Here is a 140,750-nt window from a genome sequence, read left to right as displayed (position 1 = left end):
TCAGGAACACTGTAGGTCCGGACTTCCTGGCAGTTAGGTGGGGGCGTGAGTCATGGCACGGGGAATCTGGGCGGGTGGTGGGAGGCTGATGTCCTGGGGAGTTTTGTGCAGCTGGGCGGCCTTCCTCTCCAGGGAGGGGTGGTGACGCTGGGTGTCCTGGGTCAATCTGGGGCACGCTGACCTTGGGGGTGGAGTTGGCCTTGTGGTAGGCATGGGCATGACCGGGTTAGGCTCCCACTTTGTCTTCTGTGTCAGCTGCAGCCCTGCCTGGTCTCCGACTGATTTCAGCTGTCAGCTCCTGTGAGGTCTCCTGGCCTCCCCCTGTGGCTTCCAGCAGCTGGCTGTCCGAATCCCAGTGTGCGGGACACAGCAGAACTCAAGTGCGGCTTTGGAAGTGTGAGTGCACATGTTTAAAAAAATGCTGTTACTGTTTAAAAACGTTTTCTGTTACACAAACGTGTTCATTGGAGAGGAGGTAGCTAGCACGGTTAAAGAGCATTCATCTGTAATCCCCAGGCCCCAAGATAATCCCTGTAAACACAAAAGTATTCATTTTGGAAGGAAGATTAAAATAGTTATTGTTATTTTTGCTCGTTTCTTTCAAAAACTCCAGTCTCCAGCTGGGCCATAAAGACACAGGGCTGGTTTGGAAAAAGAGAGAGAGAAAAAATTGTTTTCTCGTTGGCTGGAAGTGGAGAGTTGTGACATTGCTGACCACAGGCCCACGTGGCCCATGTGGGGTGCCGTGGTCAGCAGGGGGCGGGGGGCACGCGGCCCTGCCAGAAGGTGGGTGCAGGGGGGCCGGCTGCAGCCAGGACCGCGAGAATGATCTTTTGTTTCCACTGTTCAGCTGTCCAGGATGACGGCTGAGGACGTCTCGTGTCTAAACCCTGCTGTCTGCCTCTGTCCTTTGCCCCGAGGGTCTAAGGGGTCTCCCCACAGGGAACCCCGGAGAGCTGGGTTTCCATCATGCTATGAATTCCAGGCAAGAGCTGATCAGTCGTATTTGCCTTGACCACTTATCTCGGTCTCTCTGTTTTGTTCTGAGGGAAATTGGTCTACTTAGCCGATGAAAACACTAGAAAACCTTTTCTCTCACATTTCAAATGTTATATGAGTTGACTGCAGAAAAACGTATAAAACACAGACAGGTGCAAAACAGAAAACTAATTCCTCCACCTAGAAATAAGGTCTTGTTTAAAAAAAAATGTTAAAATACATTTTTTAATGTTTATTTATTTTTGAGACGGAGACAGAGAGGGACAGAGAGCAGGGGAAGGGCAGAGAGGGAGACACAGACTCTGAAGCAGGCTCCAGGCTCTGAGCTGTCAGCACAGAGCCCCATGGGGGACTCGAACCCATGAACCGTGAGATCATGACCTGAGCCCAAGTCAGTCACTTAATCGACCGAACCACCCAGGCACCCCTGTTTATTTTTATTAAAAAAAAAAAAAGATTATTTCTTTATTTTTGAGAGAGAGAGGGAGGGAGAGAGGGAGAGTGAGCAGGGGAGGGGCAGAGAGAGAGAGGGAGATACAGAATGCGAAGCAGGCTCCAGGCTCTGAGCTGTCAGCACAGAGCCCAACACTGGGCTTGAACTCACGGACCGTGAGATAATGACCTGAGCCGAAGTTGGACGCTTAACTGACTGAGCCACCCAGGTGCCCCATAAGTTCTTGTTTTTTTAAGTGTATATGTATATAATAGACATATTACCCAGACTATCATATATTATACATGTGATTTTCCTGTAGATGTACAAGGAAACTTTAAGCAGGTCATTACTGTAAATATCCTTCCCCACAAATTTTGATAGTTGTGTGCTATCATAATCCCTTTTTACATAATTTCTTTGCATTGTAGAAACATTGCTTTAAAAAAATTAAAATGGTACGGTTGCCTTTTCTGGTTAGTAAAGAATTGTTGCTGTAGCTAAAAATGATCTGCTTTGGTAACAGGAATGTTTCAAAAGTATCATTCAAGTAACATATTGTTACTTTATTAGTTAAAGTGGTTTTGGCCGCAGAGAAAAGGGAACCCTGAGATTTGCAGAGCCGTTCAGGGCACTCGATGTCTTCAGGGCAGGGAGTGGATGCTGGTGAGACTTCTGCCCCCCACAGGGCCCCTCTCTGGGAGAAGTCTGACCAAGGAGACCAGCAGGCAGGTCCCCGGCACATTTCCCTAGGCCGGCTTTTGGCTAAGAAACAGGAGAAGGTGTAGAGAGCTCTGGCAAGCTGCCGTTGGATTTCTGTGCGAGCCCGAGATGCCAGAAGAAGGAAGAGTGGGCGAGCTGCCAGTTCACTCCCCATCTTCAGCCGTGATGTGACTTGGGCTGGGCCGGAGGTCCCATCTGAGAGTCACAGATCCTGCGGGGACGAGCTCTGCCTTTGTGCCGTGTTACCGTCACACGTCACGGGTGCCTCCCCGCCCTGCTCGCCCAGCTCCTGGAGGGCGGGCACCAGGGCTCCCTCATCCCGGCACCTGCTGGACCGAGCAGGGCGCCCCGGCCTCCTGGAGTCGGCCAATGAGCTCGTTCAGGTTTTTCATGAAGGGACCCTGTTTAATCAGCGGTGCGCCCTACGGACTTCGCGTTTATTCGTTTACGTCCTGAGCATCTTTGAGTAAATTGCCGCAGGGGTGACGAGGGGCAAAAGGATGTGCCTTGGGGGGTGGGGTGGGCATCTCAGTTCTTGGGGAGCGGGATTCTTTCCATGGTGGGGTGTCCAGCATTTTAAGACGTTTCCTGTTTCTCTCTGTATTCCTATGACCCGGTTCCTTCTAGACGGAAGGTGGTTTTAGGTTCTATTTTGCAATACGCTTTTTAGGAAGATGATCTTGAGATGTGTCCAACTGCAGACGCGTAAGTGCCTACTTCTTGCCAGGTCCTCGCTGCTTTTTATCTTCAGGAATCCTACTCCTAGGGTCCCCTTTTAATTTGTTTGCGCCGGCCTGATTTTTAACTTGTTAGAGCCCGGATTTCTGTTTACATGCACAGAACTGGGACAACACAGAGCCTTGCTCAGTTCATTTATGTGCTCCTTGAATAAAGGCAACGATTACACTTAGGAAAATATTTACCGACCACACACCTCGGACCAGATACTCCGTCTCTCCACCTACGTTGTTATCTTCATCTAGTGAAGGCACATAGGAGGCCGAGTGAGTGCATAATTATTGTAACAAGCCCGCGAGGCAAGTCGTATCGTCTCTGTCTCATAGTTGAGGGACGGAGGCCGCGAAAGCCACGCTGATGGGGTCATGCAGGCGGAGGGGTGCGGCTGGCGTTCACACCGATGCCTGTCCGGAGTCAAGGCTGTGTTGGTGCCCCCGGGCTGTCCTACTTCATTGCCAGTGACGGAAGAGAAGGGGCTACGGCAGACGTTGATTGGCGACGAGGACCGGTTTTCAGAGGATGGTCGTTGGCCGCAGGAGATGCTACCCTCCCTGCCTTAGCACCCCCGCTTTGGATACGGGTTCCTCGTGTGCCCTAGGTCAGAGATGACCTCCCCAGTCCAGATACCCTTATGGTTTTAAGATGTCTGGAAGACATCATTTACCTTTCCATGGGTTTCCTTAGAAATTCTAGTGGCCAGTTTTTGTGGGGAAAACAGAACTTAAGAAAAAAAAAGGATAGTGGCATTTCGGGTGACTTTGGGGGAAAGAGCGCCTGAAAGCCGGTGGCAGATTCCCGATGTGGCAGAAACAGAGAGTCACCAGAAAGCCAGGAAATGTGAGTCGGTTTAGCAGGTGCTGCTGTCCATTATCTGGAAATTCTCTTTGGATCTTGATATATTTCACCAGAATAACCATAACATTTCCTTCCAGCTTTTAATTTTGATTCCGTGTTATTTTTGTGATGACTCATCGAAAACATTTCCAAGTCTCTATTATTTTTCACACGTTTAGAGAAAGGTACACCCACATCAAGAGGGTGATCAATAATAGACAAAGTGCCAGAATATTGATCCTGTCCTTGAAATCTGGTAGTAACAAATCAATAAATGATAACAAATGGCGACAATGTTCGCACTTGCTTGCACACAGATACTGGAAGAAAAGTAATAGGAAAGTACGCCTTAATAGCTATGTAATCAGGGAAGATGATTACGCTTGGTGTTGGCAAACCTTCAGGGTGGTGCAGGGAGACAGAGTGATTTGCTTACAGTCCTACAATGAGAAAGTGACAGGCTGGCATTAAAGGGATCACTTTTTAACCTTTTTTTAAATGTTTTTTTTGGGGGGGGCAGGGGGAGGGGCAGAGGGAGAGAGAGAATCCCAAGCAGGCTCCACGGTGGGGCTCTGACGTGGGGCTCTGTCCCACGGCTGTGAGATCATGATCTGAGCAGAAATCAAGTAGGACTCTTAGCCGACTGAGGCACCCAGGGGCCCCTCGCTCTTTACTTTTATTTGTTTCTAATTTTTGCTGGAGTACAGTTGACACGGAACGGGACATTAGTTTCAGGTTGTACAACAGAGTGATTCAACAAGCTACTTTATGACCGTGCGATTCCATTACAGTGCTGTTGACTGTGCTCCCAATATCCTTTCGTCCCCATGACTTCCTTTTTCCGTAACTGGAAGCCTGTGTCTACTGTCCCCTGCATTCATTTTGCTATCTTGGGCTCCTGGCAATTATCGGTCTGTTCTCAGTGTTTAAAGGTCTGATTCTGCTTTTTTGTTTATTTAATTCACTTGTTTTTAAAAAAAATATTTGTAACATTTATTCATTTTTGGGAGACAGAGAGAGCACAAGAGGGGAGGGCAGAGAGAGAAGGAGACAGAATCCGAAGCAGGCTCCAGGCTCTGAGCTGTCGGCACAGAGCCGACGTGTGCCTCGAACTCACGAACCGTGCGTGAGATCGTGACCTGAGCTGAAGTTGGACGCTTCACTGTCTGAGCCACCCAGGTGCCCCTGTGTTTTAGGCTCCACATATGAGTGAAATTGAACGGTAATTGTCTTTCTCTGTCTGACTTATTTCACTTAGCATAATAGACCCTCTAGGTCCGTGCATGTTGTCACAGACGGCAAGATCTCATCCTTTTTAATGTGAAGGCATCACGTTTGTTTATCGTTATGACAAATATTTGTTTAGCAGCCGTAGTGTGTCAGGTACCAGGGACAGACTGGTGAGCCAAACACACATGGCCCCCGTGTGCAAGGAGTGCCGTTGAGTGGGGGAGAGAGACTATCAGATGACCCCTGAATGGGCAAGGAGGAATGCCCTTAGGTGGGAAGAAAGTTCCAGGAGAGCAGCACAGCCTGATCTAGACTGGGACGTGATCCGAAGATAGTTGGCAGTGACCGTGAGGCTGTGGGGGAGGGCGGTTTGTCCTGACCTGGGAAACCGTGAGCATCCAAGGGCACGGCCCGTGTGGCAAGTGCCTGCAGGAGGCAGAGGGGTGCGGCCAGGTGGGGGCCTGCCCAGGCGGACCTCTCAGGGTGTGTTAAAGGGTGAGAGAATCTCACCGCAAAGCAATGGGAAGCTGCTGTCGGCGTTGAGGAGGGTGGGTGGGAGTGGGGTGGGTGGTCGGGTTAGTGGTCTGCCTCCCAAGCTGCCTCTGAAAACCTGATGCTCCCTGTGAAGCTTCCTTCCCGGCCTTTGACTGTCCAGCTGGTGGTTTTCTAAGCTGGCTGGCAGGTGGCCTTCCTGGGTCCCCCCCCCCCCAGTCGAGATTTATACACGGGTAGGAGTCAGTATAAGCTTTTCCGGGCCTTAGCCATGACTGGTGTTTCCTTCGTGTCTTTCCTCGATTTGCCAGATTCGTAGCATTGCAAGAATTTGAGGCACTGAGGGCCGTTCATGGGGTGACCTCCCTTCCCTTGCTTATCCACGCGCTCCCCATTTGGAAGTCCGGCAGAGTCCTCGTCCCCTTTGGTTTTTTTAATTTTATTTTTTACTTTTTAAGATTTTACATCCGAATTAGCATATTGTGCAACAGTGATTTCAGGGGTAGATTCCTTAGTGCCCCTCCCCCATGTAGCCCATCCCCCCTCCCACACCCCCTCCAGTAACCCTCAGTGTGTTCTCCATATTTACGAGTCTCTTCTGTTTTGTCCCCCTCCCTGTTTTTGTATTATTTTTGTTTCCCTTGTGTTCATCTGTTTTGTCTCTTAAAGTCCCCACATGAGTGAAGTCGTATGATTTTTGTCTTTCTCTGACTAATTTCACTTAGCATAACACCCTCCAGTTCCATCCACGTAGTTGCAAAGGGCAGCATTTCATTCTTTTTGACTGCTGAGTAATACTCCATTGTGTGTGTGTGTGTGTGTGTGTGTGTGTGTGTGTGTATTCATCCATGAGGGACATTTGGGCTCTTTCCAGACTTTGGCTATTGTCGATAGCGCTGCTATAAACATGGGGGTGCATGTGTCCCTTCAAAACAGCACACCTACATCCCGTGGATAAATGCCTAGTAGTGCAATTGCTGGGTCATAGGGCGGTTCTATTTTTAGTTTTTTGAGGACCCTCCATCCTGTTTTCCAGAGTGGCTGCACCAGCTTGCATTCCCAAGAGTCCTAGTCTTCTGAGAAACCCTCCCTGTGTTTGCAGACATTCTCTGATCTCTTTTGTCTCCTCTGTTTGAAGCTTATCGTTCAGACTACAGAAGCAGGGGAAAGGGTATTAAGGTAAAGCACTGAGGCGGGCAGGCCTAAGTCCTTGCTGGCCGAGCAGGAAGGGTCTGCTTTTCACTCCCCAGCTCTGCACACTTCCGTGACCCAGGGCACCTGGCAAGCACCTGATACGTGACACACGCATCCGGAGAAAAGCCAAGGACTGCTCCTTCCTTTGCCTTCCTGCCTTTCACAGATGCTGGAACTGACTTCAGACTTTCACTCTCTCGGGTGAGAGAGAACGCCCGTTTCCTCCCCTCTTCCCTCCCTCTGTTGTGGGTGGGGGACTGGGGGTTGGGGGAGGGGAGGCATCTGTGCAGCGCCCCAGGAGGGGCAGGCCGGGATTCCCTTGCACGAGCAGAGACAAATGAGGCCACACATCATTCACGTCCTGAGTCCTGCTCTCAGACGGGTTACAGCGGCTTGATCTTTGGGCACAGGTGTCTTCTCAAGGCTATCGAGTGGATGCATGATTGCAAGATACATACCTGCGTCCTCACCTTTGGGGTCACTTGGTGGACTAGATGCATTTCGTCCTGAAGAGGCCGAGTAGGAGAGGCTCGTGGGCTCACATGTAATGGCCCCACTGTCTCCCAAGCCTGGGTTTGCTGGGGTGGGTTTAGAAGTAAATAAAAATGTTCCCCGGAGGTGTGAGCATGTGCACTGGGTACCTATACATGCAAGAAAATGTTTTCTGAAAATGTAACATGAACACGTGTTGCTGTGGATTTTCTTCCATATTTGATTCCTTAGTTTGGCACAGTTGGGGATCTGGGGTTAGGTGGGATTTAGTCGCCGACTTCCTGGGCCTCTTTGGGTGGGAATTCTGTCACCTGGAAGATGAGGGTGAGACTGGGAGGTTGGGGGTCCCGATCAGCGATGCCGTCCTCTGGCCCAGCGGTAGTGTTTCCTGTCGCAGTGCATCAGCTAGTGCATTCCTCCTTCAGTCTTGCTTGGGTGTAGACGGTGGGGTTTCCTATCGTTGAGAAGCGTGGTTTGGGATGGGGGCGGGACACATAAGCAGGTAGTTAACACGGAGCCGAGCAGAGTGGGGGGAGTGGCCACGCTGTGCGCAGAAGCTTTTTCTGGCGTTGAACCTGTGCCAGTGGCCCAAGGGGCACCAGCCACGCTTTCTCATCAGTAAGGCCAGTGCAGGTAGCTGCTGCCCAGGCCCGTGAATCAAAGCTTCTCTTCCCATGATTGACCTCCTGGGCAGTCCTTTCCGCACACCCTTCCCGATCAATGGTGTTTTGTTAATTGCGTGATGGGAAACCCACTGTGGCAAATGGACGACACTAAGGTTTTGCTGGTGTATTATTATGTTTTCACCAGACCAGATGCCTTTGCAAGTGGTTAGGAATTGGGGGTGGCTTTGTCTACAGGAGATGAAGCCCTCCTCTCTCCTCCCTTCATTTATTAAAAGTTTGTTATGCTTAAGCATTGGGATATCTGGTGGCCAGGAAAAAAAGAATAAGGCCTGGTCTTGCAGTAGAAGGAGGTAAGATACCACAAAGATATCGTGGGAATGCAGGAGTGAGGAGCGCTTTTGGCTGGAAATGTCATGGAGAGTTTCATGGAGGAAGGTCATCTGAGTTAGCACTTTATTTTTTTTTGTTTTCATTTTTTAAAGTTTATTTATTTTGAGAGGGAGAGAAAGTGTGAGCAGGGAAGGGGCGGGGAGAGAGAGAGAGAGAGAGAGAGAGAGAGAATGAATGCATCCCAAGCAGGCTCTGTGCTTGAACCCATGAAACTTGAGATCATGACCTGAACCAAAGTCTGATGCTTAACTGACGGAGACACCTGGGTGCCCCCCTGAGTTAGTACTTTAAGTTAGCACTTGGGACAGGTGAAGAGAAACACACATTCCCGATGGAAGGAGTTGTACCAGCACACATCTGAAGGTCAAGGTGTTCTGTTTTGTTTTTTCTAAAATTGAATGTTAAGTGAGTATCTTCAGTTTATCTAGTGTCAACGATGATGGAGTCCTCCGGGGTCTCAATTTTCTTTTCTTTTTTCTTTCTTTCTTTTTTTTAAAGAGAGAGAGCAAGAGAACAGGGGAGGGGCAGAGAGAGAAGGGGAGAGAGGATCGGAAGCAGGCCCCGCAGTTCAGCGCAGAGCCCGATGCGGGGCTTGAACCCGTGAACCATGAGATTGTGGCCTGAGCCGAAGGCAGACACTTAACCGACTGAGCCACCCAGGCATGGGGTCTCGTTCTGCTATACAAATGAGGTGGTTAGAGTCGGTGACTGTGACCACGTCCCCTTCGGGCAGCTCTTGGGTCTCCGATGAGCAAATGGAGGCAGAGCAGGTGGAACCAGGATGAGGCCGGCCCTGCTGTGGCTGCTGCTGCCACCGCCGCCTCCTGGGCATCTGGTTGTTGACAGGTGCCCGGCACAGCGCTGAGCACTTTACACCTGCCGCTTGCACTTCCGGCAGAAAGCCTGAGGGCGGGACTTCATCAGCCCTGTTTCACGGATGAGGTCGTGGAGGCCTGGGGAAGGTTACATAACTGGCTCCGGAATAGAGTACGTGCAGCAGGTTCGAGTCCAGGGCTCCTGCCTCCGCTCCAACCATCCGCCAGGTGTGCAGCCCTTTCCCGACACTCCGGACACCCTGCAGTTGCGCTGCGGCCGAGAACTCCCTTGCAGGATCAGAGTTGCGCCCACAGCAGGCGCCCTCTTAAGTACAAAGTATTGATGTCGCCTTCTGCGTTTAAATACACTGATTTCGATACAGAATTACCCGATAGTTAATAACCCACGTAACCAAGGAATTAAAACACCACGTGACTAGTTTTGCCGAGCAGGTAGTAGGAGAAGCACTGACATTTCCTCGCGGAGGGTCTCTCGCACCAGCAACAACGAAACAGGGAGAATAAATAGTAACGACGAAAGCGGCCCTGCAGGGACTGTCTACTCCGGTCTGGCCACGAGATCAGGTGCATTACGTTTGAAATCAAGAAACAGTTGGGGCGCCTGGGTGGCTCAGTCGGTTAAGCATCTGACTTCGACTCAGGTCACGATCTCGCAGTTTGTGAGTTTGAGCCCCGCGTCGGGCTCTGTGCTGACAGCTCGGAGCCTGGAGCCTGCTTCAGATTCTGTGTCTCCCTCTCTCTCTCTGACCCTTCCCCGTTCATGCTCTGTCTCTCTCTGTCTCAAAAATAAATAAACGTTAAAAAAAAATTAAAAAAAAGAAACAATTAAAGTGAACCTGCATCGTTTCACTTCTTGCTGTTGTTACTGTTTCCGAGAACTCGTCCGGGACTTGCTGTTCCGGGAAATGGGTATTATTATGGCTGATACAGGAGACCCGTGGCACCTCCTGCTTCCCAGAGTCCCTCCCCCGCCTCCCCCGCCTCCCCGAGGTCCCCACCAAACCTGTCCTGCCCCTCCACTACGCGGGGATCCCCAGACCACGGAATTTGGGAACTGTTGCTGCTGTTGCCGTACTGGCCTTGGGGTGGAGGAGCAAACGTCTGTTTCGTGCTCTCCTGAATTACTTCAAGTGGGGATTCTGGTCTCTCCCTAGTTCTGTAAGTCATCTAAACCTGGGTTGTGTTGCTTTACAATGACGTGTGGAAGAAACGATCCCTGGAGGCATTTCTAACCTGGAAGGCACCAAACTGCATGGTGGATGTCATTGTTTCCAGAGGCTTCTAGCCCACTTTCCTAGTGTAGGAGGTCTCCGGGCCTGTGCCCGCCGTGGCCCCAATGCCGCGTACCAGGCTCTTCGTGCCCACTTTCCATCACTAGATCTTCCTTCTCCAGGGACCCTCGGCAGCTGGAATTTCTGATTCTTTCCCGGGAGAAACCTCAGTCCTTTCAACCAGGGCTGGCCTTGCCCCACAGCCGCCCCTCCCCACCCCATGCATCTGGGACACAGGAGTGTGACCCTGGAGTGTTTCCCGGAGCTCGTTTCCTAGCACAGCCGTACCCTACCGGCTCTTCAGCGGCCGCACAAGCGGCCTCCCCTCTGCCCTGCACGTGGCCCAGGGAAGGCTGGCTTCACATCCTTCCTGACGTCTCTGGATTGCCACACCGACTTCTGCATGGTAGCCAGCCAAACAAGAACACGCACAGTCCTTCCAGGAACAAACAGTCACCGTCCGGGACAGCGTAGTCTAAACCTATGCTTAGAGCAAAAGCAAAGAAAACAAAAGAAAACAAAACATCATCTTGGAGCCAGTATAAACCAGAGAGATGTGGCCTCAACCATGTTGAAGACGATGTTTTTCCAGAGCCAGTCGTTGCTGGAACAGAGTCCCCAGCCTGCCCCCGCCTGCCCCCCGCCTGCCGGGAATGCCCTCGGGGGTGTCTCCTGGAGCACAGAGCACCTGGAAACTCGGTCCAGACCGACTGACCACTGACTTGCCAGAAATGACCACTTGCCCCTAAATCCCGGAGCCCCCGGGCCAAATCTGCCTTTTCTCTTTTTTCGGCCTTCTATCATGGAAAATTGTCAATGTACACAAAAGAAAGAAGAATTCTCATAACGAGCCTCCACATAAGCATTTCGCATCTCAAAAAAAATGAGCAACCCGTGGAAATCCTGTTGTGTCTATCCCACCGCGCCTCAAACAGCTTTCTTTTCCCCGCTGGGTTATTGTAAGGCAAATGCCGGATACGGGGTTGCATCCAAACGTACTTCCGTACTTCCGCGGTGGAGCAGTGGAGTGTGTGTGGTCAGTGGCTTTGTGATAGGGTTGTAAGGTGACCGTGGCAGCCACCCTCGTGAGCATCACGTGACACACGAACTTGTTGAGTCGCTGGGTTTTCACACCTGAAACGAATGCCATGTTGCGTGTCGACACAATTCAGTTCCACCCAACTTCAATTACCAGAAACAAAACAAAACACAACAAAACCAACCTGAAAGTACTTTTGCGGGTGTCTCTAAAGGGATTCTCTTTTTCAAGAAGCCATGACCACTCCTAAAGAAGAAATTAACAGTAATTCCTTATGATCAGAACTGTCCAATTAGGATTCGGTTTCCCCGGATGTATCTTTTTTTTTTTTTTTTAATTTTTTTTTCAACGTTTATTTATTTTTGGGACAGAGAGAGACAGAGCATGAACGGGGGAGGGGCAGAGAGAGAGGGAGACACAGAGTCGGAAACAGGCTCCAGGCTCTGAGCCATCAGCCCAGAGCCCGACGCGGGGCTCGAACTCACGGACCGCGAGATCGTGACCTGGCTGAAGTCAGACGCTTAACCGACTGCGCCACCCAGGCGCCCCAACCCCGGATGTATCTTTAGGGTGTTTTTGCAGTTGGTTTGCTTGTTGGAATCAGGATGCAAACAAGGGCCGTATGTTGCAATTTATTGAAAAGTCCTTATCTTAGGAAGATAAGTTCTTCCTTTGTTATTATTTGTGTCTCCTTGCCATTTATTTGTTGAGAACACCAGGCCATTTTTGTCTCTTGCAGTCCCCTGCTTTCCGGATTTATCGATTGCATCCGCGGGCTGCTGTTTAATATCTACCTTTCCCCCTGTGTGTGCAGTAAATTGGTAGCTTGATGCAGAGGTCCAGTGTTTGGCCAGAGATGTCCAAGTGATGATTTGGACCTTATCTTGCATCACCACGGAAGGCACCTCGGGTCTGGTTGTCCCCCTCTGTGATGTTGGGATCAGCCCACGGGTCCAATGGGTCCAGGCATCGTGAGCCTGATCTATCCATTTAAAAACTCCCCATCAGCCTTTCAGCACTGGATTTAGCCACTGCTGATGGTCACAGCCAAGATCCTGATTTCATTAGGGGCTGCAAAATGATGATACCCTGATTTATAATTCCTTCTTCACGTAGTTGCCAGCATTCTTTTTAATTTATTTTGTTTTTAAAAATTTGTTCATGCCTACTTACCTATTTTGAGAGAGAGAGAACACGAACGGCAGGGGGGCAGAGAGAGAGGGAGAGAGAGAATCCCAAACTGGCTCCACGCTGGCAATGCTGAGCCTGACGTGGGGCTCGAACGCACAAACTGCGAGATGGTGACCTGAGCTGAAATCACGAGTCGGATGCTTAACCGACTCAGCCACCCGGCCACCCAGCTGCTGGCATTCTTACGGAGGACTTTCTCTCATCACTCTTTGGCTGCTCTACAATACAGTTAGGTGGGAGAAGCAGGAAAAGTGTTTGGTTCCTTCTCTTTATCCACCAGGTTTCAGAATAATGGGTTTGTTCCCAGCATCCTCCAGAGTTGACCAGGGAGGGTCGTTGTTGTGTTTTTAATGAACGGATGGGTTGTTAACACATTCAGAGGGCCCCATTCGGTGAAGTGATGATTGTTTTTGGTGCTTATAGTGCCCACCTCTGGCCAGTGGCATCCCTTCGAGTTGGCTCCTGTAAGCTGGGCCTCAGCGTGAGGCCCGGGCTCACCTCCTCCCATAGTCTCTTTGAGAACAAAGCTTTTCCCTGTGAATGGCCTTGGGGAGCCAGACTTTGGTGAAGGTCATTCTCTGTCCACGTCCATCCAACATTTTTGCAGAGGTCGTAGCCTTTCTGGCGTTACACCATCATCCCTATCTGAGCTGAGGCTCAAAGAAAGTCGAGTCTTCCCCCCCAAGGCGACATAGCCAGTAAAGGCAGAACTGGGGATCCAACCCAGGCACATTGGCTCTACGTCCCTGAAAACCAATGAGGGGGTGGGGACGGGGCAGGGGATGGCATTCCAGGTGGACGACTAGGCATTCCAGGTTGGCTCGAACTAGGGTGGATTTGGGGGTGGGGGTGCGGGATGAGCACAGCACCTGCTTCTCATGCCGCCTTTGTTCCCAGGACTCTCCACTGCTGTGCTGCCTCCTCCTTCTGCGTGGACTCGCCTGCTCCCTTCCACCCCGAGACAGCTTCTTGGGGACAGGGACCATTCCTAATGAAACAGCGGACCCACATGTGGTCCAGAACAGACACTCCTCATAGATACATCGATACTTGGGTGGGTACCCCCAACCGTGAGCTGGGGGAGTAACAGTAGTCCTGTTTCTTAGGGGTGTCATGGGGATTAAATGAGATAATACACCCCAGGTGCGTGCCCAGTTCCCGGCGCACTGCGAGGACCTCTGTGGGTGTGACCACCCTCACCGTCGGTGAGACTTTCCTCGCTGCCCGTCACTTTGCCCTCTGTGTCCCTAGAAAAGCATCTTGGTTCAGTCTCACGTGCTCTGTTACGAGGTGACTCCCAGCCCGCAGCTGGTGACGTTTCCACAGCACAAGGTGGTGGAGTTACCCTCGGAACCGGTGCCAGAAATGCGAAGCCTTTTTTTAAATTTTTAATCGAGGTGAAATTTATATAACGTACAGTTAACCATTTAAAACTGAAAATTTTAGCGGCGTTTAGTACATTCGCAATTCTGTGCCATTGTCACCTCTAGCAATGCTGTCTCTGGATTCTTTTTAACGTTCAAATGCTGTGGGAGGAGCACCAGTTCTAAATCTCTATCAGATTTAATTCTATCAGACTTAGATTGTTATATTTTTTTGTATTTGTTCTTCCCACATTTTTTTTTTTTCTTCCTAAGGTGGTTGACCACACCCTGCTTTGCAACCACCTCAGCAAATCACATTCTGGCCACAATACGGGGCCTCGAGGCCACACTCCCTTTTTTCTAGGTGCTCTGTCGACTACTGGTTTCTGTGGAAGAACTCGTTTCTTAGGACCATCATTTAATTTCGTAGAACTCGAAGAAAGAAATCATAACTTTTCTGGGGCTGAAGTAGTAAATCAGAGAAGCAACTCTTTTCCTATAAAGAAAAACTAATTCACTCAACAAATATTTAGGGAGTACTTAACTCCGTGCTATGCCCGGTGCATTTAGTAACGCACTACATAGATGCGACTGCTGCCAGGATTTTCTTGAAAACATCTGGGGGAGGGGAGGTTTGCATGTTTCCTAAGGCTTGAGAAGAAAATTAGTCTTGTAGGGCTGAGGATTGAGGCACGCTCCGTTTTGGTGGAAGGCACAATGAGCTTTCCTGGGCTGGGCTGGAGCAAAGTGGTGGGTCCTCTGAGTCCCTTTCCCTAAGACCTCTTACCTCCAGAGGCCACCTAAAGGCTCATAGAAGACAAAGCCGTGCCTCCCACATGCCGGTGCTCAGTGACCCAGCGCTAGATCCGAAGGATCCTCTCAAAAGCATGAAAGAAATGCCTCTTCCCAGCAACTCAAGAGACATTTTAGGCAGCCTCGCTGGTTTTATGTTTTATCTAAGTGGACGCGATTTAAGATTTATAGACAAAGACAATCAGGTCAAAGTGACCCGCCTCCTGTTTCTGGAGCTGCCTGGGTAAAGGAACCCAGGGAAGGGCTGTGTGGGGAGATGGTTATAGGTTCTTTTATCAAACCCTCTCCCGGGGACGGGAGACTTTGATAAAGTCAGAACTTCCCTGGTCTTGAGCTGGAAAGGAAAGTTTAAAACCAGTAGGCTGAATTGGATAAGATTGTTTTCCTGTTATTCATAAATGGGACATTTATATGTATCGTTCTAGAAAGCTCTGCAGATTAACCTATTCTCTTTGTTTTTCCAAGGAAGGATGTTTTTGCATCTGTTCTGGTGGGTCCATTGGGGATCCACAGGCTCATCTCCTTGACAGAGAGGGGTGGGCGTCTTTAACTTAGTCCCAGCGTGTGGGGCACCTGGGTGGCTCAGTTGGGCAGCCAACTTCGGCTTAGGTCATGACCTCACCGCTCGTGAGTTCGATCCCTGCGTCAGGCTCTGTGCTGACAGCTCGGAGCCTGGAGCCTGCTTCAGATTCTGTGTGTGTCTCTCTCTCTCTCTGCCCCTCTCCTGCTCACGCTCTGTCTCTTTCTCTCAAAAAAATAAGTAAATGTTAAAAAAAAAATTAAATCTTAGTCCCAGTGTGGGGAGAGTAAGGCTCTATGTTGTTCCCGAGGGATTTCAGTCTAAGAACTGAAGGATGGACTCCTCAGGGAAGGAGGTTTTAAGCATTTTGGCTTTTGTAACTAATTTTTCCAGGATCGACATTCAAGATCTTTGCCATAATTGGACTCCCTGAATCCCTAGCACAGCCCTGGGCCCCTGGGAAACCTCTGAATCACCCTTCAAGGCCTACTTCCTTCAGGAAGCCTTCCTTAATCTTCTTAGCCACTCTGTTCTGAACTTCTGTAGCGTTGGGTTGGAAGAACCTTGAAGGGCGACTAAGAGGTCCCCCAGGAGCCCATTTCCTGATGACTGTAATTAACTGAGGGTTCTCAGTCTTGCTTTAAAAATATAAGAACATCCATCCACCCATCCATCCATCCATCCATCCATCCACCAACCCATCCATCCATCCATCCATCCATCCATTCATCCATCCATCTACCAACCCATCCATCCATCCATCCATCCATCCATCCATCCATCGATCCATCCATCCATTTGCCCATGTATCTCTCTAACCTTTCATCATCCATTAATCCATCCGTCTGTCCAACCTTTCATATGCTGATCCATCCACTAACCCACCCACCCACCTGTTCACCCACCCGCACATCCATCCATTTGCCTATCTGCTCATTACTCAATCCCTTATTCAACGTTCTCCAAACAGTATACAGTGTTCCTGGTATTGTGGCCAGTGCTGAGGTGACAGAGGTTGAGTCAGATAGAGACCATGCTGTCAAAGAGCTCAAAGTCTGGGCACGATAAGAGGAAACGTGGTGAGTAGAAAAAAATGATTGAATGCAGACATCGTTATCTCCACTCCTGGGGCTCTCCAAGAAGATATGAGGTTGTTTCTTTTCTTTTTTTTCTTCTTTTTTTCACGTTTATTTATTTTGAGAGACAGAGTGTGTGCAAGCGGGGGAGGGGCAGAGAGAGAAGGAGAGAGAATCCGAAGCAGGCTCCACCCTGTCAGCACAGAGCCCAACACGGGGCTCGATCCCTCGAACAGAACCAGGAGATCATGACCTGAGCCACCAAGAGCAGTGGCTGGCATCGCCTGTGTAGTGTGTGAGGGCCACGAGGCTGGCAGCATTGCTCTGGGAAGCCCCTCCACCTGGGGACTCTAGGAACAGGGCACGGGGCTTTTCCGACCTTGACTGTTGAGTCAAGACCAAGCTCCTTACCCATCTGGGCCCGCTTATGTTTCCAGCTTTCTTCTCTGTTCATGTGTCTGGAAGGTTCTTTGGTGTGCACAGTGGCCCAGGGTTACCCGGATGAGCCAGGCTGTGGATTCAGGGGAGGGGTTTGTGTCCTGGAGCGCCCGCCTCCTTGGCCAGGCTTGCCCCTCTTCCTCCCTGCTCCCCCGGCCCGCCATACCTTTGCCTTCCCGCGGGACCTGACTGTTCCCCTTCCCGGGGTGATGCTGGAGTCTTCCTCTGCCTCAAGGCTCTGCTCCTGCCTGGTCCCATCTGGCTCTCCTCCCTAACCCGGGTACCAGCTTTTTTAGGCTGTCTGTGTGACCTCCTCCTTCCCAGCTGAGTGGGGTGTTTTTCCCAAGTGTTATTTGCTACTGTGCTGTATTTAGCGTCTTCCGTTACTGCTGGGGCTCTTCAAGCCAGCTAACGTGCCTGATGTTAGAGTGCTCGGCACGTAGAGGGCCCCGAGCAAATTTGTTGGATAAATGAATGGATCGCATATCTGTTGGGTTCCAAATTTAAGATGAGAAATGGGTTTGGGGCGCCCTAAGTGGCTCAGTCCGTTAAGCGTCCGACTTCAGCTCAGGTCATGGTCTCGCCGTCCGTGGGTTCGAGCCCCGCGTGTCGGGCCCCGTGCTGACAGCTTGGAGCCTAGATCGTGCTTCCGATTCTGTGTCTCCCTCTCTCTCTGGCCCCCATCCCCACCCAACCCCGCTTGTGCTCTGTCTGTCTCTCTCTCCCCAGAATAAATAAACGTTTAAAAAAAAATGAGAAATGAGCTTGATTGGAAGAGGGATTGAGGTTAGCTATTAGGAACAGGTTCTGAGGTATAAAGTGGATAAGCCAGAAAGATGATGAAAGGCCTTGCAAAGACCTGCTCCCCGATTGGAAGCGAGGAGGCACGGAGGGGGAAGCGTCAGGACGCTGGATTCCAGCCTTCCAGACTTCTCTAACTCTCGTTGCTGTCCCTTCTCTATAAATTTCGGTAGTACCTACCCTGTTTCTCCCATGTTATTTCATTTCATTTTGTTGTTTATTTATTTATTTTGAGAGGAAGAGAGAGAGCGCTCAGGAGGGGCAGAGAGAGAGAGAGAGAGAGAGAGAGAGAGAGGGAGAGAGAGGGAGAGAGAATCCCAAGCAGGCTCCTCACCATCAGCACAGAGTCCAACACGGGGCTCGAACCCACAAACCATGAGATCGTGACCTGAGCCGAAACCAAGAGTCAGACGCTTAAACCGACTGAGCCAACCAGCGCCCCTGTTTCTCCCTGGTCTTGTCCCCCAAACGTGGCCATCTTGGCCCCTTGGCATGTCGTGAGTATGTGGTGGCTACCCCAGGACCAGGACTGAGTACCTTTCCCTCCCTGGGCAAAGCTGACGCCTCGACGGGTGTTTGTGCCGGTCCCCAGGATGCCGAGATGTGGGGCCAGCCCGGTCTCCGGAGCTGTCACACCTTACAGAGCCATTGGGTGGCTGCCTGGTGGGCACCCGCCTGGCATGGCTGCACTGGGATGAATTTCGAGCCGTGTTTGCTGAGCGCTGCCGGGTGCCAGGCTCTCGGTCAGTCGCCAGACGTGGAAGCGGGCTGAGGACTTCCGTGTTCCCTTCATTCTCCGGGGTTTGCCGGTTGCTGGCAAAACCCCTGCTCGACGGAGGTGCCTGGGAGTGCACCGAGGGACTAGGCTTTTTAATTTTGCATCATTTGCCCCAGAAATCGAGATCCCCTGAAGTCACCTCGGGTGAGGGGCTTTGCCGTGAGGGGCATGGGGTGGGGGGTGGTGCACAGTGTGGGGGACAGCACCGTCATGGGCTGGCTGCCCCCAGGCCGAGACTGAGTGGGCCTGGGTTGAAGGCCGGTCTGGGTCCTTGACGTAGGAGCTTGTGGTTCTGGGTCCTGTGCTCTGCCACCATCGTGACTCAGCAACAGCACGTGCACCTGCGTCTTCCTGTTTCCCGCCCCCCCCCCCCCCCGCATCTTCTGGGTTCAAAGTCCCAACAGAGGGATTTGGCCCAGGTTTTCATTTTGGGTTGTGCCACGAAAGTTCCTTCTCCCCACCCTGCAGGGAGTGTGCGGTCTCTTGTTTGAAAAGGGGACCCCTGTAACAAAGGGCAGGGCAGGGCAGGGCATCCCCCTTTTCTTGTCGGCGGGGGGGAGCCTGGGAAGGTCCTCTTAGCGAAGATGAGGTTTAAGTCATTGCTATCGAGTGGACATGTGCCCCCTCCAAGATTCCTGTTTTAAAACCGAACCCCCTAACGTGATGGTATTGGGCGGTGGGGCCTTTGCGAGGTACGAAGCCACAAGGGCGGAGCCCCACAAATGGGACTCGCCCTTGTGAAGGAGACCCCAGGGAGCTCCCTCACCCCTCTGCCAGACTTCCTCCAGAAGGCGGCCGTCTGCAGCCCGGAAGAGGGCCCTCACCAGCCCCCATCCTCGCTGGCCTCTGGTCTCAGACTTGCAGCCTCCAGAATTGGGAGAAATAAATTTGTTGTTTACCAGCCACACAGTCCGTGGTATTTTGTTAAAGGGGCCTAAATGGAATAAGATACTCCCTGTATTAGTTTCCTTGGACTCCCGTAACAGGGTACCATAAACTGAATAGCTGAAACCACAGAAATGTATCCTCTCACAGTTCTGGCGCCTCATCGTCCAAGGTCAAGGTGGCGGCAGGGCCGTGCTCCCTCTGAAGCACTAGGAGGGGTCTGTTCCAGGCCCTTCTCCCAGTTTCTGGTGGTTCCTTGGTTCCCGACAGCCTGACTGCAGTCTTCACGTGGCGTTCTCCCTGTGTGCGCGTCTGTGTTTTAAGTCCCCTGTTTTGTAAGCACGCCCGTCATACTGGATTAGGAGCCCAGCCTCTGTAGCATGATCTCATCTTAAATAATTCCATCAGCAGCCACTGTATTTCCAAGTAAGGGGACATTCTGAGCGCCTAGGAGTTAGGACCTCGACGTATGAGTTTTGGGGGCACCCATTTAACCCGTAGCAGTTCCCTTCTTGACTTGAAAGGGGCTTAAGGCTTTGACAGACAGTGACATGGGAGGTGGGGGGCGGCACAGGGGCAAAGGCATGGAGGTGTGGGGGGGCTTCTTCTATTTCTCCCAAGGTGGTACACCCCTGTGTACGTACACCCCTTACGTCTGATCTGTGGTTCACTTCACCCTGCTGAGAAGCTAGTTCCCGGGACAAACTTGGGCACTTTAATTACGTACGTTACTTCAGATCCACGGGACATCACCCTGCTGGACTTAAGGACCTCCCCCAAATGATTTCCTCCTCGAGCTTTCGTATCTGGGCAGCCCAAAGGGGGTTGAAAACGTGCTAACTGGGTGACCCGTTCCCTGACAGGAGACGCTTGGCCTCAGCTTGGATTTTGTGTTCTGAATCGAGTCATATCTTTGTAGACCAACCCAGAGGATATGGTTCAACGCCTATTTTCCCGGGAGCAGATTTTTTAGAAGTGATGTCAGCATGATTGGGAGAATTTTCCCGCATGGATAGTGAGGAGGTCAGGGCAGCTTTGCACTTGTCGTGGGTGTGGACGGACATGGGGGGGGTCCCAGACCGCAGGGGGCCTGCCATGTCTGTCCACACCCACAGGTGTCTGTCCTGTGCGTGGGGCTTGACCCAGGGCTTGAACTCTTGGGGGCCCTGGTAAATTTCAGAATCTTGGCTCGTCACCTGTAAAATAATCACGCGGAAGAACAAGAGGTAGCATATGGAAATTACTATCCTTGCTGATTAATAAATATGTTCATGGTCCTCCCACCACCCCTGGCAGGGGTCACTCTGCATTCTTGGTGGCCCCAGGCTATGATCACGGGTATCACAAGGCAGCATGTACTTTGGAATAGCAACAAGTCCTTTACTACGAAGTTGTAAGGAATTACAGCATATTTCCTGGCCCATTTCAAAGTCTGTTCTTTCTCCAAGAAATTATCCTGTTGACAAAAATCTGCGCATTACCAGTTGTTTTTCCGGTGTAACTTACGACCAACTTCGTTCAACGGGGGAGTCATTTTTCCAGCACTTCCTTATTATGTTTGCAGATATTTTCCCATTTCTTGTTTTGGCAATCCACAACGGGTCATGGCTTCCTCCAAACGCATATATGAAATATCTGTCGTAGCATTTTATTGGAAACTTCCGGGCTTCTGGAAAGCATACAATTTGAAATTCACGTTTCTTGACATTCCTGTTTTGTGAGTTTCTGTAAACCGATGGTGGAACAGGTGTGCCAAGGTAGAGACAATCAAGCCTACGTGGTCCTGTGTGATCCATCTGTTTCATTCTCTGTAGAAAAAGTGACAGTGATGGCCACCTTACCCACTCCGTTATTGAAAACAAACTAAAGTGCTTGTTATTTCTTCCCCCAGTAGAAGTTGGCTTCCTCCCCAGGAGGCATTGTTCAAAGGGACTCTCCTACACCTGCACGCCCATCTTGTTTTACGTATCAGTCTGAGTCTAGTGTAGGCTTGTGATCTTTTGTTTTAACGTGTTCATGTAATTCTTGTTTCTGTCACATTTAGCAACTGATAGTGAAACGTTTAGGAGTAATTAAAAGGTGCTGGTAACTTGGTAAGACCCAGAGAGTTTTCTTAGGAGGGGTTGTGGTTTTTCTTTTCCTCTCGTTTGTGGGCTTTTTCCTAGAGGTTGTGTCGTGCTGTCTCTTCAAGGGCAAAGGGAAAAAAGGAACCAGCAACTCTAACAAAACGGTCAACGCATACTCAATTACTGGCAATAGTTCTCTTTTATCGCCACAATCTGGTGTGGACACCCCGCTGAGGAAGCAGGGGACCTCTTTCCAGATAGGTGTCTAATGTCAAGGTCTGGAGGAGTGCGAGAGAGAATCCTTTCGGGCGGGAGTTTATCACTTCACAGTCATTGAGAGCTGAAAACGAACACATGAAAACGTTTTAGCGTAGGAGAAAGTCATGCTGTAAAGGCAAATTTGGACGGTGCAGGTAATGTGATGACGTTTTCTTTTCTCTTCAGTAGGAAAAGTCGCTGTTGCGTCTCTCGGGGGGCTTCTCATTTGTGTCTCAGACTGGGCATTTGGAATTTTAGAATTCCAGGGTGGATCGTACAGGATGAGGTTTTGTCTGCGCTTCTGGGACGTGCTGCTGCTTTTGGGGAGCATGGGGGCCTTCATGTACATCATTTGACCGGTCCTGGCCTTAGCCAGGTGCTTTATTTAGCCAAGGCTAAAACCTGTGAAAACAACTTACATTAGACTCTGTTGACATTTTGGTGGCAGTTTGAATAGCACTTGGGCAACTCATCCAGGTCCAATGAGGTGAATAGAGTGACATGGAAAAAAAAGGTACAGGCATAAGATAGAAACAGGTGATTTTTTTTACATGAAAGATACCCTCAGAAGTCTTACCTTACTGGGAGGTCTTGTTGAAAACCTTTTGACAGAAAAGCATTTATTGGTTTTCTCTTTTTAAATTTTTTTAAATGTTTACTTATTTTTGAGAGAGAGAGAGAGAGAGAGACAGAGAGAGAGGGAGACACGGAATCCGAAGCAGGCTCCAGGCTCTGAGCTGTCAGCACAGAGCCCGATGTGGGGCTCGAACTTATGAACTGTGATCACGACCTGAGCTGAAGTCAGATACTTAACCGGCTGGGCCACGCAGGTGCCCCGATTTGTTTTTTCTTTAAATCAGAACAGTAGTTGAATATAGTTCCAGAGAGTATAGATGGAACCTGTACCATTGTAGTAAGGGTTATTTAGATGTTACCATTCGTTGCCTCATTAACGGAAGGCATTGGGACCACGTTCGACGGTCTTTATGAAGACTGTCTGTATGACGGTCCCTCCCCTGCAAGACTGAAGTTCTGTGCAAATGTGAACTGTATCTTGTTCGCCCTCTAGAAAGTTAAATGGTGAGGTAAGTACTGACAAGCAAGTCCTGCTTCAGATGTCTTACAGATTAAACTCTTCTCATCTCTACAGCAACCCTTTGCAGTAGAGTATGAGTTTCCTGTCATTCTTGTAACAAAATATCCTGAATACAGGGGCTTCAAAAAAACTCAGGTATAGCTCACGATTCTGGAGGTCGGAAGTCCAGAATTGGTCGCCGGAGGCCAAAGCCAAGGTGTCAGCGGGACCGTGTTCCTTTCGGGCTGTTCAAGGAGGAATCTGTTTCCTTGCTCTTTTGTGGTGTTGGCATAATTCTGGTGTAGGTTGTCTGCTGAGGGCTATTCGAAGTTTCAAGAGGCTTCGCGCATCTCCTGGCTCAGCCCTTCTTCCATCTTCAAAACCAGCAGTAGCTGGTCAAGTCCCTTTGCCACTTGGAGTCTCTTATCCCTTCCCCCTCCCCCTCCCCCCTCCTCCTCCTCCGTCTCTTCTCCCTCCTGCTCCTCTTCTCCTTCTTCTTTCTCTGGTCTCGTCTCTTTCCAACCACAGATACATGTTCTCCTCCTTTAAGGACTCGTGCGACTAGACGACTATTGGAGAATCCAGAATAATCTCCCAGTCTCAAAGTCTGTAACTTTAATCCCTTCTGCAAAGTCCCTTTTGCCACGGGAGGGGACAGTCACAGATTCCAGGGAGTAGAGTAGGGTCATCTTTGGTGGGGGGCATTATCTTCATTTTACAGATGAGAAAACTGACGTACAGAGCGAGTAAGTAACGTTTTCAAGGTCGCGCAGTTAGCAGGTGGGGACCTGGGTCTCAGATGCGGGCAGTTTGGCTCTGGTGCCTGTCCTAATCCAGCTGCCTTACCTCTGCTTCGCCCTTGGTGCCGGGCTCATAGCGAAGGCTCAACACCTACCAGTCAGGTGTAAGTTCACGCTGGACTCCTCTTGGAACGGACTGATCTGTATTCAAGGCGAAGAACAATTTGGAATGTGTTAGTCCCTCCAGTTCTGAAAGACGAAGCAATCGTGTCCTAAGCAGACCTCTGTCTTTGCAAGTTTACCTTGATTTGAAAAGCTGCCTTGCAATAAACTCAGATGTTTTACCTCTGCTCACGTCGTGTCCCTGAACCCAGTCGAGTTTCTCCTTCAAGTATTGAGGGCTGAGACACAACATCGGCTACAAATACTTTCACTCCAGTTGTCATGATGGAGCTGCTTCTACCTCAGAATCGATGTTACCGTGTAAAGAAGTCTACTTGCAAATTTATGTGAAGGTCTTATCAGATGCAAAAAATGCATACGGTTTCTCGTTTGCTGCCTTGTGCTGCCTGTAACGTTTTCCATGCCCCTTTACCTTGAAAACAAACCGCTGTTTGGCCTTGGGTTGCCCTAGCAGGAGCTCCACAAAAGTGTGTTGATTGGAACCTCCACGCAAACGTAGACTTCACAAAGGGTGCCTTTGCTTAGACGCAGTAACCGGGCAACCTACAGAGGTCTTATCACCCTTGGGCTGTGAGGGACGGATTCCATCGCTTTGGCTAGATGTCTAGCGTCCTAGGCAGAAGTCCCAAAGTTGTAGATTCAAAGTCAGACCGGAAAGACAGGAGGGACTGGGTAAAACCCTGCTATTTTGGGTATCTCGGGCCAGTCTCCTTCCTGCTTCCTATTCCAGATGACCCACAGGGTGCACTGCTGATCACAGAGGCCGCCCCTGCTTTTCTGCCCCTGGTGGGCTGAGGTGCATAGCTCATGGTTTTGGGGTCTCTGAATTGTCACTGTCTATTCGACCGATTGGTTCAAAGTGCCTGGCACAGAATGGAGGCACTCTAAGCACGTACGTAGGCAAGTCTTGGGGTTCATACAGGCTCAGCTGAAGAACTCTTTTTTTTTTCTTTAATGTTTATTCATTTCTGAGAGAGAGAGAGAGACAGAGAGCAAGTGAGGAAGGGGCAGAAAGAGAGCGGGAGGCACAGAGTCCGGGGCAGGCTCCAGGCTCCGAGCTGTCAGCACAGAGCCCGACACGGGGCTCGAACCCATGCACCGTGAGATCACGACCCGAGCCGAAGTCGGACGTTCGACCGACTGAGCCACCCAGGTGCCGTGACTTTTTTTTTTTTTTTAAGTTTCATTCATTTTTGAAAGAGAGTGTGGGCGGGGGAGGGGCAGAGAAAGAGGGGCACAGAGGATCCGAGGCAGGCTCTGCGCTGACGGAAGCGAGCCCGTTGCAGAGCTCAGACTCACGAACTGGGCGATCATGGCCTGAGCCAAAGTCGGATGCTTAACCGACTGAGCCACCCGGGTGCCCCAGAATTGCTTTTTATTTATTTTTTTTTTAATTTTTTTTCAACGTTTATTTATTTTTGGGACAGAGAGAGACAGAGCATGAACGGGGGAGGGGCAGAGAGAGAGGGAGACACAGAATCAGAAACAGGCTCCAGGCTCTGAGCCATCAGCCCAGAGCCCGACGCGGGGCTCGAACCCACGGACCGCGAGATCGTGACCTGGCTGAAGTCGGACGCTTAACCGACTGCGCCACCCAGGCGTCCCCAGAATTGCTTTTTAAATGTGCCAGTGGAGGGGCGCCTGGATGGCTTGGTCGGTTCAGCGTCTGACTTCGGCTCAGGTCACGATCTCACGCTTCGTGGGTTCGAGACCCGCGTCAGGCTCTCTGCTGACAGCTTAGAGCCTGGAGCCTGCTTCGGATTCCATCTCCCTCTCTCTCTGCTCCTCCCCTGCTTGTGCTCTGTCTTTCTCTCTCTTTCTCTCTCCCTCTCCAAGTTAAATAAACATTGAAAACAAATGTGCTAGTGGAAATTTAGACTCCTAGTAAATAAATGCTCAAATAGGAAATTCACCCCCTTTTCCTCCTTTCTCTCGCTAGAAGGTGTTAGTCACAGAAGACAGTTTGGACGTTATCGGTAAGATGTGGTGAGGACCTACAAAAGGAGAGGGTTCTCTCAAGGTCTGTAGGGGCTGCTCAAGGCCAGACCAGAGCAGGCCAGGACTAGAGGCAGGTCGCACAGCCTCACAGCTTGAGCTGTCAACTGGAGATCAAGAGGCTGGGTGGCGGGCCGGGCAGAAGGGAAGGTTCTTGGGGACAAAGCCAAGTCAGACTGTGGGACAGCCGGAACCCTCTCTGTGGGAGGTGGGTGTGATCTGAGACCCCGGTCTGGCTCAGTAGCCAGAGGTCTGGGTTGAGCAGAACAGAGGCCGAGTCTTGCTCAGGTCTTCAGGATCCAGAAGATTGAAGTGGGCGAGAGGAAAGGTGGAGGGGTCCCCGGCTGGCAACTGTGTTGGATTTGCGTCCAACTCCCATCTCTGCCTTTTACTAGTTGTACGTCCTTGGGCAGGACACGCCCTCTTTCTGGCCCTCACGTTTCCCCTCCTGTTGGTCTCCCAGGGCTGCACAGGATGAAATGAAGTGACTGTGAGATGCCCAGCAGAAGTGGCCTCTGGGACAGTGCATGTGCAGTCCCTATCAGGTGGACAGCAAATCCTTAAAATAGCTGCCCCTGGAAGATTGTAAATGACACGTTGATATTTTTGCATTTGCCTTGCACTACCACGTTCTGTCTGAACATCCTCTTCTCCCCAGAAGGTCGCCGTGACCTCGTTGTCTGGGACAGATTTGGCCTTGGTCTGCTTTCGTCTTATCATTGCTTTTCATACTGTGCTTTCCAGAACACATCACTCATCTTGTCGCTGGCTGAATGGGCACTGGACCCCATGCAGCTTGCGGCAGACGGCTCTGCCCATCCTCTGGAGGCCGTGCCAGCTGATGGACCCGACACCCCGTCGCAGTTGAAAGGCCTGGTTCTGAACTCTCGCCCAGATATCCCCACGCCTGACCCTGTCTGTGGCATATCTTCCCTCTTCCTTGACTCACGGTATCCTTTGGACACTGTGCTCTGAGGTCCCCCTGGCTGATTCTTGGTTGTAAACTTCACACTGCGTGGGCTTAATTGATCTTCTGAGTTTAACTTGCCCTGGGACCCAGTGATTGCTCCTGTTTGGTGCTTCTGAAGGCTTCTCCCAGCGTTGCATAGAGGGATCAGACACTTGGCAGGGTTTATTTTTTTTTTATCAAAGGCTTACTTTTATAAATGCCAACTTGACTTGTTCTAGGAGGAAAAAAATCCCTGGGGTCAAGCTTGAGTTCATGTGGATTAATATGACCCTAGCTTTATGAATGGTCTTAAATATTCTTCTTCACTCTCTTCATCTTTGCCACTTTTCTTCTTTCTTTACATCCTATGACATTTTGAGACCATGTGGCTCTAAGTTTTCTTTATGTCGTTAGTTCCTTTAGGAGAGGAGGGTGGAGAAGGGAGCATCATGTAGTGGAAAGATGATGAGCTTTGGATTTCAGTCAACCTGCATTGAATACCAGCTGTGTGATCTTGGTTACTTAATGTCAGTGAGCCTTAATTTAAATAAGATGAGAATTTTAGTGAAGAATAAATAAAGGTATTGTACGTCAAATCCTAATTGCAGTCTTACTCTCTATAGTTAACCACTCTTTCATCCTTTTTCTTGTTTTCGGGAGGCAGTCGCTTCCTATCCTTTTAACTGATTCTTTTGGTAATTGTATTGACTTTTCTGAAGAACAGATTTTGCTGCTCCTTGAGTTTTGAATTTGGGGTAAATTTGTTAACTTCTTGATATGGAAGGTAAGGATTTTTCTTTCTTTCACACATGCCCTCTTCTCCCCATACAGATATATCTGTCCTGGCCCCCACCCTCCCATTATGGTGATTTATAGTTTTTGATAGCTCAACTTAATGTGTACATCACTGTGGTCATGTAAACATTTTGACAACTGAGCCATGTATGTGCTACGATTAGTTTTCCTTTTTCCCATGTGGCTTTCTGTTTTTCCTGAAATTAGCAATTGCCTATTTTTTGTATGCACTTATCACTATTTATCTGGTGCTCAGTACAAAATGGGGAAGTGAGAAGTGTTAGCAGGCATATTACTAGAAAGGGAGAAACATACTAGTTCTTCAGGGGAAAGGACTCTCTCCCTGGCATTAACTTCTCAAAATAATTTCTGTTGTGGGGTCACATAGAAGTGATATCGTAACACAGTGGACTTAATGTTAAGCAAATGTCAAAGCCAGTTCCATACGGCCGTTTTCCATGATGGTGTTGGAAAAAAGTCAAGGTGATGCTATTATGGGAAGTTCTGGGAAGAGAATTGCACGAGGGACCAAGCTAATGAGTTAAAAATGTCTTGTGGTGAAACTTGATCCAAGAGTAAACTTGGGCGCCTGGTGGATTAGATGGACTTTGTGGCTCCCGGACGATCTTTTGTCTAAATGGCAGGACTGCACTCATTCATTCAATCAGGAAGTAAATGGAGACAGCCAGTATGGGCTGGACCCTAGAGAGTCTGTAATCAACAAAACAGATGTGGTCTTTGCCCTCACAGAGTTCATGGTCTTGTGGGAAGACAGACGTTGAAGTGTGAATTGTTGGTGTGATGTGTGTTGTAAAGGAAAGAGGCAGGGTGGCCTGGGAGGCTGTGTTACCCAGTCCTAATTCTACCAAGAGTTTAACAAAGTCTGCTACGTCTATTGGTCTGCTGATATAGATACACTAAATCCCTTAATTTCCCTTTCCTTCAACTTTTTTTTGTAGGTTTATCTCCTTTCCGCATTGACAACCAAATAGCTATTGGCTAGAGTAAACCCACAAGATTGCAGAATCAGTCTTTTTCAGGTTGTAAAACCACGTTCCGTCAATTATGAAACTTGCTCAGGGAAAACAGTGCCCCGGAGATTAGGTTGGACACTCCTCTTTCCTCTGTCCACACTGGGAAGGGGCCCGAGTTTGTGTGTTTGCTGCTGTGTCTGAGGAACAGATGACAAAATTCCTGGGGTCACTGTCCTGGTAGAACGGGAGAATGGTAACTTTTCAAGGATGAAGATCTTCTATTGCTTTACATCCACTCCAAATTCACATTTATGGCAAAGTGAATTAGTGGCAGAAATCCCTTTCCAACCTAGCCATAAAAGGCAAAAGTTTATAAAGTGTGAACACCCTCGTTGAAAGTAGCAGGATTATTTACTTGCATTAAATGTTCTAGGTCTTTAAAATGACACAACAGGGGCGCCTGGGTGGCTCAGTCGGTTAAGCGTCCGACTTCAGCTCAGGTCACGATCTCGCCATCCGTGAGTTCGAGCCCCGTGTCGGGCTCTGGGCTGATGGCTCAGAGCCTGGAGCCTGCTTCTGATTCTGTGTCTCCCTCTCTCTCTGCCCCTTCCCCGTTCATGCTCTGTCTCTCTCTGTCTCAAAAATAAATAAAAACTTAAAAAAAAATAAAATAAAATGACACAACAGTTTATTATAAGGCAGAGGGTTGGACCAGGTGGTAGTTTCGAGTTCCATTTCAGCTGTAAAACCTATGGTTATTGAATGTTTTGTAAAGCCCTTTGCCAAGCTCTACTCTATCTGTATGCATTAAGTGGTACAAACTCTGTATTTTCTGGGGGAAACTCTGAATACCAATACTCTTATGAAATGATATACATTTGTCAAATTTTACTTTTTTTTTTTTTTTTTTTTTTTTGCTGGCTGTAGATAGTTGTTTGAAAAGAATGACCAGATAACTTTTTCAGATTGGAAGTCATTCAGTAATTTGACTGGAGGAAGAGTTAGCCCTTGACAATTTTTTTTTCAACTGGCTTGGGCAATTCTCAACATTATTAAAATGTGACTTTGGTCACTGGAAGCACGGAATTGTCATACAGTGTGGTTATTACCTTCAAAAAATGACCAGAAGACCAATTATTTTTGTTCTCCCCTGGTTTGTATGTTTGGCTTCCACAGTGACTTTGAAAATTCCTTTTCACCAGGATTCAGAGGATCTTTCTCTTTTGAAAGTAAATGGGCAGAAATTCTAAAAATAGAGAATTTAAAAGAATGAAATCACCAAATCTTTAGTAAACCTGTGAAGATGGAGTGGTTCCCCTCACCCCCATCAGGGGAAAAAACCGCATAAAACAGTAAAAAGAGTAGAATATATTGTAGGGCAGGAGCTGAATTTATAAGGTAGACATGAGATATTAATATTCACAGAAGCTTCGTTTTGGTTTGACAAGGTAAACTGAAGTGATAGTTCAGAATTTAGAAAGGGGCAAGAGAAAAACAGCTAACCACGTGAAGACATTCAACTTCACTTATAAAGAGGGAAATGCACGTTGAAATCACAGTGAGCTACCATTTCACATCTCCTACTAACAAGCAGGAAAAGATGCTCAACTTTAGTTGTAAAGAGGCAAATGCATATTAAAACCACAGTGAGATACCATTTCACACCTACTAGCTGAGCAAAACTTGGAAGTCTGACAACATCAAGGGTGGATGAGGACGCGGAACAACCAGACGCTTGTTCTCCAGGAGAGGAACCTAAATTGGTACCAGCCTCTTTGCTCTAGGGGGCGCTGTTTACTCAGCCTACAATGTGAACGGTGCCCCCTGGGGTTGTGTGGCAGCCTCGTGGGTTGTGTGCGTAGCAGGAGACACGCACGATGATGTCTATATTGGCTTCATTTGCAATAACACACAGACCAAAACTCAGAAGTAACTCAAATAGCCATCAACTATAGAGTGGAAAAACAAATTGTAGGATGTCCATACAATAAAGTGCTGTTCCAGGGGGAAAGGGGCTCCCGGATATGGGCAACGGCAGCGGTGAATCTCGGGAACGTTGTACTGAGCAAAAAAGCAGGTCGAGAAAAATCATACAGTGCGAGTCCGTTCACCCAGAGCTTAAAAATGTCAAAGTGGACAGCATGCTGCTTAGGTTGAAACCTGCGTTAGAATTAAGTGAACCTAGCTTGTCAGGAATGCTGAATTCAGGTTTTAGCCCAGACCTCCTGAGACAGAAGCTTCTGTTTAACAAGACCTCCAGGTGTCTCTTCTGCACCCTAAAGTTGATCTTTGCCAAATAGGAAAAAAAGAAAGTTACATCTGTGTTAGATTTTAGGTTAATAGTAAATTACATCTAAATGAAAAATTTTGTTAAAATTGTACAGTAAAGCGAGAAGAGTACGATTCAGGATACCAGTTACCTGGGGGCGGGGGTAAGGAAGGAGCTCACCAGGGTTCGGTAGCTGTTCTGATGTTCTTGTTTTTAATGTTTTAAATATTTATTCACTCATTCATTCATTGATTTATTTGGAGAGAGAGAGCAAGCAAGCTGGGTTGGGGCAGAGAGAGAGGGAGAGAGAGAGAATCCCAAGCAGAATCCACACTTTCAGTGCTGAGCCCAATGTGGGCTCACAAACTATGAGATCGTGACCTGAGCTCACAAACTATGAGATGGTGACCTGAGTTGAAACAAAGAGTCGCACGCTTAACCACCTAAGCCACCCAGCCATCCACTGATGTTCTTGTTTTTAAACAGGAAGAGGCCCATAGCTGTTCGTTGTATCATGAGTTTTCATAACAAGTATCTTCTACACGTTCTTCTGTATCTGCTCAGATTCAATAAGCACAATTCAAAGAAAGAAAGGGGTTAGAGTGGGGATGGGAGCAATCTGGGAGGTTGCCTGGAGCGAGTAGGACCCGAGCCCGGCCTAGAAAGACGGTGAGTTTTGGTTTTTGTGGAGCGGGGGCATCCCAAGTCTCCCTTGGGTCGGAGAAGTTGTGTCCAAGCCCGCCCATCCCAGCTCTGAACTTTGTCGGCCCCTGTGTGGGTCCATTTCCAGGGAGAAGGAGTTCCACAGGTGAGTGGGCTGGTGTTAAGGGGGCACTTTCAGGCAGGGACTCGGGGCCTGAATTGGAGGACCAGTCTGGGGACATTTGCTCCCCACTCATTCCACGAGTAGGGTGTCCAGTTTACCCCAGGAGAGTCGTCCCCTGAAACGCATGAGTAGCTGTTGAGCTAGAGCCGAAGGCTGCTGCCAAAGAGGCCCCTAGCCTGGGCTCCCCTTTTACAGAGGCGCCAGGACCTGCCCGGTGCGGAGTGGCAGCGTCAGGCCAGTGTGGCTCCAGCGCTCCAGCCCTCCCTCACCTGCCCCATATTGTGCAGCGCCCCCTAGTGGACTCCACCTTGATGGAATGTCATGACTAGTATCCTGCCCCCTCATTCCCAAGAGGTGTTTATACAAACCGCATGTGACCATTTGTGGGTTTTTTTTTGTTTTTGTTTTTTTTTTTTAACGTTTATTCATTTTTGAGAGATGGAGGGAGACAGAGCGTGAGTGGGGAGGGGCAGGGAGAGAGGGAGACACAGAATCCGAAGCAGGCTCCAGGCTCCGAGCTGTCAGCACAGAGCCCGACGTGGGGCTCGAACCCACAGACCGCGAGATCATGACCTGAGCCGAGGTCGGACGCTCAACCAACGGAGCCCCCCAGGCGCCCCGTGCATGTGACCATTTGTAAAAAAAAAAATGTAGAAAAAACATTTGTCTATAATTCCATTTCCCCAAACATCCACTGTTAAAATTTTCATGTATTTCCTTCCAGTCTTTTTTCTATTGCATTAAAAAAAAAAATACTATTCTGTTAGTTGCCAAGGATGTGAGTGATCTAACTTTCTATCCTTATGTGTGTTTTCTCTGCCTTCTGTTATGGCTTTTGTGCTTTTTTTGGTCCTTTAGCATGTCATATTACACATGTAGACACTATCTTTGCCAATGAGTCACCATCAGCAGGAATAAAGTAGAAAATGTTACTTTATTCCTGGAGAGTTTAGCAAATATCACATATTTTGGGTCATTCATTCTTCTTTTTTTTTCTTTTTTTCTTACTTTTAGAAAGTTAACTGCCTATAGGAGCACTCCTCCAATAAACACTCTCTTGGTACTTATGTTATACTTGGTGCTGGGGAAACAGACGGGTGAGTTTCTAGGAACTCCGGTTGGGGGTGGGGTGGGAGACTGTCCTTCTTTCTGGTAAAATCCAAGACTGAGCCTTAATGGCTTCCGTGATGAGGGCTTGTTTCTGCGGAGCAGAGCCGATAATGTCTTTCTTCTGAGCAAAAGCCACAGAGCAGTTATCTTTTCCCAAGCTTTGTTTTAAAGTTCACCACAGACTTCCACAGTGAGAAAAAAAAAAAGGTGCAGTAAACTGGGTCATTCTGACCTAGAACCAACCAAAATACTTCTAATTACTGCACCAGGCAGTGCTGAATCATACCTTCGCAAGCTTGCTGCCTTTTCAGTGCTATGCATGCATAATCAGACTCATTGTTTCGTAGCCAGTGAAACGTCTGCTCCAGCAAGTCTGGGTCTGTAGGAGAGAGGTTTGCAGACCTTCCCGGCATAGGAACCGCAGCAGGTCTGTGCTAGTGCATTGGAAGGGGGGGTTCTTTATGCTTTTGGACTTTAAACTTCCTGACAGCAGGGCTGAGGCTTAGTCATTTTCACCACGATGATGCGGATGAAAGCTACTCTTTGTTGAGCACCTACTGTGTGCGAGGCAGCGTAAAGGTGCTTTACGGTCCTAGCGCCATTTAAGCCTTCCAACCTCATGATATAGGTATTATGGCCCTCATTTTGCTGAGAAAACGGAGGCTCTTGGAACCCAGATCACGCAACTACCCAGCGTATGCTGGGCACCTAGCAAATGTTGGGTGTATGAACGAACGACAGCTCCGAGCTAATGAAGGGCAAGGAGAGGCCAAAGAGGAGAACCTGGCCATGATGGGCCAAAAGAGTTGGCCCCCCAAATTAAGAGGCTTTGTACCTTCCCAGTCACTCCTCTTTTGCAATTTTTAAGCTCCAAATTAGAGGTGAGGTCGGGGAGGGAAGGGGGTTGCAATGTAGGCAAATAACACAAGACACAGATGAGGGGATTTGTGAGCAGCAAAGACATCAGCTTGACTAGTCCTAAAAATAAAGAAAGAAATACAATCAACGGGAAAACACTTAAGTGCCAGCCACTGCGCTAAATACTCCATTATCTTACTCACCCCTCACAAAACCTCTTTGAAGTGAACCTTGTTATCTCCGTTCATGACAGAGAAAACCAGAGCTCAGAGAGTCAGGGAGTCTGCCCAAGGTCACACAGCTACCAGGTGGGCGAGGGGCGGCACAGGACCCCAGGGGCAAGCCTCACAGCTTCCCCGAGACTCGGCTACCGTCTTGTAAACAGAAGCCGGGAATGAAGATTTCATTATTTATGCTTGAATTTTATTTTGTATGCGGTGGGAGGGAAAATGGATGATCCGCAGATTTCTTTCATGCTAACAAAACCCGACAAATGGCCTTAGCCCAGGAAGAGATTCCAGCCCCATCACTGTGGGGAGAAGGTCAAGCAGGAGATGAAAAGTTTCGGGGTCGCCAGAAATAACGCACTAGGAGCGATTCGGTGGCGGCAATCACATTTTCCAAAGCAGAATCAGCACACCATGGCCTTTGTGTCTTCGTTCAAGGATCAGAGAGACTCCTGGAACTGGTTTGTGTGCAGGCATATAGCAATACATTATGCAGTCGATCCTGCTGTAACAAGACATATGTGTGCCTCAGAGTGACTGCATCGTCAAAAATTGCACCATAAGGGGTTATAGGAGAACCGGGGTTATGGGCATAGCACTCAGAAACTTCATCAATGACACACTGGGGGGCTTGGGGCGGGGGAGAGGAAAAAATCCTATCAGAAAAGGAAAGCACAGTTTTACATATGCAAAACGGTTAGGAAGTACATAAATCCCACCGTAAATGTGGAACCTTACTGTGAAGTGTAAGATCACACGAATGAAGCTCTGTGTGCATCGGAGGGGTTGCAGCTTGTGAGAAGCAGGGAAAGGAGGGAGGCGTGGAATCGTGTGGAAGGGTCCAACAGCTGTGGGTGGGCGTGGCACGTGTGGCGATTGGAGGTAGCCGGTCCCGGTTTGAGGGGGTCCCCGGTTTGCTCATTGCCAAGCAGCTCTGTGGAGCTGGGCGCCTTTTTTTCTGCGTCCGCCTTAGTGTTTCTTGCATGAGAAGGCACTCCTAAGCACACAGAAAATTCACAAAGTGGTCAAATTGTTCTGTCATCTGTCGATCTGCTGGGACCGATTTGCAGTTCAAAAACCAGCGTTGTAGGAGAATTGTCTGTATATAGGAACAACATAACCGAATGGCTAAAACTCTTTCCTGTGGAAATGCGTGTGGCTTTCCTACCCACAGCCTTCCTACTCAGCTCTCCAGCAGCCGTGGGTCCCTGCTACGGACTGAATAATGTTCCTGTCCTCCCCGAATTCATAGGTTGAAAGCTAAGCCCCAATGTGGTGGTGTTAGGAGGTGGGGCCTATGGGGTGTGATTAGGTCACAAGGGAGGAGCTTATGAATAGGATTAGTACCCTCCTAAGGGACCCCAGAGAGCTGCCTTGCCTCTTCATGTGAGGACACAGCAAGACGACCGAACCAGGAAGCAGTTCCTCACTGTCCCTGAGTCTGGGCACCTTGATGTTGGACTTCCAGCTTCCAGAACTGTAAGAAAGAAATGCTTTTTGTTGAAGCCCCTCTCTGTGTGATATTTCTGTGAATAGCGGCCCAGCTGGTCCAAGACTATCCCTTAGCTCTAAAACCAGAGGATGGCCCGGGTCACCTCGAAGGGCTCCTTCTCTGTGATTTTTGGTCTCTCGTTGAATGGGCTGGTGGCCAAGTATGGCCCCCCGATCTCTCAGAGGATAACCCAAGTCACTGTGTTTTGTTTTGTTTTGTGTTGTTTTGATTCTCTTTGTATCCCTGGTTTTCCTCCTGGATATTCTTTTCCCGCTTCAGTCCTTCAGATGCTGTGACCTTTGGATTTTCATGTGTGTGTAAGAATGAGAGAGGAGGTCCGCTGGGAGCTCTGTGTGTCCTCAGATGGAGCTTTGTGGATTGGCAGTGTTGCTTTTTTGGGTGCCCAGGAGCGAATCAGCGGGTATTCTGGAACTTTCTAAATTGAAGACTGTGTCTTTAAGAGCGGGCCTACTTCTCGGTTGATTGAGTTTACACGGAGAGGAACCCTTGTGTGTTTTGCCTGGGGGTGAATGCCTGTGTCCTGACATTCTGCCTGTGGCCACAGGATGGGAGTGGAGGGACCAAGTGCTCTGTATACGGTATTTCAGAGAAGCTTCCTATTTTCAGGGCTGCTCTCCACTTAACATACGCCAGAGTCCCGAGTCTCCGTTTTTCTGTAGCACCTTTTGGCCTCCTCTGCATAGGTACCATACCGCAGTACCCTTTATCTGCCTCAGCCACGAGTCTGTCTCTCTAGTCTGGCTTCTGGAGGTTTGTTAAACCTAAACAAAGAAGGTTAGTGGTCAGGTCTGTGTAGGGAGGTCAGGGCCACCGCACAAGAAAAGAGATGCTAGAACTGGAGTTTGAAGGATGAGTAGGAGTTCATATCACAGATGAGGGGTGTGGGCTTTCCAGGGGGATGAAACGTACAGTGGGCACAAAGAGGCATCACAAGACGTGTGTATTGGGGGTGGGTGGGCGGGGAGGGGGGGCGATGGGTACTGAGGAGGGCACCTTTTGGGATGAGCACTGGGTGTTGTATGGAAATCAATTTGACAATAAACTTCATATATTGAAAAAAGATAAAATAAAATTGCTAGGAAAAAAAAACAACAACCAAGACGTGTGTATTTGTTACCGGTGTTATCATGACCTCTAACACAGGACACTGTGCTGGACAGATGGAGACTCTTCTGCTTTTTGAAGGTCATCACGTCTAGCCTTTGTGGTCAGAAAGAAAAATAAAGCCGACACATCACAGTCTCAAGTGTTTGTGTTGGCGGCTGGTATGGTGACTGTAATCAGTGCCCGTCATATTTAACGTGCAGGGGACTTGGCCCGGGGGGAAGAGCGTTTGACGTGGAATAGAAGAAAGGGGTTTATGGCAGGGAGACACATGGGCACTGACATCTGTTGGATTTGCAGATCTGCGTTCAGAAGGGCGGTTCACACCAGAAACATCCTTACAGAACTGATGTGTTGAGCTCTCTCTCGTCCTCACACACCTCAATGCTATGTTCACATCAAAAACCTATTTTGACAGTAATGGCAGAGCATAATCAGTTCAAAGGTATTGTGATGCAGCCTTAAGGAAGACAGATTTTTCTTCGCTCATTTTCTCCCCGTGATGATGACAACTTACGTCAGTTTACAAAGTTAGCACAGGACAGGAAAGATTAAAGAGGCATAACAAAAATCTTCAATTCTTTCATTTAGAGGCAATCACTGTAGACATTTTTCAATATGTAAGTATAAATGTAATATATATGTTAATTATAAACATACAGTATATGATGTTCCATGTAATACAGAGTAATACATAACCTATATTATATAATACTACCTGGTACATTATTGCAATATTAACACAGTGTTACTGATATATAAATATAAATGTGTTTTATGTAACACGTATATGTTACATAAAATATACACGTACATATATATTTCTCTCTATTTCTATAACTATTTATTAAATGTTTGTTTACTTTGAGAGAGAGAGCAGGGGAGGGGCAGAGAGAGAGGGAGAGGGAGAATCCCAAGCAGGTTCCACACTGTCAGCACAGAGCCTGACGTGGGGCTCGATCCCACGAACTGTGATGTGAGATCGTGACCCGAGTGGAAATCAAGAGACTGATGCTCGGCCGACTGAGCCACCCAGGTGCCCCTCTGTGACAATTTAGACTTTTTTTGTTGCTGCACGTTATATCCTAAGTACGTCTGCATCATTGGGAAACTGTTCGTGTACGTAGCTTTTGTGCGTGTGGATATCGGAGACCACATTAAGCTTTCCTTTCTTGTTGGGCGTTTCTGAAGTGTCCAGCTTCCCGCCGTTACAGACAGCGCGCCAAGGGGCAGACGTCGCAACAGGTCCTCTGTGCACGGTCACTGGGCCTGACGGCCTCCCCAGATGGACAAAGCCATCGTGCCAGGGGTTTGCTTGGACTCCCGGAGCCTCACTCCAGCAGAACCACCAGGGGGCGCTGCCCCCGCCCTTGCTGGGAAGGTTGGGCATGAGTGGGGTCTCTTCCAGCCCTTTCTAGAGACACTGCTCAGCCGGGGAAGGCTCTGCGATATGAGGTTCTTCCTTCCACCCTGTAGCTCCTAGTCCTTTTTGGAGCTGGACCTAGAAACGGCTGAGAGCTCTTTTTGCTGACTGGGGCGCTGACAAGAATAATCTGGCACTTTGGCCTTTGTCACAAAAGGTAGGTGGCATGGAAACCCTGGGTCACATCCACGTCGTATTTGCGGGCAAAGAGAAGATCCTGACGAGCAGATAAAAATAAACGTTAAAGGTATTCAGCACAAATGAAGTAAGCCGCCATGATTTCGTTCCTTTGCTTTTTCAGTTAGGACCTGATCAGGATTCGTGGATTTCAGAGTCCATTACAACAGGGATATGTAGGCTGGCGTTTTTTTTCCACGGCAGAAGTGATTTCTTTCTTTCTTTCAATTTTTTTTTTTTTTTTTTAGAGAGAGAGAGAGAGAGAGAGAGAGGGCGCGTGTACACACGGGTGGAGGAGGGGCAGAGAGGGAGACCCAGAATCTGAAACCGGCTCCGGGCTCCGAGCTGTCAGCCCAGAGCCGGACTCGGGGCTCGAACTCACAAGCCATGAGATCATGCTCTGAGCCGAAGGCGGACGCTTGACTGAGCCACCCAGGTGCTCCAGAAGGGATTTCAATAAAAGAAGCTTAAGGATGTGCATCTGTGCCTCTCCGGGGAGTTTTCCTTGTTGGGGTGTGCTCCTGGTGTTCACGGGGATCATTTTTGAGGGCACGTGCTTCCGTGGGTCAGCGCGGCACCTGCCAGCAGACGGGCCTGCCAGCTTCCCGAGGCAAAGCCGAGGCCCTTCTCCCGACCCTTTGTTCTCTGCGCAAGAGGACGCGGTTCCCTCCCCCCCACCCAAGTACAAAACTTGCACGTTGTTTAAAACGTCTCGGTTTAACTGCTGGTGGTTAGACTGACAGATTGGCCTGTACCTGCGTGGAGAGCACTCTGACCCGGCAAAACACTTCCGTGCTAAGAAGACAGAAAACTGTGGCATTGGCCATCTGACCCAGCAGGAGCCTGGGACAGATGGAGCTCAACTTGGAAGGTCTGCTGAAGTTTTTTTTTTTTTTTTTTTTTTTCCCCTCCAGTTGTTGTTGTAGCCCCAGGAGCAGATACTGGCTCTGAAACCTTTCCCCTGGCTGGCTTGGCTGCCGCTGCTTCTCTGGGCAGGGGCCGGGAGCCAGGGTGTCAGGCTGACCGCACAGTTCTCAGGGGCATTAAGGGCTCCCCACGCGATCAAAGGCACAGCCCCAGGGAGGCGTCAGCCTCCGCGAGCGCTCCCACTCTGCTGGGTGCAGGCTGCTCTGGGCTGCTTTGTTTATGGGGCTGCCTGAGATGACCAGCTTTTTGTAAGGTACGGTGCATTGGCTTCGGGGAGTGCGGCACCCACTTTCGGGGGCGGAAGGGTTTGTGTTGGCTCGTTGCTTATGAGACAGACAAGCACTGGTCTGTGGTCAGGAGAACGATGGCAAAGCATTAGCGTTTCAATAAGCCGCAGGTGCAGGTACTCCGAGCAAAGTGCACTGTTTGGAGTGGCATCTCAAGGGGTCGTAAATAATTAGTTCTGCACAAGGTGGGCACAGGAGCAGCAGTGGGTATAGTGAGGATATGATGTGCTAAAGATACCCTACATATCTTGTGTATCTTGTATACATACATCATGTATAAAGGTCTGCAGCACTCTTTGGGTCCTGCCTGCTTGTTTCTGGAGAAAAGTTTCTCAGTAGTTTGTTCTTCCCTGAAAATCTTGCCTGGCTTTCTTCTGAAGGTGCCTCGCCCCTATTCAGTTCTCACTGCAGCTGGAGGGGCCACGCTGCTTTGTAGTTCCCGTGGAGAGAGCTTGGGGACGTCCTCGGATGAAGCACTGTGCACTGTCAGCGGATGTCTCCAGGGCCGCGGTGGCGCAGCAGCTGGGGGGGGGGTGCAGAACGGCCAGGGTGGGACAAGTGAGCCCCTCGCCCCGGCTTTTCTTCCTTAAACAGCACCTGTGGAGTTTATGGGTTCCTCTAGGGAAAATCGGAGAAATCTACATTAGAATGGCGTTTCCTGCCAGGAGGACTGTCAAAGAGTTTATAGGAGACCATTCCGCGGTCTGAATGCGTTTATGGCCATATCATATATTGGGGGCCGACTGCTCCTACACCCCCATTCTTCATGGGGGAGGGCCCCAGCGCGCCTGAGGAAATCACAGAGTGAGGCTGAAAGCGGCAGCTTGAGAGTGCTGTGCTAATTATGGTTTTTGTTGTTTTGGTTTTTGGACTCCATTTTGGACTCAACTTGAAATGTCACCGTAGTTGTCCGGTGGCCGAAGGATTCTTAAATTTTGCTGTAGGGACATTGGGGGAGGAAGGGACAGAGGTTCGTGGCAGCTCAGATCAGAGCTGGAGTTTTGGGGGGGTTCTGGTACGACTTTGGGGGGGGGTGCTGTGTCGCTGTGGCCGGCGGGGCACATCCAGTACCTTCCCTTGAGGCCCTGAAAGCTGGGCAGGAGTCAAGGGGAAGGCTGTTGCCTGCAGGGACGGGGGGCCTGCGGTCCGAGTGTCTGGGGTGTGCAGGAGTGTTGGGGATGGGCCGCCAGCAAGGGCGGGGCTGGAGGGTCCCCGGCACTTGGGACGCTGAGCTTCTGTTTTCGGCCCTGAAGTCACCAGCCTCCCCCTCCTTCCTCTTGCACGTGGGGCCGGTCTTTGAGTTGCGGTATATCGCAATACTGTCCTGTAGACCATCCTTAGGAAGCCTCTTTGAAATAGAGCCTAATCACGTCTGCGCAGAGTCCTTTCCTGCTTCCACAAAGCTGGTTCTCAACACGTTGGCTGGGCTTAGTCTGAGCCGGCCCCTCGTCACCCCTCTACCCCTGACCTTACATGCCTACGTCTGGAAGGACCTGCATCCCCCAGGCGCACGACGGCGTGTCCCCCTGGGCCAGGCGTGGGTGCGCCGTCCACCTTCTGCCCAGAATGCCCTTTCGCCTTTGCCGCAAACTGGATCTCATCCTTTCCGACGCAGCTTTCCGAGGAGGCCCTTTGAGACTGACCTGAGAGAGAAACTTCCGCTCTCTTCTGTCTCCGTTGAAGCCACCTTCTTGCCTGCACCCTTGCTAAGGCGACCACCTCCCGGGGTCGTGCGCTCATTGTTTTCCTGCTCTTCCTGTTTTGGTTCACGTTCGCCCTTAGCTCCAAGTGAGAAGGCAAGATTTCTACTATATAGCCAAACTTAAGCTTTCACTTTTAAGGCTCAAAATCACGATCCTGGAAGGGGGGGAAAGTTCACCTTTTCACAGAGGAGGCACAGTAGGGGCCACGCTTGTCAGTGTGTGGCTCAGGGCAGACCCAGCTGCCTCAAGTTGGTGCTGAGACCCCGAAGGCCTCCAGCTGTGTCTTCTTCCGGAGGCAGGGGTGGCCTGGGTGTGGGTGGCAGGGTCCGTAGCAGCCTGGGGTGATGAGCACAGTCAGCCATCGCTTCCTTGACAGAGACCTGCTCTTTGTGAGAGAGCGCTCCGGACTCTGTAAGGGATGGAGAGCTGAGCGAACTTGGCTGCTGTCTGCAGCAGCTCAACCCCCCCCCCCCCCCACCGCCGCCCCGAGGGGGTGGGAGACGCGCGCCCTGTGGTCTTAGCGGGGTCGGCACCCGGCGGGGGCGGCAGCAAAGTTCTGCGGGTGGCGGAACAGAAGAGGGAGCGATGTATTTGGCTCAGGTGCAAGCCAGCCGAAGGGGGAACAGGCCCCCACAGGGCCCTCCAGCAAGCAGCGTGCTCATGAGGAAAGAACACAAGTGCACATCTTGTACTTCGATGTTCAACAGGGAGGGCTTCCTCCCGACCCCGCTCGGAATAGAAAGCGGTGAGGTGAGTCCAGGTAATCTCCGGGGCAGTAGCTAATACGCTTTCTGGAACTGTAAGAGCAGTGGCATCCCCTGGTGGGGGGGGGGGGGCTGAAATAAAACCTCAGGTGTGCTTATTTGGTACAGCTGGGGTTTCAGATTTTGCACCCGACGGGTGCAGCTTTCAGACAGGACTGTGCTGCATTTCCGTACATTCCTCGCTGTGACCTCCTCCCCCACGCCCTCTGTTTAGGAGGTATTTTCTGCTGTGTGTGTGTGTGTGTGTGCGCGCGCACACACACACACACATATATGTGTATATGTAGATATATATATATACACATATATATATATATATATATATATATATATATATATATATGCACAGTGTCCCAGGGGAATAAAGGGGTGACTAGAATAGTTCTTGCTGTCAAGGAGCTTTTAATTTTTTTTTTAATTTATTTATTTTGGGAGAGAGAGCAAGAGAGTGAGAGCAACGGAGGGGCAGAGAAGGAGGGAGAGAGGGAGAATCCCAAGCAGACTCCACGCTGTCAGCACGGAGCCTGGCGCGGGGCTCGAACCCATGAACCATGAGATCATGACCTGAGCCGAAATCAAGAGTCGGACGCTTAACCGACTGAGCCCCCCAGGTGCCCCAGGGAGCTTTAGGTTTGGAGAGAAGGGGGCTGAGACACACAGAAATCGCGTAACTGCTTGCGCTGGCACATTTCGGTCGGTGCACCCCTGAAGGAAGCCAGGAGCCTGATGACTTCTGCTGGGGTACAGTGAGTCGAACCAAGTCCACACCTCTGGTTGGCGTCTAGAAATGCGAGTCATGAGGAGTTAATTTCCATTCTACAGAGGTGACCAGAGTTTATTCACATCCGTGTGTCAACTACCCTCTGTATATTCGTTTATTTGGCCCTCCCTTCGGCTCTGGGAGGCGGTTCTTCATGTTACAAGCGAGGAAACGGTGGTCCAGAGAGGTTAGGTAACTCACCCAAGGTCACACAGCTTGAAAATAGCACAGCTATGAATTAAGCCTCTGGTGGTCCTCTTCCAACGTACATGGTTGTTTTTTCGTTTCGTTTTGTTTTTGTTTTTGTTTTTTACCAGCTAGCAGGCAGGCGGGTTATGAATGCTTTGTAAGGCCCACCTTTGAAAAATTGTTGGAAGCTGGTAAAGTGGAACTTTACTGAGAGGCTTATGATAACTGAAGGGGAGCTGCAAGCCCTTCTCTGAGAGCCCTGCTGGTTCCCATCTAACTGGACAGCATGACGGGCGGACTGAAGGGCTTGTTCTCAGCACATCGTGGGCCCCCGGTCTCCGTGCAGAGGGACTGAGCCAACAGCGTGTGCCCTGGGCGTTTGGGAGAAGAGCCGGATCGGGCACGTGTGCAGCAGGCGAGGTGTCGGCTTTATCTTCATGAGCAGCACCCAGGGGTGCACAGAGCTGGGTGTGCTCTTCGGGACCGTGAGCTAGCCCATTCTGGGAAGTCCGTAACATTTGTTCACAGATTTGGGCTCTGGCACGGGCGCCTCCCTACTTGACAGAAAAGCAAAGTGGAAAGTGCTCCGAAGGGAACGGGGAATAACTGGGGGCCCAGAGGTTAGCCGGACACACACGTCTTCGGGTTCCCCGGTAAGTGTCGGGAGCCTTTTAAGATAACTGGATTTTCTGCCTCTTGGGCAAACCTTCTGATCTTCTCTTCTGCAAGGAAGAGAGAAAAGAAAGGAAGGAAGAACAGAGAAGCAGTCACAGGCTGAGCCGGAATATTTTTCTTTGAACGGCTGGAGTCTGAGTCTCCTGCTTTAATCTCCAGGGAACGGCCAGTCGGGCTGCCAGGCGGACACTGTCCAGGCCCCCGGCCGGCCGGCTGCTGGCCCCTTGTTTGCGTTGCTGCTTCTCGAAGTGGTGGTCTGAGCGGTGGTCTTTCCGCCCTCCTCCCTCCCGCAGACCTGTCTTCAGGCAACATTCTTAGAATGCTCTCGGTTTCCGTTGTCTGGCTAGAAATGTGTCTTTTTTCAATGGGGCTTTTCATTCACTGAGGCTTTATTTTCTTGTTCTGGAAGCCCTCCCCACCCCTCCTCCCCCCCGCTTTGGTCAAGCACCTTTATGAAAGAGCCCAAGGCAGTTTTTTTTTCTTAAGCAAAAGTTTCAGCGGGGCTGGACAAGTCAATGGCATGAAAAAAACCCCACCAACTTAAAAAAACAACACTCTCTTTTCTGAAGTCACCGGCTTCATTTGAAAGCAAAGGTTGTCCTACTTCGGGCCATCGTTGGACATTCTAAAATCGTCCAAAATGTAGGACCTGGGACAAGTCACTTAATCTCCCCCCGCCCCGTCTCAGTTTCCTAAAGTAAAAAGAGAATCATGCCGTGTGCCTTTTAGAGCCGTGATGAAAGTGAGGTAAAAACCGAGAAAAGGGGCTACACAAAGTGGCCCTAATAAACGATAGCCGCTGTTTCGATTTTTCCTATGTTCCTGGGGCTTACGTTGCTAAAGGAAATAATAAGGACGTGAAACCAACAAAGGCTTTAGATCTCAGACCCCGTGTCTTCATCTGCAAAATGAAGATCGTGCTTTTGTCACAGAGGTGTTAGGACACAGCAGCTACTAAACAAGTACTGCTTTTCTTGTTTTTCCGTTCAAACTTGCGTCTCTCTCCACGTATGTATTTATTGATTTATATGTCGCATACACGGACCGCGGCGTATGGTATATGTTATTTACGTTCCAAAACATAGACTGGAAAATAATGAAAACGGTGAGATGGACTAGATGAAAACAGAAGTTTTTTTTTTTTTTTTAATTTTTTTTTCAACATTTATTTATTTTTTTTGGGACAGAGAGAGACAGAGCAAGAACGGGGGAGGGGCAGAGAGAGAGGGAGACACAGAATCGGAAACAGGCTCCAGGCTCTGAGCCATCAGCCCAGAGCCCGACGCGGGGCTCAAACTCCCGGACCGCGAGATCGTGACCTGGCTGAAGTCGGACGCTCAACCGACTGCGCCACCCAGGCGCCCCCAGAAGTTTTTTTTTTTTAAATAGATGAAATTTATTGTCAAATTGGTTTCCATACAACACCCAGTGCTCATCCCAAAAGGTGCCCTCCTCAATACCCTTCACCCACCCTCCCCGCCCTCCCACCCCCCATCAGCCCTCAGTTTGTTCTCATTTTTTTTTTTAACGTTTATTTATTTTTGAGACAGAGAGAGACAGAGCATGAACGGGGGAGGGTCAGAGAGAGGGAGACACAGAATCGGAAACAGGCTCCAGGCTCTGAGCCATCAGCCCAGAGCCTGACGCGGGGCTCGAACTCACGGACCGCGAGATCGTGACCTGAGCTGAAGTCGGCCGCTTAACCAACTGAGCCACCCAGGCGCCCCGCCCCTGTTCTCATTTTTTGAAAACAGAAGTTTTGATGTTTTCTGTTTTTGTCCCCATTGTGGATATAACGGTGTGATGTAGGCGTACGGTAATAGGGACCTTGCACTGTTGTGTGGTTCTGGGAGTAGAGGCAGAACCTTCTATGAGTAGCTGCAGGATGTTAAGGGCTCCCAGAGGAGCCCAGGGGGCAGCCCAGATTCCCGCGTGTCTGCAGTGCTCAGTCCTGCGAGGCTGACTTCCTGGCTTTGTCCTTGAGAAGTTTACGGGAATGCCATAGCTTTCTGCGAAGTTGGGAAATGCCTTGCCACTACTAGAGAAGGCTCTAGAAGAGAACAGTAAGGCAGACTTATAACCCTTAAACCGAGGGTGTCTGAGATGTCCTTCCTGTTCTGCTGACTGGAACTTCTTCACACCGCTCTGCCTGGAAGATGTTCTTTGGGGATGGGCTTTCAAGGCCACACAAGGTAGTAGCTGTGTGTCCTTAGATACCTCTCCCAACCTTTCTGAGCTTCAGTTTCTTCATCTGTAAAATAGCGATGAAAGTAGGGCCAGAACTAATTGCCAGATAGGATAGTTGCTGGAATGAGACGAGATGACCTTGAGGAAATGCTTGGCAGCTTGGCCTTCTGTTGCTCTTGGCCCGTCGTCCACCACGATCTTCAGTGGCCATTCTGCTGAGATTCTGCGTGACGTCTGCTGTGCATTTTTGTGCTTACATTTTAGTTTTTAACATAGCATTCAGTTTTTAATAAGTGTGAATATGAACACAGTGTAAAAAGTCATTATGGGGGTGCCTGGGAGGCTCAGTGGGTTAAGTGTCTGAGACTTCGACTCAGGTCATGATCTCACAGTTCATGGGTTTGAGCCCCGTGCCAGGCTTTATGCTGACAGCTCGGAGCCTGGAGCCTGCTTCCGATTCTGTGTCTCCTTCTCTTTCTGCCCCTCCCCTCTCATGCTCTGTCTCAGTCTCTCTCTCAAAAATAAATAAAACATTTAAAAAAACAAGTCATTATTATAACCTTTAAAATGAAAAACACCTATTCCCACTCCAGGTCCTGCTACCTAGAGACAACTGTCTTAACTTTTTAGTTTTTTTAAATTGTTTTCTGGAATTTACTGCTTAATTTACAAATAGTAACTTGTGCTGCAGTTAATTTCCAGACCATCTTTTCATTTCACTTTCACTTCACTTCATTTCACTTCACTTCACTTCATTCCACTCCACTCCACTCCACTCCACTCCATTCCATTCCATTCCATTCCATTCCGACTGTGGCCTTCTTAGGCCTCCTTCCTTCTGTCCCGAAAACGTACCCTCGCATGCACGCTCCACTTCCCTTTACCCATCCTTCCAAAATCATTCTATCGCAAACTTTGAATCTGTACTCAGCATAGACTTATAGCTACAATTAACTTAAATTTCTAATTCCTGTGCAACATCTTATTTTTCATGCAGCCACTAATTGTCTCAATTTTTGTTTACTTGAATTTTTGTAGACCTATCAATAATTCATCCTGATCTCCTGATAGAACTACTTTTTAAAATTTTTTTAAAGTTTATTTATTTTGGGGGGTGTGGAGGGGCAGAGAGAGTGGAGAGAGAGAATCCCAAGCAGGCTCTACACTGTTAGCATAGAGCCCGATGTGGGGCTTGAATTCCTGAACCTTGAGATCATGACCTGAGCCAAAATAAAGAGTTGGATGCTTAACCGACTGAACCACCCAGGCACCCCTCTGATAGAACTTCTAAAGCTCTTTTCAACATAGTTCAACACATCAGATAATCAGATCTGTTTCATTGATTTTGTCTTGGAGATGTCCTTTTCCAAGCTGTTGTCCTTATCACCTTGGGAACTCGTTTTCTCTCCTTGTGCTGGACCCTCTGCCCTGGGTTTCATGTCTTCACATTGGTCAATATTTTCTATTCCCCAGTAGCTTCTGGAGAAAGAATAGTTGGGAGATATGGTTTTTTGTTTGTTTGTTTTTGTTTTGTTTTGAGATCTTGAATTTCTGAAAATAGTTTTATTCTACTCGTACTTTGGGTTGTTATTTTAGTTGGGTATAGAATTCTAGATAGCACACCATTTTCCCTCAGAATTTTTAAGGGCATTATTTCATTGTTTCCCAATTATCACTGTTGAGAAATCCAAAGTCATTCTGATTATTTTCAATGTGGAATGTGCCGTTTAATTTCTTTCTGGATCTTTCTTTGGGATCCTCTCTTGATCCTTGGTGTTCTGAAATTTCATGATGATGCTCCTTTTTCATTTATTATGGCGAGCCCTTGGGATTTTTAAATCCAGAAACTTAAATTCTTCGCTTCTGGGAATTTTTTTTAGATTATTTCTTGGGAATGTTATTCCCTCCTTTTTCCTTGTTCTCTTTTCCTGGAACTCCTATTAGACCATGGATTTATTCTCTAATTTTCTTATCTTTGTGTCTTCATCTTCAATTCTGTCTTGTAGCCCTCCCAGTAAAGTTTAAGTTTCTATTACCATTTAAATGGTTTATAAGAGTTCATTTTGGGTTTCTGCATTCTTACATTTTCTTTTCTAAAGATTGCATTTCTTTAGAGCAGTTTTAGGTTCTCAGCAAAATTGAGAGGAAAGTACTAAGTGTTCCCATATACTCCCTGCCCTGACACATTCCTTGTTGACTAGTACAGCATTCTGTTCTTGTTTTGTGGATACAGTGTTCCTCCGAGGATAGGAATTTGTGGTGGGTGTTATCCTTTGCATTTTTTGTGTGCTGTCTTTTATTTGTGCGTTTCTTTTGGTCTTGACCTTTTATGTTGAAGGAGTTTCTCAAAAGCCTCTGTGATGCTGATGGTCTTTGGATGTCTGCTCGTAGTTAAGGATCAGGTACAGGAGGTTGTGTGAAAGTTGCCATACACAGGAGGTAGCTGGGGTGGGGGGGGGTGCTCCCTTGTGGGACATGATTGGATGTGGATCTGTGGCATCGGGGGTACCCCCAGTTTGCAGTGTCTGTCCATCCTTAAGCCCGAGTGTCAGCATTTTGGGGGAACCAAATAGGGAAAAGGAATGAGGGGGGAGGGCACCGTAGACTGAACCCGTTCCTGTTTTCAGTCCCGCACACCAGTTGTCGGCTGTATCCTGGAGAATCTCTGTGATTTTTTTTTTTTTTTTTTTTCTTGAGTAAGCCTCCAGGGTCTGGTGGAGACAGGGAAGAGGCTGCTGAGGGAGGGGAGGGGGGAGGAGAGTGGGGAGGGATTCTCCTCCCCCCGGCGCCCTCCCCCAGCCAGGTCTTCAGCCCCACTTCTCACTTTTGTTTCAAAGTCTGTCTCCACTTCCGCTTTGCATCTTCTAAACTGCGTGGCGGCACATTTTGTCTGCTGTCACTGGCTCTCCTTGCTCTGCGTGTGTGTGTGTATAGTATGTTTCTGGATTCCTCGCCTACTCCTAGTGAAGTTTGGGAGGGAGTAGGGATGATGTGTGTATTCTATCTGTGCCCTTTCGCCGAAGCCGCCTCTCTCTCTGTCTTCGCCTGTGATCACCCTTGATCTTCCTTGATGGCTCCGCCCCATGCTTGTTCTCACTGAACTTCAACCCAAACTAGAGCTTGCTGCTCTAACCGGATGCTCTCAACGACACTGCTTGGTTTACAGGTGCCAGGGGAGGAGAATGGCTTGGGATGGGTGTCTCAGCCATTGAGAACGTGCCCAGATAGCCCGCCTGGGTGACTCCGGACTCACTGGAGATCAGTCTGCTTCATTCATCTGGTCAAGTTCGTAGGTGCTCCTGGGGTCTGATGAGCCAGTGGACGTGCAGGACTAGTTCTGGGACTGGAACTGACGTAGAACTGACTCTGTTTGAGGCTGACTCGGTGAAATAGGGCCCACCAGCCATCCAGCGGCGTTCCTTGGGTACAGAGTTTTCAACTTTTTGTGCTTTAGTCTTAAAAACAAGCAGATGCACAAGGCCTCCAGCTGTATCCCAAACGTCTCTCTGTCTGATTGGCCGGCCTAAAACGCCACGTTCGTCACCATAAATCCCTAGCTCTGAGGTTTCAGGGACTTACCTACGAAAACGATGTCTGATTTTCACCCTCAGTTTTGATTTTCCTCTCGCACGGTGCCGTCTTGTGAGCCATTTACTACTTGTAAGATCAACTCCTTTTCCGAGAGCCTGTCTGTCTTCATCGGGCTTTCCTTTCCATGTACCCTCTTGTCCCTGTCTTAAACTATCTTGCCAAATCCGTCCCACCAAAATACCCTCCTCTTCCTTTTTGAGTACCGGCCCCTTGGCCCAAGTTCTCACTGATTCCCTGCTAACGCCTCACGCGTTCCTTGTCACTTGTCATTTCCGATCTGAAATTCTTCCCGGGTGAGTATTCAGATTTAGCCAGAAATGAATGCTCGCGCACTGCCTGCCAGGTGCTGTGCTAGGCAGTGTCCACATATTCTGCCTCTCTTACTCTCCAAAATGACCGGCCGGTCAGTGCTTCAGAGTGCCCATTTTACAGATGAGAACACCGAGGCCCAGTGAGTCAAACACTTTGCTCGGGGTCACGCGTGCGCTGCCCATTCTGCCGCAGCCAGGCTCCCGTGCGTTATGGTGAAGGCCGTGGTTCAGGTTCTGGGGTTTGAGGAGCGTCGTGCACCCGCATCGGGAGGAAGTGGGCCAGGCCTTGGAATGCAGGCAGTGGAGGGTGATGTGTCCAGGGTGTGGAAGAAATCCCTGCAGCTCGTGGCCCGGGGTAGCTGTAGCAGGACCTGCACGGGGAGGGAGCAGGGAGAGACCGCAGCAGCCACGGGGCCCTTTACCCTGTCGCCTGGGGTGGCGGGAGATCTCAGCTTTTGTGTTTGACCCTGAGCCAAACTGGGGCTCTCCAGTCCCCCCACGAGGGGGCCGGATTCTAACACTTCTCACAGGCCAGAGAGCTCCAGCTGTGTCCTCCCCTCCCAAAGGCTCTCACCTGCCAGGTGGTTTTGTCTGTGAGCTGGAGCTTTGCCCTGGGGAGTTCCCACCCCGTCCAACGGTGGTCCCCCGGCCAGTGACGAAAGGGCCACACGATTTTCCTTCGAGTCTCCGGGCTCCTTCTCCATCCTCATTTGCTGGCGTTTCCTTCCTAGGATTTCAAATGCATCATCACACGGGGCGCGGGGTACATTTCCTCTCCATTTGCTCCTAGACATTCAAGCTTCCATGGGCGCGTAGGGTGGTAAGTTTCCATTTTTCTGACTGTGAAAACTCTTCTCTGCCGCTGTTCCTGGTTCATTTTGTGTTTCTCCCCCTCCCTCCTCCGTTTCCCTGCCTGCTCCTTCTCCCCCACCCCACCCCACCCCAATTCTCTTCTTTTCTTTGAACAAGAGTTCCTTCCTTCAGGTGAGTATCCTCTCCAAGACTTGAATTTGCCATCTTTATTTAGAATGGGCTTCATCCTATCCCTCCCCTGGCCACCGACGTGCCTTGTACTTAGCAGCAGGACAGTGAGTGTTCCTTTCCCTCCTCCTCGTGGCTCTGTCCACCTTAGGCATTGATCTGTGATAGCCGGTGGAATCCTCTGGGCTCGGAGTGCCTGTCCCCTGTCAGGTGAGCAGAAAGGGGCCTTGGGAGGGTGCTGGGGTCTGGACGCCTCCATCGTGTTCTTTGGACCATCAAGCATGGTTCTGTAGAGACGCCATGTAAAAAGGAATGGGCTCAAATCTCCTTTCTGTGTGCCTTAAGCTCTTCAGGCAAAGATCTATAGAAACGGGCATTTGCGATGTTATTCACGGGCAGCAGCTTTAAACAGACCGTCCCGATTCGAAAATAACGCAAGCGTCCCCCGAATGTGGCCAGTAACCCCTCCTTTGTGTATCGAGGTATGCGTCGGGTCAAGGAAGAAGGCAGACACGAGGACCCTGGAGCCCCTTCCGACCCAGGCGAGTGGGCTATTCAGGGGCTCTGGCAGCTGACCTCTTTCACTCTCTGGAGTGCCTTCTCTGTGTCCGGGGCTAATTCCTGACACAGTCCTTCCAGATGCCTCATTGCCCCAGGCTGGAAGCAGGGGCTGACCAGGGGGCCCTGTGGTTAGGGATTATTGCTAGAAGCAGGAAGCGTTTGATGGTTTTTATGTACTTTTAGTTGGAAGAGGAAAGGCTGGACCTTCCTTGCAAGAGAGGCAGAAAATCAGTGTGAGTGTTTGGCCCATTTTGTCTTCAGGAGGGAAACCAGAGCCCTCAGAGGGGCACCAGCGGCCCCATCTTGAGATGACTTCGCCGCCCAAACAAGGGAGCATTTCTTACACGTCTTGAGTCAGAGTGATTGATGTGTGCGGTCGTGCCTGGCTTGTGAGGCTGGTCTCACAACTAGGGTTGCATCCCTGTGATGAAGCAGGAGCTACCGCCCTGTGGTCGTGTTGACGCTATTTTGGGGGCTGTTTTTTAAGTCAGACGCTACTTTGAAAATCAACAGCGTAGTAGATAAGAAATACATAAGGATAGAGAAGAACTGGGTAATCTATCTCCTTTCCTCCCTTAGAGAGTTTATACATCTCTCTTCTCATAGTCGTAGGCTATTTGTAAAAATCCATCGGGTATCCATTAAAAAAGAAACCTGTAGGGGCATCTGGGGGGCTCAGTTGGTTGAGGCGTCTGACTTCGGCTCAGGTCATGATCTCCCAGTTTGTGGGTTCGAGCTCTGCACTGAGCTCTGTGCTGACAGCTCGGGGCCCGGAGCCTGCTTCCGATTCTGTGTCTCCCTCTCTCTCTGCCCCTCCCCTGCTCATGCTCTGTCTCTCTCTGTCTCAAAAATCAACAAACATTAAAAAAAAGAAACCTGGGGCGCCTGGGTGGCGCAGTCGGTTAAGCGTCCGACTTCAGCCAGGTCACGATCTCGCGGTCCGTGAGTTCGAGCCCCGCGTCGGGCTCTGGGCTGATGGCTCAGAACCTGGAGCCTGTTTCCGATTCTGTGTCTCCCTCTCTCTCTGCCCCTCCCCCGTTCATGCTCTGTCTCTCTCTGTCCCAAAAATAAATAAACGTTGAAAAAAAAATTAAAAAAAAAATAAATTATAAAAAAAAAAAGAAACCTGTGACATTTTGAAAGCAGAGTTTCTAAAGGCCACAGTCATGATTACAACCCAATAAAAATTACAAATAGTATACTGCTGACCACCCCCAATCGTGACTATTTAGAAATTAAACATACCTTCCTAGATAATTACCTGATCAAGGAGGGAATCAAAAGGGAGATTGCAGGGTGTCTAAAAAATGAAAAGGAGAACACTTTATACCAAGCCCTACGAAGCCATAGCAAAAGAGGTGTCCAGAGGAAAATATGTAGCCCGAAATGGTTTCATTATTAAAGGAGGTGGAAAATAAAGACGATAACAAAGTGATCATTTTAAGCAGTTTGGAAACAGTACAACAGAGTAAGCCAAGAGGAAACAGAAACCTAAATTTAATGCCATAGGAAATGAATGGCAGCATGAGGAAGGAATATAAATTTAAATGCTGGTCTTGGGAAGCACTAAATAAACACAGAGGCTTACCACGTATGATCCGAGAGAGGTGTCTGAGCAAATGTCCGCACCTTCACGGAACGGAATATGAGGTAGCCATGACCTTTATTTTCAGAGCATTTGTAAGAGCATTGAATAAAATGCTTATGTCAAGGGAAAAATGCAGAATCAAAAATGTCATCATTGAATATGTCAATGCCATCTCCCCTCTCCCTCTTACCCCCCACTCGTGAAGAAAATGAAGTCCGGAAAGAGTACGTCATCCTAGCACAGTGGGAATGAGGTGTCGAACACGCAAGAACCTTGAGAGCATTGCGCTAACTGGAAGAAGCCGGTCCCCAAAGACGTGGACCAGAGGGTTCCATTGTTGCGAAACTTGCACAGTCAGCAAATCTGCAAAGTCGGAAAGTAAATTAGTGGCTGGGGGAGGGAGGGGTGGGGATTGAGGAGTGACAGCTAAAGGGTATGAGGTTTCTTTTGGGGGTGATGAAAATGTTCTACAGTTGATCGTGCGATGTTTGCACCACACTGACTAGATGTACGCTTTAAGTGGGTGAATGGCATGGCATGTGAATACTATCTTAGGCTGCCAAAAAAAAAAAAAAATCACGGTGGTCATCTTGGGGAATGGGAAAAGCAGTGATTTTCCTATGGTTTTTCCACCCTCTTCTGTAATTTCCAGGTTTCCCAGATTTAAGTCTGCATTACTTGGGTAATGGAAGTATTGATAAACTACAAAAACGCTTTAAAGGGAGAATGTTAACAATTGGCCTTTTAGCAAAAAAGGGCAATGTTGGGAAAGCTGCTAGCCCGCCCTCCGAGAAGGTGAGGGGAGGTCTTGGAATCCTCAGATCTGGAGACTAGTTGCCACGGGTCATGGAATTGCCAGCTGCCGTCCCATGCGTTAAGTGGTGCAGGGCTGTTCTTCTGGAAGTCAAGGAAAATAAACCATCGTTTGTCTGAGCTCTCTTGGCGGGGGGGGGGGGGGGGGGGGGGAGGGGGTGGGCAGGATCACCTCTCAGGGAAAAGCCGGGGGTCTGGGAAGCCAGGGATGACGAAGAGCCAATTTCTAGTAAAATATCCTAAGAGGTGTCAGACTCTGCTATCTGAGCGCTAAATTAGAGAAAGCTGTTGCTTATCTAACTTCCTGTAAACGCCCGGCCGTAGCTGCGGCTGAGAGCCGCCCTCTCCTCTTTGCTGAGCGGGGGATCCACGGCCCCTTCAAGCGGTCGACCTCTGCCTTTGGGCTTCGTGCACAGGGTCAGTCTCTTTAACTGACACTGAGATGCCCTTTTAAACAGCAGCCTCCGTCGTCCTCTCTAAAGATGGGAAACTCGTACGCCGGCCAGCTGAAGACGACGCGGTTCGAAGAGGTCTTGCACAACTCCATCGAGGCTTCGCTGCGCTCCAACAGCCTGGTGCCCAGGCCCGTCTTCTCCCAGTTGTATCTAGAAGCCGAACAGCAGCTCTCCACGCTAGAAGGTAGGAGATGCCCTCGCGTCTGTCCTGTGTTGTGTGCAGCTTCTGTTGCAACAGAGCTGGAAACGCTTTCCTCCCCTGTGTGCAAAATGTTGAGTCTGGCGGAAAAGAACTATTAGAAAAAGTTGCGCATACACTTGGACTTGGCTGAAAACAAACCAACCAACCAAACAATGATAAAGTTTCAGCCGGAAAGTTACAAGGAATCAAATTATTCACTGGCTAACGGGAGGGAGGGAGGAAGAGGGCCGGGGAGGAGTATCCTGGAGTGGTTGTTACTTAGGCTCTCATCAGAAAGTCACTTGATAAGTGAGAAATTTTAACATGCTTTGGCCCTCAGTGGTCTTTTTTTTCTCTCTGCCTCGGGACTCACGGCCGTATCTTTGCAAACTAGTCTGGGTAGTTTTTGTGATGGCAGATGCCAGAGCCCTCTAGAAACTTCGAAAAGCCAGGAAAACACACCCTGATGAATGGAACGTGTGCCAGAAATAAATGCATAAATCATACTCAGGCATGGGGACAACTTTAGGGTTTACTTATTTATCCGGAGAATAAAATGGTTCTGTTTCTCAATCTTTGATTTGTATCTTTTTTTTTTTTTTCAACGTTTATTTATTTTTGGGACAGAGAGAGACAGAGCATGAACGGGGGAGGGGCAGAGAGAGAGGGAGACACAGAATCGGAAACAGGCTCCAGGCTCTGAGCCATCAGCCCAGAGCCCGACGCGGGGCTCGAACTCACGGACCGCGAGATCGTGACCTGGCTGAAGTCGGACGCTTAGCCGACTGCGCCACCCAGGCGCCCCTGATTTGTATCTCAATAGCCATGTATTTTCATGACGGAAGCAACCCCACGGCAATCCATAGGGTGAGACCCTTACTCTTACGGAAGTCCTTTTGGTCAGTTCATGCCTTCTGCTTGAAGACTCAACTTAGATACCGAAGGGGAAAAGGACTGTTGTTTACAACAAAAATGAGTCAATTAAGAAAGCACGCAGCCCGCCAGGTCCCCTGGATTGGGGTGGTCACGACGTGTGTGGGTCAGTATCAGTGTGCGTGTGCATGCATGCGTGTGTGTGTGTGTGTGTGTGTTGACAGGGCGTGGGGATGGCTGACCAGGAGGGTTGCACGTGAGGGGAAAATGAGGCACAGAGTTGCTTGTGTAGTGCCTGATAGTTCTTATTCTGGCAGGGAGGCGCTCCCTGGGTCAATCTTTGAAACATCTTACAACATTAACCTTGCAAATAGCAACAGTAAGGACCTGAGAGAGGGTCTGGGAGAAACTGGGCTGGGCTCAAAAGCACAAACTAGGGAAACGGCGGATTGTCTGCGTGTGCATGTCCTCCTGGAGGGGAGGCGTGGCTGCAACACGGTGGGGAGATGAGAACTCACTGGAGGGTCCCGGCTGTGATTTTGGCCGGCTGGTGGGGAGATGAGAACTCACTGGAGGGTCCCGGCTGTGTTTTTGGCCGGCTGGTGGGGAGATGAGAACTCACTGGAGGGTCCCGGCTGTGTTTTTGGCCGGCTGGTGGGGAGATGAGAACTCACTGGAGGGTCCCGGCTGTGTTTTTGGCCGGCTGGTGGGGAGATGAGAACTCACTGGAGGGTCCCGGCTGTGTTTTTGGCCGGCTGGTGGGGAGATGAGAACTCACTGGAGGGTCCCGGCTGTGTTTTTGGCCGGCTGGTGGGGAGATGAGAACTCACTGGAGGGTCCCGGCTGTGTTTTTGGCCGGCTGGTGGGGAGATGAGAACTCACTGGAGGGTCCCGGCTGTGTTTTTGGCCGGCTGGTGGGGAGATGAGAACTCACTGGAGGGTCCCGGCTGTGTTTTTGGCCGGCTGGTGGGGAGATGAGAACTCACTGGAGGGTCCCGGCTGTGTTTTTGGCCGGCTGGTGGGGAGATGAGAACTCACTGGAGGGTCCCGGCTGTGTTTTTGGCCGGCTGGTGGGGAGATGAGAACTCACTGGAGGGTCCCGGCTGTGTTTTTGGCCGGCTGGTGGGGAGATGAGAACTCACTGGAGGGTCCCGGCTGTGTTTTTGGCCGGCTGGTGGGGAGATGAGAACTCACTGGAGGGTCCCGGCTGTGTTTTTGGCCGGCTGGTGGGGAGATGAGAACTCACTGGAGGGTCCCGGCTGTGTTTTTGGCCGGCTGGTGGGGAGATGAGAACTCACTGGAGGGTCCCGGCTGTGATTTTGGCCGGCTCAAAGACTTCCGTGAGACATACACACGTTCAACGGTCATCCTTAACGGCCTTCCGTATCGAAAGGCTGCGTAGCTAACGATAAATTGACGATGGTCACGACAACTTAGTTTGCCTGGCATCCTGAAATCTACAAAGCGCGTTCACCTCCACCGTCTAACGTGATTAAATCCCACGGTTTGGGAAGATGGGCGCTGGGGTTGCCTGCAGAGTTGAAGGAGAGCCCGAGTCCCACAGTTGAACCCTTAACTCTGGCAGCACTTTGATGAAGAGGGGGCAGATAGGGGGTTAAGTAGACGGGTGGGGCGGGGGGGGGGTGTGGTGGAGACGCTCACCTGGGGAGAGACAGGAGGTTCCCCAGGCAGCTTTTCCTTATGCCCCAGATCTCCACGGACTACCTGGGAGGCTGCATCTCGGACATTCTGACTTCTTAGGATGTCCTCCCCTGCTGATAGGGCACTGGGCATGGGACACTTTGCAGAGACAGCTTTGAGCCTTATGCTCCTCCCGGCCTCCCGTGTTGAGGGCCGGCGGCCGGCTGTAGTGGGCTTGCTTGTTCAGCCCAAATGTTGAATGAAAACCAGAGCAGACCCTCCAGCTTTCCCTGTTTGTCCCGCAAACAGAATAGAGAAATCCTCCCAAGGTGCAGGGGCCTGGCGGGGGGGGGGGGGGAGGGTGTAAGGGGAGGGGGAGCTGGTGGGAAGGGGAGGACACTCTTTTTAGTTTGCTGGGTGTCACAATAAACTGAGCGCACAGCTCTGCCCCTGGTTTCTGCATCATAAAACCTGGCGTAGACGGCCTGTGCTGGCGACACCTTGTTTTATAGTCTGTGTGTCTGTCTCTCCCCCTGGGTCTCTTATTACTGTCCTTCCTCAGACAATTACATTAAAGATGGTTTTTATGACCAGGGTGCCGGTGTACTAAACAGCCCTCGATCTGTTAACGTTTTCTGTATTTGTGAAGGGGATGCGGCAGGGGCCTTTGTGACTTTGTTCCCCGGCGTAGAGGTCTTACCACTTCCTCCCAGGGGAAAACCCGTTTATTACGTGTTATTTGCTGTTTTTAGAGAGAGAGCAAACAGAACAGATACCAGCATTTTGAGGTAAGTATTAATTAGTTAAACAAGACGCAGGTAATCCTTGGGATCCCACCCACTCAAAATGTCCTACGGCTTCTTGCCACACAAAGATGCAATGAGGTAGGAACATTACAGTGAATAACAACCCCCATGCTCTGCAGAGTGAAGGTGGTGCAGTGGCATTTCTGGATTCCAGTGTTTCCAGCGTGAAGGTCCTAAGGTCCCCATCCTGTTGGTTTTGTCTGTCTGAGGCCGTGTGAATGCCCTCCTCCCTCCCTCCTCCTGCCGGGAGACCTTGGCCAGCAGTCTGGTCTGGTCTGCTCCCCGCTACAAGCTTCCTCGCCCTCGCTGCTGCCGGACTGATCCCATCAAAGGCCCTGGGATGTCTGCTATAGACCTTTGACCCTTGAGGGCAGCTTTCTTATCTGCTGGATTTTGAGCTCTTTCTTTGACTCTCGGAGGCTTAAGATGCCCTTCTTTCATTCTTTCTGAGAGTCTGAATTCCTGTTCTTTTTGGCTTAGCAGAATAATGTGCACACAGACATTCCTGGGTGCCCGAGCGCTCCAGTGGCTCCGACTTTCTCGCCCCTTTTCACTCGCTTGGTTGGTGTCTTGGCCGTCCCCTCCGGGAGCCACCCCCCACCCCCCCGCCCCTTCCCGGGGGGTACTGGCTCAAAGAGCAGATGTGATTGTGCAGGAGAGCCTTCTGTGACTCCCTCTCCTCTGGTGGTTACAGGACAGTCCCAGCCCCCACGGGGTCCTGTGCTGCATTGCGGGCGCCTGTGGTCTGGGCGGGACTCTGTCCCTCCTGCTAAAGCCACTCCAGACCTGCATTTAATGGCAGGAAGGAAGCATCTGAAGGAGGCTCCGGAGTTTATCCCCACCCCCCTTGTGCTCTTCCTGGGTAATCTTTTTACAGTCTTCCTGCCGCCTCTGTGTACTCCAGGCCCAGAAAGACAGACACCCCAGGAATCTTCACTTCCTGCTCTGACCTACCCAAGGTCACGGGCCCAGGCTGGCTTACGGTGTTCACTTTCTTCCGCCTCTTGTCCCACGGGCGCCTTTTAAAATGGTGGCCACCATGAAGATATGTTCCCAGTACCCTGTGCTGATTCAATCACATCAGGAATATTCTGTGCAACTCTGAGGGCTGCGTTTCCCCGCTGCATAGACTACAACAGCTCAAAGTGCCCTTATGTAAACACCTCCTTTTAAAGATGCGGGATCTGGGGGCTCCTGGGTGGCTCAGGTGGTTGAGCATCAGGCCCTCGATTTCAGCTCAGGTCATCAGGAACCCCCCTGACGCGGGGCTCGAACTCACAGACCGCGAGATCGTGACCTGAGCCGAAGTCGGATGCTTAACCGACTGAGCCACCCAGGCGCCCCGAAAAGTTGCAGGATCTAATGCATAGAGAGGTTAAGTCACTTTCCTGTGGCCACACAGACCATGGGAGGCCCAAGTAGTAGAACTCGGGTCCGCAGTTCCCAGCTCTGCCTCTCTCCACGGCACATGACTTCGTCATTAAACTAGAACCACCGGGTGGACGGAGGGTGTGAGGGCCAAGGAAGAGGAGGTTGGAGAAATGGAGAAAACAGGAGACAGAGGAATAAAAAAGAAGAAACAATGGTCTCCCAGCCCGGCCTATTTAAGAATGCTGGGAGTGACCCTGTCCCATGAAGACATGTTCATGCTGTTTGTTAAATGACATTTAAATGTAGACAAGTTGAGAGGGATTTTTAACCCCAAATTTCTGTTAAAAAAGTCAGGACTATTCTTGCATAGCCTTGGAAATTCACGAACATGACCCCCCCTTCTCTAGCCGAGCTGGGTAAAGACGGCGTGCTCGCATCGGCTGGACAGGTGTTTTCTGGGTGTTTCTCTGCATGAGCATTTTACGGGGTGCCCGGAGTACCGAGACAGAGAAGGGCAAGGACCCCACAATCTAGGAGCTGAGAGTCTGGGGAATGACAATAAGCTGTTCCATTGCCCAGGTAGAGTGCCCACGGTGAGATTCCCGTGGCCCATTGTTGGCTCTCCTGGCCAGTTTCGTGTTTTCCGTGACTCCTAAAATGCTATTTCACTTGGAAAAAAAAAAAAAAAAAAACAACTGGGGCGCCTGGGTGGCTCAGTCGGTTAAGCGGCCGACTTCGGCTCAGGTCACGATCTCGCGGTCCGTGAGTTCGAGCCCCGCGTCGGGCTCTGTGCTGACAGCTCAGAGCCTGGAGCCTGTTTCAGATTCTGTGTCTCCCTCTCTCTGACCCTCCCCTGTTCATGCTCTGTCTCTCCCTGTCTCAAAAATAAATAAATGTTAAAAAGAAAATAAAAAAAAAATAAAAGAAGAAAACAACAAAAAAAGAAACTTCCCTGAAGTCATAACCTGCCTGGCCCTGTTCTGGAACGGTGCCTTGCATGTATGTGACAAATTTGGGTGCGTGTTTTCAGAAATGCCTCTGCGTCCCCTTTTCCCTTGGGGATGAATGAAAAGGTACCGTTCGTATTCTGTAGAGGCGATTCATGCCACGTTTTCTGTTCTTAACTAACCGGTGCGGTCAGTCGCTAGAACATCGGCGCGGGCAGCAGACGCAGCTGGGAACGGGCCAGCTGTGCTGCTTAGCGGGTCTCTGAAGAGCGGCAGGCCGATCACTGGGCCTCGCTAGGCCTCAGTGTGCCCACCTGCAAAATGGTCTAGATCTTAATCTGTGGTACCTCCCACAGAAATATTTTTGGAGTGCCTACCAGGTACCAGGCTTCGTGCACCGTTCTTCTCCACCAGTTACCGCGCGTTGACCCCTGTGCGTGTGCAGACAGGCGCAGCTCTCGTGGATGGGGAGAGAGGTGAACCCGCATTCGAGGTCGCGAGGCCAGGCTTGGAGCCTGAGTCTGTGACCTGGGGAGAGTCCCCTGACCTCAGCTGGCCCCTCCAGCAGAGACGGGGGATGACGCCCGACCTTGGGGTGTGTCTCTCGGGACGGGCTGGCTGTTCGGTGGCCGAGACTTGCGGACTAGCTGCTTCTGCCTGACGCCTCGCTCCCCTTTGCCCCTTCCAGGTGGAGGCCGAGGGGACAATGAGGACGAGGAAGAAGAGGGGGAAGGGGCGCTGGAGCCCAGCGGTCCCCCGAATCCCTACCAGATGCACCCTCCGCCCGAAGGCTGCTGTACCACAGACGGTGAGCCCGCAGAGTGCGTGACCCTGACCCCTGGCAGGTGACAGCGGGCGTACCCTCCCCCACCCAGCAGCGTTGGCTGCACCTCACCGTGGCCGTCAGGCCCTCACCCCTCAGCGCTCTCTGGACAGCCTCAACTTCACCAACGGGTTTGGGTCCAACAGTTCATTTTGCTACGTTGGCTGTTTGAAAACTAGAACGTGCCTCTCAATTCGGGTCGGCTGGCGCTGCACGTTTAGCTCAGACCAATACGCGGGAACCATCTTTCTCCTTTATCACACTTTATGGTTGAAAAAGACAGACCTGTGGTCTCTCAGGAACCCCGTAGGGTCGGTGACTCGCTCCTGTCGCGCTGTTGAGGGACCGAGGCACAGGGATGCCAGATGCTTCATCTGGTCGTAAGAGCTCGCGCTCTGCATGCGGAGACACTGGGAGCAAACCCCTGGCTCTCCCACTCCCTAGCCCAACAGCCTGTCTGAGTGGCGTATGTTCATCTGTCACCACCCCAGGCGAATGGTTTAGTGAGTGAATTAATTATTGCCCCTCCCAACTCTGGAAGTTTGGAGATAAAAGATACTCTCGGATATTGGAGCTAGTTAGGTAAGCAGACACTTCGTCCACGACGTGGAAAGTGCTAGCAGGGTGGGGTGGGCGACCAGGGGTGCCTGGGAGGCCACGAAAGGTTGCTGACACAGGTCGAGAGTTTAGGGAAGGCTTCCTGGAGGAGGTGGCCCATCGTCTGGGGTTTGGAGGATTGGCGGGAGTCTGTGAGAGGGTTGGGGGAAGCTGGGACATTCCAGACAGAAGAACGGCATGGGCAGAGGCTCAGAATGGGGAGCGTGGAGCCCATGTGGGGAGCCGCCAGCAGTTTAGGTAGGAGTCTGAGGTGTGGCTGGGCAGGGCTCGGTGCGGTGATCATGTGGGGTGTAGAGGCCCCGTGTGTGGGGCTGGACGTGACCTTGTGCAGGGTGGCGGCGGGGGAGGCAGGCAGCCCTCGCTGGGGCTGCTGCTCTGGGGTGAGGGACACCAGCACAGTGGCCCTTCATGAGGGGGCCTTCTCGTGTCCACCTAATGAAAGAAAACAGCGAGCTCTCCAGGGGTCATCACGGTGATTTTCAAAGAATTTCCAAGTGAACGCAGCAACGGTGTCCATAGCCCGTCTTCCTCCAGTTCTTCATTTAAAAAATATTTTTTTTTATTGTTTATTCACTTTTGAGAGGGAGAGAGCGCATGGGGGAGGGGCAGAGAGAGAGGGAGACACAGAATCCGAAGCAGGCTCCAGGCTCCGAGCCGTCAGCCCAGAGCCCGACGCGGGGCTCGAACTCAAGGACCGTGAGATCATGACCTGAGCCGAAGTCAGACGCTCAACCGACTGAGCCCCCCCCAGGCACCCCTCCTTCAGCTCTTCAGAAGGCTGGGCCCAGGCCGCGTAGGTGGAAGGCCTGCTTCCCTAAGACGATGGAGGGGAGCCACCCTGAGCTGGGTCGGACCTGCCTCCACCCTGGCCCTCCTCTCTGCGGCTCTGAGCAAATCATGTAACCTCTTCGGAGCCTTGATTTCCGTATCTTCAGACTGGCAGCTGGAACACTTCCCCACAGGTGATCAAGTGACAGCTTTGCAGAGCTTATCCCGGCCCAGGGCCTGGCCCACCGTGGGCACTGGCTCTGTGCCTTCTGGCCTCCCCATCCCTCAGGGCTCCTTTGTGGCCCTCCCGCCAGGGGCACGGTGTTGTCGATGGCGAAGCAGGTGCGTGCGGGAGGAGTCCATTGACGGTACTGTAGGGTTTTGCAGGGGGAGCCTTGGGACCATCAGGCCATGTTAGCTGTCACCGCCTCCGTCGGTAACTAAGGATGGAACGGACACGGGATGGGGCTGGATGTGCCCAAAGACCTTGCAAAGGGCCTGTCCAAATAAGTCTCAGCTGTTTCTATTTCCAGATGCCTCAGGACATGTATTTCTTAAATTTTTTAAAAAAGTTTTTAGGAATTTATTTTGAGAGAGCAAGTGTGGGCGGGAGAGACGCAGAGAGAAAGAGAGAGAATCCCAAGCAGGCTCCGCACTGTCAGTGTAGAGCCTGATGCGGGGCTCGAACTCATGAACCGTGAAATCATGACCTGAGCCGAAATCGAGAGTCGGACGCTTAACTGACTGAGCCACCCAGGTGCCCCTGGACACTTATTTTTTGAATGGGAAATCTACTTAAAAGCTCTAAGATACAGAATGTCCAAAAGGGTATGGAGTGAAGGCCTCCTTGGTGGTCAGTGTCCTTGTGTCCCATCCCCAGAGATGGCCAGTGTTACCAGGCTCTTGTTCCTTATTTGTGACATTTGTCTTTTCCTCATACGTGTAAGGAACACCGGGCGTAAAGAATATCAAATTGCTCACAATCTCTTATGGATTTATCTCGTGTACATTCTAATTGACCATCACGTGCCTACACTTTTTCCTGGTGAGTTTCATCTGCACGTCAACGTGTATCATATGGTGACACCATCGTCATAAAAATAATTAGCGTGTGGTGAGTGGCCCCAGTAAGTAGGGTCCTAATCTTACCTCTTAGAACTAGTTTGAAAGTCAGCCACATCCAGAGGTGAGCTTTGTTCCCGACAAGACCTGGAACGCTGTCCTCCCTTTGCCCACGCGGAGCCCGGGTCTGGGGAGGCCCCTGGGCAGCGTGTGTGAGTCTCGTCCGTTCCTCCCAGGGTTCTGCCAGGCGGGGAAGGACCTGCGTCTCGTCTCCATTTCCAGTGAGCCCATAGACGTCCCCGCAGGCTTTCTCCTCGTGGGGGCCAAGTCCCCCAGCCTGCCAGACCATCTCCTGGTGTGTGCCGTGGACAAAAGGTTCTTGCCGGATGACAATGGGCACAACGCTCTTCTTGGTAAGTCCTTTCTTTGCCCTTCCCTGTGGCTCCATCCGCATGGGGGACAGGGACAAGAGAGGCCATGGGGGGTGGGGGACAGGCCGCCTTTGGGGGCTCTTGATCAGTGCATCCTACCGCCCCGTTTGTTTTTCAGTAGGCTCTTTCCGTGTGAAGTGGAACGTAAATGAGATTTATCCTGAGATGTGGCTGGCCTCCTATAGAAAGCCCATCATTTAGTACTGTCTTGTGCGTATGTTCATCAAGCCTTTTCTAAGCGCCTGCCTGTGTCAAGAATAGGATACGGGCCTTGTGCTCGATGCTTTCAGAGGGCATCAGACCTGAGGCGGTGGGAGAACAGGGCTGAGTGTGTGTCCCTGCTTGCGGAACATTCATAGCCTTCTCCAGAAAGTGGGGAGCGATTCCTGCACGTGCCCTGGCCCCCTCACCTGGTCCGGTGTCTCCCGTGGAGGAGAATCAGGCAGGCAGAAGGGCTGGTAATGATCTGGTCCAGACGTAGCGTCAGGAAGAGTCTTCGCGCTGTAGAACACTTAAATTTCACGCTCGATACACCCCCCCCCACAAAAGCTGAGTAGGTAAATGCACGCCAGTGGGTATTTATTGAGCACATTTTAGGACTGAGGCACTATGCAAAGGACCCGAGAGGGGAGGAGGGGAAGAGGGGAGAGCAAGGATTGAGCCGCAGAAGACGAATAGTTCCTGTCACGAGGAGACAGTGACTGTGGGTAAATGCTGAACCAAGGCAGGTGAATGTGGGCTGGACAGACAGACACAGCTCTGGGATGGTGACCAGAGAGAGAGAGAGAGAGAGAGAAGGTTCTGGCCAACTCCGTCTCTCTAGGCAGGAGGGGCTTATTATAACTAGTTCTCGAGAATAAGAGTAATCCCGGGAAATTCACTCTACCAAAGGAGCTCACGGAGTCCTTCCGTCTCGGATTTAATTTGCTCGTCGAGGCCACTCAGGATGAAACGTGCTGGTAAGACTGTGCCAGTGACTTGGCCAGCGTTTGATCTGGCGGCAGCCGCGGCTTGGGCTGAATTCCACCACTTAGTGACTGTAAAGGAATTGCGAGGGCAGTAAATCAAGGAGGTTCTGTGTCTTGAAACGTGGGGACAAGAATCTTTGAGTTCATTCACCGCCAGCCCCTAACAGCTTTGGCTCCTCAGGTGGCGAGTGCAGAGGAAGTGGGGGCTTTGTTAATTGCTCGCCAAAAAGCCATCGGAGGTGGGTTACGAGGGCCGGTCGGTAATAACCGACGCTTTCTTCTTTTAAAATAACTTTATGCTCTCAGCTTGCACACTTAACACCGTGTAGGTTTCCTGCAATTAACCCTGATGGCTGCGCGGGACAAGGTGGGCCTACAGCCCTCCGGGGGCCTGGGCTCCGCGCTTTTTAGTGACCTATAAAACGGAAGCTGTGGAATATCTTGGGGGAAGCAATGGCTTTAGCTCCTAATTTATAACCGCCCCCCCCCCCAATTTATAACGAAAGGAATCTTGTTTTAGTGACTTGGGATCAACAGAGGGATTTTGTCTGAGAAGCTGAAAGATGAAAATCTAGATGTGTGTTTCCATTTTTTGACGACGGGAATTCCTCTCGATTGGCTGATCACTGAGGCAGGAGACGACCTCCAGCTAGAATGTCCTTTTCTATCGGGGTGTAAATGAGTCCTATGTTCACGCAGCATTTGTGGAATGTGTACCCCGTGTCGAAGGTGGACCTTCAGTTCAGCCCAGGGCCCCAGTCAAGTCCAACCTGGTCCTTCGCTGGGAGCTTGCCAGCTGGTGGGAAAGCTCGGCCAGACGGGGACTTTCTAACACATCTCTGGGCGGCACGTGAGAGCTGAGGGTTAAAGTGCCGAGGGGGTACAGAAGGGCACACGGAGCCCAGTGACGGGAACAGTGTCTCAGGGTGTGGTGTGTGAGCTGGGCCCTGAAAAACCAGTGGCATTTTGCAAGTCAGAGAACAATAGCACCTGCACGCTAATGGCAACCACTTTACTAAGCACTCACCGCGTTCTAGAAACTGTTCTAAATAGGTTATCAGTGTACCGGTGGGTACGTTATTATCTAGCATTTGTGTATGAGGTAGCAAAGGCACAGAGAGGTTAACTGACTTGCTCAGGGTCGTAAATGGCAGGTCCTGAATTTGAGCCCAGGTGCTCTGGCCCTGGCCCTCCTACTCCGGGGAACGGGTGCCCTCAGGAAGAGGGGGAACCGTGTGCATGAAGGAACACGGTGTGCTGGAATGAAGGAGCGGAGGCTGGGAGCGGGGGCTGCTTGGGCCCCGCCTGGGCAAGGCTGCCATTCCCGGGAAGTCATTTTTCAAATAATAATGTAATGCGTCTGTCTTGTGTCTTTAACAATTACTAACACACAGCCAGTCTTGTTTCACCCACGACTCCTTCTCGAACTTCTGGATTGTTGGGGAAGCAAACCCCAGACGTGGCGTTTCACCTGTAAACGTTTCCGTGTGTATCTCTAAACAATAAGGGCTCTTTGTTAGAGTTCCTATACCATCATCGTATCTACAAAATTTAACAGTAATGCCATAATATTACCCAATAGCCAGTGTGTTCAAATTTTGTCTTACAGTTTTGGTTTTGTTTTGATGGATGTTTTGTTTGAATCAAGATCCAACCAAGATTGTCCCAAAGCATTTGGCTGACCTGTTGCTAATTCTGTCTTCATGCATAGGTCCCTCCTTCCTAGTTGTCCCTTACAGTTTTTATTTTTGGAAATGTTCAGAGAAGGTGATTTCTGTGTGTGTTTGTTTATGTTTGTTTACCTTTGAGAAAGAGCGAGAGAGAGCGAGCAGGGGAGGGGCCAAGAGAGAGGGAGACACAGAATCCGAAGCAGGTTCCAGGCTCCGAGCTGTCAGCACAGAGCCTGCCTGGCACGGGGCTCGAACTCACAGTGAGATCATGACCTGAGCCGAAGTTGGACGCTTAACCGACTGAGCTGCCCCTGCTTGCTATGTTGTTAACTTGCAGTGTAGAACGATCTCTTAGAGGTCACATGAATAACTGATTTCTGCCCCCTTCTTCCAAAGGGACAATTAGGGGCAGGGGAAGTGGCCGTGAGCCTCTTGCAGGATTCCGGGGGTCTTGTTGGTTATGTGGCAAGAATGCACCACCAGCCAGCCTTGAGGTTGGTCCCATCTTCTTGTGCCCATCACCCCCATCCCGTTTCTATCTCATCTGAAGCCTGACGTGGCTCTTAAGGCTTTCCCTGTGCCTCTGGCTGCTGCCTGGTACGCTCTGGCCTGTGTCCCCCTTCCCGGGCACACGCGGGAGAATTGCAAAGGGAGGTGCGCTTTGGAGTCCTCCAGAGGCCCACCTTCAGAGACGCAAGGAGAAAGTAGATCCCTTGCATACTTTAGTCGGAACGTGGCCAGAATACCGAGGCTGGGGGCCATGGACGTGTTTTTTTCCTCGTTCGCCGTTAGGCTCTATTTACCTCCACAACGAGGATCGTGGCAGAAACAACAGCAGTCAAATACAAAGTGGAAAAGGAGGAAGTTGCCCATCACCCCCAAGTGAACCTCCATTGTACTTTGCCCATTTTCTTCTCCGTGCGCCATCCAGGTGGGGCATTTGAAATGGTTTTCACAGCTTGTATTTCACAAGCGTGGACATAAGGCTCGATTTTGGTTTTCCTGCTTCACTTGCCGCAATACCCAAGGACGATGCTACTTTTATCGTCGCCGTTCGCTTTCAGGGAACAGGAGGGCAGGGCCTGCCTGTGATGACTCCGTCCTTAAAAGGAGCACGGAGCCCCTCTCAAGGTCTGACCTCGGCTTCAGGGTCCAATTTAAGCCCTGCCTCGCCAGGAGGTCTTTCCATGGACGGGGGAGCACGTGTGGGCACCAGTTCGGGGGGTGCATGTGCGACACCATCCGGGGTGCCAAACGCGGCTTGGCCGGGCCTGAGGGGAAACTCGATAGTGCCGCCCCCGTGTGGTCAAGAAAGACTGGTTTTTCTGGAATAGTTCCTGGGGGGTGGTAACCTCGAAGGAACCGTTTCTCTGCACTTTGGATATTTATGCCGGAGAGTTTGAGGATTCAGGACAGGCTTTCTAGGCCTGTCTTCTTTTTTTTTTTTTTTTTTTTAATTTTTTTTTCAACGTTTTTATTTATTTTTGGGACAGAGACAGAGCATGAACGGGGGAGGGGCAGAGAGAGAGGGAGACACAGAATCGGAAACAGGCTCCAGGCTCTGAGCCGTCAGCCCAGAGCCTGACGCGGGGCTCGAACTCACGGACCGCGAGATCGTGACCTGGCTGAAGTCGGACGCTTAACCGACTGCGCCACCCAGGCGCCCCCTCGTGAAATTTTTTTACTGCCGTTGAGACGACTTCTGGGAAAATTAGAATTGCCTCACGTGTTCAGCTAGGGGTGGCTTAAACCGTTTCCCCTGTCTCCAGGGACCAGTCGGTCAGCCGTCCTGTGGTCCTGAGTCACCTCTTAGAAGAGCAGTCCGTATTTGCTGCAGCTTGCAGCTGGCTCCCCAAATACTTGCCAGGCAGACCCAGGCCTTCCACCTGCGGAACCACGAGAAGGCCTTCCCGATGGCCCGTGGTCCCATCCCTCCATCTGAAAGGGCGCAGTGGTCCCACCGCCCACATTTGTCAAGGATCAAAGGCCTGTGGTCCATGTCGCTGTCTCTGGATGGCAGCAGGGCCCTGGCAGGGTGCTTTCCGCACACCTTGGTCTTGTAGTTCTGTTTCTCGTGCATCCATCTTTTCAACACTTGGGGTCAGAATCCCTTCCAGAGAGCTTGGAAGGTTTCTCAGGGCCTTGTTTTTTTTTTGTTGTTTTCCCCCCATTTCATTATTTACTTATTTATCTTTTACGTCCAAGTTAGTTAGCATATCGTGCAATAGTGATTTCAGGAGTAGATTCCAGTGATTCATGCCCGATGTGTACCCAGCGCTCCTCCCTTAATGCCCCTTGCCCATTCAGCCCATCCCCCCCTCCCACAACTTGTGCAGCCACCCTCAGTTTGTTCTTTGTGTTTTCAAGAGTCCCCCTCCTTGTTTTTAGAATCTTTTTCCATCCGTTTTGTATCTTACATTGCACATATGAGTGAAGTCATATGATCTTTGCCTTTCTCTAATTTCGCTGAGCATAATCCCTTCTAGTTCCATCCAGTATTCTTAAATGGCAGCTGAGCTGCGTTTGTCTTCAGAGATCCAGGTTGGAGACAAAGGAAGAAATAAAAACATTAGATTGTTATTTCAAAGGAGGTGCAGAAATCCTGCTATGTTCACGTTGATAGCCTGTTTCGCCTCTCCTTCCCTTCTGATATCTATCATCTATGACGTGCTGGACGCTGGTCTGTGCACAGACACTTAACATGTACAGACACAACCCACCCCTACGTGCAGTCACCCCATGACGCTGGTCCTTTAGAGCGAGGGAATAGCTATGGGGAAAAAGATGCGAATTTCAATGACTAAACACTAAAAAAGAGGTTACGGTGGTTCTCTGTTCAATATGAAGAGCTGTAGGGGAGAACAGGGAGCTTCAGCCCTTCGGGTCAAGCGAAGCCCCGAAGAAGTGCATGTTTGAGTTGGGCATTGAGTGGCAGGGACACATGCAACACGCAGGTGGGACTCAAGGGAGGAAGAGTGTGAGCCTGGAGGCATGAGGGCGGTGGGAGTGGGTGGGCGGGTCCACTTGGGGATTTGGCACAGCAGAGCGAGGAACGAGGAACCGGGGCGAAGGCTGGAGCTATGGGGGTTGGGTAGCATTTGGGGTGGCCTTGAATGCCACGCTTGTGAGTCTCCACTCCATTCGCCTGCTGGGCTGGAGTGCCACACCGTCTACCTCCACTGGGGAATATTCCATGACCTCTCCGGTCCTCAGCCCTCCCCAAAGAAGGATTTGTGTCCCAAGGGGCCGGGTGTTGTGTCACTTAAGCTGAGTGACCTTGTCTGGAGGACGGTAAAAGGGCCAGCATCTCGCTGGCTCTCTGTGCGTGTTAGTTCCTTTCCTGTCCCTTTAAGAACAAGGAAATAGCACAGTGCCTGGCATCTCTTTGATACTTTGTCTGTTTGCTCTGGTGCAGAGAGAACAGGATTCTGGAAGTTTAAACTAAACCTGTCCTGTGGCTAGACCAAGAGATCTGTCCCTATTTCTAAGGCCTTTTAAGGAGTATTAAATGTGCTTAAAATAGATCAGAAAATCCAGTGAGTGTCTATACTGTAGGTGCCTTATTTCTCTGTGGAGATGTCTTGAACCTTCACGAACACGTTGCTTTGAACATTAGCCAGAGGCCTCAGGAATACCCTGTTTGAAAGCAGGGCTCACACACCGAGCCACGTGGCCCTCATGGGCTGAGTCAAAGTGACCTTTGGAAACTTGTCGGCCAGAGAATATGATGAAACAGATCAGTCTCCGCTTTAGGGTCTTTCCTGCCAAAGGGCCTTGTACCATAGAAACCAGACGCCCCAGTGGGCGAAGCAAGGTCCTCAGCAAGGTCTTCTTGAGATGGTGGGTGTAGACCAGAGCAGCTAGGCCAATCGTCACATTTGTCCCATGTTAACCGGTGGTTGCACTGAGTGTGGTTTGAATGGACTTTATAGTTTGTAAAGGTCTCTTTATCCCTATTCGCTGGATTTTCATGGTTCCTAAGAGGTCGTTTTGTCATCGGGCGACCCTTCTGGAGCCTCACAGCTGGTGGGAACCTCCGTCCGTCCCCAGAAAGGCCCATTCCGGCCTCGGCCGCAGGATGCCAACGTTGTGACAGCCACACCGGGGCAGCGGGTCTCCGTTCCGCTGGTTGCCAAACCCTTCCAGCCCCCCCCCCCCCCCCCCCCGCCCCATGGAGCTCTCTTTGTTTCTTGCAGCGACTCATGGGATCAGGATGGGGTTTCGGGCTCCTGGGAGGCCGTCAGTGTTCTGATGGCTTTGAGATTCTGTGACTGGCCAGCACTGAAGGAGATGGGCGTGTACCACTTCCTGCAGGCACTTGATCAGTGTAGACGGTTGAATGCGATAGTCTCATCTTGTAATGTTTGCTGTGTGTATAGGCTTTAAAATCTGATCCCCCCCCCCCCCCGGCAAGTCCAGTTTTCCAAGGTTCAGGGCCTCCTCCATGACTAAGTCTTCTTGGGCCTCCTTCTGTTCAAGTCAAGGTCATCTCGACCCTTGGACCAACATAAGGTGCTAGGGACCCTTGCCCCGTGGAATTTTCGGGTTCGTGGCACAGGATGGGAGTACTTTGAATTACCACAAAGTCTGCGTTATTTGACGAGTATGTTGGAGGTAAGTTGGAGACCTTCGTGGTGGTTTCCCTCCCCCAGGTTTCTCTGGGAATTGCGTTGGCTGTGGAAAGAAAGGCTTCTGCTACTTCACAGAATTCTCTAATCACATAAATCTCAAGTTGACCACTCAGCCCAAGAAGCAGAAACACTTGAAGTATTACCTGGTCCGCAACGCACAAGGGACTCTAACCAAAGGACCTCTCATCTGTTGGAAAGGCTCAGGTGAGCAGTTCGGCTTTGAGCAGGGTTGGGTGGGTGAACGGGGGCCCTCCAAGAGGGCCCAGGTGCCTGTCAGCCGGACTTCGAGGAGCGCCCAGTCTCCATGGGCACAATTGCAGGCAGAAGGTCAGCCCCGTGAAATCAAAGCGCTGCTTTGCATTATGGGTAAACATTTGTAGTGCCAGCCTAGCCAGAGATGCTGCTAAACATCCGGCAGCACACAGGATAGCCCTTTCTGCCCCCCCCCCGCCCCCCCTGCCCTGTACCCCAACCCACAAAGAACGAGCAAGCCTAAATAATCAGCGGTGCCGAGGTTGAGAAACTCTGATTTAGAGAAATAATGGCTCGGATGATACCCGTCCTCTCTCCGCCCCGAACCCTGTGAAGGCCAGCGTCGTAGAAGTCACTGGGCTTCCCTCCTCCCTCCTGTCTCCCGGATCACCCATGGCTAAGTCAACTAGGGAGAGAAGAGGGTGGGGGGCAGTGGATTTTCAGAGGCCCAGCCTTGGATGGCCCCTGAGAGGCCCCCACTCAGCCAGCTGTGCAGGGACATGTCCTAGGAGGGGTCTCCACGAGAACCTTGTCTGGGTTGGTTCATCTCTGGTCACCTGGCCTCTCCTGGCCAGCCTCTGTGAATAGAAGGAAGGGACTTCAGGAAGGGCTGGCTCAGGGCCTTCCTCCCCCACCCCTACTCCTTTTCTTACTTGACTCAGTAAACATTTCTTGAGCTCCTGGTACCAAGAATTAGTAGTACAAAGTGGTGCTTCTGCTGTGGGACCCAGGAAGAGTCTTTGATCACGTGCTGTGACCAAACACCTCACAGGCTAGATGCAACTCCTGGGAGGGAATCTTTCCAGCAGAGGGTGGCTTTCGGGACAGGGGGCTCTCAGCTCTTTCTCTGCCTCTGAGTAATAATCTGTTCTTTCCTTGGGCTTGAAGGGCAGCGATGGGGGTGACTCATTCGTGTCCTCTGTTTTTCTCTTTGTCCCAAACGCTCAGGGTTGCTCCCCCTGCTGATAATCAGAGCTGCCCCTCGGACGGATCCCCCTGCCCTTGGCACGGAGCCGTGGGGGTTATCGCACCCCCGCCTCCCCCAGCTACACTGAGGCAAGGCTGGCATGGCATTGGCACCGTGTTGGTTATCTAGGTGTCTGGCTCTCTTGGGGGACAGCCTCCGGTCTAGGAAGGCCTCGCGTGACCGGGGTGGGGGGGGGGGGTTGGTTTTCATGCACGCGTCTTGCCCCCTTAGAGTTCAGAAGCCGGCCGACCTCCGCCAGTGCCTGTTCCAGCTCACTCTTCCCGCCAGCGGAGAGCTCCGGGCCTCTGGCTGCCTTCTCCAGCGAGCCCGTTCCCGGAGCCAGCCCGAGCGCCCCCCTGGGAGCCCAGCAGGCAGGTGAGGCGACCGAGAAGCACAAAGGAGCTAAACGCACAAGCCTGGCAGCTTGAGGGTGCAGCCCAAGCGATCTTCTTGTTTCTTTTTGTAAAGTGTGTTTATTTTTGAGAGTGTGGTGTGGGGGGGGGCAGAGAGAGAGAGAGAGAGAGAGAGAGAGAGAGAGAGAGAGAATCCCAAGCAGGCTCCATGCTGTCAGCACAGAGCCGGAAGGGGGGCTCGATCTCATGAACTGTGAGATCACGACCTGAGCCGAGATCAAGAGCTGGATGAGTAACCGACTGAGCCACCCAGGTGCCCCTGCAGCCAAACGTTTTTCAAGATAAATAAACGTGCTTTGTACCTCATCTTTGCCTACAAAGCCTTAGCATTTTATCTTGAATTTGTAGTAGTTTCTGGCACAGAATGCTGTGTTGTGTTTAAAAAAAAATTTTTTTTTAACGTGTTTTTGAGAAGGAGCAGGAGAGGAGCAGAGAGAGGGGGACAGAGGATCCCACGCAGGCTCCACGCTGACGGCACAGGGCCCGATGCGGGTCTTGAACTCACAAACTGTGAGGTCATGACCTGAGTCTAAGTCGGACGCTTCACTGACTGAGCCACCCAGGTGCCCCCGCATGCTGTGTTTTTAACTTGGAAAGGTGTCCTCTGTTGCTGTCTGCTACGTAATATGATCCCCTCATCGGTGGTGTGGTGAATTGGGGTCCCTCAGCACCCCCCCAGTTTGCAGTGGGGAGCCTGCAAGGGGCAGGTGAGACGAGCGTGCGCCATCTACCGTGTGCTCAGGATCCCACAAGCCTGGGCATGTGCCTCCTTGAGTCCTAACAGCCTCCTTGCAAGCAGGCTTGGGTTTCCCCGCGGTACTTCTGGGGAACCTGAGGCTCAGCTGCGTGCCTGGGGTCTCCCGGGCAGTTGGAGGCGAAGTCAAGATTTGACAAGCAGGGATTTCTGGGTCGTGTGCTTGGCATTTTGCCATCCTGAACGGACCTTTGAGCATGGTCGCCGTTGACTCCAGCAGCCTTCTCAAGGGCTCGGGAGGCTTGGCTGTTTCCGTTCTCCGGCCCACGAGGTCTGTAGAGGGGCCTAGCGAGGGGAGTCGGTGCCCTGGCTCCCACGAAGAGGCCACGCCAGGGTTGGGAACCGTGCCCTCCCACCGAGGCCCCGGGCCTCCCTCTCTGCATGCCGTCTGCTCTTGTCCTCACCGCGCCCGGGCCCCCAGGAACCTCTGCTACCATGGCGGCTGGGGAGCCCTTGGCCTTTGCCATCAGAATAGCCGGGTGTAAGTTTCCGGCACTGATAGCCTCTGGCTGGGCAATTCGGGGCAACTGATTTCAACTCTTCGCGTCTCTGTTTCCTCGCCTGTAAAGCTGGAGCAGATCTTGTCTAATTTGCAGGGTGATTGCAAGAGTTAAGTATGGTGCCAATAGCAAATACTCAGCGCTCACTACCTGCCAGGCACTGTTTGGCACACTTCTTTGAAATCCTGGCTTTCTCCCAGTGGCTCTGTTATTGTCCCCTTTTGTAGCTGAGAAAGCTGAAGCATAAGGGGTTCAGAAGGTTAAGTAAGGTCACTCGGCCCCAGGCGGCAACCGAGCAGGGGATTCAGACCCAGGGCAGTGGGGTTCCGAACTATGCCCCTAAGCCCCTCACCATGCCACCTCACCCACAAGAAAGGTTTTGTGCTGCCCCCGACTCTGGAGGGCCTTCCAGACCACGCTGGCTGATGTGAGCACGTAAGCAGTGAGCCTCACAAGACCAGAATCCATAATTTCCCCCGGCATTATCCTCAGACCTGGGGAGCCCCAGGGCCCTGGGTGACTGCGTGCCCTACAACTGTCCTGAGCGTGTTTGGTGCAAACCAGAGCCTGGGGGGTGAGGGTGTGGGAGAAGGGAGGCGGATCAGCCTCGGGTGCACTCCTGGGATGCAGGGGCCCCACTGGCCACTCCTGTCTCCCTGGTCCTTCATTGACCCGGGCTGTGCGCTCACTGGAGCAGGAGTGTGTGCGCATGGGTGTGCGTGCACGGGTGTGTGTGTCCTCAGTGGGCAGAACCACTTGTCGGCTGGTTGGTAAAAATGGAAGAGAAGTAATTTCCTGCTAAGCAGGGCTCCTACGAACTGACTCTGTGCTTCCCCTTTTCTCTCTCTCTGCTGCCAGGACCAGCCTCTGAGCACCCCTCACTTGCTACGGCCGTGGGTCCAGCTGTTTTCAATGGCAAAGATTCTCCGAAGCACCAACAGCTGGTGAAGAACGACCTATCGGCCATGCCACGGCCCTCGGCATTAGGTAGCATCGCCTGTCCTGGGGGGGGGGGGTCTTGCTTTTTTCTAGGCCAGGCTGTTGTGGGGGTTGTGGGCGCCACCGTACTGGGGCCACCGAGCCTCACGGAGCGGGTGTGGCATGGAGAGAGAGTCGGGACAGGCCGGCAGGTGCCTCCCGGGTCGGTGGGGCTGTGCCCGGGCCCTGGTGTGGGTGGGGCCGTGGCTTCGTCCACCGACGTGGGTGATGGGTGTACGGCAAGAAGCAGCGGGAGCCCCTTGTGAGGTGGGCGGCCAGTCTTGTGGGCTACACGTCAGGAGGGCTGTGAAGTCCTGGAGAAACTGGGGGCAGTGTGGTGTCATGGGAAAAACACGGGCTCCAAAATCAGATAAATACGAATTCGAAACTCAACTCTGCCTCTTGTTGGTCAGGGGGATCTTGGACGAGCCTTCTGGCTACATTGTTCCCTCATCTGGAGATCAGAATTCTGCATTCGGGGCGGCTGAGAGGGTCAGGCGAGGTGCTGTATGGAGATTCAGACCCTCTGGCAGCTCCCTGAGTGACCATGCCCCCCTCGGCATCATCACTGAGCTCCTTTGCAGGGAGGACTTCCTGGAGGAGGTGGCAGTCGAGCTGCACCTTAGAGCTGGGGAAGCGTGAGAGGCGGTGAGGGAGGAAGCTCAGAAGAGGATGAAGAGGTGCACGAAGGGGTTACACAGACCTTCTGCTGGAGTAGAGGCCGTGGAGCCTCTGACTCCGAGCTCCGTGCTCGCCCCTCTGGGCTCTCAGGAGCCATTTAGTAAGCCAGGGTTACCTCTCTCCCCGTCCTCCCTGCACGCAGCTGAGTGGATTTTGGCATGCAAGACTGTCCAACTGGAAGAGCCCGTAGTGACTCTCTGGTCCCACAGTCTGTTTGGTAGAGAAGGGAAGTGAGGCCCAGAGAGGCAGCCCAGGCCTAGAGGCCAGGCTTCCCTGCTTCTGTTACATGGCCGGCAGAGGACATCCCTGGTAGAGGACCAGTGTCCCCTCCCTGGTGGAAGGACCAGTGTCTTTTCTGAATTGGACCTGAGACTCCCCAGTCCTAACCAGCGTGGAATCCGAGGTCCAGCCTCTGTCCCTCCTCCAGCCGCTCCGGGCTGTGACTGGTGTTTCTTGACAAGGTGCTGAATTTAGGGTGGCCCCGTGGCCGACAACCGGGCCTCTGGGATGGTGATGGCAGCCTTGCACTGTGGCACCTGCCCGGCCTGCGTGGAGGCCTGTATACGTCCAGCCTTTGCCCGGGCAGCAGGGCACGGGGGCCCCACTCCGTGGTGAACGAGGAGCCGTGTGGGAAGTAGAATGCCCCTAGTCCCCGGCAGCCCTCGAACCCTTCTGGAATCTGGCCCCAACCAACCTGAGGAACCTTATTCATTCCCCACTGTTTGAGACCGCCACGCTCCAGGAGTGCCCTCCCCTTCCTGTCCTCACCCCCTGGTCATGCACTGAGTCCTGACTGCTGCTAAACCTGCCTTTCAGGGCTCAGCTCAGCTGTCCCCTCCTCCTGCAGCGGGGTACCTTGCCTGGTCTCAGTTCCATGGCCATCCGTGTCCTTCAGGTACCGAAGGTCCTGAGAGCAGGGCCAGCGTCCTTCCCATCTTGGGGCCTCGGCACCTGGCCACCCGGGACACCTTCACAGACTGAGACGGCACAGCCGAAACGTCAGAGGTCCTGTGCCTTCCCGCCCGCTCTGGGGAGAGAGGAAGCCCATGTTAATCAACTGCTCCTAAAACGACAAGAGGTGTTGAATTCGGGCTTGAGGACTGTCGCTCAGTGGTCCTGAGTGGAAAAGTCCTGCCCCCTCGCAGGAGGGGGGAGGGGAGCGTTAGCAAGTGCCCAGGATCCTTGCTTGGTCCACACAGGGGGGTCTGGGTGCTACGTGTCCTGGAGTGACATGGAAGTCTACGTAATAAAAACTCGCTCACGCAGAATGCCAAGGGGTGCCCCCCACCCCGATACCAGGAGACACCGCGAGGGCTGGTCCACATTGGCACCCCAGGGACGACTCCCAGTGACGTCACTTTGGGAGAGTCGAGCTGGGTCCAGCAGAGTGGTGAGGGCTTGTGTCCCAAAGGGGGAGGACATCTGTAGACCCTCCATCCCTAGTATCGAGGCCTGGCCCCTCTACGGTAGCTGAGTGTGGTTTTCAGAGGCGTCTTGGTCTCTGTGGGGCGCCTCTGTCCGCACCTGAGGACAGATGTGCGGGCAGTAGAAGGTAATAGAAGATAAACGGAACAGCGGTTATAAGTAGCTGCCTCAGGTGTTGCCGGGAGGAGGTGTGTCTAAGGAGCCCGCCTGCTCGAAAGCTCTGTGTGAGCCACCTGTTTTCTGTTTTCACTTTTTGTTCCCTTTGTTCATTTTTGATCAGTCTAAGGCGGAGTCAAGCATAATTTTACCACCTTTAAGAGACTCTGGAGCAAGACCCTGCAGGGCGCTTAAGCAAAACCAGGGTGCCCACGAACGGTGGCATTTTCTCATTCTTGTTTCCAGAAGTCTGGTTCTGTAGGTCAGGGTGGGGCCCGGGAGCGGATGGTTTTAGCAGGGCCCTGCTGCTTCTGTCCAGCTCCTTCTCAGGCCAGATTTGTAGGAACCTTGCCCTACACCGTGGTTTTCAACCCTGGTTGTGAGTTAGGGTCACCAGGGAGCTTGGAGTCACCACGGTTCCCCGGGGCTCCCCCAGACGCGGGGTTCCGCTTTACCTGGGATGGGCTTGCGTCCAGGCACAGAGAGCTTTAAAGGTTTCCCAGGGGCGTTTAATGTGCAGCCACAGCTGAATGTGTACTTCTAAACGTAGGGGAGATTTTGAGTCGGATTGCTCAAACGAATGTGGTAACCAACTCTGGATATTTTGAACAACCCAGGAGCAGAGCGTGAGTCCCGCACATGCTGTTATCTAGAGTGGGCGGGGATGACTCATTAACAACAGCAGGTACCAGCCTCTGTTCCTGTTGACTTCTTTGGTCTGAAGTTAGCGGTCAAGGCTGGGGTGGGAGAGGAACACCGGTAGAGCGGTCCTGCCCCCAGGTGGTGAAACTGTGTGGTGGTTGGTCGAACGTGACCGTGGCTTATCCCAGAAGCACACGGGCATGCACGGGGCAGTTTAGAGGAGGAGGCGAAGGAGGATGTGATCTTGGGGGCTGCCGGCCAGTGGGCCCCAAGGCTGTGCTTTCGCTACATTCTCTTTAGTCTTCACGAAACCACCTTTAACGGCAGGGCTTGTGACCCCATGTTAAAGGTGAGGGTGTGCTAAGGGCTCAGAGATCAGGCCGAGGCACTTGCGCGGTTTGGAACGAAACGTTCACTGAAATGGACAGGATATTTCCTCATGCCCGGACACTTCCCTAAACAGCTAACGACCCTCGTAAGGCTCTGATTTTTAAAAAATAACAAATACGTGCTCTCCAGAGCAGGGGGAGTGTTTGGAAGCTCATCCTTAGCGAAAGCCTAACCCGTACTCTGAATGTTGTCTAGGTATCTTATCAAACTCTGGGCCCCCGAAAAAACGCCACAAAGGGTGGTCCCCAGAATCTCCATCAGCGACAGACGCCGGCTACGCCCAGGGTGGTGGGAACAGAGCTAAGTACGGTAAGTGACGGCAACGTTGCCGGAAACCCGAGACTCGGGGACCCGTGGTGGTGCTGCTGCTGGTGGGCGTGGGCGTGTGTGCCCGTGTGTGTGCTTCCGCGTGAATCGGCGAGGATGTTCTGGGGGGCAGACTTGGGTATAACAGAGGGTCTCTTTCTCGTATGGTGGGGCTGCTCAACCAAGCCCAGGCTTCCTGTATGGCCGTGAGCTCGTTCCCTGACCCTAAAGGAATTTAAAAGGGGCTTGCCTGTCACGTGGCAGGGAGACTGAAGAGGAGGGGACTGGGTTGTTTGGTGGGGAAGATTGGATCAAGCGACTCTGAAGATGCTTTGACCTCAGGAGTCTGTGATTCCAAGACTTGGGGGCTCCCACAAGTAGGGGTGAGGGTCAGATTGTAGCCGATTCGGAGGCCGGCCTGACGTCAGGTCTGCCAGAGGTGGGTGGCTTGTTTGGCCTGTCTTCCTAACTCTCCTGGCCTGTCCCTAGAGAGCGCAGGCATGTCCTGCGTGCCCCAGGTTGGCTCGGTGGGACCAGCGTCGGTCACCTTCCCCGTTGTGGCCTCTGGAGAACCAGTGTCCGTCCCTGACAACTTGCTGAAAATATGCAAGGCCAAGCCGGTGATATTTAAAGGCAAGTACAGCAGTGGGACAGGTGGTGGAGGTCGGAGAGCCTGAAGGGATGAACAAGGGACAGGCTGACTCCAAGGGTGTCCCCCTGAGAAAACTCTCAGACCCTTTCCAGGGCAACGGAGGAACTAAGCAGACCAGTCACTGGTGTTGCCCCTGGTCAGATGCCAAGAGTTCTAGGGCTTTTCACAGCTTTCCACGACAAGCCCAAGTGGAACGATTCTGTTCCATGATGTGCATCTGTTCATTCACTCGCTCACGCTCGCTCGCTCATTCACTCGCTCATTCACTCGCTCATTCACTCGCTCATTCACTCGCTCATTCACTCGCTCATTCACTCGCTCATTCACTCATTCGCTTACTCATTAGCTCACTCATTAGCTCACTCATTCATTCACTTACTAATTCGCTCACTCGCTTATTCACTCATTCACTCACTCATTCACTCGCTTGCTTGTGCATTTGCTCATTCACTCCTTCGCTTGCTCATTCACTTACTAATTCACTCGTTCGCTCATTCACTCGCTCATTCACTCATTCGCTTACTCATTTGCTCACTCACTCATTCACTTACTAACTCACTCGCTCACTCATTCACATGCTCATTCACTCATTCGCTCACTCGATCACTTGCTTGTTCACTTGCTCATTCACTCATTTGCTCACTCGTTCACTCATTCACTTACTAATTCTCTTGCTCACTTATTCACTCACTCGTTCACTTGCTCATTCACTCACTCATTGGCTCATTCATTTGCTCATTCATTTGCTTACTCTTTTGCTCACTCATTCACTTACTAATTCACTCGATCACTCATTCACTTGCTCGTTCACATACTCATTCACTCGCTCATTCATTCATTCATTCACTCGCTCATTCACTAGGTCGCTCATACATTCATTCACTCATTCGTGCCATAATGACAGGTCCAGTACAAAGCACCAGGGAATGGAGACAGATTAGACAGCCCCTTGCTCCCGGGACCCCTGGTCCGGTGGATCGTCCTGTGTCATCCTCTGCCACTAGTACATTTTGACTATGAAATCTGACTTTGGCCAAAGACGGCCACGCTCGCCACATGGAAGCAGGAAACTAGACTCGATCTGTTTTGCGACAGTAGGTTAACGTAGGTTATGTGGGGGCAGACTTGCTGCAAGTAAAGAAATCCCCTTCTAGTGAAGCAGAAGAGGTTGAAATGTGAAGGTCTGGCAGGACTCGCGTGATGATGACGGTCGCCGGGGCCGTGTGATAAAACACACACGCACGTGCGCCTCCTTCCTGAAGAAGCTAGTACAGCATCTGGGATCGTGTTTGGAGGCACAGAGGAGAGAGGGTCGTAGGCAAGTGGGAGGTATCTTACCGGTAATTAAGAAATAAGAGAGGCACTGCTTTTTTTTCCTAAAAAAAAATGGACAGGGTCTTTAGGAAGAGGGGTGCAGATCTGGGTTTGAACTGAGCATGAGTCACGGCCGGTAATCCCATCGGGCCCTCTTGGCTAATTGGGAAGAAGGTCAACGTGCAACAGTGTTACATGTAACCTGTGCACAGTCATTATGTGTCTGTGAGACGCTGTGAGAACGCGGGGATGAGAAGACAGAGCACGGTGGCACCACTACGGGCAGGGTGGCATCTGTGCCTCTCCCGAGCCAGGGGCCTCAGAGGAGTCGGGGTGAGGGTCCGGCAGACCCGCCTCTGACGACCTCAGCTATAGACCATCCTCCTTATTCCTCAAGGTCACTGCACTTTCTGCTTGGTTTAAGCCACTCACTCTTTGTTTTTTTTTTTAAACATTTATTTATTATTGAGAGACAGAGACAGAGCATGAGCAGGGGAGGGGCAGAGAGAGGGGGAGACGCAGAATCCAAAGACAGGCTCCAGGCTCCGAGCTGTCAGCACAGAGCCCGACGCGGGGCTTGAACCCACAAACCGCGAGATCATGACCCAAGCGGAAGTCAGACGCTTTACCGACAGAGCCACCCAGGCGCCCCAGCCACGCACTCTTTGTAACATGCCTGCTGTCCTGGGTCTTCCCGCCCCCAGCCCACCTCATGCCCAAACCCCACCTGCGCCTTAGGACCCAAACCCATGTGGCTTCTCCACGAGGCTGCCTTAGTTTCTTTCTCCTGGGCCCCAACGCAGTTTAAGCCATAATGTTCGCAAGCCGTGGCACCCCAACCGTGGTCCTTGGTCCAGCAGGTCCAGCATCGTCCAGGACCTGTTAGAGGGGTGAATTCCCAGGCCCATCCTGGAATCAGAATCAGGCCCCTTTTCCAAATCAGAAGCTGTGCGGGAAGGCCCAGAAGGGGCCCGGGGGACCCTCATGCACCCTCAGGTTTGAGACGCAGTTGTGTGAGGATGTGAACTGTCTCGGGCGTCAGATTTCCCCAGAGCCAAGCATGATGCCAGCACGTAGCACACAGCGGGCATTCAGCGAGTGTGTGTTTGGTGAATGAGTTCAGACCAAGCACAGGACGGCGCCCGTGCATCTGGCGCATCCAGTTATCTCGGCAGCCCCATGAGGGCTGCGTGCCTTCGACCCATTTTACAGACGTGGAGACTGAGATTTAGAGAAGTCCTACTTCCTGCGCAGGGCCACACAGCTGATGCCCAGCGCGGAGGAGAATCAGTCCGGCCAGGCTCTTCTGACCCTGAGGGTTCTCGTCGGAATTGGTCTCCTAACGTGTGCTAAAGCATTGGTCGGGTTCCGTCAGTATCTGGAGCCTTCGGTCTGCGCAGTGATTCATTTTCCTCACTCAGCCTGCCAGAGAGTCCTGGGAGGATGGGAAACAGAAGCCAGCACGGAGGAGTCGGGGAGGGGCAGGCTGGCTGGCAGGGGGGGCGGCAGAGTGCTCACAAGAGGCGTTCTGTAGTCAGCGGGGCGCCTGTTCGGCTTTGGGCGCGTCGCTCTGGGCCTCAGCGAGCTCACCTGTGAACCACAAGGGTTGGACACGACGAACAGGCAGACGCTGGAGCCCTGGTCAGTATTCAGAGCAGGTGCACTAGCTCAGCAAGGGCGGGAAATCTGCGATCCCCTCCGTCCTCCCTCCTCCCTCCTCCCTCCTCCCTCTCCCCCTCCTCCCTCCTCCCTCCTCCCTCTCCCCTCCTCCCTCTCCCCTCCTCCCTCCTCCCCTTCCTCCCTCCTCCTTCTCCCCCTCCTCCCTCCCTCCTCCCTCCTCCCTCTCCCCCTCCTCCCTCTTCCCCCTCCTCCCTCTCCTCCTCCTCCCTCCTCCCTCCTCCCTCCTCCTTCTCCCCGAAGAGGGACGTGTGAGTCAGCCCAGGGGCCTCTCGCCTGCCCACTTTGGCTCCCTCGCCTTCGACGTGCGCGCTTGTGGGGGCCACGTGTGCCCCACGCCAGCCGCCAAGCGGACGTGGTTGCTTCTTCCGCAGGCCACGGGAACTTCCCTTACCTCTGCGGGAACCTGAGTGACGTCGTCGTGAGCCCCCTCCTGTACACGTGCTACCAGAACTCTCAGTCCATCTCCCGGGCGTATGAGCACTACGGGGCCTCGGCGATACAGCCCATCTCCGAGGAGGTGCAGCTTCTACTGACCGTCTACTATCTCGTCCAGCTGGGTGAGCCTCCCTCCCGCCGCGTGGGGCCCATTGGTGCAGCGGTCGCGGCCCGAGGCGGCGTGTCAGCCCGGATCCCTGCCCGTCACTTGGAGCCCTTGAGAAGCCACGCTGGCTGGCGGACAGGAAGTGCCGGGGACCATCCTTTCTCACCACCCGCATCCCATCCACCGGAAAGCCCTGCTTCGTCCCAGATGCGGCGTCCCCCGCCCTCCTCCGCCACACCCCTCCCTTGCCAGGGTGCGGCTCTGCCCCCCATTCTGCACAGCTGTTAACGATTGTGAATGTCATCGTATCTGTTCTCTGCTGGAGCCCCCCTGGGTCTCCTATCACACACTCAACCCATATCGGTTCCAGGGTCCAAGTGACCAGGCCTCCTCCCACCTCCGCTTCCGCTCCAGCCCTGCCGTGCCCCGCGGCAGACCCGTCTACCCCAGAGAAACGCCCCTGCCCAGAACCTGTCCTCCGAGTTTTGGTTCCTGTGTCACCTCAGGGAGAACCTTATCACCATATCTAAGACAGTGCCCCCTCCGCAGGCCCCTGGGAGTCTCTCTCCTCCGTATCTTGCCTTTAGAGCACCAGTATTTGCTCGCTTTCCGTGCCTCTCCCCGGTTAGGATGTAGGGTCCATGACATCAGGAACGTTGATTTAGTTCACATCTGCGTGTCCAACAGCACCTGCACTGTAGTTGGCCCTCGGCTGTGTTGAAGGAACAGGTAAACAGGGACACAGAATCCCGTGAAAGCATTTCAGGAGAGGGACCAGTCGCCTGAGTCAGTGAGGCCAAGAGCAGAGTGAAGGCTGATGATTGACCATTGGGTTTGGGCACATGGGAGTGACAGGCACCCTCGGTGATGGGTGCGTCCGAGGAGTGTGGGGGACAAAAGCCGTGCTGCGGTGGATTGGAGACAGGAGGCAAGCGTACGGAGTGTAGACAGCTCTCCCAAGAGCTCGGTTTGGCGATGGTGATTCCAGAAGGGGGCGTGGGCTCAAGGGGAAAGGTTTCAAAGATGGGAGGCCTAACGGCTAATCTGATCAAATCTTGGCGTAGCCTCGTGCGTGTGTATCGTGATCCCGTGTTTCAGATCAGGAACCCGTATCGTAAGATAGCTCTGGATCCGTGCTGGCGCCGGGTGGAACCGGAAGGGAGCACGCCTTCCGAGTCCAAGCGTGGTGCCGCTTCCTCCAACTCCCCCAGATATAAGATTTGGACAAACACGCCAGAAAACGCCTAGGAAAGAAAGGCTGACGGTATTCAGTCTCCTAGGCGTCAGACCCACAAACCAAGTAACGTATCTCTCGAATTGATGACGCACGCGTGGGTACCCAGTGGGGCTAAGGGTGCAGTAAAACCAGTGTCACACGTGACATTAAAGTCGCCGGTAGGTGGACGCACGTAGGCCCTCGGGACACGGTCTGACGATGTGTACAGGTTGGCCCCGGAAGCCCGGATTCGAGACTCCGGGAAGCTAGGTTCTACGCATAAAGACGTGTGTTGTGAAAGCACTTGCAGAGGTGGCTACGTGGCAGCAAAGAAAGGATCGACAGTGGAGACACCGCTGAGTAAACGGTAGAGCCTCGTAGGAAGGGACTTTGCGTGGCCAGGGACCGTGCTGGGCGCGGACCGCAGACAGCGCGATGCGTGGTTACGGCGAGAAGGTAGGGAAAGAGGAGGAGCCCCGGAGTCGTAGGCTCGCAGTCCTTGCTGCTGTTTAACACCCGCGCGTGAAACCCAGACTGAGGAACAGGCAGAAAGAGCTGTGGCCCCGCTAGGCTGGGGAGCTTCTGGCCGCGCGGCTGCCCTCCCTGTACCTCCCCGCGGTCCCTGAGACGATCTGGCATTGGTGACGCCGACTGTGTTACTTTCGCGTTTGCTTGCGCGCGGCTCCCCAGGATCGCCCCCTGCGTTCGCGGTGGGGACCCGGGGGCCGGCGCCCAAGCCTCTCCTGCCGTCTTGTCGTTGCCAGCAGCGGACCAGGTGCCCCTGATGGAGGACCTGGAGCAGATCTTCCTGCGCTCGTGGCGCGAATCGCACCTGACCGAGATCCGGCAGTACCAGCAGGCGCAGCCGCAGCCCTGCCCGCCCGCGCCCAGCGCCGTGGCCCCCGTCACCTCGGCCCAGCTGCCCTGGCTCGCCGGCCTGGCCGCCAGCTCCTGCAACGACAGCGTGCACATCATCGAGTGCACCTACTCCCTGGCCGAGGGCCTCTCCGAGATGTTCCGGCTGCTCATCGAGGGCAAGCTCGCCAAGACCAACTACGTGGTGATCGTCCGCGCGTGCCGCAGCCCCGCCATCGACTCCTGCGTCGCCGTCACGGGTGAGCCCTGCGCCTGAGATTGGGGGCAGCGGGAAAAGCAGCTGCGTCTGTTTCCCGGCTGCCTTCCTTTGCAGATCCGCGCCTTTTGCCTCTCGCGGCCCAGGGTCTGTAGCAGCGGTTGGTTAGTGCTCAGCAGCCCCCTCGATGTGCGCCGCTCGTGCCCCGGCTGGCGTGCTGAGTTAAAATTCTTTCCTCCTCCGAGAGGAAGGTGAGCATTCCGCCTTGCCAAACCCTAGAGAGGCTGGGCAACTCTGGAGTTAGACCGGGTGGAGGGCCTGGGTCCATGCACCTGATGATGTGATTGGTCCCTTAACGACTCTGGCCCTCACTTCCTTCAGCTAGCTAATGGAGAACAAAAACCCCAGCGATCTCATTGTCTATGTGGACTCATGCGTCAGTGAACTAATACAGTATAAAAACATTTATTGAAGTCCTACTGTGTGCAGCCACGGTTGTAGGGACCGGAGATACAGGAAGGAAGGTAACGAGGTCCCTGCTCGCCTGGAGCGCACGTTCTGGGGTGGGAGGCAGACACCAAAGCCAGTGCAGAAAGTGACAGGTGGACAGGTGGAGGGGCCCGGGGTCGGAGGATCCCATTTGGGGAGCTGGTTATTAAGAGGGGTCAGGAGAACCTATCTAAAGAGGGGATGTTAAGAGCGAGGGCCTGAGAGAAATGAGGCAGCGGGCGATGTTGCCTCTGGGGACAGCTGCGGGGGGCCCCCCCCAGAACCACGTGGCCACAGGCCGTGCCTGGCATGTTGCTAGTAAGCAGGAGGCCAGGGCAGAGGACGGGACTAGGGTGTTGTGTGGGGGCCCTGACGGCCTTATCAGAGCTTTGGATTGTTCCCTGTGTGAATTGAGAGACCGTTGCACGATTTTGACCAGAGAAGGGCTGTGACCTGGCTTTTGTTTTAGAAGAATCAATGACCTATTTGGGTGTGGAGAGCCCCCTATTTGGGTCCCTGGGGAGGGGCTGGATTCATCCAGTGCCCAGTGCGGGTGGCCGGGGCTGGGCTGGGGGAGGCGCAGAGGAGCGGCCTGATTCTGGGTGTCTGTGGGGTGGGTACCTGTGGGATTTGCAGTGGGGGGGGGCCGGGGGGGGGGCCGTGTGGACTGTGTGGGAACACCCCGAGGGCTTTGGCTGTGTAGCTGATGCAGACACCATCCGCTGAGATGGCAGGAACTGCAGAAGCATTTCTGTTTTTGAAAACATTTAATTTAGGGGCACCTGGGTGGCTCAGTCGGTTAAGTGTCCGTCCGGCCCTTGGTTTTGGCTCGGGTCATGATCCTACGGTCTGTGGGATGGAGCCCCTTAGCCGGGCTCTGCGCTGGCAACACGGAGCCTGCTTGGGCTTCTCTCTGTCCCTCTTTCTCTGCCCCTCCCCTGCTTGTGTTCTCTCTCAACATAAATAAATAAAATAAAGAAAAATTGAAATTGTCCTCGTGGAGGGAAGGGGTGGCAGGGAGGTCGTGCTGGAATCTCAAGTTCTCCCGCACCAGCCCGGCCCATGCTTCAGATGTCGTGGTGGCCGCGTGGGTGGGCAGCTGGGTAGAAAGTCCAAAGTTCAGGACAGAGATTAAGGGGTAGTCAGCACGTTGGGGGCCTGAGAGCCCAGAGGTGATGCCAGGACCCATCCGGTGAGTGCGGGGCGAGGGCTGTCTGAGGTCCCGTCCCGTGAGGGGAGGAAATGGAGAAGCAGACCTGAGAGTGGAAGGAGAGAATGTTCTGGAGGCCGAGGGGTGGAGGTGGGGGGTGGGGGAGGCGTGCTTCAAGAAGGGAGAGGCAGCGACTGGGCCAAATGCTCCTGTTTGAGTCCGAACGGGCTCCTCCCTCTGTCCGCCGCATGGCCATCAGTGATGCGGACACAGCGGTGCTGGTGGATGAGGGCGCCACTGGATTGGGCTCAAGAGATGAGGAGCAAAGAAGCAAAGGGAGACAACCGTTTTGAGAAATTTTGCCTTACAAGGAATAGAGAACAGAGATAATAATTGGAGGCGGAACGGGATCAGGTTTTTGTGGTGGTTCTGAGTCGCGCGGTGTATGTTTGGCAGTGGGAAGGATGCGTCACAGGTGGACAGGTGGCGGGGCCCTGGGATGCGTCACAGGTGGTTGCTCTGTCCTCCAGCAGGGGACAGGGCCGGGGCTGCTGCGCACAGCGGGTTTACGGGAGTCGAGTGGGCATGACCGTGGTCTTTTCTCCAGCCGCGTCTGGCAGCTCCGTAAAGACCCAGAGCAGGAAGGGGGTTTGATGCAGAGGGTGGAGCACGGCTGTGGGGAGGGACGTTGGGACTGAGTATTGCTGGACGTGGGCTCTCCCTCAAGGGAGGGGGACAAGAAGAGAAAGCAGGAGCACGCCTGGGAGGCTCTATGGATTTGAAGAGCGGGGGAGTTTTTGGAGTGTCAGAGGTGGCTGGGGAGCAGGCTGAAGGGAGTGGAGGGTGCAGAGGGGCGGGGTTATCAGTGGTGACCACGCCCAGGGCAAGCCCCTCCTTGCAGGATGCAGAGGGGCGGAGTTGTCAGCGGTGACCACGCCCAGGGCACGCCCCTCGTTGCAGGAGGCAGAGGGGCGGAGTTGTCAGCGGTGACCACGCCCAGGGCACGCCCCTCGTTGCAGGAGGCAGAGGGGCGGAGTTGTCAGTGGTGACCACGCCCAGGGCACGCCCCTCGTTGCAGGAGGCAGAGGGGCGGAGTTATCAGTGGTGACCACACCCAGGGCACGCCCCTGGTTGCAGGTGAATGAGCGGAAGCAGGGGACAGCTCCCTGGAGGAGATCGGGTGTGTCAAGCAACTTTTATGGGCCAGGCTGATCTTTGTGCACATTAATGCAGTGACCTCATTAATTCATTGACCTCATTAGTTCCTCTCCCAGAGCAATAGCAATGGCTAATTATTTCCCAGCTTCGTCCTGTTAGTTAAAAAGAACACGGAATTCCTAAGTCTAACATTTTCTCAGGAAATTGAAGGAGATTAAGGGGTAGTCAGCACGATTGAAGTGTCATGAATGCAGGGGCGCCTGGGTGTCTCAGTCGGTTAAGCGACTGACTCTTGGTCTGGGCCCAGGTCATGATCCCACTCTTCGTGAGTTTGAGCCGCACATCGGGCTCTGCGCTGACAGTGCGGAGCCTGCTTGAGATTCTCTGTCCTTCTCTCTCTGTTCCTACCTGGCTTACATTCGCTCTCTCTCAAAATAAATAAACACTAAAAATAAAAGAATCCTTCTGGCTTCAAATTTCTCTTTGAAAAAAAAAAAAGAAAGAACAACTCATGAATACAAACAGATTTCTCAGCTTAAATGGGACTATTAGGATTTAAAACATCACTCTCGGGGCGCCTGAGTGGCTCAGTTGGTTAAACGTCCGACTTCAACTCAGGTCATGATCTCATGATTTGTGGGTTCGAGCCCCGCATCGGACTCTGTGCTGACTGCTCGGAGCCTGGAGCCCACTTCAGATTCTGTGTCCCCCCGTCTCTCTGCCCCTCCCCCATTTGCGCTCTTCCTCTCTGTCTCTCAAAAATACATAAACATCCAAAAAAATAAAAATAAAACATCCCTCTTAACACTGTTGTATGGTATTCATAGATCTTCGTGGGTCAGTTTGTCAATTTCAGAATAATTTTTGGCCAATCACTATACTCCTATTTTTTAAACTGTTTAAAAAAAATGACCCCACAGGTGTTACTTGTTTTAAGCCTGAAATTTTCATATCTTTTTATTTTTTTTTAATTTTTTATTTTATTTTATTTTTTTTTTCAACGTTTATTTATTTTTGGGACAGAGAGAGACAGAACATGAACGGGGGAGGGGCAGAGAGAGAAGGAGACACAGAATCAGAAACAGGCTCCAGGCTCTGAGCCATCAGCCCAGAGCCCGACGCGGGGCTCGAACTCACGGACCGCGAGATCGTGACCTGGCTGAAGTCGGACGCTTAACCGACTGCGCCACCCAGGCGCCCCCATATCTTTTTATTTACTTAAAAAGTGTATATTGTTGCTATGCACTGCCTCAGTTATCCGTAAGCATTCTTGATCCTAAACTCATTCTGTTTTTTTTTTTTTTTTTAATAAATTACTTGTGTGATTTGAGTAGCACTCTCAGAAATAAACCTGGTGGCCTGTTGTGCCTCAGGGATGGACTAAGGATTTTTATAAACAGTGCCTGGTTTACAGTCCTCAGGACAGTCCTGAAGTGCTGTCATTCCTGTGTTTCAGGAGGCGAGACGGGGCCAGAACGGTTAAGTATCTCAGGTTACACGGCTACTAAGCGGGAAGAGAGGTTCCGAGGCCAGTGTTCTGGGTTTCCCCTCTTGTTATCCTGTTAACCTGGGCCAAGATGCTTTACGCCATTTATTCGTTTAACCAACATGAACACCTGCTCGTGACCAGGCATGGTGACAGGCTTGCGGGAGAGAGAGGAGACAGACTGTCGTCCCTGGGCTCACGTGCTAATTCTAAGTGGAGGGGCCCAGTGAGAGTTGTTTGTTTTCCAGGAAAATACCAAGCCCGAATTCTTTCTGAGAGCCTCCTCACCCCAGCGGAGTACCAGAAAGAAGTCAATTACGAGCTGGTTACCGGGAAGGTGGACTTGTTGGGGGCGTTTTTCAGCACCCTCTGTCCAGGTAAGCCCGTGGGGAGACCGGTGTAAATTCACGAGCGGGAAGGGCAGAAACAAAGACTCAGAGGTGAAGTTCTCTCGGAGGGGACCTGCCGAGGGACCTGCCGAGGCTGGCCTGGATTTGGATGTTCAGGCCGTACCCTCCGTTGTCTGTATTAGCATTTACAACCCTTTCTGTGGTGGTTTCTGGCCGGCCATCTTCGTGCACTGACTGTGGGCTCTCCTAGGTGGGGGGGCTTTGTGGTTTCTGGTTTTGGGGGCACACGAGGGTCTCGTGCCTCCTCTGTATTCCCTGGCCCCATGCACGGCTGCTCCCCAGCTCCCCCTCCGGATTGCTTACGGCTTCTTGCTGGAGCGGTGCCTCAGTCCATGTGTTCTATGCTGTGAGATCTGTGCCCTTCACCCCTCTCTGCCTGGCTCCTCAACCCATTTCCTCCCATAAACTGTCCCTGCCCCCCCTCCTCTAGGATGGGCTCAGACCCCTTCCTCCTGTCCTTTAGCATCTGGCTCTTCCTTCTGTCCTGGCACCTACCACATCACCGTGCCATTTTCTCTGACTGTTTGCCTGCCTTACAAGCCGTGGGCTCCGGGGCTGGATGGGCCCTGGCTTCTTTATTTCCATTACCCCAGGCCCGGGACAGCGCCTCATACCTAGTAGACGTTGCATGGATATTTGCCGAATTTCACTGGGATGGAAAACCCATTTCTGTTTTTCTCTCTGTTTTGGGCAGAGGGGGACATTGACATTTTGCTGGACAAATTTCATCAGGAAAATCAAGGCCATATTTCATCGTCACTTACTGCCTCCTCTGTCACCAAATCAGCATCCCCGGATGCACCGGCATGCACAAGTGAGTGACGCCTGGAAGCCAGCGGCCAGGGTCCGGGCTAGTGAGCCAGCGGCCAGGGGACACCAGGGGCTGTGAGGAAGCAATGTTAGAGACGCATCCGGGAGGCAGGGCATCTTCTTAGCATCAAACTGGACTAATATATAATTTTAATTGGAGTCTTTAACGCCAATAGTCTCCTCTTACCCTGAAACGCACACTTTTCCTGAGATAGTGCATTGCTCTGTGTTGCTTTCCAGCTTATCAGTGCATTGTTGAAATAGTTTATTCCTCCCAGGTTCCCGAAGAGCTGTGATAGTTTCCTTCCCTTCCAGAGAACTTGCAGCCTCTTCCAAAGTCCAGTCTCGGTGTCACGTTCCCTGAGATGCTGTCTTTGTCCCCTTCGGGTACAGTAGGTCACTGCCTCTGTGCTCCCTGAGTGCTGTTCATTCTTTTATTATTAAATTACAGACAGTGTGAAATGGTACATAGCCCAGAGCAGGCACCGGATAAATGTTGGTGTGTTTCCCCCTTTGGTCACTTTGTGCACTAGACAGGGGCCCCCTGCGTGACTCCCTAGCTCTCTGCTCTTGAGTGTACCTCGCCTTTATGGGGGCTCTGGTTCCAGGTTACAATCTGGAGCCCCACCACATCCGGCCTTTCCAGCTGGCCGTGGCTCAGAAGCTCCTCTCCCATGTGTGTTCAATTGCGGATTCCAGCACCCAGAATTTGGACTTAGGATCCTTTGAGAAGGTGGACTTTCTGATTTGTATTCCACCCTCAGAAGTGACCTATCAGCAAACCCTGTTCCACGTCTGGCATTCAGGTATCGGCGGGGGGTGGGGGGGACATTCAGGGGACACGTTGTGATGGCTACATGGAGAAGCTTTTATCCCCTTAAATTCAGATTTGGATTTGAAATACCAGTCTTTGCCTCCCAAGTAGATAGGGCAAGTATTATTACCCCCATTTCGTGGATCATGAAACAGACGCTCAGAGATGGCAAATGTTTCCACTCTGTCCCGCTCAGGTCAATGACCTGTGTGTCGATATCCTGCTTCAACTTAATGTATTCTCCCTGTGTTTTCAAGGGGATGAAATACTAAATACATGAAGAGTCAATGTCTTAAATGTCCTAGCTTTATGTTATATAACCTGCAGCTCAGTGGCATTCAGGCTGGGAGAAGGTTTTGCTGGGGTTGGCGGGGGGCGGGGGGGCGGACCTTACCTTTCCCTTCAGTCACGCCGTGCCCGGGATCACCTGCATCATGAGGCCAGCTTGGCTGTGGCCCCTGGGCAGGCTGCTGTGTGCACACACCACGCTATGAAACAGGCCCGCCTCTGTGCCCAGCTCCTGCAGACACGTGTGACAGTGGTCTGCCTGGGGTCCGCTGCCCCGCCTCTCCCGTGTCTCGCCCATCCCTGTAGCCTCAGGGCCTACCGGAGCGCCGGCCAGATAGGAGGTGCCCGGCAGGCGCCCACCAAATGAAGGAGAAGCTTGTGATAAGGGTTTTTCTCATCCCGTTTTACTTGTGATGTGTTTTTTGCCACGTTACAGGGGTTTTGGCGGAGCTCGGCTTGGAAAAGGAGCACATGACCAAGCAGAGGGTTGAACAGTATGTTTTGAAGCTTGATGCTGAAGCGCAGACAAAATTTAAGTCCTTTCTGCAAAACTCCTTTCAGAATCCGCATACGCTCTTTGTCCTGATCCACGACCACGCCCACTGGGACCTCGTGAGGTGAGCGTGGCTTTGGCATATGGCGGGGTTGACATTTTATTATGCTAATATATGGGGGACACTTGGGGCTGTGGGTACAAGCCTTGAAAAGATGAGTGACGTCGGGGGTCTTGGCGTTTGTAAGCCAATGCCATGGATGCGTTCCAGAACGTTAGAGCTGGAGGGCATCTGGACTGGCCCGAGGGCTGTGCATTTAGACATTGTCACTGACTGGGTGAGGAGGGAAGGGAGATCCCGGGTCAGATCGCAGAGTGGGGCTCTGATTTGGCACAGAGTCAGAAGCTTAGGGCTGGCCAGAAACTCAAAGATCACCCATACGAAGGGGATGCAGCATCGGGTCCCTGCATTTGTACATCCGGAATTGTAGAAAGAGCTGTATTGTGAACATCCATTTGGACGTAGGTTTCTCCGAGTAGCTCCCTGCCACCGAAAGGGCTAATCACTTTGTTTTCTCTGTTTTGCTGGATGGCTGGAAGGGAAGGCTGAGGCCGTGGCCCACAGGGAACGGCTGAGCTGTGCTGCCCTCCTTGGCTCCTTGGCCAAAATGCTTCCCCTTCCTGGTCCTGTTCTTTAAATGTAATACAGAGTGTGCCATTTTATATCCTCTCAGGATCGCTTCAGGTCAGTAGGAGTCTCGGGGGAAAATTTCAGGAGGCAAAAGTACGCAACGGGACGGGGCCACAAAGGAGCACTCCTGGGTGAGAGTCACTGCTCTCGAGGAGTAGGAGGATTGTGTAGCCTGCAAAGCAGTCCTCCATGAATACTGTTCCCCCAGCCAGGTTTTTAATAAGCGATGAGTGTCAGGGCATCCCTGACAGGTGCACAGAGCCAGAAGCTTTGATCACTTGCAGATTTGGGGGGTGGGGCTAGTTACACACGTATTCAACTGCTTGATCCTCGTAAAATTACAGAGTGCCTTCGTTCCACTCACTGTTGCTTTCCCCCCCTTTCCTTCCTCAGTAGCGCTGTTCATAATCTCTATTCCCAAAGTGACCCGGCTGTGGGATTGGTGGACCGGTTGCTGAACTGCAGAGAGGTGAAGGAGGCCCCGAACATCGTGACGCTTCACGTGACTTCCTTCCCTTACGCTCTGCAGACACAGCACACCCTCATCAGCCCTTACAATGAGATCCACTGGCCCGCCTCCTACAGCAATGTGAGTGCCGCCGGGCTGTGGGGCCTGGGGTCACAATGACACCAGCTGAGGTGGGAGAAATTCTGGTTAGTAAGACTCCTGATTGACTAGCGTCGTTTGGGGGCCCAGTGGGTCCCCGTTTCTTGGGTCTTTGAGTTGACCCAGAGTTAGATTTTAACCCCTTCCTGGTCTTTAGAAACTCTCCCAACATACATTGGTTAGATTCCCCATCTTAACGTGTGTAGGGAGGCACTGTTCTGAGGGCTTTGTCATATGAACTCCTACACGAGGCAGGGGCTTGGACGATTTCTGATTTGCAAATGGAGAGAAGAAGACTGAGCCACTCGTCCAAAGACTGTGCAGCCAGATAGTGGCAGAGCCAAGAAGTGACCCAGTCCGCCTGGCTCTGTGGCCCCCGCGCTCAACCGTGGTGCTGTTTGAGGGCAAAGGTCGTGTCTTGGCAGTTTTATCTGCTACGCTCTGACTTTTGAGAGGCTCTGATGATATTTTGGGAGGAATGTTAAGTCAGTGGGAGTGAAATTGATCAGGGGGATGCATTTTTTTTTTTTTTTTCCTGCTGATTTCAATAGCAGCTGAATGTCAGATGGTTGATTTGCCTTTCCCTAAAACTAGCTTAAAATGGTTGGAAAGAAAGTCTTAACAAAGTTGTGGGTTTAAAGAACGAGGCTGATTTTCTTCTTGGCAAAGGCCCTGGGGTCAAATGAATGGAAAAGTGTTGACGGGTAGGGATGCACCCTCCTTTCAGTAGAGAACGCTCTGTGCTCTGGGTCTGCGGAGAGAAGTTAACGTATAAAGCATCGTGCAAAGGACAACAGAGTCAGCACCGTTTAGACCAAGAGGCTGGTCCTGGTCATCTGCGGCGTGTGAATCTCTGAGTCCCCACAAGTGCAGTGTCTGAGTGACCGATGTTCCTCTCTGTTTTAGGGGGTGGACTTATATCCTGAGAACAAGAAGTACTTCGGGCTGTCAGAGTTCATTGAGTCCACCCTTTCGGGACACAGCCTCCCTTTGCTCAGATATGACAGCTCCTTTGAGGCCATGGTCACAGCATTAGGAAAAAGGTACACGTCTCTGTTGGAAGTTGCTACAAATGCTCAGGAGTCCCGTGCCAGTGGAAGCATGTGCGGCCAGAGAGTTCCAGGGAGGGAGCCGCCTTCCTCCTTTCCTGGGTGACCGTCCCTCCATGAAAGGGACCCTGGCTTATTTCTTGCCCTGCACGTTGGGCCAGTGATATCTGTTGTGCCATTGTTCTAGAACGTTTTAGAAATGAGAATGGGCAGAAACATGTTGGAATGTGGAATGGGGTGTTTGAGACTCAGGGAAACCAAGGAAGTGGGAGGTAAGACACCCAAAGGTTTTAAGGGGAGCGACGGCGACAGTCCCAGGGGGCTTCATGTCTCACGTCCTTTGTGTATCATCTGTTGAGTGCTGGTTGTGTGCTCGGCGCTGCTCCTTAGTTTCACTATCTTATTCAGTCCTCGCCACTTCTCTCGCCGTTGCTATGATTATCTCCCTTTTGCAAGTAAACAGAGGCTCAGAGGGGCCCCCGTGACTTCCTTGGGCCACACGTCGGGCAAGGGCTGCAGCCGTTTTTGTGAACCTCCAGAATCAGCCCGACTCTACAGCCGGCCCTTTTAGCCCGTGTCACAGCAGACCTCTGAGGTGGATTTAAAGCTGCCATTTCCGAGACGAGGAAACCGAGGCCCCCGGAGGTTAAACGATTGCCGCCATCCACACAGTTTGTACGTCGGGAAGCCCGGCCAAGTTTTGCAGACTGCCTAGTGCGAAACAAAATGATCTCTGCCGCTATTGGTGTTGAGCTGGGCCCTGCCACCTGCCCTCACGGCACCTCGTCCTCACTTGCCAACGAGGGCGTTAAACCAGGCGTGTGCTTCTCAAGGTGTGTTCCAAGCTGTCTTCCGAGCTGTCCTGCTTTGGCTGGATGCTGACGGCTGTTTCTGCCGAAAGGGGTTCCACGGTCACCCGTGTCGCAGCACCCTTACGTTTAAGGTTTGCTTTTCCACGAGAGTCCCCGAGCCTTCAGTTGCCCCGCGTGCTGTGACTAGAGTGGAACTAGAGTAGGTGGCATCTCCTGGACATCGGGGGACTGGTGTTCCCCAGAACGCCCTTTGAGGAACGAAATCCCTTTCGGCGCGGTGACGCTGATGGGCTTAATCAGGCCGCTTCTCCACCTCACACACGGGCAGCCGAGAGCCATAAACTTGCTGAGCGAGGGAGCCCCGCCTCTGCCTCTCTGCCCTGCTCATGCACCTCCTCCTGCTGGCTGCTTAGCGAGCTGTAGGTAACTTTGGGCCCAATACTCTACGTGTATTGCCTCGTGTAATCCTCACGGCGGCACGGTGAGACGGATCCTGTTACCCCCATGTGGCAGAGGAAGATACACACTTAGGTCACGTGGGAGGTCACGTGGGAGGTTTTGGAGTGAAGCCAGACCAAGTCCTTGCCATCGACTCCAAAACAGTAGAACCACTAACCGTACGTATGGAGGAGGGTCTCACGGCTAGTGGCCAGGGGACCATACGTTCTGGCTTTATACTTTATTAGTCTTTTTTTATTAAAAAAATTTTTTTTATATGTTTATTCATTTTTGAGAGACAGGGAGAGACAGATCAGGAGTGGGTGAGGGGCAGAGAGAGGGGGAGACAGCATCCGAAGCAGGCTCCAGGCTCCAAGCCGTCAGCACAGAGCCCAACGCGGGGCCCGAACCCTCGAACCACGAGATCATGACCTGAGCCAAAGTCGGGCGCTTAACCAACTGAGCCACCCAGGCGCCCCTATGCTTTATTAGTTTTAACCTTCAGCAAACCCACCGAACCTGTCTGAACTTCCGTACCCTCACCTGGGAACAAATCTACTTTTCTAGTGGCTTCTCATGAGAGTTTTCAGGAAACACGAGCCCGTGCAGACTCAGGAACAGTTGTACGCCGAGCGCTCAGGCTCCAAAGTCACACTTCCTTCCCAGGGTTCCTTCTTTCCCAGGGTTCGAGTCCTGGGTCTGTCCCTTATGAGCTGAGACTTTAGAAAAGTGTCTCAATCCTGCTAAGAGTACCTAGCACATGGGAATGTCATGAGGGTTCAGTGGACGAATACACACAAAACGTTAAGAGCAGTGCCTGGCGCACATTACGTGCTCATGTCAGCTGCCACTGCCGTTGTCACCACCATCACAACTGTCCCTGTCACCACCATCCTCTTCCTTTCCCGCCCCTCTGCTAAACTGGAAGTGTTGCACAGAGATGAAAATTCACATTTCACGGAGTGAGAAGAGAACATCAGGCTTTGGAGTGTTGAGTTATGGAGAGTCCTAGGGACTCCCAGGAATCATTTCACCCAACCACCCCATTTTACAATTGTGAGAACTGGGGCCCGGAGAGGAGAAGCGATTTGCCCAAGGTCACACATCCAGTTTGTGGCAGCCCGGACCGTAGCCAGGTTTGACGTTCTTTCCGCCACACCGTGCTGCCCTTCCTAGGAATCCTGTGTCTGGAAAACTCTCTCGAAACAGGCAACTGGGACAGAAGGCGATAAAGGTAAGAACACATTGGTTACTGCCTCTCCCCACCATGTGCGTGGCCAGACTGTTGATTCTCCATGTGTTGCACACAGACCCCAGCATATGGCTGGAAAATCTGTCTGGGAAGCCGCAAATCTGACACAAACTTACTGGGACTTAAGAGATTTAGACATTTAACAACTCCCATGTTTATTCCGGTATGTTTTCTGGGGAGCTTCCTTCCTGTAGAGCCAACCACAAAGGCTTAGGGGCAAGCACATTGCACCTGTACGTGCTGTTTAGAGCTGGGCGAGTTCTTGCCTCCCATACGGTGGTTCTTTTTTTTCTTTTTTTAAACAATAGCTTTAGTGAGGAATAAGTGACATAGAGTGAACTGCAGATATTTAAAGCGTTCAGACTTTAATTAACTTGTTTTTATTTTAATTTTTTAATGTTTATTTATTTTTGAGAGAGAGCGCGTGAGTGTGGGAGGGGCAGAGAGAGAGGGAGACACAGGATCCGAAGCAGGCTCCAGGCTCTGAGCTGTCAGCACAGGGCCCGACGCGGGGCTCGAACTCACGAATCGTGAGATCATGACCTGAGCCGAAGTCGGACGCTTAACCAACTGAGCCACCCAGGTGCCCCAAAGTGTTCAGACTTTTAATCTGTTACTGATTTTAAGCAAATTAAGATCCGCCATGGTATAATTTTCTTCACGTTTCTTTGTCCTGACTTGAGTTTTCAGCAAGTATGAGAACAATTCGGTCCTTGTTTCCTCTATTTTTTTTCTGCGTTCCTCCTCCTCCTCCCTTTTAGAGCGATCCAATGCCACGTACGTTAAGGTGCTTGAAGTTTCAGCTCTCCGATGCTACGGTCCTTGGGTTTTGCTTCCCTCTGTTTCATTTCAGATCGTTCCTTTTGCTGTGTCTTCCCGTTTCCCGATCTTTTTTTCCACAGCAGCCCCCAGCCTGGGCTTCCGTTTCCCCGCTGGCGATGGCGGAGCGGTGTTTGACGCGCCCTCTGAGGGAGGCTTGTGTTGCAGGTTGGATGCAAGCGGCTCCGGAAGGAAACGCCACGCGTCTGCGATTCCGGGGTCCCGTCGCCCCCGGGCCGGCGGATGTGTTGGGCCACGTGGCGGCTGGGCGAAGGCCGCCGCCGTCGTGTCGTCGTCGTCGTCGTCGGGGTCCTCGCGGAGCGCCCCGGGCATCCTGGAGCCCCGCGGCCGCGCGGTCACGCCCCGCCTCTCTTGTTTGTTGCAGGTTCCCCCGCCTGCACAGCGCGGTGATCAGGACCTTTGTTCTCGTGCAGCACTACGCGGCCGCCATGATGGCCGTGAGCGGCCTGTCGCAGATGAAGAACTACACGTCGGTGGAGACGCTGGAGATCACCCAGAACCTCATCAACTCCCCCAAGCAGTGCCCCTGCGGCCACGGGCTCATGGTCCTGCTGCGGGTGCCCTGCTCCCCGCTGGCGGCCGTGGCCTACGAGCGGCTGGCCCACGTGCGGGCACGCCTGGCCCTGGAGGAGCACTTTGAGATCATCCTGGGCAACCCCAGCTCCGGCATCACCGTCGGGAAGCACTTCGTGAAGCAACTCAAGGTGGGCGCGGCGGTCGGGGACGGGCGGGGTGAAAGATGCCCGGCAGGGTAGGGGTGGGGTGTGTGTGTGCGCGTGTGTGTGCGCGCGTGTGTGCGCGCGCGCGGTGACCGGGCGGGGGCGGGGCGGGGCGACGGAGCAGCGACACGCGCCTCAGTGTTGGTGTCCCTCACGTGCCCTCTATACCCAGCCACCCCTCTGGCTGCCGCTCGTGTCCCCACCTGCAGCTTTCATCCAGCGACACCAAATTACTTAATGAATGTTGCTTCCCTAAATCACACTGGCCTGCTCTTTATTCATTTTTATTTTTTAAGCAGACTTTTTTTTTTTTTAAACGTTTGCTTATTTTTGAGAGACAGACAGAGACAGAGCACGAGCAGGGGAAGGGGCAGAGAGAGCGGGAGACACAGAGTCCAAAGCAGGCTCCAGGCTCGGAGCCGTCAGCACGGAGCCCGATGCGGGGCTGGAACCCACAGACAGCAAGATTGTGACCTGAGCTGAAGTTGGACGCTTAACCGACTGAGCCACCCAGGCTCCCGTAGTTATTTACTTTTAATGTTTATTTATTTATCTTGAAAGTGATAGTGAAAGTATGAGCAGGGGAAGGGCAGAGAGGGGAGGGTAGAGAATCCCAAGCAGGCTCTGTGCTGTCAGGGCAGAGCCCCACGTGGGGCTCAAACCCACAAACCATGAGATCGTGACCTGAGTCTAAATCAAAAGCTGAATGCTTAACGGATGGAGCCACTCAGGCTCCCCGTCTTGCTTTTTTTTTTTTAATGTTTATTTTTGAGAGAGAGAGAGAGAGGGAGCACGACCGGGTGAAGGGCAGATAGAGACACAGAATCCGAAGTAGGCTCCAGGCGAGCTATCAGCACAGAGCCCGACACGGGGCTCGAACTCACAAACTGCGAGATCATCACCTGAGCCGAAGTCGGACGCTCAACCGACTGAGCCACCCAGGCGCCCAATAACCCTGTCTTGCTTTTTTAAACTCCTGGCCCACAGCTTCTCACTGAACCCACCAAGAGAGGATAGGAAAGGCAGGAGGGTTAGAAAGCATACGGAGAGCACAGTTGAGTAGGAAGTGGGTGAAAGGCAACGCAGGGCAGCACGGCGAAGAAAACACAGCAAAAACGTTAGGCGCAATCGAGGATGTGCGCTTTCTTCCAGAGGATCAGTCAGCAGGTATTTCGGGAACAGCTGGTACGCGCCGGGCCATGGGGCTGGGAATACAGTGCCAGTGCAGACGACGTGCTTGTTTGCAGTATGAGGAACCGTCCTTCTCGCGAAAGGACAGAGCTGGGCTCGCCCGGAAGGAAGGAGTCTCACCGCTTTGTGGCTTTTTAATTATCCGCAGCTGTGGCAGAAGATCGAGGACGCCGAGTGGAGACCTCAGACCTACCTGGAGCTGGAGGGCCTGCCCTGCATCCTGATCTTCAGTGGGATGGACCCTCACGGGGAATCCTTACCAAGGTGAGGGGAGGGGGCTTGTGCCCCGGGGGGTCTTCGAAGGGCCTCAGGCACACAGCCTTGGGGGGTTGGCAGGCCAGGCTTCCCCTGTCCGACGGCAGGTGGAATCTTTACATTCGGAGTCATCAGAGATTTGTTTTCCAGCCGACGGCAGTGAGACGTCTCTGAGGTCTGGGCCGCTTTTCCTAGTTCTCAGGCGCCATTTGGGCCGAGGGCGGGGTGGGGTGGCTGCTTCTGGGCTCCGTGGGTGGAGGTCCGACAGCTGGAGTTAGGGTTTGATGCCTCCCTCTGTCTCTCTGCACAGTGATCACCACGTGCGTTAGGGATGGCTGTTCCAGTTAGGAAAGTATCGGATCATCTGGGGGGCCAAGGCCACGTTTCTCCTGGTGTCCAGGCTGCTGTGTCAGCCGGGCCCTCCTGGGGTGGGAGGTGTTCTGGGAGGTGGCAGGCAGCTGATGCCACGTAGGAAGAACCCCTTCTTCCACACATAACGCTATCTCGAAGGCTCTTCCCCTGGAGACCACAGCCACGGATGGAGAAGTCAGCCGCAAGCCCCCTCAGCGTCTCCTGGGGTCTCTAGACCGTCACGCAGACAGGTAGACACTCAGGACGGAAAGTCACTGGGCCTCCAGTAAGGCAGGTGCTTGAATTGGTGATGACAGGTTGGCTCCTAAAGATTTACTTAATTCCCATGGAGAAGAGCCAGACTGTGGGGCCTTTGCACGTCTTTCCTGGTAAATCGAAACAGTAAGAGCGGTCGTTTATCGAGCTCCTGTTACGTGCTGGCACTGGACTAGATTCTCACTGCCGTGTTTCATTTTACTCTACCATAACCCTGGGGGAAGGTAATATTTCAGAGGTCCTTTGAGCGGTGAAGGAATGGGGACTTCCAGAGATTAAGCCTGGGTGGCAGACCACGGACTCCAGGCCGCCCAACTCCAAAGCCTGGGTTCCTTCCACAAGGGCCACGGCACGCAGCATCCTCACGGGCCAGAACGTTTGACCTTGGCTGTTGCTTTTCGCATGGATTATTCCTTCCCATCCCTTGGCTCCCTAAGGACTAAGACCGTGTCTTTAGCGATCTTAGGTTTGAGCAAACATTCACGGAGTACCTTCTTTTTATCAGGCTCCGCGCCAGACTTTCAACACAGCGTTCACTCCTTGCGACAACAGCATCACTCTCCTGCTTTGTAGATGAGCCAATGGAAAGTCATTTGCCTGAGGCCGCAGGGCCTGATTGGAACCCACACCGGCCTCTCTCCAGGCCTTTTGCTGTTTCCACCAAGCCCCCCGAGCCCTGCGTCGGCCTGTCCTCTGGGTCCCCTCCTCTGCCTCTTTCATCGCTTGCTGGTGTCTGTCTCTCCAGACAGACTCGTATTTCTAACATGGCAGTGATCTGATTGCCATCCGGCTCCGTCCTGGGCACGTTTTAAGTGTCGACTGAATAATTAAACGTCCCACTGAACCGCATGTCGTCCTCAGACAGTGCGCTTCGATGGCTCTTAATGTTCGCTCTCCCCTTTCAGATGAAAAAAGTCTGAGCCTGCAAGACGTTGCCCAGCTTGCAGAAGGTTCTGGCCCCAGGAAGTGGCAGAGCTGGGGTGCAAGCCTGCTTTTCTTCTGGCCTGAAAGCACTCTTTTGATGACACACAGGACAGGGCTGAATCCGTAGCAGGTGCCCCAGGAGACTTCACGTTCCACAGACTTGGTTGCCAAAGGCTCACCGTGATGCCTTCTGCTTCTTTGTTTAGACGAGTCCTGCGGCCCTGAAGAGGGGGCAGGGTGCTGGTCCCGATCGCCATTCCCCCCCAGCGCCGGGAGCAGTGCCTCCGTTGTAGAAGATACTCAGTAGATCCCTTCTTGTTCCCTCCAGGTCTCTGAGGTACTGTGACCTGCGTCTGATAAACTCCTCCTGCTTGGTGAGAACAGCGCTGGAGCAGGAGCTGGGCCTGGCCGCTTACTTTGTGAGCAACGAGGTTTCTTTGGAGAAGGCGGCCCGGAACGAGCCCTTGGAGAGCGATGCGGAAAAGCTGAGCAGCACAGACAACGAGGACGAGGAGCTGGTGACGGAAGGTGAGAGGTGGTGGGTCTGCTCCCCCCTGTTCTTCCTTGGGGGGTGGGGTGCGGCCTGCACTCATCCAGACGGCTGTGACCCTCGGGCCCCGGGCAATGCTCAGCAGCTCCGATGAGAACTATCTGGATACATCTTTGGAGAAGATGACAAGTCCATTGTTGAATTCTGATTCTGCTCTCTCCCCTGCCTTTTTTTTTTTTTTTTTTGGTGGTGTGAGAAAATGGGAATCCCCATGGGTTCTTCCTAGCTCTGGAAGTCTTAGAGAATAGGAAGGAAAATTGGAGTTTCTCAGGACTCAGGTTCATGCTCTGTTTGACTCGTTCGTGGCCTTACCCTCTGGTAGTGTGAATCAACAGGATGTGTCCGTTATCGAGATTTATGAGAAAGACCCAGTTTCCTTTGAAGAGCTGGAAATGCAGCCCCGAATCGTAGTGGGGCAGGTAGAGCAGAGCACAGCATGTGGCTGTCGTCAACAGCAAGAAAAAGGACAGAGCTGTCGATGCAAAACCGCAAAGTGTTTGTGGGGTAGACGGTGTAGCAGGGTCGGGAGGCCAGGCTTCTCTTCCCGGTCCGTCTGCTGGCTGTGTGACTTGGGACAGCCGTGCCTCGTTTCCTGGCCTCAGACTGCTCACCTGTAAGACGGAGTCTAGAAGGCCTGCCGTGCAGACTCGTAGCTTCTTTTCACAAACGTGAATGTGACCCCGACGTTAAAATGCCCGTTGCCCGTGGGATGAGTCCACAGTCCGGGTGTTTCACAGCCTACCTCTCTAGCCTCAGTGTTCATTCATCTCCGCTCTCAGCCCCCCGCCCCGCTGTTCCCCGTGCTGTTGGCCACTCTGACCTCTTGGGTTCCCTGGCTGTGCTCTGCTCTTGTCACGTCTGGGCCACACAGAGGCTCTCCCCCTGGCTTTGAGTTCCCCCACCTCTGGGCTTCACCTAGAAGCCCCTGCTGGCCCCTCAGAGCTCAGGTCGGGTCACCTTTCCAGGATATCACCTGCTCCTGCTTCCCTGTGCTGGGTGGGAGCCTGGCCCCCCAGCGTCCAGGTCTCTGTCTGCACCTCTTACGCTCCCTTGTGGCTGCGGCTCACGGGAAGGGGCCCCGTGAGCCGTGAGCGCCTGGGTGGCCTGCCCTGTGTCCCTCCCCACCTGCCTCCTCAGGGCTCTGTCAGAGGTGGGTGCCTAGAGAATGCTAGCCGGGTGGTTGGGTGGGTGGGTGGGTGCTAGGTGGGAGCACAGCTTGCAAACTGTGAAGTGCTGGGCGGGCACACAAGGTGGGGATCACGAGGCATTTTCAGCGAGCGTGTATCTTGGGGCAGGCTCCACCTCGGAGAAGAGGAGCCCGGTGAAGCGGGAGAGGTCCTGCTCCCATGATTCGGCGTCGTCCTCCCTCTCCTCGAAAGCTTCCGGTAAGTCTCCAGGCGGGAGAGTGGCGTGTTGGGACGTTTCTTTTTGAGATTTCAGAGAATGAAAAGAGATCCTTAATTTTCACCTAGAACTGGAAAGAGAAGGGACCCTTGGAAGAACTGGGCTTTCTGAGGGAGTAGTTGTGTTTCCGGATTGGGATCTGGGACGTGAGGCGTTTGGGCAGGACCTCAGCGTTCCCGGGGGAAGATCATGGACGCCGCCCCCCTCCGTGGCTGGTGCTGGGCGGTGTGGCCTTGCTGCTCCGCAGGGGAATGAATCCCTGCGCCTTCGGGGAGGAGAGGGGCTGACCTGAGGTGTGCTGGTCGAGGCTGAGGGCAGAGAGAAGCGGACACAGATTTCTCTGGGGGTGGGGGGGGCAGGAAGCAGCAAATGGCAGCAGGTGTTCACCCAGCCCCGGACCCAGACCGCGGGGAAGGTGGGTAAGATGCCCAGTCTCTGCCTGAGAGACGCCTGGTGTCTGGGAGCGGTCAGGACTGGCACACCGCCAACGACACCGCCCGTCCTCCTGTCGCAACCGTTACCGAGAACCGACTTGGCATCTGAGTCAGGGCATTGAAAGAGTAGGTACGGTCCTGCGGTCAGGGAGTCCATCGTTCCTCTTCAACCACGTTACGTTACCAGAGAGGCTGTCTTATCGTTTGTGCACACGTGGTCACGCGTGAAGGGTGACGGTCGCACGTACGAAGAGGAAATTTTGCCTCCGGTGGGGGCAGGTTTCGGCCCAGTCGCTGCCGGTTTCAGAGGGCAGCTGGCCTTTGGGTCTCTTGGGGAAGAGAAGATCTTCTGGACGGAGGAGGCTCAGTCTGTGGAAGTGAGCGTGATTGATGCTCGGGCACAGTGAACGGTCACACGGGCTGCAGCTCCGGGCGGGCGCCTGGCCGCGGTCAGGGCGTAGCTGTGGGGGTCAGAGCCTTCCTGGCTTCTCTGCCCCTCCCCACACAGCCCTCGTGTGGGGGTCTCCCCACAGTTGTGGCCAGAGGGGGTCAGAACGAGGCCTCCTCCACATGGGCCCGTAGCTCTGTGGCAGAAGGGAGACCTTCTCCTCGGCTCATGTCAGTCAGCAAAGCCAAGTGCGGCGGCCTCCGGGGTCCGCTGCCCCGAACGGTACGGGGAGCCTGGGGCCCCAGGGTGGAGCTGGCGAATGGGTGAGCGAATGAACCGATGCTATTCAGAATCGAGAGGAGTGGTGGTTTGCTTCTTCCCCAATCCTGGCCTGACCGCTTTCTAGAAGGTTCTGGGGGCACACTGGTCCGTGCAGTGTCTTCAGGAGTAGAGGGTCCAAGCTATGAGCTGGCCTCTGTCCTCCTGGGGTTCTTCAGTCAGGTGAGACAATTTCCTTAATCAGGACTCCTCAGAGGGTCCTGAGGTCGTAGGGGTCTCTGATGAGATGCCTTTCGTGCCCTTGGGTACAACCCATACGTTTCAGAGGTGAAGGACTTGGGGGCCCAGGGAGGTGAGGCTTGGCCACAGCCACACGAGTCAGGGTGGGGACCTGGGTGGGGGTGAGTCTCATCTGATAGACTGACAGAGCCCCTGGATTCAAGGGGGGGGCAGAGCAGCTGAGGTCTGGGGTGGATGGAGAGGAAGGTCCGTGTGGGTATCTGTCCTCCCGGTCCTACCAGGCCGGCCCTCACAACCTAGAGAAGTGGATGAAGACATCGGGGTTCCCTTGGTCTACTTTTGCAAACTTAAGCCTCTTTCACGTGCTTCGGGCCCATCTGTCCCCTTGGCCCCAGGCCAGGCGCCCAGGTCCCTTACTGCCTCCCCGTCTCTGGTCTTCGGCTCGTCCCTTGACTCTGAGCCAGTCACTTCAAGTGCCTTGTCTGAGGACGACGAGGTATTTCAGCAGGAGTCAGGCCTTCGGCGGAGGGGCACTGGCCGGTGCGTGCCCTCCCTCGGAGGGTGCCAGGTGCCAGCTGCGGGGCTGAGCGGTGGAGGCCTTGCGGGGGAGCTCGGATCCGGGGGGGAGGTCGCCCGCGTGGTGTGGGGAACGGGCTGCAGGCCGAGCCGAGTGCTGCGGGGCGGCGGGAAGGCCTCTCTGAGGAGGGTGTATGGGGTACCGGGCCTCCCTTAGTCTGCTCTCCACACCGGCCCCTGGGGAAGGACGGTGAAGACAACCGTGCAGTGTCCCATCTGCCCTGCTTCCTGCGGGGCCTGCGGTCTGCGGGGCTGCCGTGAGCTGGGATGATAAAAAGGAGAGCAGGGTGCCGGCCCCGTGTGCCCGGGTCTCAACGTGCTCCACGTAGGGGAGGGGCCAAAGAGAGTCCGTATTCGAGCGGCTGCTGTGTGGGCTGCGTTTCCTTGCCGGGATACCCCTAAAGGTTAAGTCAGGTCTGGTGTTTGGTAAAGCCCACTGGGTCCTGTGAGTTTCGCTGCCAGTTTGAACCAGAAGCCACCGCTGTCCTGGTGCAGAGGGGAGATGTGAGCTCCGTGAGGGTCTAGAAAGGAGAGGGGAACACGTGCACGGGGGGGGGGGGGGCAGAGTTGGCTTGAGCCCTGAAGGCAGGATGTTGTGGAATAGGTCCGGTCAGGAGGTTGCAAAGGAGAGGCTTTTGAGGCAGTGGGCGGGGTGCTGGGGAGGGTGTGGGCTGAAGTCCTGCCACAAGGCACCCGCTCTCTCCCTTCAGCCAGTCTTGCCTTTGTCACAGAACCAAAGGGTTGATATTTGCCCAGAGGTGGAATTGCGTTCGGGAAGATCCCCAGCGATTGTCTAGTGCGGGGGGGTTTGCGCTGCGGAAAGCAGAAAGGTGGGCTCCTTGGCGAGGGTCCTTCCCGGGGCGTGACTGACAGGTGCATCCCTCCCCAGGCTCGGCACCGTGCGGCGAGTCCTCGGCTCAGCCCGGGGCGCCCTCGCAGGGGCAGCGGGCCCGATCGCCGCAGCCCTGCGGCCCGTCGGAGGAGGGCAGGGCCCCCGGGGAGAGGCAGAGGCCCCACGCTGGCCGGGGACCGCCGTCGGTCATCAGCAGGCGCAGCCCCGGGCTGGCCGCCCAGCCGGACTCCGGCCCCAGGAGCAGCCAGAGGGGCGTCCAGGTGTCGGTCACCCCGTCGTCCTCCCAGCTGTCCTCCTCCGGCTCGTCGTCCTCGTCCGGGGCGCTCGTCCCGCAGGCCTCCCGGTGCTCCCTGACCAAGGCCTGCCGCCAGCCGCCCGTCGTCTTCCTGCCCAAGCTGGTGTATGACATGGTCACGGCCACCGACAGCAGCGGCCTGCCCAAGGCCGCCTCGCTCCTGCCCTCCCACTCGGTCATGTGGGCCAGCTCCTTCCGCCCGCTGCTCAGCAAGACCATGACGTCCACGGAGCAGTCCCTCTACTACCGGCAGTGGACGGTGCCCCGGCCCAGCCACATGGACTACAGCAACCGCACCGAGGGCCGCGTGGACGGCTTCCACCCACGCCGGCTACTGCTCAGCGGGCCCCCTCAGGTGGGTGCCGCCCTGCGGGGCCTGGGCCCCGTGGGGGTTCTCGGGTTCGCGCCCACCGGGCCGGGGCGGGGGGGCCGACACCCTCACAGCTCGCCATCCCCGCAGCAGACCCTACAGCGGGCGGCCGGGTGGAGGCCGAGACCTGCCTGCCCCCCCCCCCCCCCCGACGGCTGGCCAACTTCCGTCCTCCGACCTCAGCGTCTCGCCTTGTGTGACGCGGGGGGCCGGGGGGCTTCTCTCCGGGTGCTTCTCCGTCCGACTGTGACTCCGCTTTCCCCACCTTGTTTCGTTCAGTCCCGTGGCCAGTCCATGCCAGGTAGAAACACACACCAGCCCCCCTGCCCTGGGTTCTGCGCTGGAGGATTTTGGCCGCCTGTCCCCATCCCAGCCTCTCACCCCCACTGTGCTTTCCTAACAACGAAAGGCCGTTTCACTTGTCAAAATGGCAGACATCTGCCAAGAGTCCGGAGCGTGTGAGGGAAGACTGGGTCGGGTCTTGGAAGGGCCTTTGTCGGAACCGTGCTGAGGTGCAAGGTGGGCTCTCGCCTGGGGTCAAGTTCGGCCTCGGGTCTCACCTGACACCCCGCGTGGGATCCGGCCTTCTCCGTGCCTCGGTGTCCTCACCTGAGAATGACGTCAGAAATGTGAGCACCGGGCGAGGGAATCCCCGCAGGGTGCCCGGGGCACGGCCTGACCGTGGAAAGCATGTGTCCTAGTTATTCCTGTCCCCATTAGTACTGCCACTGTCACAGTGCGAGACTTGCTCCCTTCCAGCTCAGTGTATTAATTTCCTTGTGATGACCCTGCCCCAAGAAATACAACCCCCCCCCCCAAATATGTGTAAGAACGTTCATTTTAGAATCGTTTGCAATAGTGAAAAAAAGCGACTGGAAACAATTTAAATTCCATTGGTCAAAGTTGGTTGAGTAAATTCGGGCATAACTGTGTCATGCAATTCAGCCTAGGAAGTTGGAGTCAGAGGCTTGTATACTGACACTGAGGTTTAAGATATTTAAATTAAAAAAAAAATTAAGTTATAGAATAATACGTGCATGGTGTAATGTCAAGGGAAAAAAAAAGTATCAGCGTGTATGTGTATGTCTCTGTGTGTGAAAAATACCCCCCAAAAAATCGCTGGCAGGATTGCTGCTGAATTGTTAACCTGGAGAGGGACCAGGATTTGTGAACGTTCTCTTTCATTGTCACCGTGTGGTTCTGGAATTTTTACGGGAGGGTGTGTTAACTTTAAAAAAAAATTTTTTTTATGTTTATTTTGAGGGAGAGAGAGAGTGCAAACAGGGGAGGGGCAGAGAGAGGGGTAGACACAGAAGCTAAAGCAGGCTCCAGGCTCTGAGCTGTCAGCACAGAGCCTGACGCGGGGCTCGAACTCATGAACCGTGAGATCATGACCTGAGCCAAAGTCAGATGTTGAACCGACTGAGCCACCCAGGCGCCCCTGTTAACTTTTTATAAACTGGAAAAAGGGGTCCTGGTTTCTCCACACTGTCATGTTATTGGATATCTCAATCTTAAAGAAAATTTTGTCTGATAGATGAAACCTAGTATCTTATAGTTTTATTAAGGTTGAATATATTTTTATATGTTTCTTGGTCACTGCTATGGCTTTCACAGGGATTTTCTGCTTTGTTTCTCCTGTTTATTTTTCCTTCAGGCATCTGACATTTTCCTGTTACTTTGCAGGAGCTCTTTGGAGGTTACAGAATTTAATCCTCTGTCTACTGCATGTATCGCAAATATTTTCTCTGAAGCTTTCCCCAGTCATATTTCATATTTCCTTAAGTCATTTCTGTTCATCAACATTTGTTGAGTGCTGGCTATAAACCAGGCATTGAGCCGAGAGCTCAGAAAGCACATTCCCGGAGTAACAGGGTGGGAAGTTGGCCCACAGGTGCCCATTTAACCAACTGTGACCAAGTTTTACGAAGATTCATGGTGTCCTAGCCTGCTGCTGGGCTGAGGGAACAGGGACTCTAGGATACAGGAAGGAAGAGCAGGAAGGAGAGAAAAATAATTTTATTTCTTTTCCTGGTCTTAGGAGAGGAGAAATGAGATGCCAGCCTTTTATGTCTTAAGATTTTATTCTCTTACCATAGACGTATTAACACAAGAATAGCAATCTGTAATTGTGCAAGATTCTCTTAAGACATTACTATGCTTTATATGGGCAGTTCATTTTTTGAAGCAGCCTTCCTTCAGTTTGTGGTAAAGTCCTATTTCTAACAGCTTAGGAAACGTGACCGATTCAAACTAGAGACACATTGCCGTGATTTATAAGCAGGCGGGTCTGCCCTCACGGAAGTCCCTCTGCGGCCTGCCATGCTTCTTGGGGCCACGTTTCCCCAGAAATGGCTTTGCGCCCCCCAGGCTCTCGCTTTAATTAGACGAGGTCTTTGAAAAAGGTGGGCGAAACGAAGTGGGTCCGGTGCTCCGGCCGGTGCCTGCACGTAGATGGTGTGCGGACTGTGGGCTCCAATTTCAATGTCTTCACAGGTTGGGAAGACAGGTGCTTACCTGCAGTTCCTTAGTATTTTGTCCAGAATGCTCATCCGGCTGACGGAAGTGGATGTTTATGATGAAGAAGAGATCAATATCCGTGAGTCGTGCGTTGGTGACCCTTGGGGTTGGAATCCTCTGTCACTGGTTGCTCGGGTTGACTTTGTGTCTTTTGCCCTCCAGATGGAATTCTCAGATCAGTGACCACGCTCACTGCCGGGGCCTTGTGGGGTGCTCTTGTCTCTCCCTTGTCTGTCGTCATCTTGCTCAATATCAGAACAGTGCCTGGGAGGCCTTCATGGGGATGGAATTACTCCACTAAAAATAACTACTGTTTACGGAGTATCTTCCAAGTGGCAAGCAGTGTGCTGGGTACCTTACATAAATGGCCACTTTTAATTTTCTGCACATCACCATGAGAATAATTGCTTATTTCCTGATAAGTAACTTGCTCAGGAATCCAGCTGGGAGACGGCAGAGCTGGAACTGAGCTGGATTTGACCACGGCCTTCAGAAGCGGGGTTATCCATCCGGGCAGGTCCCCACTCAGGCAGCCGAGTGCATAGGTCAATATCTTAGGGCAAAACCCAAGTATATGACATGTGGGGGAAAGCCATTCCTCCTTATTCTTGGAACAGAGTTTGCCCTGATTAAGGTAAGACTGTCTTTGAGCCGCTGTTTCATGCTCCAGTGTCTCTGCATACTTTCCTTCAGCGGCTCGTAAACTTGGTCTGGTAAATGAATCCGTTGCTTTGGGAATTAAAATTTGTGTGAGCAGTCCGGTCCGTGTTGCAAAGAAAGGGAACCAGTGAGTTGCGCGGAGGCTAAATGGCACTTCTTTTTATCTATTGGTATCGTTTACGTGGGAAGTGTACGACCTGATGATTCGATACACACGTACGTTGTGAAATCACCACTGCGGTCAAGCTAACTGACATATTCGTAGTTTCCAGGTTCATTGCAGTGTTATTCATGGTAGGCGAGATACACAAACAACCATATGTGGTCCCTTGATGGATAAAAGGCCATTAGCAGATGAATGGGTAAAGAAAAGTGTGGTATATACACGCAGTGGAATATTATTCAGCCTTAGAAGAAAGTCCTGTCATTTGCAAACACAACACTTCTGTATTCTTTACATGCTCTTGACCGTGTTTGAGTTTTGACTTGAAGGAAATCTGGAACCAAGGAAGCCCATCCAGCCCTTGGTCGTTCCTTTGAAGGAAAAGGAGAGAGACTCTTCATCCCACCTCTGAGCTCTCACACTACCCCCGCCCCACCCACAGTTTGGAACTTTATTCCAGATGAAAACCAGCAGCCCTGTTGAGTCTCTGTGTCCTCTCTTTCTTGGATACCCCAATGACAATGACAGGAGTTGAACCCAGCTTGTTAAACTTCAAAGCCCATTTTCTCAGATAGTCTCTTAATACGTTGGTTTTCTTGGTAAAACGTGGATAATTTCTGTTTTATGGGGCATTGTGAAGGTTGAATGATGTTCTACATATGAAGCCTTGAGCGCCTACTAAATATGCAATAAACATGCCTCTCTTCTTTCTTTCTTCCCTTCCTTCCCTCCCTTCCCTCCCTCCCTTCCTTCCTTCCTTCTCTTTCTTCTAGACAGGTACTCTGGTCATGTGTACATATCCTAGATGTAAAATCAATATGTTACATAATTTGAGTTGGACCAACTAGACTTTTTTTGCTTTTGAGCCAGCAAGCAATTAGTGTGAGTGTCATAGACTACACCAATTATTGCAAGATGATACACGGCGAGTGTAAAGATGGAGTTTGGACCACGTGTGGTGTTGGCATTCAGAAGGGAGGAACCAATGGGTCTGAACACTTGGAAGAGGCTTTCTAGAGGTGCAGTGATAGGACGTGGCCATATTGGCTGCATAGCGTTTAGATCTAAAACAAGAACAAGAACTATGTTAGGTTCCATTGGCGTTGGGAACCTACGTATGTGGGGGATGGGGCTGAGGGGAAGCTCAGAGCAAGTGGTAGGTGTATTGGGAGTTGCTGAAGTCAGTGGGGGAGCCAGGAAAGCAAACTCCTCCCATGGGAAACACAGCATAGGCGGGTCCTCTGGTTACGAGGTAGACCCAGAGGCACCTCTTGCCTCCTTAGAACAATCCTGAAAATGCAGTATGTTCTGGGAGCTTTTGAGATACAGTAGCACCCCACCCCCCCAGTAGCCCATAGACTCAGTGATAGCTCTACCACAAGCATCGTCCTTGGACACATTTAAAAATCAGTCATTCTCAGGGCATCTGGGTGGCTCAGTTGGTTAAGCATCCGACTTCACCCAAGATCACGATCTCACAGTTCGTGAGTTCGAGCCCTGCGTCGGGCTCTGTGCTGACAGCTCAGAGCCTGGAACCTGCTTCAGATTCTCCCCCGCCCTCTCTCTCTCTCTCTCTCTGCCCCTCCCCCGCTCACACTCTGTCTCTCTCAAAAATAAAAGAACATTTAAAAAAAATTTTTTTTAAATCAGTCATTCTCATTTCCTAGTTTGTCACCTGCCTGTGTTTCCAACGATCTTACAGACCTCAGAGAGGAGTCCGATTGGCATTACCTCCAGCTCAGTGACCCCTGGCCAGACCTGGAGCTGTTCAAGAAGTTGCCTTTTGACTACATTATTCACGACCCGAAGTATGAAGACGCCAGTCTCATCTGTTCGCACCTTCAGAGCGTGAAGAGTGAAGGTCAGGCTTCTAAATCTCTTGCCCCACCTTCCTCCAGAGTCCAGGGTCGAGCCTCGCAAAGGGCCGAGTGGAACCGTGTCGGCGGTGAGCTCGGTGGTGCGGCGGTGAATAGCCAGCAGTGCCTGGTACAGAACTGAGGTCACCGCCCCACAGACGAGGAAGCGCTCTTCCCGCGAAGGCAGGCTTGCGGCTCAGCGCATGCTGACCTTGATGCGCGCTCTCTTGGCGGGTGGTCACGGCCAGAATATCCTCAAGGTTCTGGTTAAGAGAGGATAAAAGGCATGGATGTTTATGTAGGAATTTGAGTTGTCCTCACGAAATGCACCCATCTCCCTCTCTACCCTCAGTGTCCTGTTTTCTCCCTCCTCCTTCCGGGACCGCCGACTTTCACAGCATTATGACCCTGCAGGGTTTCAGGGTCACCTTCAGCAACCGTCAGATATTCGTGGCCGGTGCGATATTAAGCACTGACCAGAACAGTTTGGTGAGTGGAAAGGAAAGGAAGATACTCACCAGTCTCCGTGTCAAACCGATAATTGTCTCTCCCTAGAACCATGTTCAGCGAACGATCCTTCATACAGACCAGTCCCTAATTAAGGTTTAGTGTTAAAGTCTTCATCTCGCTAAGTCCTTTGAAAAGAACAGAGACAAGTCCTCTGTAGTGCAGGGTCTGCGTATGAAGTCGGCCACCCATTTGCATCGTCAGGTGGCGAATCCCTAAAGATGTGCGTATAGGATATTCGTGGGCCCGTCGGCGAGACCCCTCGTGAACGTGGTCTGTTAGTTTCTCCCGCTGAACCTCTGTCGTTTCTGACCCGCCGAGTCACCTCGGGGCCCGGGCAGGTGCCGTCGCACAAAGTCCTATTACGGCATTTCAGTTCCTTCCACTGCGAGCGGGCGGCGGAGAGAATGTCTGTCCTGTCCTCCTGCGGCTCTGTAACGCCGGGGTTTCCTGCAGCCAGGGGGACGTCCCGGAAGCCGGAGGAGCTCTACGTGCGGCGCCAGACAGCGCGGATGAGGCTGTCCAAGTACGCGGCCTATAACACATACCACCACTGCGAGCAGTGTCACCACTACATGGGCTTCCACCCCCGCTACCAGGTAGGCCGCGGGGCGCAGAGGCCCTGCGTCTCCAGGAGCGCTTGCGGCGGCCCTTCCACACGTTCCTCAGTGTTTTCATTCCGGTTGCTGGGGGGGGGGGGGGGGGCGGGCATGGAAAGTTCCGGAAGCTCTTGCTTCCCGGTCTCCTGTATCTTCAGTTCCCTTCAGTAAGCTGCAAAATTATTGCCGACGCTACAGAAACCGTGATTCTCCTGGGATTACACGTTTACCGGTAGCAACGTTAACTGACTGCGGATGTCTTCGTTTTCTTGACGTCCTGGCAATTGCCAAAGTTAGTTCATTGCAGCAGGCACCGAGCGCTTCTGCACCAGTCACAGAGATGAATAAGCTTTATCCCCGTATTCAAGACTCACAGTTTAGGGGCGCCTGGGTGGCTCAGTCGCTTGAGCGTCTGACTTCGGCTCAGGTCATGATCTCGCGGTCTGTGAGTTCGAGCCCCGCGTCGGGCTCTGTGCTGACAGCTCGGAGCCTGGAGCCTGCCTTGGATTCTGTGTCTCCGTCTCTCTCTGCCCCTTCCCTGCTCACGCTCTGTCTCTCTCTGTCTCTCAAAAATAAATAAACGTAAAAATAAGACTCACAATCTAGGGGTGGAGAGATGCACTTGGACAGGGCAGAACTTCAGAGCAATGTAAAGCTGGCAGGAAAAGCAGTAATGTTGGCACGTAGAAATACTTAGAGAAGGAGATCGTAACGTGCACTTACTGAGCACTTACTACATGCCAGGCAATGCACCAGGCACTTTCGCTATGTCATTTCCTCTAACCTTTATTTTTCTTGTTTTGAGAGAGAGGGAGGGAGGTGAGTGAGTGAGTGAATGGGGGAGGGGCAGACGGCGAGGGACTCTCAAGCAGGTTCCACGCCCAACGTGGAGCCCGATGTGGGGCTCGAACCCCGACCGTGAGATGACCCGAGCCAAAATCAAGAGTCAGACGCTCGATCAACCGAACCGCCCAGGCACCCCTTCCTCTAACCTTTTTACGTGATAGAAAATGATATTTACCCCAGACACTGGGGCAAATGGATTAAGGCTGCCCCTGGGCTCTGCCTGTCTCAGGTTCTGGCTGGTCACCTGCAGGTGGCTGTGTTCAAGGCACACCTCCAGTCATTCAGAGTGACTGGATAGGGAACTGCCCTGTCTAGCTTTTTATTCTCACTAAAACCACACAAGGAAATAACATTATCCCCATTTGATAAATGAAGGTACTGTCTTGGGCAGGAAGGAGAGGAGAGGGTTTTGAAGAATCAATAAGAATTTGCCAAGGGGCCGGGGCAGACAGAAGCATGTGAGTAGAGGGAGGCACGGGGTCTCTGGGGGAATTAGAAGGGATTTCAGTCGGGCATCGCTGGACCATAAGGCGCAAGGCGTGGGCGAGCCCAGGAGAGGATGCTGGGGTGGGGGTGAGGGGGCAGAGACACCACAGAAGGCCCCGGGTGCTGTGCGGAGAGCGGGACAGGGGCTTTTCCAGGGAGAATGGCATGGAGCGGCCTGATGGGGGCCAAGCTGCCTTCTGCGTGGTCTCATCGTGGCCTCACAGCGGGCCTGCGAGGCTGGTCGCGCAGAAGCAGTAGCAGGTGGGGTTTTACGTCCAGTGTGTGTTTTCATTTCAGACCTAAGCAGGGAAAGGGGAGGAGCAGCTAGACCTGGTGTGCGGAAAGCCCATGCCTTGGCTGCTTCCAGAAGGGCCTTGGCACCTTCCAGAGGTGGCCTGAGCACCGGCCTGCCGCGTCTGTCCCTTTTGCAGAGGGACGCAGCAGATAGGGGCTCTAATTCTCCCACATCCGCCCGGCCTGGAGCTCAGCTGTCGCTGAAGTAGCACCCGTCTTCTTTTAGACGGTTTAAAAACAAAAACAAAAGCAAAACTATGCGATTTTACTGTAGACAAAATTAGAAAACACATATGAGCAGTTTTGTTTTTTTTTTTAAGAATTAAAAATAGTGATCCTGTGCAGATAAACCGTCCTCATGTTTTTCCCCGTGGAGATGAAGTTATTCTTTCAAAGCGGAGAGTATGTACGTGAGAGCGTTCTCTTAATTTTGACATTAAAGAAACAGAGACCCGCGGGCTGTAGAGTCGTGGTCACCACGGTCGGCATCTGCAGTGAGTTAACAGAACTGAGCGCGGAGACCCCGGCCCCGCACCCGCCGTGTTCAGGGTGCTCAGGTCTGGGGGCCCCGGCTGCAGGGGACTCGGAACCAGGCCACGGGAGGAGTGCTGAGGGGCACATGACATGCCCGCTCCCTGCTGGCCTTTCTGTGCCCCTGTGCACCCTGGAGTCTTTTCTCTCCTCTCACGGCTCCCTGATCCGTTGTATGAAACTTCCTCAGTTACACCCCCCCCCCCTTGTTGCCTCCCCAGGTCAAAATCTTTTTCTGTCTCATCTCTGCCCCCAAAGGGCTTTGTGGTTCTGGGGGAGCCACAGTGGGAGTGACGGCCCATGTGCCCTGGCCTGTGTCCACCCCCTCCAGGCCTCGGGGAGCCTCAGGAGTGGCCCGCACCTGCTAGCTGCAGGTCTGGGGAGGGGTCGGGGAGGGCTGGATGCCCGAGCTGAGGCCTGAAGGAGGCTTGGGCAGAGCCACGGGGCGGGTGCGGGCCGACCGGGAGGGGGTGAGGGGACGTGAGGCTAGACCTTAGGGATAGGAGTGAGCCCAAGACCTCTGAGTGTCTGTTTCCACATCCATAAAGAGGGGATGGTGATGGGGCGCCTGGGTGGCGCAGTCGGTTGAGCGTCCGACTTCAGCCAGGTCACGATCTCGCGGTCTGTGAGTTCGAGCCCCGCGTCGGGCTCTGGGCTGATGGCTCAGAGCCTGGAGCCTGTTTCCGATTCTGTGTCTCCTTCTCTCTCTGCCCCTCCCCCGTTCATGCTCTGTCTCTCTCTGTCCCAAAAATAAATAAACGTTGAAAAAAAAAAAATTTAAAAAGAGGGGATGGTGAAACTACCTGCTTCATAGGGTTAATTACAGCCCCAAAGGGTGGAGGGGGCCGAGACAGTGCGTGTGACGGAAGTGTGCAAGCGCGTGTAGTTATTGATAGTTTTATTAGTGAGTTTCTACGCATAACGCCTGTGATGGGAAGAATCCATTTACTGGCATTAAGCGATGAGACGTGAGGTGTGAATGCTTTAGTGGGTGACCTAGCACGAGTCCGCAAGGGGTTGGGGCCAGAAGTGGCGTCACTGGGTGGAGCGGGATCAGAATGAGGGGTGGGGGGGGTGGGGGCGCCTGGATGGCTCAGTTGGTGAAGCATCTGACCTCTGCTCAGGTCATGATCTCGCCATTCCCGAGTTCAAGCTCTGTGTCAGGCTCTATGCTGGCAGCTCAGGGCCTGGAGCCTGCTTCGGATTCTGTGCCTCCCTCTCTCTCTCTGTCCATCCCCTGCTAGCACTCTCTCTTTCTCTCAAAAATAAATAAACATTAAAAAAAAATAATAATAATAATGAGGGGTGGGGGGGGAGGGTCCGCAACTGAGTGGGCGTGGCCTCGGGTGTCTGTCCAGCCGCAAGACCTGGGCGTCCACGCTTCGTACCCGGACCAACCTGTGGGTTTCTCGGGCTGTGGGGCAGGTGGCAGTGACCTGTGTGGTGTCACGGCCACGACGGGCCTGGGCTCTTCTGGGAGGTAATGCCGGACTCTGACGACAAGCTCTGTCCTTTCCCCTCACGCCTCAGCTCTATGAGTCCACCCTGCACGCCTTTGCCTTCTCTTACTCCATGCTAGGAGAGGAAATTCAGCTACATTTCATCATCCCCAAGTCCAAGGAGCACCACTTTGTCTTCAGCCAACCCGGAGGCCAGCTGGAGAGCATGCGGCTGCCCCTGGTCACAGACAAGGTACGGCTCTGGCTCGGGGGGGGGGGGGCGCAGAGTGGCTGCAGGTGACCGTTGAGCTGGAGGCTGGGGTTGCCTGATGAGTCAAGGGCAGGCGGGGACCGGTGTGTGACTGAACGTGGAGCGGGCTGGGGTTAGGGTCACTCCGTCAAGTTCCGGCCTTGCTCTACCGTTGTCTAGCTGTGTCGTTTTGACTTGTCACTGAATGTCGCCGAGCCTCGGTTCCCTCACCCTGTACGCTTCGGCAGCAGTCACTTTGCAGCAGCTTCTTGCGAGCATCATGGGAATAACCGACGTGAGGCACCTGCACAGTGCCTGCGAGGTGACAGGTGCTGAGGACGTGTTCGTCCCTTCCCCGTTTTGTCTCGAACAAGCTGTTGTGGAACGTTTTAGGAATTTATTTATTTCTTCTGGCAGTGAGAATGAGCAGGCGAGGGGCAGAGAGAGAGAGGGAGATGGAGAATCCCAAGCAGGCTCTGTGCTGTCAGCACAGAGCCCGACGGGGGGGGGGGGGGGCTCAAACCCAGCTGCAGGGACTACTCTGTCGCGGCCAGCCTTCTCTTCTGCCTTCTTCGGTTCTTTGGAAGCGAAGCCCAGATGGTGCATCATGTCATCCGTAAAAGATAAATTTTCTCTCTTGGACGAGCTCGTTCTTAATAACTCGCCGTCTCTGTGACCAGCATTCTTTTTTGTTCGTTTGTTTGTTTAACAAAAATTTTATTATGAAATGTGAAACGTTTACAAAAGTTAGGAAGGAGGTAGTTCAACAAACCTCCCCGCAATTTATCATCCAAATTCAACAATTACCAACATTCGGCCACGTTTAGTTCATCTGGGTTTTTTTCCCTTTGCTGAAGTATTTTATCTTTTTGTTAACATGAAATGTATTGTCAAATTGGCTTCCATACAACACCCAGTGCTCATCCCAACAGGTGCCCTCCTCAATGCCCATCACCCACTTTCCCCTCCTTCTCACCCTGTATCAACCCTCAGTTTATTCTCAGTTTTTTTTTTTTTTTTTAAATTTTTTTTTTCAACGTTTATTTATTTTTGGGACAGAGAGAGACAGAGCATGAACGGGGGAGGGGCAGAGAGAGAGGGAGACACAGACTCGGAAGCAGGCTCCAGGCTCTGAGCCATCAGCCCAGAGCCCGACGCGGGGCTCGAACTCACGGACCGCGAGATCGTGACCTGGCTGAAGTCGGACGCTTAACCGACTGCGCCACCCAGGCGCCCCTATTCTCAGTTTTTAAGAGTCTCTTATGCTTTGGCTCTCTCCCACTCTAACCTCTTTTTTTTTTTTCCTTCCCCTCCCCCATGGGTTTCTGTTAAGTTTCTCAGGATCCACCTAAGAGTGAAACCATATGGTATCTGTCTTTCTCTGTATGGCTTATTTCACTTAGCATCACACTCTCCAGTTCCATCCACGTTGCTACAAAAGGCCATATTTCATTTTTTCTCATTGCCACGTAGTATTCCATTGTGTATATAAACCACAATTTCTTTATCCATTCATCAGTTGATGGACATTTAGGCTCTTTCCATACTTTGGCTATGGTTGAAAGTGCCACTATAAACATTGGGGTACAAGTGCCCCTATGCATCAGTAGTCCTGTATCCCTGGGGTAAATTCCTAGCAGTGCTATTGCTGGGTCATAGGGTAGATCTATTTTTAATTTTTTGAGGAACCTCCACGCTGTTTTCCAGAGCGGCTGTAGCAGTTTGCATTCCCACCAACAGTGCAAGAGGGTTCCCGTGTCTCCACATCCTCTCCAGCATCTGTAGTCCCCTGATTTGTTCATTTTAGCCACTCTGACTGGCATGAGGTGATATCTCAGTGTGGTTTTGATTTATATTTCCCTGATGAGGAGTGACGTTGAGCATCTTTTCATGTGCCCGTTGGCCATCCGGATGTCTTCTTTAGAGAAGTGTCTATTCATGTCTTCTGCCCATTTCTTCACTGGATTATTTGTTTTTTGGGTGTGGAGTTTGGTGAGTTCTTTATAGATTTTGGATACTAGCCCTTTGTCCGATATGTCATTTGAAAATATCTTTTCCCATTCTGTCGGTTGCCTTTTAGTTTGGTTGATTGTTTCCTTTGCAGTGCAGAAGCTTTTTATCTTGATGAGGTCCCAATAGTTCATTTTTGCTTTTAATTCCCTTGCTTTTGGAGATGTGTCAAGTAAGCCAACATCCCTGATAAATATGGATGCAAAAATTCTCAACAAGATACTGGCAAATTGAATTCAACAGCATATAAAGAGAATTATTCACCATGATCAAGTGGGATTGATTCCTGGGCTGCAGGCCTGGTTCAACATTCGCAAATCAATCAATGTGATACACCACATTAATAAATGAAAAGATAAGAACCATATGATCCTGTCAATCGATGCAGAAAAAGCATTTGACAAAATTCAGCATCCTTAATAAAAACCCTTGAGAAAGTCGGGATAGAAGGAACATACTTAAACATCATAAAAGCCATTTATGAAAAGCCCACAGCTAATAGCATCCTCAATGGGGAAAAACTGAGAGCTTTCCCCCTGAGATCAGGAACACGACAGGGATGTCCACTCTCACCGCTGTTGTTTCACATAGTGTTGGAAGTGCTAGCATCAGCAATCAGACAACAAAAGGAAATCAAAGGCATCCAAATTGGCAAAGATGAAGTCAAGCTTTCCCTTTTTGCAGAGGACATGATATTATACATGGAAAATCCGATAGACTCCACCAGAAGTCCGTGACCAGCATTCTTAGAGGCCCTCCTCATAGGGACGCTTGGTTTCACAGATCCAGCCTGACCGTCTCAGAGTCAGCTTGCTGCCTGCCCCCAGCCCCGGCCAATGTGACCCTTGTGTGGGAACATTTGTAAAGAACAATGGGGGCCTTTATTACAGGGCATCTCCTACCCTGTGGGCTGGGGCGGGCTGTTGCACTGGTGGAGGGTTTCTCTGTTCCCCCCCTCGCTTTTCCAGCCAGTTCCAGCCAGTTCCAGCCAGACCTGGGTACGGGCACCAGGTGCAGCACAGGTGCTCTGAGGAACTCAGAAGGAGTGGAAGGCCTAGCTCAACCAGAAGAACTTTTTTGTTGAGGGCAGAGTGGAGGAAAACCCAGTTCTTGATATAAAAGATTCACAACCGGAGTGTATTAGGAGCTAGGCTGCAGGGATGAGGGACTGAGGGATTTAAATCGTCCAGACTAGTATATACTCCACACATACTCAGTGCCAACACGGGAGGGGGATCCGTTTGGGTCACTGACACATGCCAGTTAGTTTCGGTTGTGTAACTGACCGTTCCCAAGCAAGCCCTCACTCCGCTTGCGATTCTTCGGGCTGGCAGCTTGGGCTCGGTCCCGCTGTGTGGTTGCCCTGGCTTGTTGCGATCACTCGTGTCTGTGGTTAGCTGCCAGGTCAGCTGGGGGCTGGCCGGGCGAGGGTCGCCTCAGTGGGACGCCCATCCCTGCCCGCTGCGGTCTCTCCTGCCCCAGCAGGCCAGCCCCGGCTCCTCCCGGGGAGGGGTCTGAGAGAGAGAGGATGGAATGCGTCCGTCCTCGGGGGGCCAGGCTCGGAACGGGCGCAAACCATCGTGTTCCCGTCGTCTTCTCGGGAAAAGCAAGTCCCAAGGCTAAGCTGCATTCAGTGAGTGTGGAAACTGGCTGCGTTCTCTTATCGGAAGCTTCCGCGAAGTCCCATTTCTTTTTTTTTTTTTTTTTTTTAATTTTTTTTAACATTTATTTATTTTTGAGACAGAGAGAGACAGAGCAGGAATGGGGGAGGGGCAGAGAGAGAGGGGAGACACAGAATCGGAAGTAGGCTCCAGGCTCTGAGCCATCAGCCCAGAGCCCGACGCGGGGCTCGAACTCACGGACCGCGAGATCGTGACCTGAGCCGAAGTCGGATGCTCAACCGACTGAGCCACCCAGGCGCCCCCGAAGTCCCATTTCAAAGGGAGGGGAGTGATCGTGACCGTATTCACAAACACTTCCCCTCCTCATTCCTCTGCTTTCCAGAGCCACGAGTATATAAAAAGTCCAACGTTCACCCCGACAACCGGCCGTCACGAACACGGACTCTTTAACCTGTACCATGCCATGGATGGTGCCAGCCATCTGCACGTGCTGGTCGTCAAGGAGTATGAAATGGCCATTTATAAGAAATACTGGCCCAACCACATCATGCTGGTGCTCCCAAGTATCTTCAACAGCGCTGGAGTTGGTAGGCATTTTTTAACATGCCCTGCTTGGTAAAATTCCTGCGAACGGAGACTTTTGGGAGACCGTCCTAGAGATGAATGGGTTAAACGTTCTTCATCAGGCTCCTTTCATCTTGAAAGCTATAGCCTTCTTCCGTCTTTGGTCACTGCTTTGATTCACATTCTCCACGGTCAGAGACAAGGATAAGCAGACAAGTGTGTGTGCAGGTTGGCGATGGAGATTAGGCCCGTCGGGAGCTGGCTGGTCATGGGCTGGGGCCTCGATGAGCCGTTCTAACTCCAGATGGGGCCTTGGTCCTGGGTAGGGCAGACCTGAGGGTGGGCCTGTCCTGGGTAGATGTCCGTGGAGGACCGACCCAAGAGTGGGCCTGGGGTTTGCCCATTTCAGGCGCCGCCCACTTCCTGATCAAGGAGCTGTCTTACCACAATCTGGAGCTGGAGAGGAACCGGCAGGAGGAGCTGGGGATCAAGCCACAGGACATCTGGCCTTTCATCGTGATCTCGGACGACTCCTGCGTGATGTGGAACGTGGTGGATGTAGACTGTGGTGGAGAAAGAAGCAGGTGAGATGCCCCCCCGCCGACCCTGCAAGGAACATGAACCTGTTCCTTTTTTTTTTTTTTTTAATGTTTATTTATTTATTTTTTGGAGAGAGCGTGAGCAAGGGGGGGACAGAGGATCCAAATGGGCTCTGCGCTGACCAGCAGAAAGCTGGACGCGGGGCTTGAACTCACGAACTGTGAGATCGTGACCTGAGCTGAAGTCGGACATCAACCGACTGAGCCAGCCAGGTGCCCCAAAGCTGTTCCTTTTCAATGGGGGCTTCTTAGCTACCTCCTGAGGACCACAGAGGACACCGCATCTTAGAAGGCACAGTATGTGGTTCACATGGCCTTGTATGTCGTAGGCTCTTATTTCAAGCCCAGCGTAGTTTTGAGGTTTCAATTTTTTTTAAGTTTCTTATTTTTCATTTATTTTGAGGGGGGGAGGGGCAGAGAAAGAGAATCTCAAGCAGGCTCCACACTGTCAGCGCAGAGCCCGATTTGGGGGCTCAGGCTCACAAACCTCAAGATCAGGTCCTGAGCCGAAATCAGGAGTCACACGCTTAACTGACTGAGCCACCCAGGCGGCCCCTTGTGTTTTTAACTTTTTAAAACTTTTCTTGGATGTATAATACGTACAGAAAATCACACAGTATATATTCAGTATAAAATACCTACAGAAAGTAGGACACACATCCAGAAATTTTCACACACTGATCACCCATTTAACCAACTCCCGTTGGAAGAAATGGAACGTCACCAGTGGCCCAGAAATTCCCTCCTGGAGCCTTCCACACCCTCCCCCTGCCGCCAGCCTAATTCCTAACAGCCAGCTGCATTTTTATTTGCTGTGTGACATTAGTGTAACAACTAAACTCCGAAGGGTGTGCCTGGAGGTGGGCACCAGAGGGCACGATGTAGGGAAGGCTCAGTAGATAGACTCGGAACATCGTTGGTAAAATACTTCCTTTTGTGATTTTTGCCACATGGATGTTTCAACTTAGGGCTGCCTGATGACTTCTGATTATTTTTGGCTTTTTTTTTTTTTTTTTTAAGAAACGTGAGGTCATTTCACCTCTTTAATGTTAGTGGTACCCTCCTGTGACAATTACCACTAGTCCCTGTTCTTCTAGAGAGAAAATGTGTTCCGGATGATAGAGCTGCCCGTAGTTTATGGGAGCAGTTCTGCTTTGCTGGCAATATTCTCCCTGACGCTCTTCCAAAGGCAAGAGCTCAGCCGGGGGCTGAGACTGGGAGAGAATGGAGCCTTCATTCTGCGTTCCCGAATTCTGTTCTGAAGCAGCAGTTAACGCCCTGGCATGTCACGGCTGGCCAGGGCCCTAGAGAGTTTATTTAAGCCCCTTGGCTGGGGAAAAGCAAGCGGGGGTCCAGAAGAGTTGAGCTGCATGCTGGGGCCCAGCTCCTAGCCCTGGAGCCCCTCCCGCCAGCCCCCTCCCTGGTCATCAGGTGTCCCTGTCGTCGCCACAGTCCTCAGACAGTGGCAGTCAGGGTGGGGGGTATCTACACACTACCTCCTTCCTTCCCATTCCCTTACTGGAATTCACAGCAGAAAGCCTCGCTCTCCCCACCGTTTTGCCCTCAGGTCTGCAAACGGGAAATGCAGTGTTTTAGCCTGATGGGGAGGAGGTAGGCTTTGGAGACGGCGCTGTTTGAGTCCGAGCTCTGTTGAGTGACACCGGGCAAGTTCTTCAGAGCCCCTTTTTTCCTCATTTGTAGAATGGGGATGATAGGTCTAGGTCATGAGGTTGCCGTGAGGATACGTGATAGTAGATGTGACCCGCTTAGCCTGGTGCCCGGCACTCAGGGTGGCAGCGATGATCTCCACCTGCTCCAGCCCTACCCAGCTCCTAAGCGTCCGGTCCTGGGGGCCCTGCTGCTGTTTGCCCCTCAGCCTGGGGACGTCCGTCTCCCTCTTTCGAGCAGGGAGTTTTCCTGGGCAGAAAGAAACGTGTCTTTGAAGCACATCATGCAGCACATCGAGGCGTCCCCCAACATCACCCACTATGCCCTGATTGGCATGCGGAAGTGGTCCAGCAAGACCGGGAGCGCCGAGGTGCGGGAGCCCTTCTCCCGCTGCCACGTGCACGACTTCATCATTCTGAACGTGGACCTGACCCAGAATGTGCAGTACAACCAGAACCGGTGAGTCCCCGCCCTCTGTGGCCGTCGGCACCGCCCCCGGCCCAGAGCCCGCCCTGAAGGGCAACCTTAGGCCTGGGGGACGGCCGCCTCCCCGCTGCTGCGGGGCCAGTGGAACCGGAGGCTTCCTTCCCGGGGCATTGCTCTGGCCCTGCTTTCAGCCCTCAGGTTTTGGGGTGGTTTTTTTTAATGTTTATTTTTTTATTTTGAGAGAGCGTGTGTGTGTGTGTGTGTGTGTGTGTGTGTGTGTGCGCGCGCGCACAAGTGGGAGGGCGGGGGGGGGGGGGTGGAGCGGGAGAGAGAATTCCAAGCAGGTGGATAGTGCTGATAGTGAAGAGGGTTGATCCCACAGACTTCGAGACCCATGACCCAAGCTGAAATCAGCCCTCAGGTTTTTTTTTTAATCTTTTTGTCGTATAGGGGGGCCTGGGTGGCTCAGTTGGTTGAGTGTCCCATCTCTTGATTTTAGCTCGGGTCATGATCTCAGGATTTGTGAGTTTGAGCCCCACATCTCTCCCTGCCCCTTACGCACATACACTCATGCTACGCTCTCTCTCAAGATAAATAAACTTTTATTTATCTACTTATTTTAAAAAATTGTTTTAATGCTTATTTTTGAGAGAGAGAGAGAGAGAGAGAGCATGTGCACATGAGCATGAGCGGGGGAAGGATACAGGGAGAGGGAGACACAGAATCCAAAGCAGGCTCCAGGCTCTGAGCTATTAGCACAGAGCCCAACGCGGGGCTCGAACTCACAAATAGCGAGATCATGACCCGAGCTGGAGTCGGACGTTTAACCAACTGAGCCACCGAAGCGCCCCAAGATAAATAAACTTAAAAAAAATTTGTTTTTAATTGTGTAATTCTGTAGACTGTAGATTTGCATAAGATCGTTCAACTTCCTTCATCGGTTCACGTGATCCTTTATATTAGTGACTTACGTCGTACAGTGTCATTTCTCTTACTTTTTTGCTTCCTTCTCGGAATACGTCAGTTTTTAGGAGCATTAACACTGAAGAAAACTAGGAAGTAATTTCCATATGACTCTCTCTCTGGGCCTGGCCACGGAAGTGCTCACATCTCGAGAATAACCAGATTGCCAGCCCTTATCAGGCATCCCTATAGGCCAGGCAGTCGGCCACACCCAAGATGTCCCTCTTAGGAGCCCTGGGGCCACACCCAAGATGACCATCGGAGGTGTGGGAGGGTCGCTTTTGGAGCCAGGCTGCCCTGCTAAGTTCTGGGTTTTTTCTTTCTCAGCTTTGCAGTTTAGGCTGATGACTTAGCATCTCTGAGCCTTGTTTTTCTCAGCTGTAAGATGTGGCTACTATTTTTACTCTAGGGAGTTTGTTGTTCTCTTTCTTTTTTTTTTTCTTTTTTCTTTTTTTTTTTTTAATGTTTCTTTTTGAGAGACAAGACAGGGGCAGAGAGAGAGGGAGACACAGAATCCCAAGCAGGCTCCAGGCTCCGAGCCGTCAGCACAGGGCCTGATGTGGAGCTCGAATTCACGAACCATGAGATCATGACCTGAGCCAGAGTCGGACACTTAACCGACTGAGCCACCCAGGCACCTCCCTTTTGTTCTTTGTTTGTTGTTTTGTTTTTTTGTTTGTGACGCATGGATGAAACGGTGTTTGTGAAGCCCCTCACACGGTGCCTGTAGCGTGTGATCAACCAGTGGTAGTCCTTCTGTAGTTTAAGCCCGGCCTGGTGCAGACACGTCGCAGCCACACCTGGTCTCCTTATTTGTGTTGTCTTCTTTATATGCCGCTATTGAGCGAGGTCTTCAAGGTTGGAACGAGCCCCCCAGCGCGGGGGGTGCACACTCCGCGTGGCTGCTGGGGGCGTGCCCGGGGCCGTGGGCCGCGTCCAGTGCTATCTGCTCCCTCCTCTGCTTCTGAGCAGGTTCACGTGTGACGACGTGGACTTCAACCTGCGGGTGCACAGCGCCGGCCTCCTGCTCTGCCGGTTCAACCGCTTCAGCGTGATGAAGAAGCAGATTGCCGTGGGCGGGCACAGGTCCTGCCACATCACGTCCAAGGTGAGTGCGCCCACTGAGTCTGCTGCCTGGGCTGCGGTGGTGTGGGAGCTGGCGGGGAGGCCAGGCCGTGGGGCGGCCTTGACGGCTGGTGGCCTTCGTAAAGGTTTTGAATTGGGAGCCTGGGGAAGGGAGGCCCGCCGACGGGTTTCTCTCCCGATCGCTGGTTCTAACCAGTAGCCCCGGTACGCGTCCCGCCAGTGTGGCCGCCGCCAGCCTTCCCGTGAGCGCTCGCCAGCCTGCACGTCCAGCACTGGGCTCTGTGTTCACTGCCCTGGCTTCTCTGCTGGACCCAGCTCCTGGGGGGTGGGGCGCCATGCTCCTCTCTGGGCCCCTGGACAGCGCCTGGCCAGATAACCAAATGGCACCAACAGGCTGGTCTGGTAGCCGTGTTGTCTGTGCGCGAGCCAGCCTCTTGGTGGGGAGAGACGTGGTCTGATTAGGTCAGTGCTGGCTGCGGAATTTCAGGGTGGAAAGTCCTAGCACACCCTCCGAGATCTGGTCTTCCAGGAGGACATATGGGGCTGGCACGACTCTGCCTGAAGGTTCTCTCCGACCCATGGACGGGAGCCCCATTCTCTGCTTTGGACCTCCATCTGCCTTGACTTTTGCCCTGGCGGTGGACACATCAGCCTGTCCCAGTGACTCTTTCAGCCTCTGTCCTGCCTCATCTCCCCTCACTCCTTGTGCGGTTGGTTGCTTATCCTGAGCTGGGCCGGGTCTGAATTCAGACGCCAGTCCCAAACCCCCACCCACCTGCCCCTTCCTATCAGCAGGATGTGAAGCCTTCTCTGAAAGGGAAAGCCCATCCTCATTTCTCTTAAAAAGTAGCAAGACGTTTAAAGAAAAGGTCTGTACTTCCAGAGCTCGGGAGTCGTTGAATTAAGTCCTACCCTCCCCCGCTGCTGAGATTTCTTATTGAAATTGTGTTAGATTTTTAGTTTAAGTTTTACAATTCTGATTTTTACCACATTGTCTATCAAAGATACTGTTGTACTTTTAAAACTGAGTTTTCTTTATGTCTCTCAGTCTAATCCTCTGGCTCTAGATATTTTATGTGTGTTCCTATTTTGAGCATCTTCTTTTCCGCTAGGTTTAGGTTATGTGTAAGAGAGCTGGAACATTCGATAATCTTTCATCTGAATGAAATAACTTACTTTCATTTACTCATTGAGTATTTACTGAGCACGCAGGCCTTCACTCGGTGTAGCCCTGCAGCTGAGGCGGATGTTAAACGTGTAGTGTCCTTGTGACCACCACGAGGGTGACATGTGTCACAGGGAGACCTAACCTTGCGAAGGGTGGGGGAGGGAGTCTGCGTGAGTGTCCCTGAGACAGTGACATTAAAGCAGAGACTCGGGGGTAATACACAGCTGTTCAAAGAAGGATCTGGGTGAAGGAGCTGAGCAGGTGAAAGCCGGGAGGTCAGCGTGGAAGAAGCATAAAGGGCAGAAGGCATGGCGGAGATGGGCTAGAGAAGCATGTAGGGTCTTAGCAGCCATGGGAACATTCTGGACTTTCTCTAGGAGTAATGAGAGACCACCGAAGGGTGCCCAGCAGAGGATTTGATTCGTTTTATTTACGCCAAGTCTCCCTGGCTGCAGCCTGGCAAACGCGTTGGCCGTGGAGTAAGGGGTGGTGGGTGCAGACCGGCGGGTGGTCGGCAGGAAGGGCGGCGGGGGCAGGCGAAGGTGGATAGGTTCTGGGGCCAGAGGGAGGCTGATCCTTCCCAGAGGTTTGCCTCTCCGGATTTAGGGGAGAGTTCCCCAGGTCCAGTGGTCCTCTTGATTATTCTAGACCAGGCGGCAAGTCTTCTGCATGGAGTGGTCAATGCCTACAATTCTTACCGGTCCCACTCGTCAGTTTCACACGTCCCACCGTGGTAAAGCGTAGTTTTCCTTGGCAGAGAATTTCTGGGTTGAGGTATGTGTTCGCAGCTGGGCAGCTCTACCCTGTGACACAGTCTTCCGTGACAGGGCCACTCACCCCAGGAGAGGCCTGGGGAGGGACCTCTGTGCTCAGGGTGGCTGGGAGTGGCTGACCCCGCCTTCCCCGGGCAGGTATCCGACAACCCCGTGGCCATCGTGCCGGCCCAGTACATCTGCGCCCCGGACAGCAAGCACACGTTCCTCGCGGCGCCCGCGCAGCTCCTGCTGGAGAAGTTCCTCCAGCACCACAGTCACCGATTCTTCCCGCTGTCCCTGCGGAACCGCGGCCACCCTGTGCTCTCAGTCGACTGCTACCTTAACCTGGGATCTCAGGTGACTTTCAGAGGGGCCCCCACCGAGTCCACGAATCCGAGAAATTCCTAAAATGGAGGCGCCAGAACCCAGGACTCGGGATGATAGCTACTCAGCTCCTTTGCCTCAGGTGTTTACCCCGCCTTATAGCTGATAGGGTAAAAGCCTGAGAGAGTTTAAGTGGTTTGCCCCCCACTGTAATAAGTTAGGAATGAAAGCCGACGCGGATGCCAAAATTGACGGGTGGCAACTCGTCCGTCGAATTGATGGATTCTCGAATTGATGGATGGGCAAATGTGGATACATTTCTTGGACTTGAGTTTTAGGATCTGGATTTGGACATAACACTAAATCTTGTCTCTGCCCTGACCCCCACCAGCCTTGGGCATTGGCCAAGCAGTTAGTATTTGTTAGACGCAAGGCCCTAGCATGGTGTCGTTGGGTATTTCATGAAAGCTGATGTTCTCTCTTGGATTCCTTCTTTTTCAGATTTCTGTGTGTTACGTGAGCTCCAGGCCCCACTCCCTGAACATCAGCTGCTCTGACTTCATGTTTAGCGGACTCCTGCTATACCTCTGTGATTCTTTTGTGGGAGCTAGCTTTTTGAAAAAGTTTCATTTTCTGAAAGGTAACTTCCCATCCTTTTACCCTGGACCTCGATTTGAATGCCTTTTGGCACCTGGCGCTTCCGAGGAGGTGACTTGTGGTCTTAGTCCCCCTTTGCCAGTGGGTAGACTGAGGCTCAGAGAGGGAATACGACTGCCCTGATTATCCAGGAAGGTACAAGAAGGCTGGGATGCGATCCCAGCGTGGCCCTCTTCCCCTTGTGCCTGTCGGGATAGAGACAAGACACGTCCCTTTCTTTCAGGTAGATATTTTGGACTTGTGGTCCCCGTCAGCCCAGATTCTTAACATCAGCACCCAGGTCCCTTCAGACTTGCCTTCCTCCTGGTACCTGGGGTTTCCTCCTCATCTTGGGGAGCACTGCATGCTCCTTGACCTTTACTGGGATCTTTCTGCTCCCATAGTTGTTGTCACGCTAGAGCGGCTGAGAGCGACAGACGTTTCATTCTCTAGGACTTAACAGTGTTATTAAGGGAATAATAACCAGCCGATCTTATATAATAAGATATAATAATAATCCTGACCGATCTTCCCTTGCCTTGGGTGTCTGCACTCTGACCTTGTCGAGCGGGTGTTTACTGAGCACCAGCGCTGTATGCGGCCTTGGGAAGTAGTAAGAGGTTTCTCCCACGGTCTGCCCCGGGGAAACATTTCGTGTACTAGGAGGACAGGACGTGTGGGTAGGAAGGGCGGCAGGTAGACCGACCTACAGGATGAATGAGCCGACCAGAGGGATTATCGAGGATGCTGGGAGTGGAGAGGAGGGAGAATTCCCGAGGCTGGGGGGGTGGGGGTGGGGGTGGGGGTGTGCTGCATCTGGCCAGTATGCTGGGGGCTCACATGGGAGAGGAAGGGGTGGGGTCAGCCTGGGAGAGGTGGGCTAGCGCAGGGCTGGAACCGGAGCGCTTGGTTGGTGATCTGACCAGCCGACGAGGCGTCTCTCTGCTTCCGGTTCTCCACCCCCTCCACCGCTTTGTGCACATTTCTTCCGCCTCCGCGTTGTGTCACCGGCCAGACCTGCCAAATAACCATCTCGCTGTGTGTCTCGCTGAGAGTACGAAGCTTTCCAGAAGCAGCAGGAGGTGCCGCCTGGATGTCTGGGCCCTCCTTCCCAAACGACACCGTGTCTCCTTGTTGCCGGTAGAATCCAGGCCGTAGCTCTCATTCGTTTTCTTCACCGCCTCTGCCGTTGCCCACGCAGGTGCCACCCTGTGCGTGATCTGCCAGGACCGGAACTCCCTGCGCCAGACGGTGGTCCGCCTCGAGCTGGAAGACGAGTGGCAGTTCCGGCTGCGTGACGAATTCCAGACGGCCAACGCCAAGGAAGACCGGCCGCTCTTTTTTCTGACCGGGCGGCACATCTGAGGGAGACACCGGCAGATTTTCTGCGGGAGGGGAGCCTTCAGCACCTCATGCTCTTGAGGCTAAAGGGACTCTGAGATCCATGGGGTGCTCGAACTGGAGCGGCCCCGGGACCGTTGTGCGGCCCCCTCGTGCTACGTGCCAGGAGCCCAGGCCTGGGCGTTTGTGGTCTTAGAGCAATGAGGATGAGTGGGTGGTAAGCAGGGACGCAAAGCCATGTCTCCTGGGTTCTGGGCCACACGGCCCTGGGCTCTATCGAAGTCCACTTCATGAAGAACAAACTTTTGCCTGCCGTCCTGTCATCCGTGTGCTTCCGTGGACAAATGCGACTTTTCTGAGTTCTAAAGGATCACTCTTGGGTTTTCTTGTAGAGGTGTCAGTAACTTCTTGTTGGGCGATGGACAGGATTCCGACTATGGGGCTTTCCCTATCACCTACTACAAAGCAATATTCCAGAAGAACATCTTTTAACTTTAAAGGCTGGAGAGAAGGAAGAAACAAGGACATTTAATAAGAATTACGTAGGGGCGCCTGGGTGGCGCAGTCGGTTAAGCGTCCGACTTCAGCCAGGTCACGATCTCGCGGTCCGTGAGTTCGAGCCCCGCGTCAGGCTCTGGGCTGATGGCTCAGAGCCTGGAGCCTGTTTCCGAGTCTGTGTCTCCCTCTCTCTCTGCCCCTCCCCCGTTCATGCTCTGTCTCTCTCTGTCCCAAAAATAAATAAAAAAAAAAAAAAAAAAAAAGTTGAAAAAAAAATTAAAAAAAAAAACAAAAAAAAACAAAAAAAAGAATTACGTAACGGCCTACAAGTTTGCTCTTTCAGAAGCCAGGCCAAAGGCATCCACTCTGAAAAAGTAAAGCAGATGATTTTACTTCATAGCAAGTATGATTCTATTAAAATAAAATAGTATAGGGTCAATACCCTACCTCTTAGAAAGGGCAAAGGTGAAAAGAAACTTTCTTTAAAACAAGAAGTGTTTCAGGAAGGAAATTAGAGTTGGAGAGGTTGACCTGAAGAGACCGACTTTGCCTTACAAAGAGGACCAAATTGCTTGCTTTGAAACAATGAAACCACCAGAGGGACATAAAATAGTTGGTAAGAATTAAACTTTTGACTATAATTTATTGAAGCTCAGTTTTTGGTTCTTTAAATAGCTTGTTTTCTCTTACGAGTGCTTGGCCCCGATCAGAATGGACGACAGGAATGCGGGAACGTTCCATGACGCTCACCATTCCGTCTGCCTGTGTGTTTGAGTGCCACCCATGGGCCAGGCATCGGACTGGGTGCTTTCACAGCTATGATCTTGCTTAGTCCTTCCAACAGCCTGGGTGGGTGCAATGATCCTCCACCTGGAAGACGAGAAGGTTCCGATGCAGGGAGCGCACCTCACCGAGACCACTGTGCAAGGAGAGAAGCAGAAGGATGGACAAGTAGACTCCTGGATTCCGGACCAGCGTCTGTCTTGCCCCAGGCCACGGTGCTTTTGGAGTGGCCCCTAACCAAAGGGAGGGTTTGAAGATACTCAGAAATGCACCACCAGCATGCATTCGTACACAGCCATCTTAGACACTTCTGAGCACTCTGATGGATAACAGTCCAAGAAGAAATTATTTTAGAAGATGATGCCTAAGAGTTTAATCTTCCCCCCCCACCCCCGCCCAAAGAAAAACCAGCCGATGAGTATAAAAGATTAGTTCAGTGTTTATAAAATGATCCCTTCGTATATGCCATAATTCCTATCTCGGAATAAAAACTTTCCTTCTTCAGTTGTGTTTGTCTTTTGTAAATAGTAGCTTGTGTGCCGTGCTTCCCATTTTGTTAGTTAATTTAAACTTGGAAGACACCAAACTAATATTCTTGTTTGTTCCAGTCTTATAAATAAAACCTGTGATGCACTCCTGGTTTCTTTGGTGGGAATTAATTCGGTTGGTTTTGTTTTTGTTTTGTTTCTTTGAGAGGGAGTAGTGTGACCAGTGATCTCCAAGGGCTCCCTGCTTACAACCTCATGACATGACAGAAAAGACAGTTTTGGAAAGGAAATTATAAATCCATAGAAGTAAGTGTGTATTAACACATGGAGGAATCCCTGAAAGAGAAAATTAGGTGTAGAGAAGAACGGAAATGAGGGATAGCACAGCTGAGACCATACAGAGAAACATGCTACGTCGGAAGATGGGGTCAGGGGTGCTCTGTGCGTCACGGTGGCTAAGGACGTGGAAGGGGCCTGGGGCATCTGTCACATTGATACGGTTTGGTGCAGCTGGGCCCTTCGATTCCTTCCAGCTCTTCTGCAACACTCACAGACGCCACTGACCTGGGCTAGGCAAGCAGCCACTGCTAAGCTTACTGCAGAGTGTGGAGGGAGCCTCAAGGAGGGGGCACGGGAGGGGGTCCAGACTTTTGTGAAGACAAGCTATTGGCGCCCCCTCTCTGTGGCATTGTCCTATCTCTCCCCTCACAGTTATATGGGTCAGTTTATAGTAGATGAAATGAGCAAACAGGAACCCCCCCCCCCACCCACCAAGTATGGAAATGAAGAAACGACTAAGATTCTTAAAATAGCAAACGTTATACAGTGAAAGGTGATAATGTCAGTAAAGAGGTTAATTATAAAACAAGCATAATCCAAATCAGAATAAAGTAAGGTGATACGGTATCCAGACAAAAAAGGATGGTTACAGATCTTGGAAGTGAAAACAGAGACCTCGGTAGACGGGTGAATAGCCAGACGAGCTCAAGAGGGAACCCGCCAGGAGGTGCACCCGGAGAGGTCTGACGGCAAACAGGAATGAACGTTGGCGGTCTGGGCTGACACTTGACTGTTCCCTTGCTTACTGCACATCTGGCCCTCCTGGCTCATCTTGGCCACTGCCAGCCGAGTACCCACCTCAGGCCGGTTGCTTCCTGTGCCTGGACCGCTTCTCCCCTTCACGTCGCTTGGATCCCTCAGAGGTCACCTCCTCAATGAGGTCCTCCCCAGTAGAATGCATTTTGTTTAGTGTTTTCTTTGTCCTTTCCCGTGAAAGTAGGAACTTCGTAAGACACATTCACTCCTGTGTTCCTGGAGACTGGAATATGCCCAGCAAATGGTAGTGTTCGTGAAACGCCCCTTGACTGACTCCGTTCTGTTTTAGATGCTTCCAGCGTGGGAGCTGGGGGTGGGAGTGGCCAGTGATGGAGGAACTGAGAAAATAAAGGAGTGAAATTGACCTAAAATTCCTGGTTTAATGGGGCAGGGGTGGTTAACATGTTACCAGAAAAGGAATATTTAAATATACGTTTAAAAAACAGTAATCCCTGGAAGAATTGAAACAGGATGTACAAGATCTAAACGTTAGAGGGAAAAGGAGTATCAACAAAACCAGTGTATGTGGTATAAGGGAAGAACAGGCTGGGGAGGGAAGAAACAAAAAGCTTGGTAAATAAAGTAGGTGGCAGAAAGACATTCAAACATATCCCTGATCAGGGACACCTGGGGGCTCAGTCGGTTAAGCCTTCAGCTTTGGCTTAGGTCATGATCTCACAGTTGATGGGTTCGAGCCCCGCGTCGGACTCTGTGCTGACAGCTCAGAGCCTGGAGCCTGCTTTAGATTCTGTGTCTCCCCCTCTCTCTGCCCCTCCCCTGCTTGCACTGTCTCTCTCAAAAATACATATTAAAAAAATATTAATTAAAAAAATATATCCCGGATCAAAATAAACGTAAATGGATTAAATTCACCTAATAAGGCAGCAGATTGAGACTCTCAGACTGGGGTAAGATGGCTAATCAGAACAAGATTCAACATTTAAAAATTAAATGGGTGAAGTTCAAAGTTAAACCCAAAGGGATAAGAATGGTCACAAAACTGTAGATCTGGCCAGCACCGCTGTGAAATCTTAGAAGGCGAGAACAGTTAGAAATAGGAAACAAATAGGGTAATAATGGGATAATTGCATAACCATCACTGGAGACTAGTACATCTCTCTGGAAATAGAAGACCAATCGAAATGAGAGTCGACTGACCTGGTGACATGTTTGATAGAAAGTCATTAACCTCCGAAGGAGAGAGAATTCTTGTGGAATAGAAATTCCAGGAAATGTTCTACAGCTAGACAGAGGTGATGGTTACACTACATTGTGAATGTGCTAAATGACACTAATGGTAAATTTTGTGTGTATTTTGCCATAATAAAAAACTGTCCCAGAGCATTGGAAAATACAGAAATCTGTACTTCTGCAAGGCCAGGAATAGCAGTCACCCTCAAACCAGATAAGAATGATAAATACCCAGGGGCACCTGGGTGGCTCAGTCGGTTAAGCGTCCGACTTCGGCTCAGGTCATGATCTCATGGTCCGTGAGTTTGAGCCCCGTGTCGGGCTCTGTGCTGACAGCTCAGAGCCTGGAGCCTGCTTCGGATTCTGTGTCTCCCTCTCTCTCTGCCCCTCTGCCACTCGTGCTGTCTCTCAAAAACTAAACATAAAAAAAAAAGAATAATACACAAACTGTGGCTCTTTTTTTCCTGAATACTCACCACAACTTAAGAACTCTTGCAATAAAGGAGGAGAAATCAGCCTGCAAAAGCAACATTCATATGGATGTCAGAGTTCTCATGGCAGAATGTGGCAGTGGAGAGGGCATGGCATTTGAAACCAGGAGACTTGGTTTCGCGTCTTGATTCTCTTGCCAGGTCACTTCGTTCCTGGAGAATGTGTTAGCTACGAAATGAGCAACAGTGAGTAGCAAACATTTTTGAGCACCTGCTGTGTGCCAGGCATTTAACTAGGTCGCTAACTGTTTATTATTTAATCCAACAACACTCTGAAGTAGATATCATTGGGACCATCTTACAAATGAAAAAACTATGGCTCAGAGAGGTTGAATGACTTGTCCAAGATCACACAGCTATCAAGTGACAGAACAGATCTAGATTCATGCTTGCAGGTGTAAGGATAGGTCCTGCTAACATCACAGCTGCTTTCTGTCTTGAGCAGTTTATGGCCACCAAATGTCATCCATTAGGAGGCACCGTTGGCTTCTAAGGCTCCCCATATGATAAAAGTATGGAACCAAAATGTTCTCTTTGGGAGAAGTGTTGGGTTGCCTGTGGGAGGTAGCACTGGATGCCAGCATATACGGAATATATTACATATGTATCATCCCGAGTCTGGGCAATCCCAGCATTAATGTTTAGAAACCCTTTTAATAACGGAATTTGCATTAAGCCTTCCAGATCTGGCTTCAGAGTCTGCAGACAGCTCTTTAAGGGAAGACTGAACCAAGGGCGTGTCCAATGTCGACAGCTTTCATTTCTTTTTCAGTCTGCTTGCTTCGGCAGACTTCCCAGCTCACAAGGAATTAGCATTTTAATTAACAAAACAGTTGGAAAGCCAAGTGTGGAGTTTTAAAACCCTTCGTGTCTGGAGAAGAAACAAGAATCCATGACCACATTTGTCGTTCACTGAATATACTGTCCCAGTTTCCCTTTGGCTTTCTTTAACTCTGAGGAACACTAATTTTTCTCTTAGGATCTCTGGCCACTCTAAGTCTGGTTCTCGCTCTGTAAAAGGGTCTTTCCCAGTGGTGGCAACCCACCCTACTAGGGGTGGGTTTGGTTGAAGTTTTCGGCTGAATCACACCCTCAAAAATATGTCGAGGTCCTAACCCCTGATACTTAAGAATGTGATCTTATCTGGAAATAGGCTTGGGGCTGATGTAATTTGTCGAGACAAAGTCACACTGGAATCAAGTGGGCTCCTAACCCAGTATGGCCAGTGTCTTAAGAGTGACAGAGGAAGACTGCCGTGTGACCACCAAGGCAGAGATTGGAATGATGAGCCTATAAACCAAGGATGTCTGGCAAACCACCAGATGCTGGAAGAGGCAAAAGAGGACTCTTTCCTCGAGACTTTGGGGAGCATGGCCCTGCTGACACCTTGATCTTGAATTCGTAGCTTCAAGAACCGCGAGAGAATAGATTTCTGTTGTTTTAAGGCACACACTTTGTGGTGCTTTGTTATGGCAATCCCAGGAAACTCGTACAGGTGGGCAATGTGTACGTCATCTTTCAGGATTTGGTGGAAGCTTCCTAAAATTCCGGCCCTGATGGAGTCATGGCCGCAGGACTAAGGCTGATGAACCACTTTTGGGGTCTCCAATCTTAGGCAAGCCAACAGTGCAGCCAACTACACAAATAGAGCTTAAGTTGTTCAAATACAGAATTAGAAAGGTAATTTGCATTTGGGAACCAAAAGCTTCCTTCCTGTCGATGACAGCCACTACCAACTGAGACTCTTGGGTGGGAGATACTATGCTTTCAAACTTTTCCCCCCTATTTTCGATGCCATTTAATTCTTAAAACCCAGGGGAGAGTTGTTACGATGTCTATTTCACAGATGTGATGTGCGGCCTGAGCAGGTGAAGGAACTTGCTTGAGTCCCACAGCTAATAAGTGACGGAAGTAAGCTCCACCCCCCTCCTCCAGGCTCTGCAGCCAACGCCAGTGCCGCCCAAGGGACGACACTAGGGGACCTTAACTTCTATTTGAAATTTATTATTTAGATATCATACAAACGATACGATGCCACCAACATCCTTTTCGCCGAACGTGTGTCTACCGCATGCCAGGCATCTATATGCTCAGACCCTGGCGTGAAGGTGACAGAAACCGCCCCCAGGCTTGGGTCACGCATGCCTCCTTGGCCAACCCGCCATTTTCACGAAGTGCTTCATTCTAGACCCTTTCTATGCACCCGAGTGATTCCTACATAGCATCATAGTGTAATTTTGTATTGCGTTCTCTTTTGAATAGTATAACCACGGTATGTTTATGCTGCTAAATAAGATTTATACTTCCTGTTTAAGGATAGCCTAACAAATAGGATTTGGGTGGACTGAGTGGATGATCACGATTCACTCAGTTCTTTAATGTTGAGCCTTTAGTTTCTTTCTGTTCCTCTTTGGCCATCAGACTTCTCCGGAAGCAGCATGGGACTCTGATGAGCGTCGGCTGCCCGGTTCCGTTCCCGGTTACCAGGTAGTGGCCGCAGTACCTTTCTTCTCTCTGCTTCTGTTTCCCCGTGTGTAAGATGGCAGTGGGAATGAGAGTATTTCCAGTATTCCAGAAATTGCATTTCGTTTTTTGGGTTTTTTTTTTTAAGTTCGTTTTTGAGAGAGAGTGTGTGTGCGTGCTAGCAGGGGAGGGGCAGAGAGCGGGAGGGAGAGGAAGACACGGGGTCGGAAGCAGGCTCCAGGCTTCGAGCTGTCAGCGCAGAGCCAGATGCGGGGCTTGAACTCATGAGCCGTGAGATCGTGACCTGAGCGGAAGTCGAACGCTTAACCGACGGAGCCACCAGGATGCCCCCAGAAACGGCACTTCAGGACCCTGCCGCTTCCAGGCCGGTCGCACATCTGTCCTCCCATGGGCCGCCTGGAGGCAGCCACACAGGCCAGAGGCCAGGAGAGGGGAGCTGGTGCCCCCCCTGCCTCCCGCAGCTTCCGTAGCCCTACTCCTGGTGCAAACAGCTGCTCCCTTGCTGGGCAAGACTGGAGAGTGTGACTGCAGTCTCGTGACAGCGGAGTAACTCCCGGAGCACTGTCATTTGTGGAAATTCTTGGGGCAGCTGAGCCCACGGCCGAAGAGCGTAAGCCACAGGAGAGGGAGAAACAGCAATGGTAACGGCAACGACAACGATGCCAGCGAAAATTGGTTTTTCATCACGTGGTAGGCACCGTGCTGAACACTTCGGTCTCCAAACGCCTCTAAGAGCTGGGTCCTGTTCATCTCCATCGCGCAGAGGGGAAGACCGAGGCTCAGGGCGTGAGCAACTGGCCCGCGGTTACACAGCTGGGAAGTGGGGGGGTGGGGGCTGGGGTCCAGGTGAGTCTGCACCTGACGGCAGAGCTTGAACTATCTGTGAGCGAATTGCTTGTCTGAATGCCAGGCGACTGCGCAGTCAGTCACGGTCCGCTTTGCTCGTTCTTCTCTTGCCTCCAGCGCGGGGCGTCTGAGGGATCCCTGGAGCCTGCAGCCGTGGGGCTCCGGGGCTCCCCGGGGGGGGGCAGGGTTCCACGGGGGTGGCCTTCTCGACACAGGGAGCCCAGGGCTTCCAGGAAGAGTTTTCTGAAGGAGGACGACACAGCGTTGTTCAGGACAGGGGTCACCGCTGAACTGACGTAGAAGAGGGTGTCTGTCACCAGGTAGGCGTAGAGTGTGCTGGCAGAGAACCCCAGAAGGTGTGTCAGACGGCCCGCGTCTCCTCACGGCGTCTACCCCTTTCTCTTGGAGACCGCACCTCTCCTCCAAAGGGCCAGGTGGGGAGGGCCCGGTTTCTGCTCTTGGGAAGCACCGTGTGACCTCAGCAACTGTCCCATCCACACCAGCTGCCCCTGGCGGATGCGCTCCACCCAGCCTCTGAGTCCCTGCTCCCCGTGCGCTGTTCCCAGGCCCCTGCACCAGCGAAAGGTTCCCCTGCTGGCGGACGGGGGCCACTGTCTTGCCCACTGAGACACCGGGAGCCTCACACAGCTGGGTGTGGTCCACGAGACGTGGCTTCACTGAGCAGTGAAGCCATGCACGTTGTCACAGAGAGTCTCTGAAGCGGGAAGGGCTGTGCACGTGCGTGTGTGTGCGAGGGGTGCAAGGAGATCTCGAGAAGAGGCACCTGTCGACACAGCTGTTTCCTTGGAGGCTACACGGGCCTCTCTTCTCTTGGATGTTTGCCTTCCTCTTGCGATCAGGCACACGGTGAATTCGCCAAGGAAGACAGTGGGTTCTCTCCTCTTTTCCAGTTGTGTCACAAAGGGCGTACGTGGTCTGGTCTCTGTCCAGGGGGCCTTTGTTAGCGCCTCGACTCACGGCTCTGAGGCTTCCGGCCCTCTCCTTGCCATAGCACAGCCCTCCCCCTGCCCCAGCCTGTGGGTGGCTCTATCCTGTGGTCAGGATGCCCGTAGCCCTGATCACCACTAAGATCTCTCACTCGCATGGCCTTGAAATTGCTAGATAATGCCTTGTTCCCTACCCCCAGCTCAGAGAATTTGAGGGCACAGACTGGACAGGACCAGCTTGAGTGGAGGCCAGAGTTCCAGAGGGCCCAGCGACTGGGAATCCCTGCAGAGAGCATAGAAAGTCCCAGGCACAGCCCAGTGGCCCCTTCCTTACGTGCTGGGGCCCCTCCGCTGCACCAACCCAGTCCACCCATCGTTGGAGACGTAGCGGTACATGAGCCTGCGGGTGTGGGACGGCATCCAGCAGGTGACATACATAGCCACAATGGCTCCTGCACAACAGCGGGGAGGGACGGAGCGACAGAGAGCAAACGTACTCAGTTCTGCCGTCTCTAGGGAGGAGGACGCCAAGCTTACAAGAGCATTTCCCTAGAACTCGTTCCTGGAGTCCAAGGGTCGGAAGGGAACTGTGAGGCTATCTGACACCCTCCTCTCTCGATCTGTAGGCAAACCTGAGGTTACCCCGATGTCTGGGTGAATATCCACTTTAACTCCCACCTGCACACTGACAAGCTTCTAGAAACTTCTACAACCTCTATAACCCCCTCCTGGCCACTGGAATATGCTTTTAACTCCGGGATAGCCATTCCCACCTGATCGTCTAACTGCATAGATAACTGAACTTAAACGTCCTTCTGCCTCATCAAGCCTCTTCTGTTCCTTTTTCTGATTGACTGATGGCCCCACCAGCCATCTAGCACTCAAGCCGTAAGCCAGAGAGTCTTTTCATGTTTCCATTACCCCCTAGGGGCAATCTATTAAAAAGCTCTTCTTTAGGATGTCTTGATTCCTCTGTTCTCACCTCTACTACCCCACTCCAGGGGCTCCTAGCTCCCCTCCCCCAGACTATGATGGCAGTCTCCCACTTGGTCCCTTTGTCGCTAACCGTCTACCCCTTCCCTCCCCTCCTCTACCCCTGCCGTGACTGGCAAATCCATTCTGTTGTCCGGTGTGGCCTCTGGACCAGGATAGCGACGTCAACTAGGAGCCTGGTAGAAATACAGAGTCTCGGGCCTACCCCGAGCAACCGAATCAGAATCTCTGGGTTGGGTCCGAGCAGCCTGTGTTTTACAGCTCCCCATACTGTTTTGTTCGTTTGTTAGTTTTTGGGGTTTTTTGCTCACTTTTAAAAACAACTTAAATCCAAGTTAACATCCAGTGTAATAAGGGTTTCGGTAGAATTTAGTGATTCGTGACTTAGATATAACACCCAGGGCTCATCCCAACAAGTGCCCTCCTTAATGCCCATCACTCACTTAGCCCATCCCCCACCCACCTCCCCTCCAGCAGCCCTCAGTTTGTTCCCTGTATGTAAGGGTCTCTCATGGTTTGCCTCCCTCTCTCTTTTTATTTTATTTTCCTTTCCCTTCCCCTGTGTTCATGCTGTTCTTAAGCACACACAAGTTTGAGAAGCACTGCGTAACCCACACGCCAAAGATTTCTGGGTAGAACATCTGAAAAGCAAATCTCCCTGCATTCTTGGGCGTTGACTCTCAATGACTGCCTGTTGTCTATGGAAGAAAGTCCAGCACCGTCACGTGCTCCCTCTCTTCCTGTCACACCATATGACATGTAGCTCTTACGTTTCTGTCCTACGTCCAACGCTGTGGGTTGACGGGAGCAGAGACCTGATCTCTTATTCCATGTTCCCAGACCTTAGTGAGTGCCTGCATTACCGCAGGTGTTTGGAGAGACCTCGGCTTTCTTGTGCCTCTTAATGTCTCCCCTACAAGGCCAAGTTTACCCAGGTTCTTAGGAAAACCAGCCAACAATCAATGTTGCAGGAAAAGTGGGGAGCTGGTGGGGAACTGGGTGGGGGACCCAGCCGGTCTAAGCCCTCAATGCTGGGGCTACGGGTCCCTGACTACAGCTGCTCCTTGCATCCATCCATAGGCCAGGCTCCCTGAAATGTAAGCAGGTATTCACTTGTCTTTATGTATTACTCCCTGGAGCAGATGAGGGTTTCGTGTATGGAATTCTCGTTCTACCCCGTAATCATACCACCAAACCTTATAGAAGCCTGTTGGCAACCACACGATCCCCTGGGGCTGGAGAGAGGTGGTAACTTGCTCAAGGTCACTTGGCCAGGGATCAGTGGAGGCAGCCTGGAGCCCCATCCCTTCCTCTCGTAGCAGTGTCACCAAGTACTTAACTGAGACCCTGGACGCTATGCTGCAGGCCGCGGAGCCGGCTGGAGTCCTTGTGTCTCACCAGGCTGGTGTGGCCCTCCAGGGGGAGCTTCCTCCTCTCCTCGCTCATTAGCTCCACGTGGTTGGGGACGGGGCGGCCAGGGGCAGAAAGGGACGGCACCTGGGA

The 140,750-nt window shown here is 52.2% G+C and overlaps 2 protein-coding genes across 2 annotated transcripts in view; one reads left to right on the top strand and one right to left on the bottom strand.

The window, feature by feature from the left end:
* Nucleotides 1–53,509: 53,509 nt before the first annotated feature.
* Nucleotides 53,510–129,987, top strand: GREB1 (growth regulating estrogen receptor binding 1). Its single transcript, XM_047069808.1, has 32 exons — nucleotides 53,510–53,681; nucleotides 60,005–60,124; nucleotides 62,824–63,000; nucleotides 70,309–70,491; nucleotides 71,738–71,881; nucleotides 74,032–74,160; nucleotides 77,641–77,754; nucleotides 78,241–78,384; nucleotides 81,769–81,954; nucleotides 83,919–84,269; nucleotides 88,758–88,886; nucleotides 89,614–89,733; nucleotides 90,338–90,535; nucleotides 91,268–91,448; nucleotides 92,409–92,604; nucleotides 93,529–93,665; nucleotides 97,378–97,717; nucleotides 99,072–99,187; nucleotides 101,058–101,257; nucleotides 102,575–102,664; nucleotides 105,490–106,103; nucleotides 108,615–108,717; nucleotides 111,164–111,322; nucleotides 112,281–112,423; nucleotides 116,111–116,272; nucleotides 120,284–120,488; nucleotides 120,875–121,049; nucleotides 122,973–123,191; nucleotides 125,094–125,229; nucleotides 127,287–127,487; nucleotides 127,956–128,094; nucleotides 129,292–129,987. The coding sequence occupies exons 1-32, from the start codon at nucleotides 53,525–53,527 to the stop codon at nucleotides 129,453–129,455; spliced, it is 5,832 nt and encodes a 1,943-aa protein (XP_046925764.1). The 5' UTR covers nucleotides 53,510–53,524; the 3' UTR covers nucleotides 129,456–129,987.
* Nucleotides 129,988–137,387: 7,400 nt separating this feature from the next.
* NTSR2 (neurotensin receptor 2) overlaps nucleotides 137,388–140,750 on the bottom strand; it is a 23,704-nt gene continuing 20,341 nt past the window's right edge. Inside the window, 3 exon segments of the mRNA XM_047069234.1 lie at nucleotides 137,388–137,643; nucleotides 138,616–138,706; nucleotides 140,588–140,750. The exon segment at nucleotides 140,588–140,750 is cut by the window's right edge and continues 87 nt beyond it. Of these exon segments, the coding sequence (XP_046925190.1) occupies nucleotides 137,388–137,643; nucleotides 138,616–138,706; nucleotides 140,588–140,750 (510 nt within the window).

Source organism: Lynx rufus, unplaced genomic scaffold (assembly GCF_022079265.1).
Source record: "Lynx rufus isolate CCGP_SWC_20201006 ecotype Redwood Valley unplaced genomic scaffold, mLynRuf1.p SCAF_8, whole genome shotgun sequence".
NCBI classification, from domain to species: Eukaryota; Metazoa; Chordata; class Mammalia; order Carnivora; family Felidae; genus Lynx; species Lynx rufus.
Note: the sequence above shows the minus strand (reverse complement) of the source record. Positions and strands in the feature narration are given on the sequence as shown.

Coding starts and splice junctions, on each gene's coding strand:
- GREB1 (XM_047069808.1), top strand. CDS start 53,525: ATGGGAAACTCGTACGCCGGCCAGCTGAAGACGACGCGGTTCGAAGAG. Junction 91,449..92,408: donor GCCCACTGGGACCTCGTGAG/GTGAGCGTGGCT, acceptor TTCCTTCCTCAG/TAGCGCTGTTCATAATCTCT. Junction 99,188..101,057: donor CACGGGGAATCCTTACCAAG/GTGAGGGGAGGG, acceptor TGTTCCCTCCAG/GTCTCTGAGGTACTGTGACC.